The sequence below is a fragment of the Ostrinia furnacalis genome, unplaced genomic scaffold, assembly GCF_004193835.3.
Source record: "Ostrinia furnacalis isolate ACB-3 unplaced genomic scaffold, ASM419383v2 OfSCF1037, whole genome shotgun sequence".
Taxonomy (NCBI): domain Eukaryota; kingdom Metazoa; phylum Arthropoda; class Insecta; order Lepidoptera; family Crambidae; genus Ostrinia; species Ostrinia furnacalis.
In genome coordinates, this window is record NW_021131276.1 from 1 (window position 1) to 144,179 (window position 144,179).

The 144,179-nt window shown below is 37.0% G+C and overlaps 6 protein-coding genes across 9 annotated transcripts; 3 read left to right on the plus strand and 3 right to left on the minus strand.

Moving 5' to 3' along the window:
- Positions 1-222: 222 nt before the first annotated feature.
- LOC114350952 (xaa-Pro aminopeptidase 3-like) lies at positions 223-5,049 on the plus strand (the record flags this gene model as incomplete). The annotated part of the gene is made up of 4 exons (XM_028301955.1): positions 223-329; positions 947-1,084; positions 2,202-2,322; positions 4,441-5,049. Coding segments are annotated over 4 exons (536 nt in total), but the record flags the coding sequence as incomplete, so codon positions are not given.
- A 4,190-nt stretch (positions 5,050-9,239) lies between these two features.
- On the minus strand, positions 9,240-29,569 carry LOC114350953 (amidophosphoribosyltransferase). Of its 4 annotated transcripts, none has more exons than XM_028301956.1 (14): positions 29,414-29,569; positions 22,664-22,833; positions 21,101-21,209; positions 20,415-20,561; positions 19,548-19,671; positions 18,808-18,938; positions 17,655-17,773; positions 16,538-16,573; positions 15,950-16,039; positions 15,329-15,487; positions 13,304-13,431; positions 11,673-11,894; positions 10,602-10,722; positions 9,240-9,950 (listed from the first exon to the last, which is right to left on the minus strand). In XM_028301956.1, the coding sequence occupies exons 2-14, from the start codon at positions 22,824-22,826 to the stop codon at positions 9,796-9,798; spliced, it is 1,704 nt and encodes a 567-aa protein (XP_028157757.1). In that variant the 5' UTR covers positions 22,827-22,833; positions 29,414-29,569; the 3' UTR covers positions 9,240-9,795. The 4 variants fall into 4 exon arrangements, with proteins under 4 accessions (XP_028157757.1, XP_028157758.1, XP_028157759.1 ...); XM_028301957.1 differs by lacking the exon at positions 29,414-29,569 and adding an exon at positions 24,092-24,253; XM_028301958.1 differs by lacking the exon at positions 29,414-29,569 and adding an exon at positions 23,499-23,519.
- A 1,908-nt stretch (positions 29,570-31,477) lies between these two features.
- On the plus strand, positions 31,478-37,254 carry Paics (PAICS bifunctional enzyme). Its single transcript, XM_028301960.1, has 8 exons — positions 31,478-31,646; positions 33,223-33,426; positions 34,559-34,816; positions 35,111-35,236; positions 35,322-35,407; positions 35,481-35,649; positions 35,797-36,014; positions 36,826-37,254. Exons 1-8 carry the CDS (start codon positions 31,628-31,630, stop codon positions 37,015-37,017), a joined length of 1,272 nt encoding a protein of 423 aa, XP_028157761.1. The 5' UTR covers positions 31,478-31,627; the 3' UTR covers positions 37,018-37,254.
- Positions 37,255-42,895: 5,641 nt separating this feature from the next.
- Positions 42,896-62,386, minus strand: LOC114350955 (MAP kinase-activated protein kinase 2-like). The gene is made up of 2 exons (XM_028301961.1): positions 62,087-62,386; positions 42,896-43,111 (listed from the first exon to the last, which is right to left on the minus strand). Exons 1-2 carry the CDS (start codon positions 62,177-62,179, stop codon positions 42,896-42,898), a joined length of 309 nt encoding a protein of 102 aa, XP_028157762.1. The 5' UTR covers positions 62,180-62,386.
- A 26,898-nt stretch (positions 62,387-89,284) lies between these two features.
- Positions 89,285-105,539, plus strand: LOC114350958 (uncharacterized). Its single transcript, XM_028301964.1, has 3 exons — positions 89,285-89,520; positions 103,639-103,827; positions 105,220-105,539. Exons 1-3 carry the CDS (start codon positions 89,409-89,411, stop codon positions 105,357-105,359), a joined length of 441 nt encoding a protein of 146 aa, XP_028157765.1. The 5' UTR covers positions 89,285-89,408; the 3' UTR covers positions 105,360-105,539.
- A 6,392-nt stretch (positions 105,540-111,931) lies between these two features.
- Positions 111,932-127,734, minus strand: Syt7 (Synaptotagmin 7). The gene is made up of 7 exons (XM_028301965.1): positions 127,658-127,734; positions 124,222-124,362; positions 122,057-122,233; positions 121,529-121,609; positions 116,941-117,109; positions 112,722-112,934; positions 111,932-112,175 (listed from the first exon to the last, which is right to left on the minus strand). The coding sequence occupies exons 1-7, from the start codon at positions 127,691-127,693 to the stop codon at positions 112,075-112,077; spliced, it is 918 nt and encodes a 305-aa protein (XP_028157766.1). The 5' UTR covers positions 127,694-127,734; the 3' UTR covers positions 111,932-112,074.
- Between the last annotated feature and the right edge of the window lie 16,445 nt (positions 127,735-144,179).

Below are 144,179 nucleotides of genomic sequence, written 5' to 3' on the forward strand. Positions count from 1 at the left end.
GATGTATGGTCTGCCATCAACGGGAAACTCTCGCTACATTGTAACCAGAAAAGAGAACTTGCAACGAAACTTCACTTTCCACGTCAAATTCCAGTTTCTAAAATTAAATGACGTAACTATTTGGGTGGCTTTTTTCTTAGTACCGAGTTCTATTATGAATTGTCATCTAATGAAATGTAACATATCTAATAATAACAATTCTATAACCTCCCATTGTTACAGGTAGCCAGCGGTGGCTGTACAATTCGGACATCTCCCGGACGTGGCCCGTGTCCGGACAGTTCTCCAAGTACCACAGGATACTCTACGAGTTGGTGCTCACAGTTCAGGTACTCATCAACACATCGTATGTTGTTTTCACGACTACTATAAAATTAAATAAATTCCATCTAGAAAAGCACAGTTAGTTTTCCATGAAAATTGATTCATTTTTTGCTGCTTTGAAAATGTTAAAGAAACAGAGTATTTAACCCATTGCATAACACGCTGTGCAACTTTGAGCTTCTTTATAAAGCTTAAAGTAAAAGGTAGCAGGAAAGCGCTGAATGCAGACTGCTACCAACTGGTCAAGGTTTTGTCACACTGGACAGCCCGCATCAGTGGCGTAACTATAGGGTGGCAGGGCTGGCAAAATGACAGGGGCCCCCGACCCCAAGGAGCCCCTGCCCAAGACCCGTATGTAAGTTTACTTTAACCTGACCGCAAACCGCATCCAGTGTGACGAGTCCTTCAATGTATAAATCATTGAAGGAGGCCTATGTTCAGCAGTGGTCGTCCTGTGGTTGAAATTGATAAATATTCTTCTTCTTTTCGTGTCGACAACAAACCTACACAGTGTCAGCCCAAAACTCCGCCACAAGAGTGGCGATTGAATTGATAAATATTTAACGAGGATTACCACAATTAACGTCGTTGTAGGTTTAAGTCTTTACTTTATTGTACGCAGTTGCGCCTGATAGAGATCCTGGGGGAGCACCGGCCGGCGCTGGACCAGCTGTTCGACAGCATGTGCCGGCTGCTGGGCGCCCAGTTACAGCAGGAGGGCGTGTTGCCGAGACACATTGATGGGAGTGAGCTTATCGGGGTGAGTTACTTTGATGGCTTTACAATAAAGAATTTAGTACCAATTATACAGGGCGGCCAGGAAGTTTACATTCAAAGCTAAAATTGAGATTACCAGGACGGTGTGTTGCCGCGACACATTGATGGCAGCGAGCGGATCGTGGTAAGTTGCTTAGAGCGTTTGATATTGAATAAAAATAACACTCTCATTTTTTTTTTTTTTTTTTTTTAATGGCAACCAAACCTCTCTGGGAGGTTTATTTCTGCCAATGTCGAGTGAAAAATAATTGACAAAGTTATCAATAGAGCGTGGGTGTTTCAGTTCTATTGATTTTTCATGGATTCCGTGGAGTTAAGTATGCCCGTAAGCAGGTTTCGAGACGCCACCGGGTCCAAAGCGGGTTGTTCATACGACAACCCACTCGACACTCGATGCGCGCTCAGATTCGAAGTATTTCAATGTTTTTTATAATTTATCACTTCACTGCACTTTAGAACACAAAATAACACCAAATTTGTACACTAAAGTCCATTAAATAATAAATTGAAACCATTAAAACAGATCGACCATGCTTCCCGTTCAACTACCCTCCACGGAATCCCAACACTCTCATACAAATTATACTGGAGATTTGAACAAGGCTTATATCTTGCTTGACATATACCAGTCTGTCATATAGTAAAAAAACCAAATCATTTCCCATTTTACGGGACTTGTTAAAGTTTTAGGTGTACCTTTAGGGAGTATATTTGGTCCAACTATCTCTTTAATTTATATTGCAGTCTATGGCCTATGCGATTTGGACACGAGTCTGTTCACAGAATCAAGTACATTATTTCTCAACATTGTACTACTCTAGCTGGTTATTTCACTATACCACGGAAGCGATAGATTTGTTAGTAAAAAATAGTAGCCAGTAGACTTATCCGTTGTCTAGTACCCATAGTACAAGCTTTGCTTAGTTTGGAACTAGAGGCGCTGTGTAAAAATGTCCAAAGGATAAGAAAAATACTGTAGGGCCCTTTTCTTTCAAGTTTTCTAAACCGGTAGTTATTTGAAATTAGCGTCAATAGCACTCATTCGAAACACAAAATACAACCTTCTTGCCGATCTTATAAGTATAATAATATTCCTTCAGAAAGCGTACCGGCTGTGCCCGCACCACGTGTCGCACTACCTGGGGCTGGACGTGCACGACGCGCCGCTAGTCCGCAGGAACGTGCCCGTCGCGCCCGGCATGGTCGTCACCGTCGAGCCAGGTAATAAAACGCAATACCTAAGGGTCCGTCAAACCGACGCTATGGCTATCACTAGTTTTTTTAAAGATTATTAGTAATTTTTATTGCACAAATTACTAATAGCCCGTTAGCCCCACGTGGTCCACCACTGGTGGACATCGAGAAAAAAAGTTGCAATGTCCACCAGTGGGGGACAGCGCTACTGAAATTTTTCCGTTGGGCCCTACTGGTGGACACTGATTTCTGATTGCTCTGTCCCTCAGTGGTGGACATCGAAACCAAAAAAGTTCCGTTGTCCCCCACTATTTTTTTTATTTTCATGATTATTAAAAAATAAACATTTTTATTTCGTATCAAATATAATTCTCAGTTTTTTAACATAATATGAAGGTTGACCTTCGTCCTTGATATTAATAGCAATAATATACACCGTGTTACTTTGCATTCTTGCCATATTCACAGAGATAAAAGTAGGGAACAATACCTATTATTTAAGATAAACAAGAGACTCCCATAAAGAAAGTACACTAAGATTTTAGTAAATTTGGTTTTTCAATACAAATTGGAATAAACCCATTTTGTCTCGCACGTTCTACAGGTGCAAGTGGAATAAACCTAGTGGGCGTGGCCTAGTTCTTAATTTTATGGCTCTGGGTACCAGCCTTTTTATCCAGTCATAATAATTATTTTAAAATACTCTTCAGTTGATTTCAGATTTTCCTTTCTACTTTACGGGCTNGCATTTGGTGTAACGCTAAGGCTACGTCATCAAGCATTTCGTCTAAGACGTCTTGCAGACACTCCAAGCACCATTTTGATTAAATTATTCGTTGTTTGAATACGCTTCATACATTTTTGTATTATTTATAACGTGATTTGTGATTGATGGATTTCTCAGTTTTTTACAAGTGTCAAAAAGACATTTTAAAGACAATAGATTGCAATAGATATTTAAAAATACAATAAAAAGTAAAAAAGTCTTCATCGCCATCGCCAACAAGTGATGTGCATGCGTTACGATAATTAGTGATGTGTTTAACAGATTGTCGATAAAATAAAATATTCAAGATTAAAAAAAAAATTTTTCGGGCATTATTTTTTTACGGATTTGTGTTCAGTATCAGTAATATAGTAACCTCTGTAAATATGGCAAGAATGCAAAGTAACACCCTGTATAATATGATATTAACAATATTCATAGAAAATGCAGTAGTGTATTGATGGGCTACCTTTCCTATTTATGTAAACTTTTTCAATAGTAACATTACCATCACAATAATTTCTGATAACATGAACATTGTAGGTACTTAGAAAATTAAAAATGACGAAAACCGTTCCGATTAACGCACACTTCGGGCGTCAGTATTAATTAAGGATTGTTTTAAACTATAATAAAAATGCTTTAAAAATTTATGTATTATAATTTTATTAGTATAAGATTTACTTAAAATGTTTGTATTCATGAACACAAATATAATAGTGGGGGACAACGGAACTTTTTTGGTTTCGATGTCCACCACTGAGGGACAGAGCAACACATTTCTTCTCAGTGTCCACCAGTAGGGCCCAACGGGAAAATTTCAGTAGCGCTGTCCCCCACTGGTCAAATAGTGGGGGACATCGGGAATAAACGCTTCAGACTTTTAGTCGGCTGATGGATGGGCCCGATTTCAATTGGTATGAAGAATCGGCCGATACCAAATCGGTGTAATGTCCGCACTTTCATACATGTCCATTATGCTGATTAACAGCCCGATCCATCTATCGACCAACAGAGCCTATAGTTTGCCACGCCTAAAGTTTGACCACGCCACAGACTCATCTCAATAAAGCAAGTAACTAAATTGTACTTTATTGCAAGTCTCACTCGGCCAACCGATATACGTACTATCTACATTCGCTTGAAACATGCCGTCTCTTTCTATCGCGTAAAAGATCCCTTTCTTTCAAAACGGTAGGGTTGCCAATTTTGAAAAGTCTAGCGTGCAATTCATGCGCATTCTGGAAGGATCGTACGTAAACTACGGAGTGGCACCCCTTGGTAAAGGTCACAACGGATAATTTCCACTCTTTTAACCTGCCAAAGGGGTGGCGGACTGTATTTACAAATTTGGTAATAAGAAAATCGTGTATCCCCAGGTATCTACATCCGCCCAGACGACACGTCAGTGCCGCCAGAGTTCCGCGGAGTCGGCATTCGCATCGAAGACGATGTATTAGTCACGGAGGGAACGCCTCTAGTCCTCACGGATGCCGCCGTCAAAGAAGTAAGGGACGTCGAAGCGATTGTGGGCAAACACGCACAATGATATAAGGGTCATTTTCAAACACCTCAGTTGAGCTAGGATGCGCGCCGTGATAAAATATTTTCGTTGATTTTATACGACTAAACTATGGACTTATCGCGTCGATAAAATGGCGCGATAAAAGCTTATCGCGGCGCGCATCCTAGGTCTACAAGTAGACTCTTTGGAGTGCTTTAGCAGAAAATAAATGAAATTTAGTGTCACGAAAACGAAAACATTGAGATTTACATTGACATGTGACATAAGGCCGTTGAAGTGCTTTGCTTGCAGTAAATAAATTATGTTAATTAGCAAAATTGTTAAAATTTAACTAGTAAATAATAAACTTATGAAACTCGTGGCGCTAATTTCTATGCAAATTGAGTCTGCTATCAAACTTGCTTTCGTAAAAAATTGTATCGTCAGAAAACTACAAATTAGACAATAACAAGCGATAAAAAAATATCTTTTAATATTGTAACCAACCATTAATTGGTAATGCAAATAATGCAATGCGGAGAATGAGAGTTCGAAATAACCCCTCCTCAAGTTATTTTCAACTTTAAATCGCTATTAACCACAGAGGCAAAGTGACTTAAGATTACCCGTCCATTTTGGATAAATGGCATCAATAACAATAGTATGAAAGCCAGCGAATTATACGTTAAATACACTATGCGGAAATTAGCCGAGTCAAGTCAAAAAAACAGAGGAGTGGGGATGAAATTCATTCATAATTCATCCCCACCCCACTGTTATTTGACTTGACTTGGCTAATTTCCGCGCATTGTAAACGCAGCATAATACAGGGTGTTAGAGTAAACTAAACAGTCATCCACCTACCTCATTCTACGTCACGACTTTCAGCTGTTTAGCGCGCGACTCGCTCGCTCGGCGCTCAACTCTTGATAACAAACTTCAATTTACAAACAAAACACCAAAACCGCGGGTAGGAACTCCGTTTGTAAGGTTTATAATGTTAGCCGATATGCGATACAATAATAACAATGGCGGTCACACAACTTAAGGTTAAGACGCCTGCCAGTAGCATGACATGAATCGACATGTCACGCGCGGACGCTTCCGCGTCCCAGCGAGCACTAGTTGAGTAACCGTTGAAGGAGGGCGGGGGAGGGTAGTGCAAGCACCGCGAGTAAGTTCATTCATTCGCACAACTGTTCGACATCGTTCGATTGTCGTTGCTATGGTAACTACGATGTTGTGGAATTAACTACCCTACGGGCGTTGCGTATGCACATAGGTTAAAGCCTGGTCCGTGAGCACGTAGAATTTTGTCCAATGACCCCAAGCTACCCATCTTTATCGCTCGCGCGTAATTATGTTGCAGGCTCAAAACAGGCTTTAGTATGTTAAATTTAAAGTACCTACCAACTTAAAGGATAAGACACTAACACCCTGAGAACACCAGTTTTTTTATAACACGTTCTTGAAGCTTCAAACAAATGGCCAACTTCAAAACTTTTATCGTTCATGAAATTCGTGTAAAATGTAAATTATTGATGTTATCTAAATGACAAATTAACAAAGTAATACGTACAATAATTCCAAAAGACTGATGTCTGTTTAATGTCATCCAAATCTATTAAATATCGCGAAATGTTTTTAACATAGAATAGTTTAATTTAGAAAAAATCCGTATGCGAACTGTGTACTTATTATACATGGTTTTGTTATGCAGTTGTTTATATCCGTTAAATGTGAACTGTATTAGAAATATTTATTTATAACATTGTATATTTATTTAGCACAACTATGTATTGTTTGTGATACCAGAATACGTCTTATGTCCTTGTGTGTGGCGTTGTACAGACGGTAATAGTTCCAATTTGTATATAGATGTTATGTGTAAATAATAAAAATCGCTCTATCACGTTTTGTGTTGTCGACAATATACTGTCTTTTATTTGACCGAGCTTCTACCCAATATTATTCTATACCTGATAGATTACACACATTCAAATGTTATAATAACTTTTAGAAGGTAGGTAGAAATCTTATAATACACAAAACTCCCCGCATTTATGAACTTACACACAGTCCTGTCGATATTACGCTTGCCGAAGTTCACGCAAAAGTAACTTATTTGTAACAAAATAATACAACATTTATATAAATAAATCAATATACTTCTTATAGGATTCAATTGTATAGTTACATTGTACTAAAAGGGTACAACTAAAGAAAACATGTTAAAATATTTAGTTCCTTAACCTACGACAGACATGGAATGCCATATTTCAATAGAAATGCAGTACAAACAGTCATATGAGAAAATATTGTACCTTTGAGAATTACCATCTAAAAATGCCAGGGACAGATCTAATAATTATCAAGACAGCATTCCCTTACTTTAGTCACAGTGAAAACTTTATTTCAGTCAAAATTTGTTGTGACTAATAACAAGTTCAATAATATTATTTATTTGTAATAACTTTTTCAGGGCACTGAAAACAAATAGCTTACCCTACCGCCACTTCAATAAATCTCCTAAGAAGTGGCGGAAACTCAAGTCACCGTTTGTTTATCAAATGACTTTTGAATAGGACGGATTTGGTAGGGGATTTTTTGCAAATCTAATCGGACCCCATATAGAATCGAAGTCTTTATGTATCAGGTGTGTGATTCTAAATAGAAAAAGGGTACAATTACAAATAAACTTCTAGTCAAACGAAATTTTGACTGGCACAAAGTATTGACTGTGACATGTACTGAAAAAATACAACCTACATTTACTAAACACTTACAAAAATGCGATTCGTTTAACCATTTGGCTAAACTGCCCCATTTATACAATACTTATGTTAATATTAAAACTTAAAATTATATTCGATAGTCGAAACCAGCACGACTTCATAAAAAAATAACATAGATTTAGAAATATCTAATAATAAGGCACTTAGGGGATATAAAATAGGGTTTTGTTGACACAATATAATATAGGAATGTATAAATAGTGTACTTTCCAATTGTATATTAACCGCACTCTGCATAATTGACACACAATTATCATTATCTAATTTAAAAAACCTTAAGTATAAATAAACTATCTCATTAACTTCTTAGTACATGAAAAAGACAGCTTGAAATTCAATATTTAATTTGTTGAACGTAAGACTATTGAGGTTTTTAACAGATCTTGGTTTTAACAGTGATTCTTTTTATCATAAGGAAAAAAGAGAACACCTAATTAGTACATTTTTGACATTATCCATGACATGGTTGGACTTTGCGTTGAAAAATTTACCTATGATATACAGCCTTGGCCAAAAGTATTGAGCACCCATGATATTTATTAATTTTGAAGGTATTATACATGTGTCTGAATAAAAACAGTTTTTAACAGTATTATATTGTTTATTAACAACAAAAAATTAATACTTTGTTGGACCACCCTTTGCCTTAATTACTGCAGAAGTTATTTTTGGTAAAGATTGTACTAATTTATTACAATCGTCACATGTTAAAGCGTTCCACTCTTCCCGCAAGCGACGTTTTAGGTCTTCTTTTGTTTTTATTCAATGGCGCCGGACCTTGTCCTTCAATAGACCCCACAAATGCTCGATGGGGTTCAGGTCTGGTGACTGGGCAGACCATTCAAGCAGCTCGATGTTATTGTCACTAAACCAAGCCATCGTTTGTGACAAGGTGCGTTATCCTGCTGGAATTTGACGCTTTCCATGTTGGTGTCACCAAAAAGTGTTGTAAACGAGGGCAGAAGTGCGGATTCAAGAACGTTTATGTACTTTGTAGAGTCCATGCGTCCTTCACACACAAACATTTCCCCAACTCCTGCGGCGCTCATGCACCCCCAGACCATCACACTGCCGCCGCCATGTTTGACGGTAGGTACCTTACACTCCGGGGTAAATTCTTCGTCTACTCGACGACGGACAAATGTCACACCAGGTGTGCCAACAATCATAAAGTAACGAAATTTTGTTAAGTGTTTTTCGGTCCAATATTTATTTTTACAAATATAGTTTTATAATATTATTGTCGCGTATTGTTATTACATGATATTGGCTAACTTACCTCAAAGTTTGATTCATCTGACCACACAATATTTTTCTAATCTTCCTCGGTAAAAGTTTGGTATTTTAAAGCCTACTCGTAACGAGCTGTTTTGGTCTTTACTGAGAGCCATGGCTTCTTTCTGGCTGTATAGCCCTTAAGCCCAGCTTCTTGGAGTCTTCTGCGAGTTGTTCTTCCAGAAATCGGCGTATTAATTTCAGCTGATAACTCAGCAGCGAGGTCGGAAGAAGATTTTTTATGATTTTTCAAAGACTAACAATACTACAGTATCATAGCTAAACATCTCGAAACGTGTTTTATTGCACGTTGTGCCGTGAGTTTATGTTTCAAAACCTGTCAAAGAAAGGTTTTTATCAAATATCTTTGAGTATCTTTTATAGTTATCACGTATAAGCAGTATTTAGGGGGTGCTCAATACTTTTGGCCAAGGCTGTATTTTCTACAATTCAAATAGGTAAAGTTCAAAACTTTAGAGTTTACAAACCCACCATTACATAGGTATTTTAAAATAACAATGTAAATAATTCTTATATTTATCTAACAATACCGCGATAAGCTTCTGATGGTCCCATTTTCACGTTATTACCTAATTTAGTATCAAGCCAAAAGCTTGTAAAATTACACTGGACAAAAAGACTAAAATATTCATTTTGAGTTTGAGTATTAAATCAACTCCAAACAAAATATTTTTCATTCGAAAACCTGTTAAAATTGACTCCATAACATACATACACTGAGGCTGTTCCTTAGTACACTAAAGATGTTCCTCAGTACACTAAAGATGTTCGTCAGTACACTAAAGATTTTCGTTAGTACACTAAAGTTGTTCCTCAGTCCATTGTTGTCGTTCCTCAGTACACTAAAGATGTTCCTCTGTAAACTAAATATGTTCCTCAGTACACTAAAGCTGTTCCTCAGTCAATTGTTGTCGTTCCTCAGTACACTAAAGATGTTCCTCTGTACACTAAAGATGTTCCCCAGTACACTAAATCTTTTACTCGAGATATTCTCCAGGGCACTTGAAGCTGTGTGTCTCTCAGTCCATTAAAAGTTGTTCCAAAGATGTTTCATGTTCCTCAGTACACTAAAGATGTTCCTCACACGAAATTCGTCCTTTCTCCAGTACACTAATGATCCAGTCCACAGTACACCTACACTACCAGTCCATATCCTCAGGCAGGCCGCCAGGGTAATCCCCGGTAAGACAGGCGGTGCAATGGCCGCCGACGCCGTCACTCGGCGTGGCTTTCATGTTGTAGTGAATTGCGCTCACCAGACCTTCTACGCTTAGGTACTCTAAACTGTCCGCACCTGGAATTAAGATTATTTTTGCTTGAATGGAAATGCAATGTTACTGATTCTGTCAACCTAATAGTGACATCATAGCTTTGCTACTATAATAGGGAGAAGAAAACGTAGATATTCTTATGTTACTAGAAATGTACAACTACCAATATCCATCAAAACCTTTTTTATACAGCCCACTCTTTTATTAAAATCCTTTTTGTTGGTCCTTCGAGCCGGATTTGAACCAGCGACCTACGGGTGACAGTGAATACCAGCAGTCCACCGTTTAACTGAGCTATCGAATTTGTTACCAAAGAAACATTATTTATCGAATAGTGGTTGAATTTCTTGCGCTGCTTCTTCTCAGCACTGGCCCATTTAATGTCCCGAAGCAGTGGTAGGGTTTATACAGGGACGCATAAAAGTGGTTTTAAAAAAGCCTACTTCACTGCATAGAGATATAAAACAGTCGCTTTCCGCTGTCTGTCCCTGTGTATGTTTAGATCTACGCAACGGATTTTGTTGTTGTTTTTTTAAATAAATAGTGTGACTCAAGAAGAAGGTTTATAGGTACAAAACATGTATATTATAGAAGAGAAAAGCCGGGAAATTCCATTGCAACCGTGTGTAGCCGGGGCGGGACACTAGTAGTTTGAATAAAGCGTGAGTACTGACCGACGTGCTCGGCGAGCTTGAAGGAGTCCATCTTGTTGGCGATGAGCTCCTCGCGCGTCGGGATGTTGATGCCCATGTAGCACGGATACTTCAGCGGCGGCGACGCTATCCGGATGTGCACCTGCAACCACACGACCCGTTAGTTAAAGAACCAAGTATATGACGAATAGACCAATAGGGACAACTATGGGAAACCCATTTAAGAATTATCATCATCATCATCATTTCAGCCATAGGACGTCCACTGCTGAACATAGGCCTCCCCTAATGCTTTCCACGTTGATCGATTGGTAGCGGCCTGCGTCCAGCGCTTCCCTGCTACCTTTACGATGTCGTGGACGTCCCACGCTGCATTTTCCGGTACGCGGCCTCCATTCCAGAACCTTGCTGAAATAACTGCTGGTAACTTCCGTATGATACGAGTGGTGGAAGTTTTCTCTGGGAAACCCATTTAAGAATAACTGCCGGTAACTTTTGGCGGCTTATCCAGCTAAACTAGGCAATAGATGAGCGCTGAGGGCTCTCTAGTATAAAAACTCTTTGGCTCTCTATTTCAAAATTAACCCTCTTACTATAAAATTTACACGCTCGTTGAACAGTGTTTTGAAATGACGTTTAGTATGGAAATGTTTTAAAACAGTATTCAACAACTATGTAACTTTTTATTAGTAAGGGGGTACGAGTTTAAGAGCGGACCTCCAAGTAGGACTCGAACCTCACTTAATATAGGTTTTTGGAGACGGAATAGATCGAGTGGAATGGCAGGTCTCCGCTGGCGAGAATGGCATCTTGCTTGATGTTATGTGGTGGAGTTGTTGTCGATGGAAACAGGCGTCTGGGTCGCTAAGAGCGTTCCACGTACGGCGATCGGATTGTTATCTAGTATTTCTCTACAATTTGTTTACACTGTACAGTTTGGCTTTAAGATAAAGATGATGATGATGAGTAGAATTTCGGATGGCATTAAGTTCGCCTTATGTACTGTGATTTATGTGCATATAAGTTTTAAGTAAATAAATAAATACACTTTAAATACCTAGAAAGAACAGCAGTATAAGCAGCGTTTCTTACCTCAGCAGCACCCGCATCACGTAACAACTTGATAATAGGTCCGATAGTGTTGCCGCGAACAATGGAATCGTCGATGAGCACAATTCGCTTAGCGCGAACGTTCTCGGACAGCGCGCCGAACTTCTTGGCCACGCCGAGCTGGCGCAGGCGCGTGGACGGCTGGATGAACGTGCGGCCCACGTAGCGGTTCTTGCACAGTACCTCCATGAATGGGATGCCGGACTGTGGAAAATAGATATTATTTTTTTGGGTTCCATGAAACTTAACTATTTTAGCTGAGTAGGTTCGATTCAAGAGAGGTAAGGTTCCATCACTTTGCGCAAGCACATACTCTGTTACATATGTTTAAGAACCATCAGGCAATACAGATCTCAAAAACGGTATTTTCATCCACAGAAATATTACCACGTGTCGTTCCTACCGCTGCAACTCCTGTGTAAGTAACCAGGAAGTTATCCGCCAGTAAAAACCCGACCAGTGAAGGTCAAGTTCGGACCGATGATCTGTGGTATTTTCATCCAGTCCAGTCGGGTGCGCCAAAGTTCACCTAAATTTTCAACTCCGAAAATTGGAAATCCGAAAATGTTCTTCCTAACATTTTTCATCCTAACAATCACAATTCCTAACTACTCTGTCTCTAAGGTTTATAATTCCGAAGCATCCAACTTCATAATGTCATTAGCAATAAACATCTAATATACTTTTATTTGTTTTCCTATATTTTCTCAACATAACCATCTTTTACACTATTATTCAAAGTCATATCTTTTTTGTTTAGATTTCTTTTTTTGACGATAATATTACTTGTCTCAAGTTCAAGTTTGTTGGCATTAGCACGTATATTTGAGGAAGTGTATAGCGAATTGGTCCTATTCATAATTTATTGGTTTAACTTAAGTTAGAACTGCGACCATAACGCACAAGCCGAGCAAGCGAAACCAGAGTCCCGCTCCAGTCATTCAGTCAAGTTCCAGAAACGAATCGGTCCTATTCATAATTATTGGTTTAGGTTAGGTTAGAACTGTGACCACAACGCACGAGTCGAGCAAGCGAAGCCAGAGTCCCGCTCCAGTCATTCAGTCAAGTTCCAGAAACAAATCGGTCCTATTCATAAAATTATTGGTTTAGGTTAGGTTAGAACTGTGACCTTACGTTACCTTCGCGAAGAAAACCTTCTGTACGTAGTACTTATTATTATTATGTGGTATGAGTGAAAATATTATGGTAATTATGTTTAGGGATAAAAGTGTTATGATAAAAAACAGTAGGAGTTTAAATATATTTACATTAATGATATTATTAATTAAAATTTTCGGAAACATGAGTGTTATGAACATCGCCAGTAGCACTACAAATAGTATAAATGAAAACTTTAGGATGAAAAATTTTAGGAAGAGTGATCATTCGGATTTAAAATCGTTAGGAAGAACAATTTCGGGTAAATAACTTTAGGTGAGCCAATATGGACCCAGTCCAGTCACTATCACCCCACCGCGTTGCTGGAATATTGCGGTTGTGGTGAACTTACTCGTACGTAACATAACTATGAATTTGTAAATTAGTCATTTGTAAAGACAATTTTTTAAAATTAAAATCGTCAGTCAATCGGACAGTTTTCCTAATCAACCTACCTGTCTGGCGTAGCCGTGTGCAGCTGCCGTGCCGGACTCGGGCACGGACGACACGATGTCGGCGTCGACAGGCGACTCGCGCGCTAACATGCGCCCGCACTGAAGACGCGCGGAATACACCATTTGACCTGATGACACCATAGGTAATATTGTAAATTTTAGTAAAATAACATTGCATGGGACTTATGCCCGTATTCACAAACGATTCTTGCTGAAGTAAAGCAGCAAATCGAATGCACAGCGTTGAATAGATCTCTGTGATTGGTTCGTGTGTAACCCTGTGTGTCCACGCGCACTGTGAGACCTCATAGTAATGTTTGTGAATACGAGCGTTATAACTTTTAGAGTGAGTAAAATCATCTTCTTCTTTGTCCTAGCCATTTCCTATTATTTGGGCTCGGCTCTCCTCGTTTTACTGTGCCAGGATTATCTGTCCTGGATTATCAAAACATTTGTTTGGGCAAGATAAGTCCTTCGCCACTGAGGACCACCAGGTAGGTGGACAGTGGGCATCCTCTACGACATGGTCATCGGGGCATCTTATTGTGAATGAGTGAAACCATCATCATCATTTCAGTCACAGAACGTTAAAGGCCTACCCCAATGATCTCTAGATTGACCAGTTGGTAGAGGCCTGTATCCAGCGCCTTCCTGCTACCTTTACGAGGCCTTCGGTACACCTTGTGGGTGGGACGTCTCTCGCTGCTACAATATAGCCTAACCTTGCCTGTCCCATCGGCCGTCAGTTCTGCGTACATTGTTGTGCCCTGCCCATTGCCATTTCAGCTTACTAATCCATCGGGCTATATCGGGTCCATATTGGCTCACCTAAAGTTATTTACCCGAAATTGTTCTTCCTAACGATTTTAAATCCGAATGATCACTCTTCCTAAAACTTTTCATCCTAAAGTTTTCATTCATACTATTTGTAGTGCTACCGGCGATGTTCATAACACTCATGTTTCCGAAAATTTTAATTGATAATATCATTTATGTAAATATATTTAAACTCCTACTGTTTTTTATCATAACACTTTTATCCCTAAACATTACCATAATATTTTCACTCATACCGTAGAATAATAATAAATACTACGTACAGAAGTACGTTCTTCGCGAATAAAACGTAAGGCCACAGTTCTAACCTAACCTAAACCAATAATAATGAATAGACCGATTCGTTTCTGGAACTTGACTGAATGACTGGAGCGGGACTCTGGCTTCGCTCGCTCGGCTCGTGCGTTGTGGTCACAGTTCTAACCTAACCTAAACCAATAATTATGAATAGGACCGATTCGTTTCTGGAACTTGACTGAATGACTGGAGCGGGACTCTGGCTTCGCTCGCTCGGCTCGTGCGTTGTGGTCACAGTTCTAACCTAACCTAAACCAATAATTATGAATAGGACCGATTCGTTTCTGGAACTTGACTGAATGACTGGAGCGGGACTCTGGCTTCGCTCGCTCGGCTCGTGCGTTGTGGTCACAGTTCTAACCTAACCTAAACCAATAATTATGAATAGGACCGATTCGATTCTGGAACTTGACTGAATGACTGGAGCGGGACTCAAGTATACGTGCTAATGCCAACAAACTTGAACTTTAATATATCGTTAAAGAAAGAAATCTAAACAAAAAAGAAATGACTTTGAATAATAGTGTAAAATATGGTTATGTTTAGAAAATCTAGGAGAACAAATAAAAGTGTAATAGATGTTTATTGCTAATGACATTATGAAGTTGAATGATTCGGAATTATGAACATTAGAGACAGAGTAGTTAGGAATTGTGATTGTTAGGATGAAAAATTTTAGGAAGAACATTTTCGGACTTCCAATTTTCGGAGTTGAAAATTTAGGTGAACTTTGGCGCACCCGGCTATATCAGCGAATATAATTTTTTACGGATCTCTTCATTTTGATTCGATTTCGTTCGTAAAGAAACACTGCGAGCATAGCCCTCCCTAACTCCATCAGTGCAATACATTACTATCATTCTTTAAAAACGCTACAAAACAGTCACTTACCTTCAAACATACTATCAGCCCGTGCAAAGTAAACATACTCGAAGATGCAGAAGGCCTGCTGCTTGCCGGCCGGCCGCTCCACCACGTCCACGGTGCGGATGCCGTGCCGCGACATCTCCACGATCTCGCCTGGTAGCACCTCGCGAACGTAGCGCGCGCCTGGTAAAGGGATATTGTTAACGCAATCATATAACGCTAGGCCACAAGAATCAGCTATCGCTATTTTCAAAGCTACTTGAAGATACTATATTCTTTGCCACGTGGTACAGTAGCGTCAAATAGTTCGAGACACCCAAAGTGTAACAAAGACGTGTTGCGAACTTTTTGGCTAGTTTGCGTTTCACATTTTGACGCTTACTGTACCATACGGGCATATTCGTTTGATAAAGGAAAGAATAGCCCCCATTCACCAGCCAATGCTTTCATGATATTTAATTTATTGTATCTATTTTATTGACATCTACTATTTATAGTCATAGTCATAAATGTTTATTGCATCATGTTGGTACATTTGGATCTTAAATAATAATGCAGTCCCGAAACATGGCCCTGTAAGGCATTGCAACATTATAGGTACTAGTTATTATACATAAAAATATTAAATTGCTATTACATACTCACCAATGGAAAGGAATCCGCATGACTCTGAGGACACCACCCAGCCTTCGGCCTTATCGTCCATCCCGTTCTTCGCACAACCGTTCATTAGGACTGTGAACACAAGCGATCTAAGGTCAATATCTGGTGTGCTGCAGATAACACAACATAAAAGTAAACTGTTATTATTTTATTGACAGGTAAGTAAGATAGCAAATTCCTCGGTGGTTAAGTATTCCAGGGAACATTCGATTCCATCTTTAGCTGTAAGACTAAAATGTTAATAATAACAATGAGGTGAGAAGAAGGCGAAGAGCTTTCGCATTGTGGTTAAAAATAGTACCTTAATTGAAGTCAATAAGAATTCTTCAATAGTTATAACTCGATTTTTAAATATGACCCAAGATAAATGCTGATTCTGTGTTCCCATGATTTATTCAGTCTAATGTTGTTAGTCATCATTAATACAAAGAATCTTTTTAATCTCATTATTAAAACATAATCGCAATATGATATGACGCTTAACCAAATGTGGAATTTTCTCAAATATTCCCAATTCATGAATGATGCAACTGAATGTAATGTTAAGTGATAAATGAGTTCATGCATTACCCGCGGCATGCTGCGCTGATGACTGTTTGTAAACATCTGGAAAAAACATTTCATCATCATTCATCAGACAGGCAATTTGTTGTTAGTCATCACTTGAAGTGGAAATGACGTCGTTAACCCTGTTGGTAACATATAACCCTGTTAAGTTAACAGCGCACCTGGCCGTGACGTCACATCGACGCTCTGGTATGGACGGGGTGTGCGGTTGAGTGGGAAGGGGATTTGTAATTCGGCGAGGTGCGCTATTAGCTCAATCTGGTTGTAACGGGTCTTTAAAGAAAAGTATGACTGCAATAGTTTACTAACGTAATCCACAAAACACTGTATAAAGAGTGCGTAATGGTGTAAGAAATGTGCACAATCAGATAAAATTAACCCGTAGTTTTTTAACAGCTGATGTTAACACAAGTCATGTCTCATCAGAGGTGGAATTGTGTAAAGTAATCGTAATCATTTGACAGTTCATAACGTACGATTATTCTGTCAAACGCTTTGTTTGTCTGACTTTATGGTACGTTATGAAATGTCAAATGATTACGATTGTTTTACACAATTCCAATTTCCAACTCAGATGTAGTTACATATGATAATACAGTTACAGAATGTATGACATGCTAGTACACGTGAAAAATGCAAAATGTGTAAATGACACCTTAGGACACAATCGTCTTTCGAGCGTCGTCGTAACGTTGTCGTTTCGCCAGCGATTCCCAAACGCCATATCAGGACAGACGCTGCGCAGGCGCTGGCGAGACGACGACGTTACGACGACCCTCGACAGACTATTGGACGGTACTTTGTCTCCGCTCGCGTTACCGTTTCATTTAAGCTGAGCGGGGATTCATCATCATCATTTCAGCCATAGGACGTCCACTGCTGAACATAGGCCTCCTCCAATGATTTCCACAATGGCCCGTTGGTGGCGGCCTGCATCCAGCGCCTTCCCGCTGCCTTTATGCGGTCGTCGGTCCACCTTGTGGGTGGACGTCCTACGCTGCGCTTTCCGGTACGGGGAGCGGGGATTGCTTATAACAAATCTCGTCTCCTCTTGTATCGACTCCGCTTTAGTGGACAAAAGGAGCCTTAAATATTAAAATACATGCAGCTGTGTACTTACACGAGGAGCCGAGCGGCAGTATCTTGCCGAGGCACAGCGGCCGGTTGCCGTAGGGGTCACGCACTGCGTAGATCTTGTCCTTCAGCATGATCACCAGCGAGTAGCTCAGTGGGGCTAGCCTGTGGACGGACTTGGAGTTCAATTTCGTGTAATTCCCCTGGTTAACTTGGGAGCTATTGGATTTTAGGTAAATTATAGATCGCGCCCCACCATTCTTCCGCTAATGTTTAACCCCCTTACTAATAAAACTTACACGCTCGTTGATCAGTGTTTTAAAGTGACGTAGTAAAACAGTGATCAACAACTGTGTAACTTTTTATTAGTAAGGGGGTAAGTGTCTAAATTATCCATGAGTGCACGCACACTACAATAATGACGCTCGAATTGTTCGGATCAAACTCCCCGCACCCCGCGTTTTCTTCCAACGAAAATTGGTGTAGCGCGTCTTCGTGGATGAAACGATCTATAAAATGAATAATAAATTGGCACGTGTATCTTCGGCTGGATACTCCTAACACCGCTATTCGGGTGATGACAAAACGTCACGGAGGTTTTAATGGGTGTGATCCGTCCTTTTCGGGAATACTACAATAATATTTTAACTGGAATAGACTAGAGTGTCGCCTATGGGTGTGTCCAGTACCTCATTATTTTGATCTTTATTGTGTTAAGAGTCAAAAGCAATTAAAATTTGTCTTTTACCACATAAGGTGCGTGGGCCAATATTTTGAATTTCATTGCCTTGTGATAAGGGTCTAAAGCAATAAAAACTTGTCCTCTACCACATGAGGTGCGTGGACCATTATTTTGAACTTTATTGCCTTGTGATAATGTCCAACAACAATTAGAATTTGTTCTGTACCTCATGAGGTGGTTGATCCTGGCGGGCCAGTCAGCCCCTTGGTCTCGCCCTCGGGCGGGTTGAGGCAAAGCGCCTGCGTGATCAGCTCCTAGTCCGTTGAGCGTTATATTGAACTCTATTGCCTTGCGTTAAGGACACCATTTGTTTACCTGATGAGGTGATTGATCCTGGCGGGCCAGTTTCGCCCTCGGGCGGATTGAGGCAAAGCGCCTGCGTGATCAGCTCCAAGTCCGAGTGCGTGGACCGTATATTGAACTCTACTGCCTTGCGTTAAGGACGCCATTTGTTTACCTCATGAGGTGGTTGATCCTGGCGGGCCAGTCGGGCCCGTTGGTCTCGCCCTCAGGCGGATTGAGGCAAAGCGCTTGCGTGATCAGCTCCGAGTCCGAATGAGTGGATAGACCAACGCCGCGCCCTAATACCTGCAAACATTATATCATTGATCCAGAGTTCTATTCCCAATGGGAGCAAAATTGTGCTCAGTTAGGTGGGTGTTCTAAGTCCGCTTGGCTAGCTACCACCATCTAAGTCAATTGCCAACAATATTAAAAGCAGTATTATGTTCCAGCAGTTGGAGGTCAAATTACCAGTTTCTCTTAAGGATTCCAATCTGGGGGAATAGGGTCGTCTGACCAAAGGGGAGAGGGGAATCACCTGATCCGGGAGGGGGAGTCGACTGAGATTTTTTATATATTTAAGAACGTCAAAATCAATTATCTTTATTTGTTTAGAGTTTAGACTAATAAATTAAATTAGTACTTACAAATCGTCAAATGCTCTTAAGGAGCCTATACATGTCTCATTCTTTTTTTGCCCTACCAGAGCTTCGAGACAAACATTTGGCAAGTGCTGAGAAGAAGTCACCACTGTCTGCCGGTTTAAAAATATAAAAAGTTGGAAGTTACAATACATTCAGAAGCAAGTTACTTACCACGCGTTCCCGTTGATAGAAGGTGGCCTTAAGACTCCCATCTAGCACGAGACCGCCAGATCGCCGCCGTCAGATCGAAACAAGATTGATATAGACTCACCATCTTCCTGAGACTGCTGCAGTTGACCAGCTCGCCGTTATGTGCCACGGCCAGCGCGCCGTGTGCCGTGTGGACCACAAACGGCTGGCAGTTCACCTCTTCTGACGCCGCCGACGTCGAATACCTGGGAGGAAATCATTTATTACTAACAGGCAACTACACTTATTCATAGGATCGCTTATGACCAAAAGAAGTATCCATCTCGGGTGACACATCCTGCACCCGGATGAGAGCAGATATCACGCTCCAAAGAATCTAGAAATTTATAGACTCAACGGGACTAAGCAGTGAACTCTAAACACAAGGGCTGCCACAATAGATCAAACCTGGTCGAGCTGGCGCAAATGAAGGCCCAAAAAAAAACAAAAATAATAATATTCATAGGATGAGGAGATCCGCAGGGGAACCAAAGTAACCAACATAGCCAGCAGTAAATGGCAGTAGGCGGGGCATAGCTTGGGTCAGAAATGATATCAAGTAGCGATTACAGACCGGAAGACGTAGGGTAGTAGGGTCGGTATTCGGTAAGGTCTTAGGACGGACCCGGTGTGGTTACCGGTCGTCGTGGAAGTTCTTGGGGGAAGCCTTTGTGCAGCATTTAAGGTATTTTGGTGATATGTCTATTATAATGAAGTAGTGTTTTTAAGATATCGACACACAAAAAGTTATGTCAATTTGAGCACCAAAATTTTGAGATCAGATCGGACTTTTTGAAAGTCATAAGTTTTTTTTCTGCAAATAAGCTTTCGAAAAGTGCTTTTAGCGCGTCCCAGTAATGCCCAGTATTACTTTAACCCTACTACCACTGCTTCGAGACAACAAATGGGCCAGCGCAAAGATGAAGCAACGCAAGATATTGATAGTCACCTCGTGTGTCCAATGCCGAGGTTGCCCTTTAACTTCTTCATGGCCTCGTCGTTGAATATGTTGTTGATGAGCCCCATACCCTTGTGAGAATTGAACGTGCGCGCACTCTTGCCCTCTGACGTCACTATACCGGCAGATTCTTGTCCTCTGAAACAATGATATGTAAATATATAAAAGGGGAAACTGACTGACTTAGTGACAGATCAACGCACAGCCTAAACGGCTAAACGTAGGCACTTGAAATTTGGAAGGGACGTAGCTTAGGTACCGTAGAGGTGCACTAAGAAAGGAATTCCCGAAATTCCTTTTGTATGAAAAATCTAAACCGCTTAAGTTATACGCTTGAAATTGGCATGCATGAACCTTAGTAAAATTAAAGCTTAGATACAACAGGATATTGCAAAATTCCCACGAGAACGGGAGTTAGCGGGCAAAAACATTTATATGTAAGATAGATGAAGGGGATAAAAGCGGCCGCCCGCGACTTCGTACGCGTGGATCCCGTCCACGCGTACGAAGTCGCGGGCGGCCGCTAGTCAATCACAAGCAGACTGGCGGCTATTGGGAAATGTCGCGTTGAAACCCGTGTCTTTTTATTTTAGTTAAAATGGAACGCGAAAGTTTAAAATCTTATGTCATGGATATAATTTCAAACACACTGCTCCTGTAGACCAAAGGGTAAGTACCTGTGCTGCAAGGCGACCAGCCCCAGGCAGATGACCTGCCCGACATCCACCTGCGTGGGCCACTCGCCCGTGCCAATGGCCCCGAACACGCCGCATTCGTGTGTGAGACCTGCAGGAAAATACATCCTGTCACATTCACGTCGGACAATCTATTTCTCTGAAAAAATTTGCTGTCTCTAAAAAACGGGCCGCATTTGAGAGGTGATGATTATGTAGTGTTTTATTAGCTTTTGCGATATTTTTGGCAACTTTTCGACTTATGGGTAGTGTGACTTTTACAAGGCAGTCAAAGATACTATAGTACCTACCTATACATTTTTGCCAACCAAAGTGCAGTTTTCCACAATTAATGAAGATTTCATCGTGGTCGGAACGGGTCGGGTCGAATGGAGTTTTCCCTTGACCCGTCTTGAAATTAGAATTCTGTTATCAACACCCGATTTTACAGATTGAATGGAATAATACCCATCTAATTAATTATAATGAATACAAGTTAATTTCGAGATATAACAATATTATCGTGTTTTATCTAGCAATTCACTTAACAGTATGTTGAAATTATTTCTAATAGCTTTTATAAAAAGGCGTTACTTTAAAGTTTTTGACCCAAAACAGGATAATGGTGACCTAATTATCTAACTGGCCACTTTTAAAGATTAAAAAATATCCTCAATTCGTCAATTGTTAAGAATAGCTCTCAATTGTTTTTTGTCATATAAACGGTAGTCCAGTACAGCGCAGTTATCTGCTATCTCGCTCGTCACAGCTCTGTGACCTTTGAGAAGTTTCATCATTGACTGATAATAATAGTTGGGTATCTTGCCTGATTACTTTATCGAGTTCAATCACGTGATATTTTAACTAAGGTCATATGACAGATAATACGTTATTTGATCATTTTCGAATTAATTTATCCTTATGCATACTTATTAGGTATAACATCCAGGAAAAAATGCAAATGTCCGCAATGCTTCCTAGATTCGTTATAGTTACCATAATAATTTAGTATTATTTGTATTGTAACCCCCTTATTAATAAAAAGTTACAGTTGTTGAACACTGTTTTAAAATGACATTTCCTTACTAAACGTCACTTTAAAACACTGTTCAACGACCGTGTAAGTTTTATTAGTAAGGGGATAAGTATCTGTGAGGGAGTAAAATCTGAATCTGAAGTTAAAAAACAAGATTAAAGCAGATTAAAATTTGACTCCATTGACTCAAGTTAGTCAGTCAAGCACTAGAGCACGATTTAGGAAATGTTCCACTTGGTTCCACTGTCCTAAAATCAAAAATGTTTACTTGTGGATCATAGCATCAAATTCCAGATCGAGAAAACCCAACTCCCCAATCACTAACTGACCAATGCGTCATTTTAAACTTAAGCCCCCATATTATTAAATAGTTACACTTAGGATGAACTCTAGATTAATAAAATGATATTTCCATACTGAATGACAATTTAAGCCAGAGTTCAACTAGGGTATAACTTTTTATTAATAAGGGGGAAAGAGGTTTAAAATTAAAAAGGTTAACCAAGAAACTGTTTCCGAACAGTATTTACCTGACTCCACCGCTCCCCTGCCCAACCGCTTGCCCTTCAGGGTCACCTCGGGCTGTGTTTTGTTGCACTGGCAGTTGTCACCGCTTCCAGCTGATAGTCTGTCTTCTGACGCATCTGTGTGGACGCGCAGCTCGCATGGAGATGGTCCTGAGGGACCGTCCATGGTTGGTCTGGAATGAACAGGATGAAACATTTAGACAATGGAATTTTAAAGACATCAGATGAAGTCCTACGGACTGACTATGGTTGGTCTGGAATGAACAGGATGAAACATTTAGACAATAGATGAATAGTAATAATTAATAGCGTTTTCCGGTACGCGGCCTCCACTCCAGAATCGGGCAGGGCACATAGTACGCAGAACTGACGGCCGTTTGGCGCAGCAAGGTTCTGGAATGAAGGCCGCGTACCGGAAAACGCGGCGTGGGACTTCCACCCACAAGGTGAACCGGCGACATCATTAAGGTAGCAGGAAGGCCCTGGACGCAGGCTGCTACCAATCGATCAACATGGAAATCATTGGGGGAGGCCTATGTTCAGCAGTGGATGTCCTATGGCTGAAATGATGATGATGATGAATTATTAGAAGGTTTAAGCATTTGGAAACTGCTCCATTTGTGTAATTTCCTTGATATACGTCAAAGAAAACAGACAATAATCTAGACGATAAGGAAAGTCGAAACTCAGACTGCACTGACGATCTGAAGAAGGTCGCGGGAACCACCCACCCGGAATACCTAATGGTGCGCAGGACCGGTCATTATGGAAATTCTTGAACTATCCAGCATTGAATGTTCTTTGGTTGAAACGTAAATAAGAAAATAATTTCACTTACAATTTAAAAAAAGGTATGGTTTTCGTATGTATGTAGTCCGAATTTAAGTTAAAAAGGTGCCGTCAGGGAACTATTTTGAGTCCTTAACAACTTTCAAAAAAAATTGGCAAGAAAAAAGAAAATACTGAAGTAAAACCGTACTGATATACTGGTAAGTCCGTACTGATCCAACGATACGAGAGAACTAGTCGACCTAAAGTCTGACTGAACATAAATAATAAAACAAATCTAGAAAGAACAAGGCGTCATAAGCTTCAACTACAAAATTATTGTTATCGACTGATACAAAACACTATAAAAAGAACTCCAGGAATATTACAGGAAATAGACTTCTGTTTGTATACATCCTGAACAAGGAATGTTATTGTTGAATAAAATTTTAGGGGACTCCCCTATTTTACTGATAGGTCACACAATTAGCCAGAACCTAACCATACAAAGTCCGCAAATACTATCTCAATCCATAAAGATAATTACAGTATTATGAAACTGTGCAAGATAATGGAGATAATTACGTAAGCCAAATGCAATACTTAAATTTAAAACTGCCTAAAAATAAGCACTGATATTGAATTCATAATGTAAACACCAACCTGTTATCGTGGTTCAACTTACAAGATGCACTTTCGATTTCAAAATGACTATCAAACGAAAACAAAGAGGGAAACGACTGATATGTCTTGAAACACTACTAATTATGGACCTACAGAACATAAACTCACTAATGTAGGACACTCACTAACTCAACACGAGCGTGTCTTAACGTTATAAGCGACGTCAACGTTCTTTTTAATGCCAATAACACCACAATTACCGATAAAGGAACAAAACATGCGCTAGATACTATCCCAATAACAGCAGTTCGAAATAAAAAATAATCGCATGCGCAGAAACAGGCAATTATACACTTTAAGATGAATAATATAAAGTTGATTAGGCAATCGCTGACGTCAAGGGAGAACAATATGACAATAACAATATTATTATTCCAATAAATGAAAGACGTCATTGATCAAGTTTCTGGGGTAGAGACGGGAGCGATAATTTTGTGGGCCAACATGATGTTGATGTCGATCGATAACAGCACGTGTTTGAAAATAATCACTTTCGCGTAAAATTACAACTTGGTAACAAGATTGCGAGTAGATAGCCGATATAAATTCAATCGAAGATAAGATTGTAGCATTGAATGAAAAAGCACGTGCTCGATGAGTTGGCAAACAATTGGCTTTCAATGGATCTGTGAATTTACACAGTTACGTCATGAAACTACAGTGTCTAATTCCCTTCTATGATCTGAGGTGTCTAACATCAGCGCGTAAAACAATCAAAATTGGAGTCATAATGGTTCATGGCCATAGCCCAGAAGCCCATTGTTATCAATAAGTCTCATTTCATCCATCAAAACTCACTGTCATTTCAAAAAGGTTTTTTGTGCAATTCCTAGCTTCACCATTTATTTATTCCTCGTGGTCATAGTCAAAATTGAAGGACTGTAACTGGCAATAAGGGCAAACAAGAAATCCAATACCTCATGCAGTTAATTCGAGATGTTAGTCAAAATGCTTTGGCACAAACATTGTTAAAATCCTTTTTAGTTTTGTTTGTCCACTTTGAACGTTCAATAGTTTTCAATTAATTTTAACTGCAATGTTTGCAATTGATGAATGTAATTTCTTCTAGAAACCAGGATTTCTAATTGATAGGCGTGCCAGTGAAACCGCAGCGGACGAAATCGTCGATTTGGCGTTTAATCAATATAGCAGAATTCAATTTATTGCATCAATATTAGGTTTGATACAATATTATTTACGATTTAATCCAGTAAGTAGCGTTGACACCAACATTTCAGCAGATTTGCGAATTTTTAAAATTTCAGCGTTCAGAAGTGTTTCTCTACCTATCCTTTGTCATGGTTGCTTTGATACGGTGCCGCGGTGTCTCTGTGGTAAATATCTGACCAAGGTGGATAATATCAAATATGTAGGCAATATCTTATCATTGATCCATTGGTATCCTTGACCTACCCATCGAAACTACGCCCTTTGAATTTCCTAAAGCATTATGTGAACTTCATGAACAGTATTAAAGTTAGATAAAGTTGTAGGCATAACTTTTGTTGATACATAGGTACGACGCTGGATTCCCAAACATGCTCACACGGTAACACAATAAATAGAGTATTGTGTTGTCATCGACTGATAACTCTGCAAAATCTTATATTGGCGAATCGAAACAATAACACGGAGGTCGAGTTCAAGCAATAACGCTGACGAAACGCGACTTTTGGTGTAAACAACAAATATTTTGAGCTCGGGTGATAGCGCGGTAAACAACGCAACATGGAGCAGCGTGGCATCAGATCTAGGCTCGCAGGGGTCCACTTATCAGCTGACACCGGCGTATATTTCCACAAGGGGGTCGGCAAACAACCGCAGATAAGTCAGCATTGGAAATTAATGCGACATCATTATTGTAATCTACTAGATTGCTATATTTAACTTGTCAAGCTATCTAAAACTTGCGTAAGATTTTCCGAATACTAGGTACCTACAGTGCGTGATATATCGTCGCGACGTCAAAAATAACATTGATAAAAATTGTAAATACATATTTGGGTTTATGACCTCGTAATATCTATTGTTTTCAGCTTTGTCGTGAGGAAAGATAAAAGATTTCCAGTTCTGACCTGAGACAGTCGAAAGTTAAAAATAGGCTCGGAATCCCACGCTATCACAGAATACGTTATACAAAGTTGCAAGTTCGCTATGTACTTAAGTAGCTACGAGTATTTGGTCAGTTACGAAAGGTAAGGTATCAGATTGATTGGGTTACACGTGGGTGAAGCAACGGTGATGCAATGCTCCACCCGATCGCTGGGCTTAGTTATGATTAGTTATGTAATTAAGGCAAATAAGCACCGTAACAAACAAGTTTGACTTAGAGTATTCTGTTACTCGCTGGTAATATGAATTTCTATGACCTTTCGACAACTTATTAGCCCGGAATTTTCCTGATTAGTTCGTTCACCATCCCGCATAGGACTGATAAAGGAACCTCAACGCTTCTTTAATCACTTGAAAACTAGCACCACCTCACCTCTCATTTCCACCATCCGGAATTCCGACCCTCCGAGTTTTATGCCCGTTTTCACCATCAATCCCTAATTTGTAAGGCTGGTTTTAGTGTCACGCGGACTGTCAGTGCGGATCACTCCGCACAGCCGATCTGTATAAACTGCTAGGGAGCGGAGCGGTTCCTCCGGACCGCATTACTCTAAAACGCTCCCTAGAAGTTCATACAGATTGGCCGTGCGGAGCGGGTCCGCACCGGACGGCCCGCGTGACACTAAAACCAGCCTTACAAATTAGGGATTGATGGTGAAAACGGGCATTAGTTACTCGTACTACGAGTCTCGTAGCTAGACTAGCTAATTGCTTCTCTACACTCGTCAATTGTCCACAAAGAAAGCTGTCTACGGGAGTTAATTAAATCGGTAACTCTAGATCAGTGGTTCTTAATCGGTGGTCCGCGGACCACTGGTGGTCCCTGGAGGCATTCCAAGTGGTCCGCGAAGACATCGTAATAAATAAGTGACGTGCCGTGATAAGTCAACACAACGCAAACGGCGCACAGTGGGCGAGAAATCGACCTCCCATTTCATAATATTTTGAAAAAAAAAATGAAGTGGTCCCTGGCATGATAGAAATTTGGTAAAATGGTCCCTCGTGACTTAAAAGGTTAAGAACCACTGCTCTAGATCTAGCCAGCCCGTCAAAAAATACCACTGTGAAAGAGTTACCGAGTTCTGCAATTTCCCGAAGCTCGATTTTATAAGTTCCTCCGCCATTCACCGTAATTATTTCAGATTGCGATACCACAGGCCTGCCTAGATTGATTACTAGGCTATTATTGCTGTTTTCTATTTGTGCCTATCTGGACATCGACAGGCCCTGACAAGTGGGCCAATAACGGAGCAATTAGTTGAAGGCGTTCGCCGATAACTTGAGAAACTATTGCAATATTGCCCATTCCGTGTTGTTTATTGTTTGTTAATTTATTATTATCTAGGGCTCGCTTGATTGACTTTACAAAGCCGAGTGTGAACTATGAAATAATGTGTAAAAAACATAACACTATAAATAAGTTATATTTATTATCATGTCATGTAATGAACAAAATGAGCATTTTGTGAATAGAACATCATACTACAAAACCAAGTGACTGAACCTGGGACCGCGCGTCTTAAAACCATCCACCGCGCACTGGCGCGGAAACACGGATAGATCACAAATCTTCCTACTCCTATTACCTATTTTTCCTCACGCAAAAAATACTGAACGGATTTTGATGAAACTTCACAGTATACATTTTTATACAAACTTAGTTCACGCGGGCGAAGCCGCAGGCAATAAGCTAGTCTAAAATTGTTTTATTATTAAATTATTAACATCATATCATTAGCTATGAACAAAATTCAGTAAAATTAAATATAATCAATCAATGGGTGGGATAAAGTAAAAGAAGTGGACTTATAATATTTTTTTTGTAATAATCATTTTTTAATTCAACTTTAAAATATTTTAATGATTATGTAACTGATTGTATTGGTCATAGAATAGATGCAAAATAAATGAAGGTTTTTATTTTTAGTGACGATGAACTCCAAGAAATTATCTATGAATCTTCCGGGAAGAATCCCATTAATTTCCAATAAGATGTAACATGTTATTCTGCTTGTTATAGTTTTAATAAGCTGTACTTTACACCCTGCACCAGAAGATAGCATTAGTAAGCTACTATCAAAATTGAAGATAAGTTGAGTTTACCGTAACAAGCGAAACAAATCTATCAACTACTTTAGATACAATATGAATAATTTTAACTAGTATTTTAGAATAGAATACATGAATAATAATAATAATACATAATCATAAGATTTTAAATTTAGATTTGCTGGTCGCATACATTTTAATTGATGCATGAATAACCATCAATGAAACCGCTTTAAATTTAAAGATTTTAAAAATATGTAAAATACTATCAGATTTATTTTAATTTAGTTTAAGGTATCATAGTTCTAAACATAAATTAATATTTTTTGATTAGTGCATTATTATTCTTGATACTTTCATGAAAAACATTTAAAAAAGTTATTATCATGCACAACCTTTGTTGTTTTCAATCTTGACAATTTCTGCAGGATTGAATTAATTCTAAAAAATCGAGAATTACTGTGGCAATCTGTGTGTTAGAATGTTTTGCCATAAAACTTTCTATCACCATGGTTTTTAGAAAAGTTTCTAGGATTGCCTCATTGAAACATTTGCTTAAAAACATTAAAAAATACTACTGAATTAACCTGTAAAAAATATTGTTTATTTGCTATAGCATAAAATACGAATTTACTAGAGATTTTAGTTTATAAAAATCAATGAAACTTTCTTGTAAGAGAAGTTATCTTTTGTGTCATATGAAATAAAGGTCAAAATCCAACGAAAATCTTAGAACACCTGCCAAAAGGACGCAATTTTTTGCGTGAATTTGTGCGTGATGTACCTAATGTTGATCTAGTAGTTTTTATCTATGAACGCTAGCAAACTCAAACAAAATATGGTTAAACCTTGAAGTAACAAAGTTAAAACGATAAAGTCTTTATTGCTGCTCAGAAAATGTTTTTATTAATTCGTTTATTGCGATAATCTTGAAAGAAGTTGGGTAAATAGATCGTAAATTTTCATAACCATGTGGGCCACCAAATGTCACTGATAACCATACGAAGTAAAAAGTATCAACATGAGGGGCAAATACACAAAACCACGGTGTCTATTTTATTGCGTCGGTTAACCAACTTTTTGTCAACAGCTGACCGAAAAGTTACGAAGTCGAAATTATGAAACAAGAATAACACTTACCTTTGAATATTTTGTTGAAAAAGCAATCGATTCTTGAGAGTTTCACTACAAATAATTGTTTACCGTGTAGTAACTGTAGCGGAATGTACCAAGTAATAAATGAATGGTCGTATGTATTCGAATTTGAAGTTAACTGTGCGAATGAGATAAGCTACGGCAGATGAAATAGCTATATTGCTACTACGACTAAACATTATTGATACTTGCTAAAATGTACTAGCATGAGAATATAAAAATCATACACTTATTCTGTACTAGGGTGATTGCTACAGTTATTGGCCCTTTAAGAGCGTTGTGTAAGTTAACTTGTGTAAAATGTAACAAAAACTCGACTTTTGTTTACTTTTTATATTTTATTATGAGAAAACAATATTGCTGCTATTTAAGCTAGTACCTATTTGGTGTTATACGATAAGAATTACAATAATAATTATAAAAATATCAGAGATCACATTAAATTTAGCTATTGGCCCCAAAATCACAGTAATTGGCTCCTAGAAGTACAGTTATTAGCCACCGAAAAAAACCCATAAAAATCACTGAAATTTCACGCTTTGTAATCCTAACTCATTTTGTCTNCTATGTAGAGGCCAATTACTATAGCAATCACCCTACTTACTAGTTTTTTGTTTTTGGTAAAAAAAGTACATAAGTTGTTTTGTCAAAATATACGTCGGTATGCGATGGAAAAGCCGTGAGTTTAAGGTAGTGATGAGCAAAATGTCTTGAATATTATTATTTAGAGTTTAAAAAAGAAAAAAAAATCGTTTCATTACATGTTGTGATCCTTAATCATCCTACACTCCAGAATAGATCCAACCAAAGGACAGAATCAAAATAATTAAATCCAACCAATTTTTAAAATCAATTAGAGATAAAACGGACATCCGGTAACTATCCGATATCCGGCCTAACCAGCCTAACTTTTACTATCCGGTCGGATATCGGATATTAAAAATACGACAATTTCCTATAATAAAAAGCAACACATTAATCTTTGTGAGGTAAATATCAACAGAATCCCAACTAATATTATAAATGCGAAAGTAACTCTGTCTGTCTGTCTGTCTGTTACGCTTTCCCGCTTAAACCTCGCAACCGATTTCGATGAAATTTGGCAGGGACATAGTTTGAGTCCCGGGAATGGACATAGGATAGTTTTTATCCCGGTTTTTGAAACAGGGACGCGCGCGATAAAGTTTTTCTGTGACAGACAAAATTCCACGCGGGCGAAGCCGCGGGCAGAAAGCTAGTGGCTTATAATAATGACGGCTTTAAAACTTACAAAAAAGCCATTATTAAAGCTAAAGCCTACCAAAAAACTAACTTTTCCCGAATTAATCTGCTCCCTAGACAAGTAGCAAAATATGACATTAGACGCACCTGTGCGGCGCTAAACTCGTCACGACATGCAACGAGACTGGGCCAACTATCCGGCCGCCGAATATCCGGCCATCCCGCCCAAACAGCTCGCCAGATATCCGGTCTCCGGTATCCGGCCAAACAACTATCCGTTTCATCTCTACTGTCAATTATTATGGTTAAAAAATATTGGACACGTATTTTTTTACTTGATAATTTAACAAGAGTAATTACGAAGTTTTAATGCGTTTAAGTTCCGCATGACGTCATAAAGTTCTAAATTTAAGCACAAAATGACGTCACGGGCCTATTCTTCTGAACTTTGGCGCACTTTACCTCTTTATATTTTCATTATTTTGAAAGTGAAAAATTCGTGTCGAGTATTTTTTGATAGGTTAACTAACGGTGTACAACATATCGGTCAATTTTATGTCAAAATCCACCAATCATGCAGCATTTGGAACTCCCGTCTACGTATTGCCATCTGGCGGATTTTTCAATCGCGAAAACCCTCATTCTAACTCTTGCTTTTTTACCCAGGAAACATCCCTAGTACTGTAGTACACTTATGGCGCTAAATACGTATAATTATGTAGTAGTTGTTAGCTTACCTATTATCTTACATCTTTCACTTAAACAAAATTATAAAAAAAGACAAAAGTATCAAACAGACACGAGCCGAGTATAAACCGAACTTGTTATCAGAAGTCGCCGGCCGTGTGCGTAGTTGGAGCACGTGGTAACGTCGCTCAGATGCTGGATCAAAACTTTATAAAAGGCCCTCGCTGAGCGGTAGACCCATCGCGCGACGAAAAAGCTTGATACGTCCCGGTTTCAACAAAGCAAATCACAATGGCTCACCCGAAAAAAGGTAATTTTTATTCGTTGTTGAAGTTATACAATAAGCTAACAAGTTAGAGGTTACAGCCACCTATTCGGTTTTACTTCATTAAACACATCGTCGTTTTTCAATGAGTCGGACTGTCGTTAGGAATTAATTTATACGGCCTTGAAGTGTAAACATTGAACCTCATTCAATCAAACATTGTATTCCATGGATAGCTAAATGGCTTTGAAAAATATTTAATATAAATAAAATTATCAATTTACTAACTAAATTTAAAAATACTTGCATGCATAATACATAATTATTGCTATTTTGATGTGGTTGTACCACCACCTATCTACCACCAAAAAACCTAAAAAAGCCTATGTTTCAACTAAGTTTTGTAGATAGCATTTAAGATAATTTAATTATCTGATAGACCTTGAGCTTTTTTATGCTTCCTTGGTACCCCAGAGATGTATTAAACTTTTGAAAAACTGAGTTTGATAAAATTTTCAGCAACTTTTCGAAAGTAAACAAAATAAATGTCAAGATTTTTTTTTCTTTCTAATTTTTTTTTTACATTTTTGGCTTACGTGGTTCGTGTTTTTTAGCCTCAATATAAATTTTATGGTCATGGACATGGTCATTCCTTGTTGAAAAATAATTCAAGGGCTGTAAAATGTTGCCATTTAAAAAAATATATTTGTACAGCAAAATGTACATTTAAGTTTAACAAAAATCGCTAAGCATGTTCATTGGCCCTTTATACGATATAAATGTTGGTATGATATAAAAAACCCTTAGAATTTTTTAAAAACATTGTATTAATGGTAATTACTTACCCACCTCATGTCAGTAAATTGTCTAACTTGATCTCCGTTGTTTTTTTAATTGGGAAATTGGGACCAATATTACTTAGAAATTCATTCATGATTTGGTGTATGAAAAGATGTTAGTATTAAATTATTTAAAAAATCTGTCCCCGCTAGTTGAAAGGGTGCGTCGACCTCCAAATCAAAAAGGAGATAAAAAAAAATCAATTAATTTAAATAGATAATTCATAAGTAGCTGTCCTTGAGTTTAACTCATAATCCGAAAAAAACTGTTAGATGCGCCTTTTTAACTATCGGGGGGAAAATTGGTTGCGTAACATATTGGTTGGTAATATGTAAATAATGTATAATAATGAAAAGATTCCACAAGACAGTCAAATGTTATCTTTTTCTGCATTATGCATAAAATAAACACATCTTTTTTACTGTGAAAACAAGTCCATAAATAATCTCCGGGGTTATCATATTGCTATTGCTAATAGCAGGTGGAGTATCTACAACAGCAGTACATTTCACATAACTTTATCTCATTGAACACAAGCTATACTTACTGCCGTATTACTCTAATATTAAATGACTGATGACATACACTGTGTTTTGATTGCATTAAAAAAAAATATTTTAAAAAAATTGCAATAAATCCAATAGGGATCTATCTATTTGCGTAAAAACATTATTTAAGAATGCATAATTTTTCGCAATGTCAATAAAATCTTTGAAATAAAATAACATAAAACAAAAGTATTTATGTATTTAATGATATTATTAATAATATGTTCTTTCAGTTGGAGATTATGAACTTGGAAAACTTATCATTGAGGGTAAAACCAAACAAGTTTTTGAATTGGTCAAATACCCCGAACATTGCCTGCTCCTGAACAAAGATAGAATCACAGCTGGGGATGGCGTTAAGGCTCATGACTTGGAAGGAAAGGCGGCTATATCCAACCAAACCAACGCTAAGGTCTTTGAAATCTTGAAGGCAGCCGGTAAGCTTTATTTTTTATTTTACATTAATTATTCGTAGCACTTTCTTGGAGATACTTACCTACCGTAATACATGTTTCAATGTAACTACTGCTGTTAACTGCCTAGATAGCAAAGACATACCAACATTGTTAATTTTTCTCTCACCAAGTAGTTATAAGGTCAAATAAGTAGATATTATCTCCGGGTCATCAAGGGCTAGAAATCAATACGTTTTATCATCTCGTTGTTTTTGTATTGTTAACCTCATAGCGATCCATTTGCTCATTATAACTGGTGATAATTATTTACTCAAATAATAGAATATAGCTTCTCAAAGTAATATTTTCTGACATACTTACGTCATCGTGTTGCTTACAGTTTACTCAATATCGTTATGAAATAAATGAACTTGTAAGCACACATTGTTTATGATATTTTATCGGTCACCGACTATGACCTTTTATGTAGCAAACATCTTGAAGGACATCATCTACATTATACTTTAAAAAATAGTTACCATAATAACTGTGCCTTAACTAAGTACTGTAATTTTCAACCGACTTCAAAAAAGGAGGAGGTTCTCAATTCGACCCGTATGTTTTTTTTTTTTTCTATGTTTGTTACGCGATAACTCCGCCAATTACGCACCGATTTGAACAAATCTTTTTTCGGCGTATAGGTAATACCTCAAGGGTGGTCCCATTTAAATTTAATAATAGAAAAAACAACCCCCAAGGGTGGAAAATTGGGGATGAACTTTTTTATACGCAATATCTCCGCCGATTATAAATCAATTTGAACGATTATTTTTTTGTTGAATAGGTATTATCAAAAGGGTGGTTTCATGCGAATTTGAAGAAAATATTTCACCCCCAAGGGTGGAAAATTGGGGATGAACTTTTTTATACGGAATATTTTTAATTTTTAGTTTTTTTTTGTGTTCACGCATTTGAAGTCGGTTTTATTTTTTTTTAAAGTTATTGGATATAGAGATGCGGCGTCAATTTCGCAAAAAAATAAAACCAACCGCTGTCTAATAAATTGCCACGGTATTTCGTAGATTAGCCTCATCCATAATTGCAAAGGAAATTAAAAAATTTAATTTTAAAAAATCGCAACAGGATAAAGTATGATAATCTTTTCAATTTTCAGGTATCAAAACTGCTTTCGAAAAGATCGCTTCACCAACTGCATTCGTTTCAAAGAAATGCGAAATGGTTCCGATTGAATGGGTGACTCGTCGTCTAGCAACTGGTTCATTTCTGAAGAGAAACCCTGGAGTCCCGGAAGGATTCCGTTTCACACCGCCTAAACAGGAGACATTCTTCAAAGACGATGCCAACCATGACCCACAATGGTCTGAGGAGCAAATCGTTTGTGCTAAGTTCAAAATTAACGGTCTTGAGATTGGTGAGTTAATGAGGGCTATCGTTTTTATACTTAACAGTTGGCACCCCTGGCGATTGACAGGACCTTACTCTACAGTGGCGCCATCTTGATGAGTGCAAATACAATAGTCCTCCTACCACTTTAGCGCTCACAAGTTGGCGCCACTGTCTTCGTTACTAGCAAGTGACAGGACCTTACTCTACAGTGGCGCTAACTTGTGAGCGCTAAAACGATAGCCCTCATTAGAGATTTTACTTAATTATTCGTAATAAATAAAGAATCAACCGAACTTAGTTTCTATTCTTTTCATTACAGGTCAAGATGAGGTCGATTACATGAGAAAGGCCACTATCCTAGTTTTTGAAATTTTGGAAAAGGCATGGGCACTTCGTGACTGCGCGCTTATTGACATGAAGATTGAATTTGGTGTAGACAATAAAGGTAGTCTATTAATATAAATTATAACTAACAGTATTATTAATAATGTCGAAAAAGTTTTTTTTAAAACCTGCCTTTTCACTTCCAGGAAATATCTTGCTTGCTGATGTTATCGACTCTGATTCCTGGAGACTTTGGCCTTCTGGTGACAAGAGGTTGATGGTTGACAAACAGGTAAAAAATCCCTTAAATTCATCCAAAGCATCTAAAAAATTGTAATCTATCACTAATATTTAATTCATCACAGGTGTATAGGAACTTAACTACAGTGACCGCAGCCGATCTAGACACCGTGAAGCGTAACTTTGATTGGGTAAAAGATCAACTCGACCACTTGAAGCCGACCATCCATCACAAAGTGGTCGTGTTCATGGGCTCACCAGCAGATCAGGAACATTGCCAAAAAATCGCTAAAGGTAATTTACAGATACACAACATTTTAAATTACCACCACATCTTTACTAAGGGTTCTTTTTACCCTTTTTTTTTAAAGAGCTGATTGATGACGGCAAGTTATTTATTAATATTCTTATTTTTATTTATTAATATTCTTATTTTTAAAGCTGCTCGTGATCTGGGGCTGGACGTTGATTTGCGTGTCACCTCCGCTCACAAGGCTACCGAAGAAACTCTTCGTATTATGCAACAATATGAGGACACCCATGGAGCTCTGGTGTTCATAGCTGTAGCTGGTCGGTCAAACGGACTGGGGCCAGTCTTGTCTGGAAACACCTCTTACCCAGTCATTAACTGCCCACCTCCTTCAGACAAGCTAGTCCAGGTAAAATCATAATACTAATTTACTTAAATGTAATAACTATTTTTTACTGATATTTACAAACATTAATTAAACTTTTTTTATAAAAACCTACACGCAAAACAACGCCTTTGTTTTGGTAACATAATCTTGAACGAGAATCTGTTTTTTATTATATTACATACAAAGTATAATATTGAATATGTACCATTTGCGTACATATTTTATTTTTATGGCAACACTCACAAATTACAGTACCCCACTTCAAGTAGAGGAATGTAGGTACCTAATACATTTGTTTTAAATTAAAACCCGCCAATCATCATTATTAAGTTATAATTAATAAGATGAGTAAGTTAATTACAAATATGTACATAATATATTATACTAATTAATAATAATATACATAAAATACACTTATTAATACCAATTATAATATTAATAAATATAACGTCAAAAACTAACAATCATTATTTTATCATAAAATCATTATAAAATATCAAATTTGTCAAATTATTATGAAAACAGCCTATAAGCCACTCGCTCAAATGTTAAATGTGTCCTATCCCGTACAAAACATGTTTTCGAATTGTACCTATTCATGCCCGCCGCCGCGCCGCGCAGTGACTTACTGGATGGCTTGTATTTTATTTGCACCTACCTGCTTTATAAAAATAAAAAATCACTTTTAATAGAACTGCTACGCTAAATCGTTTTTGTATTGTTTATTATTATTAAGACAAATTAATGTTTCTCTGTAAGTGATTGCATTGTAATCTTTTTGAGAAATAAATATCTTTAACCACAAATTATTAATGACTTCGCATTCTTTTAGGACATCTGGTCATCACTGTCGGTTCCATCCGGATTAGGCTGCGCTACCGTAATCTACCCAGACAGCGCTGCCCTCATGGCTGCTCAAATAATCGGACTCCAAGACTACCTCGTCTGGGGAAGACTTCGCTCGAAACAGCTCGATATGGCCACTTCTCTGAGACAAGCTGACAAGCAAACGAAAAAATTATAAATTAAAAACAAATGTTTCCTATTTTTACTATAAATATTTTTAACATTGTTTTGTATACGTAACAGTACAGTATTTTCAGAATTAACTTTTAGAAATTCAACTCGAAAAGTTTGTAAAGATTTAAAATGAGATCACACCGCGGTATGTTTTATTTACTAGGTACGTTATGCATTTAAAAATGTATTCATAAAACATTCAGTTACATTCCAAGAATAAAGTTGTTTTTATTAATCATTAGATTATTTATTGACCACCCTGTAACACATTTTGTACTATCCGCCATCCTCGTGGTTTTCTCGTCCTATGCCTACCCTACTAGCCTTTTATCCAAACGTGAATCTTGGCAAACAAACACAGATTGGCAGATCAAGATTAATATTAAATCGATAAATGAATGCATACTGAGGCACCAATAAATTTCAGCAATCTGAAAAACATGAGTATAATGTATGTCTCTAAATCCGGTATACGTTAGTGATACGGTTTCTCTTCTTCTTCTCTTCTTAAAAAATTGCCGAAGTCTATTGGCGTGATATAAGCGTACTAGTCACATACGTATAGGCTATAGCTGAGATATTATTGCCTAGTCGGCGGCCTTGGTGTCGATTTACAGATAAGTTTAAATATTCTTATTTATTATTAAACACGTAAACAGGCACAAAAGGAAAACTTAATTTTTGTGCGATGTCTAGTCCCACCCGAAGGCCTCTCCACGGATTGGCCAAAGAGCTTGAGCACAGACCCGAAAAGTGGAGCAAAACAGAGCCGTACTTTAAAAAAATAAAATGTCAATGTCAGCAGTTTTGGGAAAGGGCCGCAGTCTTGCGTATTGTGGAATTTTAGCTGTAAGGTCTTCGTATAAGTGTATATTTACGTACAAAATGGCAGATAAACCAGTGGATTATACGAATAGCAATGGCATCGAGAGCAAGACACCTTTTCTGATTGGCGTGGCAGGCGGTACAGCTAGTGGCAAGGTGAGTACTTGACCCTGTGCTTTACTGAAACTTATTGATTTTTCCATCTACACTTCATTATTACGTAACTAGGAACAAAGAAGTGCATTCATCTATCTATTTTTAAGAAGTAATCAAAGTTTGTTAGGATTTTTAAGATCTCATGTCTTTGTTTGCGTGCCTAACCTAAAGTCACAACAAATCACATGTCATGTTACTGCTGATAAAAACATGGGCACCACGAGACTGAACAAACCTAATTATTTTGATTCGTTCTTAATATGTACTTATAATTTCATGTGAAATCCTAAGGGATTGCATTCATTCCTTTAATCTAATTCTATACAGATAGGATTTCATCAACCAATTACAGAATTAGATGAAACAACAATTAAAAACCAATTACTTTTGAATAATTTGTTCTATCGTTAACTAAATATCTTACCACATCTTAATCACACAATCCAAATATTTCAACTTATTATTTTTCAACATCCTACCTATTTAAAATTTTAAACAGAATCTTAAAAAGCAACTTTGGCGAAAACACGCTAAAATACCTAATTGGTGTCTAATTTGAAACACAAAATTTTACAATTTACAATGATTTAGGTAGGTGTTTTGAAATTATTTAGTATTAATCTAGTTCATAATATATGGCAACAGAAATAGGTGTATTTAATTTTACCACCCCATAATAGTCTAGTGCCCATCCCAAGATGTTGGGATGCGATTTTAAGATAACTTGTTTTATGTTTAGACACTTGAGGTGGAAAACTTAGATTATTTATTAGGCTAACTTCTTAAACAAGTCTGTAGAAAATCAGAACTACTCCAGTAACTTTATTAATAATAGTTACTGGACTATTATTATCAGGGTTCGAGGATATATATCAAGGGATATATACCTTGATATATATCGGATATATATCCGATATATATCAAGCCGATTTTAATGATATATATCAACTTTTAAAATTTGTTACTGTATTTGTACTTTTTGACATACGATTTTAATTTTTTTAGATGATTTTGCCGTATTTAGAAGAAATTTTATGTTTTTGCTTTATTTGTCTGATTTTAAGTTTTAAAAACATTAAAAACATGTTTATGTAACACTTATGCAATAATATTCATGAATAATACAATAAAATTATTATAATGGGAATAATTGAAATGAAATAACGTATTTCTGTGAAAGCCGAAGATCGAGTGTCTTTTATTTTATAATCCATAAAATATTACATAGACAAAACATTCTAGAGTCTATAGTTTATTTGGTGTTCAAACTACTTTCTAACACCCCAACTACAGCAAATAAACGATAATTACAAAAACAAGTTTTACGGAACATAACGCTTAAGTCCGAACATCAGCTGGCATTGCATTAGTTAGTATACCCATACCGTTCTGGTGGCCTTCTCACTCGTTTGGGTATTACTGTAATTGCTGGTTCTGGTAACATTGTTTCCTTCACCTCTTCAGATGTTTGAGATTGATGCAAAGTTGAATCCAAATCAGTTGTCAAAGCATTAGACTCTGAAGGTCCTACTGTGTCATCATGCGACTCATTTTCAGTGAAATCTACAGGGCTCATAATGACATCCAACTTTTCTTCATCCATGTTATTGCTACTGCTTGGAACCTCTGATTGGACAATATCCCTAACTGAAACTGATACATTAGAATCTGATGTACAGTTTCCTTTTGCATTCTCATGTACAATAACATCTCTACTGGTTGTAATATATCTTTTGATGNAACGAAATGCTTGATGACGTACCCTTAGCGTTACACCAAATGCTCTACTAGCAGCAGGATGGTGCTCCCCCACAATAAGGACGTCAAGTGCGCGAATAATACGTTTGGTGAACAGTGGATTGGACGAGTGGTCCAGTAGCTTGACCACCACGATCCTCGGACCTGACCACAATGGATTTTTGGCGTGACTTGAAACGATTGGTATGCGCAGAAGAGATAAACAGTGTAAACGCGTTACATGAAAGGATTGTTTTAGTGAAACTGTGAGACAAAACGTTTATGTGTTACGAAAACTAAAGCGGAAAACCTACGCTTCGCCGTGCTAGACTGTGCCTTCATCGGCATCGACACTTTGAACACTTGCTTCGCAGTACGTAAACTTTGTAAGTAGGAACTTATAAATAAATAATTAATTGTGAATAAGGTGATTTCATTTCATACTTAATTTATTAATTTGTAAAAATAGGGTACCATGTTAAAATTAATTAAAACCCTAATAATTATTACGTATTTTTGGCGGTCCTAAGCCCGTAAAGTAGAAACTGAGAGTAGAAAGGAAAATCTGAAATCAACTGAAGAGTATTTTAAAATAATTATTATGACTGGATAAAAAGGCTGGTACCCAGAGCCATAAAACAACAGATTATTAAGAACTAGGCCACGCCCACTAGGTTTATTCTACTTGCACCTGTAGACCGTGCGAGACAAAATTGGTTTATTCCGATTTGTACTGAAAAACCAAATTTACTAAAATCTTAGTGTACTTTTTTTATGGGAGTCTCTTGTTTATCTTAAATAATAGGTATTGTTCCCTACTTTTATCTCTGTGAATATGGCAAGAATGCAAAGTAACACGGTGTATAGGGGACCCGCGTTTTGAAAGCTTATAAAGTGTGTCAATTGATTGGTGATTGACTACGTCATTAAAGAAAGAAGACTTCGTTTGCTAGTCCGGCTCGCGCTTGGCCGGTTTTCTTAGCTGCTTTGACTTCATCTAGTCTGTAGGCTGAGCTACGGGACTACTCCCACGTCTCGTTCCAACCGCTGCAACTCTTGTGTAGCCAGGATCTATAGCTTGACCATCGAAAACTCAACCAGTGAAGGTCAAGTTTGTCTCGGGGGAAAGTTAAACTGTCATTGGACCCGCAACGAAATTAATGAGAGGAACATAGGAGTTCGAAGTGTAGGATCGAATGAGTAGACGTACACGGAGCTAGCTGTCTGGATTTTTGTTTATAGATCAATAATAATAGATGGATCAATATAACAATAGTCCATTACAAAAACTCCCGGTTCATTTGTCATCCATTTAATGGGAGTAATGAGCCATGCATGAATATTTTAAAAAAGGTACTGTTTACCGACTGTAGAGAGGGTGGTAATGTTTTAAATAATGGCTTTCTCACTTTACTAGAAAATTAAGTAAGTACTCTTAGGGGCTCCAGCTTCACCGCCAATAAAAACCCAACCAGCGAAAGTCAAGTTTACCCTTTCAAGTGCCAGCGAATCGGGACACAATAGAAATCTATTGTTACCGTGATCTCATGTGATCTAGGCTAGTCCTAGTGGTCACATGAGATCGGCCCTAGTGGCACTAGGGTTCCACGAGTTAGGGCTTTTAGGCCCGTTTTTTGCAGGAACTGTTTATTGCAGGATCCTACCTTACTGGATCCCACAAAACTGGATTGCCATGGGAACGAGCCCTAACTAGACGGAATGAATATTAGCAAAACTGCCAGTCCCATTTTAGGCGTTTTCTAACAATTTGTATCGTTCGTTTTCCCAAGGATTTCCACAACGAACGGTCCTGCGCTGCCCGCATCCAGGCACTTCCCGTGACCTTCACCAGATCGTCGACTATTCACCCGACTGCGCCAGAAGGGAGGTTATGTTTTTAACAGACTTCAACAAAAGGAGGTTCTTTATTCGGTTGGCATGTTTTTTTTTATGTATGTAATACACCGATTACGCCGAGAGTTCTGATCCGATTTACGAATTTTTTTCTTTGATCGATGCAAAATAGCTGTCTTTTGGTCCCATGAAAATTTTATTCGATTTGATTGAGTAGTTTTTATTTTATGAGCATTTTTAGTTTACCTGGATGTCGTAATTGATCGTCTTCGTCGTAATTCGTGACAATTATGTCGTCCAGAAATCTTTACAATCTGTACATACACCGATTAATTAAAGATTTCTAGTCCGATTTGAGCGATTCTTTTTCTATAATAAAGTAAGAATGACAATAATTCAACAATATTTAACGCAGATGTACTTTGGCAATGAATATTAAAATAGTTTCGTGCTCATGACTTCACGGTGACCTTAACCTCTTACGTCACGCTGTGGCAGTAGACAGTCTTCTAAAGTCTAGATGTTTTTCGAGTCAGTGAACTAACAGAAACTCCTAAACACCGAAAAAGTAGCCTTATATCTTTAATTCCTTCTTCAAGGTTTAATCTATTTCTACACCTTTTAACCAAAATTGGATCAGTACTTTAGTGTTTTAGAGGTTAGAGGAGTTAACAGACATTTATTTCTGCCATAATTTTGTATTTGTAATTTATAACACAAGATTCCTTTAAAAAGGGTTCCTGGATTTTTTTATTCGGTAAAAACGGGACGTCTATCTTTGGGATTTTTGCTACTACGGGTACAAATATCGCTTTATCATCATCATCATTTCAGCCATAGGACGTCCACTGCTGAACATAGGCCTCCCCCAATGACTTCCACATCGCACGGTTGGTAGCGGCCTGCATCCAGCGCCTTCCTGCTACCTTTATCAGGTCGTCGGTCCACCTTGTGGGTGGACGTCTCACGCTGCGTTTTTCGGTACGCGGGGCCTCCATTGCCTCCAAACCTTGCTGCCCCATCGGCCGTCAGTTCTGCGTACTATGTGCCCTGACACATCTAGCCTGACTTCAGCTAGCTAATCCGTCGGGCTATGTCAGCGACTTTAGTTCGTTTACGGATCCCCTCATTCCTGATTCGATCTCGTAAAGAAAATATCGCTAGACATTACAAAAATTCGGACAACACAATATCTGACCTCACACATTCACACCTTTGGAACTGACTCAGTAGTGCAATGCCTGTACAATCCGATTGAGATAATTGCGCACCTCGCTGGAATGCGACTCTCCCTTGCACACCTCCCCGCGTTAGCCCCGTATTCGTACCGGAGTGACGTCATGGCCGCCAGGTAGGTACGCAATTAACTCGACGGGGTTGTAGTATAAATCATAGCATACCTCGACAATGTGTATGCACCCGCTGGCCCGCCAATGTAGTTCCACCTCCCTCCTGGCTTTTGCACTGTCATGTAGCACCTTCAACGCTCGTCTGGCACCGGTGGACTTTGATTTGCACTCGACAACCTGGTGACAATAAGAAACAGTTTTTGGCTATCAGAAATTTAAGAATATACGGGACTATTCACCTCTCGTTCCCAACGCTGCAGCACCTGTGTAGCCAGGATCTACAGCTTAATTAAGGAATATAGGATAATCCGCCATTTCATTATCGTCATTTCGGCTACAGGACGTCTACTGCTGAACATAAGCCTCCCCTAATGATTTCCAGATTGACTGGGCAGCAGCGGCCTGCATCCAGCGCCTTCCTGCTACCTTTATGATCCATCTGTTCACTTTGTGGATGGACGTCCTGTGGTAAATTAAAGGGGTAGTGCTCCTACAGTGAAGCTGGGACAAACTTGGCCTTCACTGTTGTGTTTTTATTGGCGGACAAGCTGTAGATCCTGGCTATACAGGAGTTGCAGTGGGGGGCACGAGAGGTGGGAGTAGTCCCGTGCTGAGTGAAGCCTAAATGACCTGATGAGTATGACAATAACTTCACTGAAACCTACGTCAGAAGTTGATAGCATCCTAAATGTTTGTGACGATTGCATAAATTGTGCAAGTCATTGTCTACGCATTATTTCAGAAACATTTCGTGTTTTTGTGCAATACTTATTACTAAGTACGCTTCCGTTGTGTGTACTTTAGATCAAGTCAAGATACAGTAGTGGCACTGTATACAACCCGGGTCAAGTTAACTGCGCACCTGGCAGCCGTGACGTCACATCGACGCACTAGTACATAGGCCCTTTCCAGGGCACTTATTAACGTCACAAATATAGCTTGCCCTACCACCACTTCGGGACAACATATGGACTGGTGCTGAGAAGTTGCGTAAGAAACTCAAAACGCCTCGCCTCGCGGTTGACAGCACGCGTAAGGCGATGACAGCACGCGTAAGGCGATGACAGCTCGCGAAAGGCGATACGGTGCTGATCCTTTTCCGAGTTGATAGGTCTGCTATGCCCTTAATGTGATGATGATAATCAGAGTTACTTTGCTATGTGTCTATTGTGCACGTCTGCCATTATGTGACTGTTATCTTCGCAAATATTAGATTACGATAGCACTAATGTACAGATAATGGTTGACTCTTGAAGTTTGTACGCGTTCATGGAAATTGATGGGAGAATTTATCGTCTATAGGTGTTGCCCGCGGATGCGCCTGCCGGTTTTGGTCTGTGATACGGGACTATTCCAACCTCACGTTCCCACCACTGCAACTCCTGTGTAGCCAGGATCTACAGCTTGACCGCCAATAACCCAACCAGTGAAGGTCACGTTTTTCCCCGGGGAAAGTTAAACTGTCATTGGACCCGCAACAAAATTCATCAGAAGAACATTCGAGTTCGGTCTGTGATAGAAAGTTTTTATCAAAAGTGTCGCCTGTTCGAAAATACTTTATTAATTCATCATCATGACCTGAGTATCCACTGCAGGAGCAAGACCCCTTTCTAATTTACCAAAGGCAAATGAAAAAACTATCAAACGCAAGGCAATGAATTAAATATCATAAGAAATTAATACCACACGCTTTCAAGCTTTATTTTCGAAAGTCCATTTATCCATCACCAAGATCTAATCTGCGTCTCATCATCATCATTTCAGCCACAGGACGTCCACTGCTGAACATAGGCCTCCCCAATGATTTACAGATTGCCTGCATCCAGCGCCTTCCCGCAACCTTTAGCCTAGAGGCAGACCACTGACTTTTTGTAGGCCTATAATTGGGTCGGGCTGTTAATGAGTATGGAGTATGGACATGTATGAAAGTGCGCATTACACTGATTTGTTATCGGCCGATTCTTCATACAAATTAGAATTGGGTCCAACTATCGGCCAACTAAAGATCGGTGGTCCGCGCCTAGGTTTACGAGGTAATGCATCCAGCGCCTTGCAACTTTTAGAAGGTCATCTATCCACCTTGTGGGTAATAGAGTTATTAAAATTGGTTCAAAGGTTTTAAAGTGGAAAAGGCAACGGACAAACAGTTATTTTGCTATAAATATCAAATATGGATAAGCACGTGATTTAGAAGTGGGAGAGCTTACTGCTCTCCCACTTCTAAATCACGTAAACTTTGACTCCTTATCAGTTATGTAAAATAACTGTTAATCATAGCGTGTTATGAGTAATTAGATATTAATTAATTGATGGAAAACACATTCTTATGATAATTTGACATGACATTAGCACGTTATTGGGCGATGCTTTGCACTTGAAATTTCGAAATTTTCCCATATTACCCTGACTTCTTTCTAATGGAGGAAAAGGGAAGTTTTGTTTCATCTGCACACGAAAACTTTTATTTTTCCTACTCGGGAGAAGCCTTTTGGGGGTAGGTGGGAAATGTCCGATTTTTGACAGAGTAAGGGCCGTTTTGCATCAAAGCATAATTATGATCCAAAAAACTATCTGAGGTACACATTTTATTTCGTTTAGTAGTGTAGATCCTGACCGGAGATGTAGCTTGACCCCTCTAATGGAAGCAGTCCCATATATATAACAGATCTTGTTTGACTGGTCGACAATACAATGATTTTCATGCTAAGAAATTATTTTAAAGACACAGTTTCTTACATTTAAGTGTGATTTATGAGATCAAGGACTTCACCCACTTTTCTCACAAATACATCATCTGACTAATTATAAAAAGTGCGCTTTGGGAACAAGGTCGATATTCGCGTGTCGCAGCGATACTCAAAGTGGTTTATAGGTAGGCAATCCCAGACTTAAATGATTGAAATTATGCACACTATAGTGAGTTGGGAAAATATCAATCATTATCATTTCTGCCACAGCTGCAAGGGACGTCCACTGCTGAACATAGGCCTCCCCCAATGCTTTCCATATTGCCGGGTTGGTAGCGGCCTGCATCCAGCGCCTTCCTGCTACCTTTATGAGGTCATCTGTGGGTGGATAGTAGACTTCACCGATGGATTAGCAAGATAAAATGGCAATGGGAAGGGCACATAGTACGCTGAACTGACGGCCGATGGGGCAGCAAGGTTTGCAGCCAAAACGTCTCAGTGGAAAAAGCCCTTCATCAACAAGAAAACGTTTGAGAGCCTGACGCCTGTTTTCACCATCATCCGCTTTGCAATGGAGGGAAGTCGAACCTTAATTTCGAACTCCTCCTATGTTCTTCTGATTAATTTCGTTGCAGGTCCAATGACAGTTTAACTTTCCCCCGGGACAAACTTGACCTTCATTGGTTGGGTTTTTATGGCGGTCAAGCTGTAGATCCTGGCTACACAGGAGTTGCAGTGGTGGGAACGAGAGTCCCACCTCTCGTTCCCGTGTTTTCACCATCAATCTCTAATTTTTAAGTGACAACAAAATTCCTGTTATGTACCATTGGGGTCACTTAAAAATTAGGGATTGGTGTTGAAAACGGGCATTCGTCCATCAAATTATTTCTGGATCTATGACGTTATCCCACCTCCGTAAACCCCAGTTTCCCGTACTACGAGATAATTCCGACGATATTGCATTTCTCATACGTATGTTTACAAATAGTTCTTGGAAGACCGTGATTCATGCTTGATTTGTTAATGGATCGGTGAAATGTGTTTTCGAAGACTTCTACGTATGCTACTAGATCTGTTTATAATAAAAATTGATTCAAGGCACGGGTTTGCCTTAGGTTTGACTTTGCACTAAGTGGATGAACAACCTGGTGAAGGTGGCGGAAGCACCTGGATGCGGGCAGGGCAGTCAGTCGTTGTGGAAATTCTTGGGGGAGACTAAATCCAGCAACGGGACAATTCCCACCTCTCGTTCCCACCACTGCAACTCCTGTGTAGCCAGGATCTGCAGCTTGACCGCCATAAAAACCCAACCAATGAAAGTCAAGTTTGTCCCGAGGGAAAGTTAAACTATCATTGGACCCGCAACGGAATTAATCAGAAGAACAAAAGTTAGTTAAAGAGTTCAAAATTAAGGTTCGACTTCCCTTCATTGCAAAGCGGATGACAGGTGACAAAGAAAGGTTTAAAAAACCTTTAAGAAAATATTATGCACCACGGACAATAAGTATCAATTAAGGGGGCCTATCTTATGAGCAATTAGCAACTACCTGCCAATAATATTTTTCACAAAATCGCTTAAAAGCACAGACATTTTTCCTTGTCGTGACAAGATCGGTGTAATATATTGCGGAAACAGATGTATTTGTATTGAATATTTCCAGCAGTGGGCGTCATTTGGCTGAAGGAAACGATGGTTTTGCACCAGTTATCGAAATGAGAAAGAAAGAAATCTTATCTGTCTGTTTGTGTCCTGCCTTTTTACGCTGAACCGATTTAGATGAAAGGTAAAGAAATAGTTTGAAACTTAAAAACATAGAACAGTTTTTATTTTCGGTAGGAGGCCACACGCGTAATTTACTTCCTTTGGTGGACTGAAAAAGGAGAAGTCGCGTCTTAGAGCTAGTGGATTAAATTAAAAATATGATGTAAATAATATTCTAGAATTGACTTCGAAGACTTACATATTATTTTCAAATGTAGGTTAACATTGTTAAGCGTGCGGCGCTAACCAGGAAAATACTTATGTATTTTTATTAAACATTATGTTTAATACATAAACGAGGTCATTTACTTGTAAATGTACTTCAAGGGTACCTACGCTTATAGCCTCTCGCGATTATCATCTGAATGTAAGCTCTTTCATTGCTTACAGTTTTAAGTCGACACTTAACTTCCCCCGGGACAAACTTGGCCTTCACTGGTTGGGTTATTGGCGGTCAAGCTGTAGATCCTGGCTACACAGGAGTTGCAGCGGTGGGAACGAAAGGTGGGAATAGTCCCGTAGTCAACAGCAATACATTACTACTACGTTAGGTAATCCAGTTTATATAATATTAGTAGGATTAAGAAAAAATATTCCATAGATATGACGCAGTGTTAACATCATAGATTAAATTATTGAAATCAGACTTGACCTGTTGCATTCAAATTTTAGGATTTCTCATTGACCCACTTATACTTTTTCTTGGAACTACAAAAACCGCAACAAGAAACTTCTTCTATGTAACTACTAGATACGGTGTGCTAATCTGATATTAGTCACTAAGTTACAGTAAAATTAGAACGGAAGTTCTAACACTTTTTTAAATCGATCAATGAAACCGATAAACCGTTGTAGTCTGTCACAGAAATACTTTATCGCGCACGTGACCCTTTTAAAAACCTCTTAGAATCTCTTTGCAAGGTTCTGGAGTGGCGTAGGACGTCCACAAAGTAGAGCGACGACCTCATAAAGGAAGCAGGCAGACGCTGGATGCAGGTCAATATAGAAATCATTGGGGGAGGCCTTTGGGTTCTANATATTGCCTGGACCATTTCAAATTAATTTAATGTTAAAATACGATTTAATACGAATATTGACATCATGATTTTCAATAATATGGATGAATACACTTATGAGTAACATATTTATGAAAACAAATATTAGGATACATCACATTTATGAATATTATAGTTATTTATTCGAATGATTATGAGTTTCGATCATTAGTATAGAAAAATATATGAAAACAAATATTAGTAAAATCTAAGTGTATGATTAGTGATATTATGAATATCAATGATTATGTTTTTTAAATTTTTTATGAAGAATGATTATTATGATATCAAATTGTATGAGAAATATTTTCGGACCTCCAATGATAGGAATTGAAAAGTTATGTAAGAAAATGCGCTACCAGGCCTTTGTTCAGAAGTGGACGTCCTGTGGCTGAAATGATGATGATAATGATATCTGTTTTAGTAGACTTGTCAACTCGGAAAGGGATCAACACCGTATCGCCTTGGGCGAGCTGTCATCGCCTTTGGCGCGCTGTCAACGGCGAGGCGAGGCGTATGTTACAGTGCGGATAAGTGTGCGTTGCAGTATGGAGTTTCTGACCGCCTCAAGTTGATACGGTTACGAGCCCTTTCCGGGTTGTTTTTTTTTTGTGAAATGGAGGCAAACGAGCATACGGATCATCTGATGGTAAGTGATTACCGTCGCCCATAGACACCCGCAGACCCAGGGGCGTTACAGGTGCGTTGCCGGCCTTTAAGATACGCTCTCTTCTTATAAGTGTGCTATGTGTATGATAAAACTAAGTGTGCTACGTCCTTTATGATTATTTAATGCAGCGAAAGGGGGAGTGGAATTGAACATGGCGCAACAAAGATGACGGTGCCGTTATCACTTATCAATGAGATCAACAAAGCAAACGAAGACAATGCGTCATCAACAATGATAACGACTGTCTGCCGGTGACGTCGACTTGCGTACGCATTGCCAAATGTTACGTCAGCAAGCGAAGCGATTGGAGCCGGTTTTCTCAGACGCTTAAGATGGCTTTCAAGCCGGTTGTGATGTCATATTTGCGTCCATGATTTAAAAAACTATACGTTGGTTAGTGCCAAGTATGGTCAATAAATGTTTTAATGAACGCGACATAGTAGGGCTGTTTAAACGATAGCTTTTGGGGCAAAAATGTCCTCGGATGGCGACCACGCACCGGAGAACGTAATGTACGTAAGCCAGGCCTCCCACTCGGTGGACTGCCAAACTGCCAAGCTCATGAAGTCACTCATTGGACAGACGACCAGATGAGTGTTGAGGAAAGCGCCTAGAAGCAGTGAAAGATCAAGACCAGTGGTTTTGGAAATCCTAGGAAGAAAAGGATCTTTCGGTGGGAAATGATGCGAAAAGTATTGCAATTACAAGAAAATATGACAATGTATCTCTGAAAAATTACTGAAGAAGGCAACACTAACGCCCGTATTCACAAACATTACTATGAGGTCTCACAGTGCACGTGAACGCATAGGGTGACACGCGATCCAATGACAGAGCTCTATTCAACGTACTACGTTCGATTTCCTTCTTCACTTAAGCAAGCATCGTTTATGAATACGGGTGTTAGCTACCTGTTCGTTGTATTTAAACCCACTACATATTTACATTTTTCCATTGTGTTGACTTGACAGATTACTTCCATTACTTGATTAGTTGATTAATCAGAATGACTTGCAGAATCGATATCAGCACTCACATTACTGGTAAGAAAGTGATCTGACTTTGAATGAATTGCCTGAAAGAATCATGATTTGATTTGCCCCTAACTTCGTTCCTTCGTTTCAGCCAAATGACGTCAACTGCTGGACCAAGGCACCCAAGGATTTCCACAACAACCGGTCCTGTGCTGCCCGCATCCAGGAACCTTCACCAGATCGTCGGTCCATCTAGTGGGAGGACTGCCCACACTACGTCTTCCGCCTCGCGGTCCCCACTCGAGAACTTTTCTAACTCAGCGGCCAACAGCTCTACGAGATGTAGGAATAACCCGATCTTCTAAAGCATAATCATCATTTCAGCCATAGGACGTCCACTGCTGAACATAGGCCTCCCCCAATGCTTTCCATGTTGATCGATTGGTAGCGGCCTGCGTCCAGCGCTTCCCTGCTACCTTTATGATGTTGTCGGTCCACCTTGTAGGTGGACGTCTCACGCCTCGTTTTCCGGTACGCGGAGCATCATTTGCTACAAACACATGACCACTCTTGGTCATGGAAGAAGAATCATTAAGCGTATTGTAATTAAACAGTTTTTCTTATCCAGTCTTCAATCAACGAGTGTTCAGGGACAACGGCGTTGTTTTTTCGTACAATTAGATAGAAATCGATTTGCCTATCTGAAACTGTGATTAGATTGCTCGGAATTGGAAACGAATTGCCAAACTTATCTGTATTGTCTTTTAAGTGATAGATGAGTGATTTATTACTAAGTAATTGTATTTTCCGTTAGAAACTAAGACAGGACTATTCTTTCCCACTTCCCAACGCTGCGACTCCTGTGTAGCCAGGAATAACAGCTTGACCGCCAATAAAACCCAACCAGTGATGGTCAAGTTTGTCCCGGGGGAAAGTTAAACTGTCATTGGACCCGCAACGAAATTAATCGGAAGAACATAGGAGTTCGAAGTTCAGGTTTTGTTGCTTGTCATAATGTTTTTTGTTCCATAATCCCACCTATAACAACTATTATAAGGTGTAATTTGGTAGACGCACTGTCATTCCACACTAAAAAGTTATCTAGACGATGATTTGCAATCTGTTGCTGTACCTTAATAAATAAATAAATATTTTTATTGTATGAGCTAAGACCAGACAACCGGACAACTAGCATACAAGATCTTATCGTAATTTATAATCGAATATTCCGATTTTTCTTATCGATGATTCATCGTATGAATATTTTTCTATGCACCAGATGACCGTGAGTCATCAGTTCATCACGCATCTCCGGGCAAAGGTCATTGGACTGTCATGACTCCATGTATGATGTACATTCTATAAATTAATGAACAGTCAACAGCATATTAGCCTACGCATTTTTGTTGCAAATTAGCTTCTAATGCAGCCGCATAAGAAGGGCTATTCCAAATCGAGGGTCAGTAGTTGGATTCCATCGTCCGCTGGCTATTGAGGTGAAACCATATTTTTTAGCTAAGCTGGAAGGGTTAGAGCAGAAGGGAATAAAGCCTTGATTACACGTACCGAGTAAACGGGCGAGACAGTAAAATGTTTACTCGGTCGAGACAGTTGGGTGAGCGAGTCACATTCTCGAGCGATCGACCGAGCACTCGGCGTAATGTTCATACACACCGAGTACTCGGCCGAGAGCACTGTCTCGCCCGTTTGCTCGGTACGTGTGATCAAGGCTTAAGTACAACCTGGTCGAGTTAACTGCGTACCTGGCTGCCGTGACGTCACATCGACGCTCTGGTACGAACGGGACGAATGTGCGCGGGTAAGTGCGAGGAAGTCGCATTCCAGCCAGGTGCGCACTGCGCAGTAACTCGACCGGGTTTAATGATTTGTGCACTATCAAAATAACTCGAAAACTATTCAAAGTCACGGTGATTCGGGTAGCCCTAGTGATGCTCTACCTCTGGGCTTCGGCTTGACACTAAGTTACTTTTTGGGACACCCTGTATTTCATTTACAAGAACTAAAACTAAGAAGTAAATATATAGGTCTTTGAGAAGTACTATTTATAGGAATTATAAGGAAACTAGCTTTCCGCCCGCGGAGTTACTTTCGCATTTATAATATTAGTTGGGATTATTGGCACGCGAAGTTCTAAAGAAGGATTAAGGCTACCATATTAATTAGTTAATTAATTACGCTTGCATGTTGGCGCTAATAGTGAGATCCTATCACTCGCTAGTGCTAGCTTCTGATTAATTTCGTTGCGGGTCCAATGACAGTTTAACTTTCCCCCGGGACAAACTTGAACTTCATAGGTTGGGTTTTTATGGCGGTCAAGCTGTAGATCCTGGCTACACAGGAGTTGCAGTGGTGGGAACGAGAGGTCGGAATAGTCCCGTTTGAATTAAAAAACATTACATTTTCATGGAAAATCCATGAAATCAGGAAAATTACGCGGGCGAGCTATCAGACAGTCCCCCCGCTTTCCCGGGGCGGCGGCCGCATGTGCTCGGTGGTGTAGCGGGGTACGCGGGGGTGGTGCGGGCGGTAACAAGTGCCACGGCGTGTAGACGGCATGCCGTCTCGAAGTTTTAGGAGACGTTTGAACAAGGTTTTTTACTATTAAAGCAATAGTTACAATTTTATTTATTTTTTCTTGTGATTACTTTCATGTACTACCACCCCTGCGATGGGCGTTGTTTTACAAAACCACACCCTGTATATGGAACCTCGTTGTGTTTAAGAAGTCTTGTTTATGGTGTATTGGTTATGGTCATGGTCAGTGACCCGTAAATCCGATTTAATTAGACAATTTTAATGTTGATCGATTTGTCATTGCAATGGCTTCCCCAAATTCCTCGAGCTTGACTAATGTGACTGGCGTTAAAAGAAAAGGGCATTGACAAATGTATGCGTCAGAGATAAGGTATTGTCAACTATTGATATCAAAGGTTAATAGTCAACAATTCACTGTTCAGTCTTCTTTCTTAGTTTAAAAGGAATGCTCGTTTCACATTAGTTAATGGTTTGGACTGCCCATCATCATCATTATCATCCAGCAGCCCTTTACAGTCCACTGCTGGACTATGATCCTCCTCGACTATAGTGGAGGGTTTTGCCATAATCCCCACGCTTGGCAGGCGGGTTGGAGATCGCAGTTTAAAAGATTGATGTTTTTCAGAGAGCGCTGCTGCCCGTTCTCTGTTTGGTGTGTATAGGTGTACCAGAATCTCATGGCAAACAAAAATATTGGAAAAGTGTGTTTTTCATATGGCAATTGTCTATGGTTTAACTGTCACCTGTCAAAGAAAATTATGAAATCTGTCAGCCGCTGCAAAATTTTTGTAATCTCTTCTTGACTATTTGTTATTTTTCTGAAAAAGTCGAAAAAGTTCAAGCAAAGCATATTGTTTTCAATGTGAATTGTAAAATAAGGCATAATTCAAAGTCAATCTTTGATTCTAAAGCGCGTCGTCGAGTTGACAGTAAGTTGGACTGAAATGATTTTGAAAGTAAACATTCCAAATTATAATGTGCAACAAAAAAAATCTGAAAGAAACAAGTAATTTTTAAGTTATTAGTCTTCAAAGTCTATACTTAAGTCAACTGTCTGAATGATCATTTTCTCTCTAATTATTGGTAATACGATTTAAAAAAAACTATAAATCTGTGAAACGTTTTGCCACTATATGATTCGAGGGTATTTATCATAGTATTGGTAGATAGCGTCATAGTCCCAAAAAAATTGATAATCATCAAGTTTTAAGTGTGTTTTCTTGTTACTTCGGCGATGTAACACCCGAAACAGAAAAACAGGTATTTGTTTTATTATTGTACCTTACACATGGATTAGGGTAACAATATTTGGTAAAAGTAAGGTCATGGTAGTAATGATTTCAAATACTAACTAATATCTGAGCATGATACTAATTTAGTATATTTCTTTCTTGATTAAAAACTGTAACACCCGAAACGTTTCGGGTATTACATTTTTATTTATATGTCGATAATGTGTGTATATTGCTTGGAGAAGTGAAAAAGTATTACTGTGAGGGTCCTTTGACCTCCCACTAGCGCTGGCAACGGAAAAGGAGTCATATTTCTCAATTTAAGACTTTTTTGAAATGTCGACTTAACACTAAAATTAAGGTATTGCTAAAAAGTGTCAATGTTTGACATTTCCAATTAATATCGTAATTAGAAATTAAAGTAATGCTATTTCAAGCCAAAAACAATAGAAAAAGCTATATTCTGAGGAAAAATTAAACTTGAACTTTGTATATTTTTTAAAAAAAGCTGCTTCGTAATTTTAAACCAGAATTCGCTCTATTTGTGTTTATTTGTTGTACTCCTTATTTTGTAGTACCTAGAGACTAATAAAACACCGATTTTATCGATAAAACGCGTTGAATTTTCGTACTCGTAACACCCGAAACAGAACCATTGTAACACCCGAAACAAAGAAAAAATTTATAAAAAAATAGTAAAACGTTTTATTTAACAGTGATTGTATGTTACATGGTTTGTAAATTTCATACTTTAGAAGTCCTGTAAGTTTTAGGTATGATTCCTTAAGAAAATTCGCTAAATTTCGAGTAAATGCAGCAACAGTCAGAACATAGAGGCAAAATCTCGTAACGCCCGAAACGCACACTTTTCGACTCATATTTTCGTTATCCTACATTCTAAGCTGTACTAACTTTATTATTTAAATAAAACAACTAAAAACGGACAGATTAAGGCACTAACATTATTAAAATACTATTTCAAAATACATGAAATTGTTGAATATGTGTGTACGAACGTAACACCCGAAACGATGGAATGACCCCCCAGTATTGCTCTCAACAAAGTTTATTTTCCCTATTTGCCATGAGATTCTGGTACACCTATAGTCCCTAAGTCGCTTCTTACGACACCCGTGGAAGAGTAGGGGTTGGTGACAAATGTATTCTACTCTACCGTCACCACAAGGCTTGCCCACCGAATAATTTAGACTTTTAGTCGAACGATGGTTTTATCTCTCTAATTTGTATGAGGAATTTGCCTTCACCAAAACGGTGTCTGCGTACTTAGTACTGATTCACAGCTCAAATATTGGGCGACAAAAAGTCTAAAGTCTGCGAGGACATCGTATTCGCTTCGATATTGGGTCGCCGAAATTCGATAGGTCATACATGGACAAATGGCAATTTACTGACAGAGGTGACTAAGTTTCTTCGCAGCTTCTTTTCAGCATCAGCCGATATTATGCTGTCTCGAAGTGATGGTAGAGGAAGGGAAAGCTACATATATTGGGAATATTGGGATTTGGGACTTATAGATGCCCTGGAAAGGGACTATTCCGATTTGAATTCGAAATGCTTGATTCCGTATCACTTAACTACGAACTTGATTCAACCTTATTGTCTTTAGTCGATTAGGTAATTAGAATTTCGCTGTTACCTACTTTGGGGAAGTTTGTTTACTGATGATGGAAGACGACATTATTAAATTGAAGACCCATTAGCGAGCAATTTCTTAATCCAGAATTAGCGAAATTGGGTTCTGGGTGTGTGTGTGGCTGGATCCGTTGGTGTGCTAGCTAGACAAGATTTAGGTCAATTAAATGGGTAACTTCTTATATTTTTTAGCACAGAATAATCAGTTTTAGTGGAATTGCCTGGGTTATGAATCTCGGATTTTTCACAACAATTCGCCAGATACCTTCTATCTTATTTGTGTCTTCTTCTGCCTCTGAGACATACTGGATATGGGAATATGTTTCGATATTCCCATGGGAATATTCGAATCAAAGAAATTCCCACTTCTTTTCCTTTCCAGGGAAAGTCTTTCGGGGGAGGATGGTAACAATTTTTCTTATCGGACAATAAGGTGGATCATGCCAATGAAAATCATAGCTTCGTATGGACAGAAGCGAAAAATTTTTAAGTACTCTTAACGATAACTATGGCGCATGGCGTTTCATCTACAGTCGACGCATTAGTTGCTAATATATCCCTTATTGCAATGACCTAAAGACGCAAATCATTTAGTTTTTGTCGCCCATACAATCTAGCGACAAGATAGGGGTCTTATCTTTCGGAATTCGAGATGTTCTCGAATATCAAGGAATCGATTTGAACGCGATACGACGCTATTTATATTCGTGAGGAATTTAATATCCTGCGAGTTGACGCTGCGACGCCATTTGTTGATTGATCATCATTTTGACGAGCTATGCGCATGATTAAATGACTTGCAAGTCGTTATAGTTTTTGGCGGGCAAAAATAGTAACGTTTTACTTTTTGGCGGGAAAAAATAACAACGTTTTAGTTAAAATAGTTATGGTCGAATGTAGCTTTGACACTTTTTGGCAGGAACAATAGCAATGTTTTAGTATCAATAATAAGTTGAGTCCAATATGACTTGACTTGAGGTGATCTTAGGGAATTAACGCAAAAACCTGAATATTCTGGATTTGTTTTGGATTTTTTTATCCCAATTTAGATAGTGTGTTATCAAACTATACAACAATTGCAGGTGAATGGTCCTTTCTAATTTAATTTTAATTTAGAGGTGTTGTGTAAAATGTGGAACTTAAGGATATTTATTTATTTACGGCAAATGGATGACTTGGCCAAAGCTTTCATCTCAGAAGGGTCAGGCCTTGAGAATGCCTTAATATGCAAAAATGACAATGTTTGGAACCAATCATAAAAGAACTGTTCTTTCATAAAACCTTTAAGGAACCCTAAACTGAAACAATACAAGGCTAAACGATGTTGAACAGGTTATTCTGGCATTGTTTAAGATAACAATCTCCTCGGAAACCCGTTTATTAATTGCTGATTACGATAAAACCCCGGTTAATTGAGCAATTGGGTAAATCTGATGAGTCACAGACCTTGATTTGTTATAGGCTTCGGAATTATTCCCACCTCTTGTTTCCACCACTGCAACTCCTGTGTAGCCAGGATCTACAGCTTGACCGCCAATAAAAACCCAACCAGTGAAGGCCAAGTTTGTCCAACTGTCATTGGACCGGCAACAAAATTAATTACAAGCACAGCTTAGGAGTTCATTAGGGATCGACTTGCCTTTACTGCTAAGTGAATGACATTTGTTAACATGGAACTTTAATCATTTAAAAATTACAGTACTTTTGTAGTATGTTCAACATTAAATGGTAAAATTCATTGTATTGTTTTACAGCAAATATTAGGAAGTCGCAACAAAAATCAACATTTAAACAGTATTAAATATTAATAAAAACAGGAAAATAGCATCCACATATTGGTATGTTGACTCTATTATTAGATTTCTAATTTCATTGATTATTTTTTGATGAAATCAGCAATTATTTTCTTGGTTTATTACTTTGTGTGCCATCAAACGTTTGACAATAGCCATTAAAGCAATCCTAAATGCATATTTTATTTATTCTTATGAAGCATATTACTATTGTATTAACTAGGTAGGTAACAGACAGCACAGGACTGGTCGCTGTGGAAATCCTTGGGGGAGACCTTTGTCCAGCAGTGGACATCATTTGGCTGAAATGAGGTAACTAGTTATCTCAAACAGCTGTTCGTTCCAATGTCATCTGGAAGAGATAGCTACTAAGTTATAAGACCGTTTTAAGTTATGCCGACTCAATTTTGTATTTCTTTTGTATTGTCAGCTTTGTGAGGTACTATGAGCCACACTTCCAGCTACAGATTTCCGATCATGTTGTCTCATTCTATCGCAAAGAATCGCCATTTGATAAGAGCTAGAGAAAAAACATTAATGGAACTGTGGCCCACTGTACATGCAATAAGAGTATCATGTTACATGACAATATTATTAACTTATTTGATCTTAACATCAAAACCGTCAATACAAAGAATGACATGGAAAATTCACAGATAACAGTATAAACATTGTTTGAAATGTCATTGTTATTGGACGTGGGAAGAGGAATTGTTTAACGGTTAAGTTATGAAGTGAAATCGTAAACAGGAGATGTTAAGTAACTTATAGTAAGAATGAGACAGCAGATTTTACTAGAGAGAAGAATGATGACTATTTTGTGTTTTGTAAATTATCGTGAAACTGCGGGCAGTTTAGTTCATGATGATCAGAAATGTTATTTACCTACATTTTAAACTGGTTTTAAGATATTAAAAATTAAACAATAAGTTGAAACATGTTTCCAGTTGGAATCCTGTTTTTAAGAATACATAGAATTTATAACAATACATTTTTAACTTTTTACATAAATAATATTTGAGAACTGTGAGTCAAAGGGCAAATTATAGTTTTAAGATTTAACATGTTTTTTACAAACCTTTAAATTGATTTTTACTAGACTTGCAAGGTTAAAATTTTACAAGAGATTTGTGTCTCATATTTATTTTAATAAAAGTACCTACTTGGTAGACAATGTTTCAATAATAATTTGCGTAGTTACTTCCTTGTATGTAGGTGTTACATTTAAAGTTAGTTCTCTAACAATGTTTGGATTTTATTAACCCATTTAGACCGATAATTATTTTTGTGAATAAATAATGCTTTTTCAGCAATAACTTACAAAAGGAAGCATAAAAATCATGAAAAAAATATTTAAAAAAATAATCCATAAAAAGGGGGCCGTGGGGAGCCCGTACCATATATGGTACAGTAGGTCTATATGCATGCAAAACATAATAGTTGTTCTAAGAAGGTTATTGATTATTTTTGTATGATATAAAATAAAAATAAAATCACATAATCACCAGTATTACTCTTGGCATAGCTTGTAAGACGTTTTATGTGACACTAAAACCACATTTGGTTCGTTTTTCCTACCTTCCTCAAAGTTGGTGAGGATAGCTGAAGAAGACCTGGCTTCTTCTGACTTGTTACGTTTATTGCTATCAATAACCGAATTTAACAATATGACGACGGAAATTTAGCAAATCCATCGAAGAAATCTCTGAGGATAATTATTTACATTGACACTATCTTTATCGCCTCAATCTGCGTCAGTCTGATCACCATTAGCGGCCATCTGATAAGAAAACAGTAAAAAAATACCAAAATTACTTTGTTTGCTGAAATTATCAAATTTTTCAAGAGTTGTGGCAATATAGTGAAGCATCAATAGCCTAAAACAATGAATAATAATAAAAAATAAATTATATTTTCTCTCATGATTTTGCTTATGCATATACCTACTGTACCTTATAGGGCACACCTATTTTACACTAGAAAAAATGGTATAAAAATAATCTCAATAATATTTTTTTTGTAGTCATGATATCTATTATACTCTATTTTTGAAATAAAATTCATAAATAATATAATTTACCAAAAATAATAAGAAATATGCCTTCTTTAATACATTGTAAATTTTTTTTTTGTTTTCTGTCGAGGAATTTCAAAAATATTTCCGAAACCATCTGTTAAAACGTATTTTTAAATATTTTTATGTAAAATAATCACTTCAAGCTTACTGTTACAATATTTTTTACAAAATAACAACAGTTTGGTACTTCAAAATATTTTCAATAATATACCGTACCACATAGGGTACGGTAGGTCTAAATGGGTTAAATAAGTTACGATTTTTTTGGAAATTTCAAACTTTTAAGTTTGTCAATGGTACAACTTCAATACAAAAGACGTGCCATTCTTTACGGGAGATAAAAAACGCATCTCCTGAAGCTAAATTTGTACGTTTACGTCATGAAGTAAACAAATAAGTTCCATACATCGCCCATTTGCGACGACACTGTGACATCTCGACATATACGATTTTTTGTTTTATCGAAATTCTGAACCGCGATCTTGCGTTCTTTTATCTCCAAAAACAGGGTATTTGTTACTCCAAAAACAACAATACTATGAGAGAAAGAGACAAAATATTACGTTATAGCGCTGGCTCGTTCGGCGATCTAGTTGGCTTCGACACTGTGACAGTTCAGTTGCCACCTGCGCTTTGAGATGTGAGGTGATCTTCGTTTTTAAGAAAAACGTGACATCTAGAGGATACCGCGGTATTGATGACAAAGGTAAGTTTTTAAAATATTTTTATTTTATTCGACAATGTGGCACGTCATACTTATCACAGTGTTCTTCTAAAACAAAAAGCAAAGTAAAAGATAAATTATTTATATGTCACGTTATTCTTGTAAGAAAATCGAAGTATCATCGGGACATCTTAACTAGTAACGTTGTAGATGATGAAAATTTTTCCTATATTGGAAATATGTTGTAGGTCATTTGTTGATGTTCTGTTATTGCAGAATACATGTTATTGAAATTGAATGGTATATCTACTTGTCACGTTGTATACGCTAAACAGTAATACTAAACTCCAGATATCATTACAGATGGGGACTAGCAATGCAAAAAAGCAAAGGTTAGCATTTGTGGCGATGCACTGCCTGAAGGAATTCCACAACCTAATCCGACAACATGACTAACAGCGCTATGCGAGCGCTGTGAAAGGGTCTCTTTGAGCTACAATAACGTCGGAACTAATACGAGTAGATGTAGACTGATAAACATACATTCGTTTTGAAGAATTAGTTCAAATACTAGTAATACAGTGCAAATAAAACATACTTATACGACTGTCTGTTTTTACAGACACAACAAGCAAAATATTTTATATTATCATACAATAGCCTTAGATTAGCTTAATCTAAGACGATTATCTATTAGTAGAAGTAGGCTAGAATAGCAATGCGTTGGATGACCCCAGATATATATTTATTTATTATTATGTAATTATTCAATGTTACTTAGCTGTATTGGCTATGTTTTGCTTTCTGCAAAAAAAGGTATTTTAATGTTTTAATATAATTACAGATCATCAGCAATTAATGGAATTTTATCGCATCTTGCCCAAATTTACTTTGGCGGGCGCAACATTGTTTTGTATAATAAGAAAAACTACGCCAATAAAATGGCTACATTATTTATAAAAATAATAGTGGTTGTTATTTTTCACTATTAATACATTATTTAAATATCTTTTATAAATTTAATTTTAAATAAGTATAAAAAATTAAAAGACCCTAAAAGGTACCAAAATGTCGCTTTTTTGCCATTTTATGCGCCGGAGACGGCGATTTTTGCGTTGATAGTTTTAGGATTAAATTGTCATAACTAGTTTGTTAAAAAACATCTATTTACTAACCTAGTAGGTACCTACAAATTTTTTTTCTGCATACATACATACTTAGTACAGTTTCTCTTACTGTGTTTTTTTGTAGTAGTTTACGAGGTTTTACTTTTGAGAGTTTTTCGTTTATTTTGATAAGTACCTATTAGGTTTTAGAATAAGAAAACTTAATGTGAACTTAAATATTAAATGTATATGTCGCCGTAAAATTGAATTAAATTCCGTCAGATTACAATCTGACGTAGTTAAATTAAAATCTAACCTAACCTAACCCACTGTTAGTTTACAATCTAACGCGTTATATTATAAACTGACAGAGTTCACAATTTCACGTTGACATATACAACTGTCTGTCTACTTAGATAATATTTTTATAAGTGAAATTTAACATGGCAAAGCGAAATATTCGCCTGTTCCAATAATTACCTCATTTTTACTGATTGTAATGTTAGTAAAATAAAAAAAATTTTTTCAAGATCAACGTTTTATCTAAATAATGACTTATATAAATATATGTTTTTATATCATCTACAACGTGACAACTGAACTTGCCATCTTCAAAATATTATTTTTTACTAGAATAACGTGACAAGTTGTCTCTTTTTTTTTCAATCGCTATAATTTCATCAATTTAGACGCAAAGTTATGTCTTACTATAAATATTTAAATTCATTAATAGTTAATCTTTAAACGTTTCATACACAATTAGGTAATCCTAACCTTATTTTAAGAGTTATGGTCATTCAAAAGTTTAAAAGTCGATTTCTGTAAAACCACTGTTTTTGATATATCACAGTGTCGTCGCAAATGGACGACATGTATTTTGCTGTTTTTTGCCATTTACATAAAATCTAGCCATTGTTACATACCTTTCCATTGATCCCAAGGCCGAGGACTGTGTTGGAGATATGGTAATCCTCCGTGATCGGCGTTGTTTTTGGAGTTTTTTGAAAATTATCCATTCTTAATGGTACAAAAACACCTCGATAGTTCACAGAAAATTCACACACCACACACACAGTTCACAGTGAAACTGTTCTAATTGAACAGTTTTTTACTGAAAACTATTATCACGCACTCAAGCACTGAAATAAAGTAAGTTTTTATCTAAAATTAATCGTATGACAAATTCACCACTCGTTGAGCAATCGCTAGAAGTGCCAACATTGAGAAACGAACGAAGTTTGGTTTGCGTTCGGAAATTCACATTGATCTCACACTGTGTTTTTATAAAGACCGATTATACGTCCGGTAGAGCTTAGGTGACCTTGTGACCTTTGGGATAAGAAGAGGAAGAAGAAGTTTTTATTTTAGGGCATTATGCCTTAAACAAAATGTCATTCACACACAGTAAATAAGAAGTTTTCACATTGTGTTCGTAACGAAGTTCGAGTGCTACGAAAACGCAAAGCGACCTAGATAGATCAAAAATGAAAAAAATGTAAAGATAAACAAAATACTAAAAAAGACTTCCATGAGGTTTTTGAACAACTAATAAATACCCATAGTCTGCCCCTGCTTCGCTTCGCACGGCACGGGTAGTATTTAAAAAAATACAATTTAAAAATATGCCCGTTTATTAAAGAAAAAACTATATTAATCTATATTAATATAATCCAATTTTTTCTCTAAATGCAAATGCAAATAGGTATAACCAAGTTTTTATATGTATATACAATGAAAATTTTGAATTTGAAGTTTCTTTTCAATGTTAGTCAAGGTGACCCTGTGCGCGGCAGTCTGCGGGCAGCCCCTTACTCTGAAAGAATACAGACATATTTTTTTAAAATTTTCTGAACGTATCTAATGTATAAGCCAGTGAAAACGAAAAGTCTCCGCTCTAAGTGCAAAAAGCCCGATGACACAAATACTTGAAATGGTTGCTTTAAATGTCAGTTTGTGATGTTGGCGGTACTGCACGATATGGCGGCAAATTTTAATGTTATATTTTGACAGCTTTACTTTTAAACTTTCTGTGCAAGTTATTTTGACTAATTACCAAAAAATTTAGCTTATTTAGTTATATTATTATGTAATTGCATAAGTTTCTGACAAAATCGTAACATCAATGAATCACTGAAAATATTATAATATCTACATTATTTTAGCGAGGATAGAAGGGCCTACAAAACTACCTCGTAAGTAATTACCTCAAAATAGTATAATTACATACATGGTGTTATGAAATAATTCTAATTAGTCTTGTAAAACAAGCAATTCGTTTATCAAGATCTCGAGCCGCAAGGAAAATAATGAATTGCGTAAATAACACTGGTCAACAGTGGTTTTGGTGCCAAGGAACTGTATATATTTTTTGATTAAGGACTTTATACTGGTTGCTTTAGTAGCAAATTTGTTGATTTCCTACGTGTGGTTTTCTAGATTTTGACGTGTATAGAAAAATACAAAATTTCACCAAAATCAGCGTTTTTAATATTTTGAAGTGCTTAAAAACTTTCTTTTCCACGACTTTTGTGAATGAGGTGTAATGGAACTATCACGTTACATCCTCCAGCAGTAATCAGCCATCATATAGCTATCCCATCTGCCTTGGTACCTCTCTTCCAATGGTTTTTAGGTCTTGATAGCATCGCTCTCCCTGTTCTTAGCTATAGCATGCTATAGTGACCCAAGATTCTCTGGGAATTGGTCAAGATGACTGTGGAGGTAGTGCCCTTTGATGAAAATTATTACATCCTGAGTTTTTAGGGCATGTCTCACAATTTCATAGTAGTTACTAGTCCTGTGATTTCCGAAAAAACTTTTAGTAACTTCAACAAAATAAGTCCACGTAAATCGTTCCAAACGTCCATCAAACTTAAGAAATCAGTATCTTTTATTAATATTCTTATTTGTGGGCCATAAAAAATTTACTGCTTTAACCTTTTTTTATGCTCAAACCAGGATTTTTTTTTGTTTTTTCCTCACTTTTTCCACTCTGAACTTCATGTTATGGCTTCTTTGACCATTAAAACATTGCCTCAGTATTCACAGCAGATTATACAAACAATTTCGGGTATCCACGGCTTGAATACAACCACAATTTCCGACTTAAAGTAAGAAAAATAAGCACTTTTTATTAAAATTTTGTCTAAATTTTTGAAATTCTTAACTGTGTGCACATCACAAATGTAACAAATTACATTTGGATCGTTGAGGCAACTTCTTGGCAATGCAGACATGATATTAAAATAAATTTCGTTATAAAAATATACCGATAACATTACAAACTGTGCAACCAAAGTACCAATTAAAGCTAAAATTTAAAACTGAGGGTAGATCAAAAACTACACGTAGGAAAAAAAAAGAAAAATGTTTTTATTATTACTAATACACACCTAATAATAAACTATCAACAGAATCTCGGCACCATTTTAATTTTGATTTTTTGTTGACCAGTGTAATAATGAACATGGTGTTTAAGTAATGGTTGCTGATTTTATCAAGATTAATATCATAATATCGAAGGGGAAATATTATTATTTCATAATAAACACGACAAGTGAGCCTTTTGCTATGCTAGAGGATGTTTGTCTAGCACAAGATTTGCCTTTTTATGCTAGATAAACAGGACTAGCTATTAGATGGCGCTGAGTAAAATATGCAAGAAAGAAAGAAAGATAAATTTATTACAATAGACATCACACAAAATAAAATATACCACAAATACAGGCAATTACAGACTTAACAGTGTAAGGATTTAGGTATTTTGTTACCGCAGTTTTTATACCTACCTACACAAACTTAGCTTACAAAATTATCAAGAAACTACTGTATGATGCAATATTTTACCTACATTATGTAGTTTCCTTGTAATGTACGGTACGGTAAGGTGATATACAGGGTGTAATTTTGTAGTGCCACCTGGAGGTAACTACTTTCCCTCCAGGTAATCTCTTAAAATAATTGTAGATAGAATTTTTTTCTCAAAGTAAAAATTCCTTTATTTTTGAAAAGAAAAGATTTCCAAAAATTTGCTTGCCACACCTGGGAAATGATCCAACTAAAATCTGTTAAAAATTACACGCTGTATTTTTATTGCATCGATCGTTAGGGTTAAGTTTAAGGATAAAATCTCTTTAACAAACTTGATAAATTAAATGAAAGGAAAACCATAAAATCTTAAATTATTTTAATTATGTGCAAAAAATTGTATGGTATGGTAGTGAATTTTCTAAAAATTTTCGAAAATCTTTGAATGCAGTTCTCTTTCTTTTCAAAAATAAAGGAATGTTTTCTTTGAGTAAAATTTTCTATCTACAGTATTACGAGTACTTTCCCTCCAGGTCGCATATTACAAAATTCCACCCCGTATCATGTACCTAATTCCTAAGTATATTCTAAGTTCTAATTCCTAAGTTTAATAAGTTTTTATATAATCAACAAACTTAATTCAGTCTCCGGGAATTGGTAAGCTAAAGAATTGAAATCTTTCGAACCTGGTGGTTCCTAGTTTGATTCCCATGATCCTAGCCTGATCTTTTCTAGTGTAGACCTTTACCCCTTTACTTAGTTAAAAAAAAAACAATTTGAATTTGAATTTGATTTGTTCTTTCACATCTCAGAATAGGTTGCTAATAATTCAATCTCAATCCAACTCCGTCTTTCAACTGTCAATATTAATAATGTAATAACTTCGAAAAGACCAAAAACATAATATTGAAATTTTACAGTAGACGGACGAATTTGGATTAGGATGATAGAATTTTGTATAATCAATTTTAAATAGAAAACCGGCATTAGTCACTCACTTCTATTTTCGACCAATTCACAAACGATTTCGAACGCACAGCGTTGAATAGAGCTATATTGGTTTGTGTGTGACCCTGTGCGTCCACGCGCACTGTGATACCTCATAGTAATGTTTGTGAATAGCGTAATAAATAATCCTTTTATTTTTTCGAAAACATCAATTCAATATCCTCTTTCAATTTATAAGGTTATAAGATCCAATTCAGCCCACGCTGTTGGCCAACAGCCTCCGGTGACGTCAGAGCCCCGCACTTTCACAGCTAGTGACTCACTGTGTGGCCACAAAACCAGCAGGAAGGGTTCTGGAAGCTTCTATGAGATTGGTAAAGTGGAGTTTCCCCTAATTCCCATCGACTTGCCCCATCAGTGGGGATTTGAGGAAATAAAATTCACATCCAGAAGAGGCCACGAAAACATATTTTTGTCAGAAAAAATGGTTATTTTTAATACAAGCAAAAATAGATTTTTTTTAAAAAAAGTAACTTATCAATTTTATTTAACCAGTAAGGAAATGTTTGTTGTTGTCACCATTTAATTCATCTCATAGTTAAGTATAAGTAGTTCATAAGCTCCTGTTAAAGACTAGCAAATTCCGTCGGCCCTTACCTGGGTTACCTCCTGATATTAAAATGCGAAAGTCTTAGTTTAAGCATGAAAAAGTAATCGAAAGAAAGTCTGTCTGTAACCTGTTTATGCTTAAAACTAATCAGATTTAGTTGAGAGACCCAACGAAAAAACATAGGAAAAGCACTAGTGTGGGGTGAAATGAATGACTTAACCACAAGAAGCGACTCGCTTCCACCTTCGGCCTGACCATCACTTTCCATCAGGTAAGAATTGTATCTTGGCCTTATGGCGCATGCCAAGAGCGCACTCGTTGTGGATTGTGGATAAAAAAAATCAAGGTCAAAACAAATGACTGTCTGACTTGTCAAAGCTAAACCTCTTCCTTCATGGCCCCACCTCACCGGTCGGTCGCAAACTCGTTGAGTAACGTTACTATACTATACTTAAACATAATATTTGTCCGTTTACATCACTCGATATGGATCTTCGCTTGCTCTTTATGGATGTGGTTCGATTGTTTCTTCTGTGTTGCAAGAATAAAAAAAAACACCCTAGTCTAGATCTAGAAGGACCATATCGTGATCGCTTAAAATTGGCTAAAAATCATTTATTTTCTGTGAATGGGCTTTTGAAAAGCTCTTTTAATGGGACGTATAAGACTGCTTCGGGACAATAAATGGGCCAGTGCACAGTGCTGAGAAGAAGCAGCGAAAGAAACTCAGCCGACTTCGTGAGTCGTGACAGTAAGAATCCGTAGTTCGAAATCTGGTAGAAGGTAGGAGGACTTCGGGTTTCTGTAGCTGGTCCAGTGACATTTTAACTTTTTTCTAGGACAAACTTTGATTGGTTTTAATTTTACTGTCAAAAACATGCTGCAACTTCAACTTCTATGAATTATATCAAACTTAACATTAAGTTTTAACTTCTTAGAGTAGGCGCACACCGATTTTTTTTCGTCGGCCGATAGTTTAGTCGGGCAGTTGATCAGTATGGGCATGTATGGGAGTGCGCACACTACGCCGATTCGATTTGGCCGATTTTTCATACAAATTAAAATCGGGCACAACTATCGGCCAACTAAAAATCAACGGTGTGCGCCTACTCATAATAGGCGCCTGGGAACATTCGCAAAAAGACAATCATCCCAAAGTTAGTGTACTTAGTTGAGCTTGATCCTAAAGATATTAATATTAATTGACTCCTACATACTCGTACCTACTATAATGTGTACCTACCTACTCGTATTATCTGCATTCTGAGAGTCAATTAACCAAATACTCTAGAAATCTAGAGTCACTTTCATGTTTAACCTAACCATCAGATAAATGAGCCATCCTAATCGGATGTATAAATCACAAAAAACTCATGAATATTCTTAGCAAAAATGTATTTACTAATCGCCCATACAAGCTGGCTGAAATAAAGGAAACACCACTCGTAAATTGCAGTTGCATCCAGCCAAGGCTGATGGGTAGAACTTGTTTTTGTTGCTGGTTAGGGTTCCTTAGAAGTAGTCGCGAATAACACGAAAACCCTTTACGCGCACATGTTTGCGTTTTTCATGAAAGCGTCTTTCGCGCAAACATCGATTCGCGCTAATGTATTTTTTTTGCTGAAGACTTCAAGACCCGTACGCGTTAATGGCTTTACGCGCTTGTTTTCGCGCAAATGCAAGTGTCTTTCGTGCAAGCGTCATTTCGTGCATACGTCCATTCGCACTCATTTAAATTCGCTCAAGATTTCAAGAGCTCGTGCGCGCAAATGACTTTTCGTGCTTGTCTTCGCGCAAGTATATTTCGCGCTCGTATCTTTTGCGCAAAAGTCTTCGCGTAAACATCCGTTCGCGCTAATTATTTTGGCGCAGCAGGTGTCAATATGCGCGCAATGGTTTTTCGCGCTTGTATTTCGCGCTAGTGTCTTTCACACAAATGTACCAGATCCAGAACCTATTTTGATGCTATTTTACAAGAGAAATGGAAAATAAACATTTCCAAAGTAGATAATAGAGCAAATGGCGTCTCTATCGAAGGTATTTTTTTTTTGAATTTGAGAATTCCTTGATTTTTCCTTGCTTTCCTTTCATGTGTTATTCAGTTTTAATCGAATATTCTACGGAACCCAACCTGCCTTTAATGTCAATTTTTTACTCGCACAATGTAATTATTAACAATAGCCTTTTATGAATAAGATTTGGCAATGGTTGAAGCACAATGAACAAGTTAAAATAAAATAACTTCAACGTAAGAGGTTAGATTAACTTGTAGATAGTGAATACTGAATATTTATCAATGTTGAGATTATCTTGGTACTGATGTTTTTTTTATTGAAGGTATTCTTGTCACTCGTCATCACGTGGCTCTACCAGTTCACTATTTCCTCTTTCTTCATGTTTTTTGTGCTACTGTAAGTACTATCTACATAATCTATGTCATAACTTAGCGGCCGCCCGCGACTTCGTACGCGTGGATCCCGTTTTACCCCCTTCATCTATCTTACGCGGTTTAGATTTTTTCATACAAATGTTTTTTCCCGCTCACTCCTTTCCGTGAGAATTTTGCAATATCCTGTCGTAACTAAGCTTTAAATTTACTAAGGTACCTGCATGCCAAATTTCAAGCGTCTAATTTAAGCGGTTTAGATTTTTCATACAAAAGGATTTTCCCGCTAATTCCCGTTTCCGTGAGAATTTCGGGAATTCCTTTCTTAGTCCACCTCTACGGTACCTAAGCTACGTCCCTTCAAAATTTCAAGTGCCTACGTACGTACGTTTAGCCGTTTAGGCTGTGCGTTGATCTGTCACTAAGTCAGTCAGTTTCTCCTTTTATATATTTAGATTAAGTGCCACTTAATTTTAGACTTACCTATGCGAAAGTAACCTGTCTTTATGTCACCATTTCATGATTTTTATGTATAATATTTGAGCAATGATTAGAAGTTGTTTCCTCATTAGCCAGACAATTTTTACAGTTCCAACTCCTTGCCAGATAGCTGCCATAGCCACAATGACCCAAACTTCATGATTCACTAACATCTTTATTAGGAGCATACGCTGACAAACTTTCAGCTTTTATAAAATGATTAGGTCTGGCGTTCACCGGCTCTTAGCCTATTAGGTAAGCATGAGATGTTCGCATTTATTTATTACTAGCTTTCCGCCCGCGGCTTCGCCCGCGTGGAATTTTGTCTGTCACAGAAAAACTTTATCGCGCGCGTCCCTGTTTCAAAAACCGGGATAAAAACTATCCTATGTTCTTTCCCGGGACTCAAACTATCTCTATGCCAAATTTCATCAAAATCGGTTGCGAGGTTTAAGCGGGAAAGCGTAACAGACAGACAGACAGACAGACAGACAGACAGACAGACAGAGTTACTTTCGCATTTATAATATTAGTTGGGATTCCTTAGTCACTTTTTACGTATTATTTTTACAGGAAAAGTGGAAATGGCCCTATATTCTTCTCTGTCGGAACTCGACCATTTCTACACAGCAAACTTAAACATCACCACCCCGTCTTGCCAGTGCAGCGTGGGAAGTGTGAAAAAAATCCTTCATCAGATTCTGCCTCTGGTAAATTAGAGGGTCGAGATCCTGCAGTAGACTAAATGACCTGATGATGATAGGATTCAAAAGAACAACATGTAAATAAGAATGTATAATGACAATTTTGATATACAGGGTGGAATTTTGTAATGCCACCTGGAGGGAAAGTACTCTTAATACTGTAGATAGAAAATTTTACGCAAAGAAAACATACCTTTATTTTTGAAAAGAAATGGAACTGCATTCAAAGATTTGCAAAAATTTGCTTGTCACACCCGGGAATCGAACCAACTAAAATCTGTTGAAAATTACTCCCTGTAATTTTAGTACATCGATAGGGTTAGGTATAAGGATGAAATCTCTTTAACAAACCTGATAAATCAAATGAAATTATTTACTGAAAATTTTATGGTATAGTGGTGAATTATCGAAAAAAATTCGGAAATCTTTGAATGCAGTTTTCTTTCTTTTCAAAAATAAAAGAAGTTTTCTTTCAGAGAAAACTATCTACAATATTAGGAGTGCTTTCCCTCCGGGTGGCATTGCAGAATTCCACCCTGTATAAGTGGGCACGTTGATAAACAAGGTAGGTGCTAGAGCTAGTCTAGATAAATGTGTAATTAGTCCTTAGGCAAGACCATAAATATTAATTGTCTCCGCGTATGCTAGGCACATTTGAATAATTTATAATTACGTCATCCATGTTATACTGCCTGAATAAATTCATTTACCTACTTACATTTGCATAGAGAGCTAAATGCACTTACACTTAGGCTGGGTTGCACCATCTTACATTCACTAAAAAACGTCAAAAATCGGTCAAAATCCATACAAAAAACGCCGGTTTTGATTATAGTTACAGTAAGGTGCCCACTGCCGCTACTTAGGCTAAGTAGTGACCTAATAAAAGGCCTAGGAAGGTTATTTAACCTTTGTTGTTTTCATGGATGGAGAACAAGTTTTGATGAGTTTTGGTATAGAGCTATAATAAGACCAAGGAGAAAGATTATAAAATAAGATGATAGTACATCGCACAAATAAAAATAGATAACAAAACACTAGCTTTTGCCTGCGGCTTCGCTGGCGTGAATTTCAATCCGTCACAGATTTGTAACGCGCGCGCTCCCTTCCAAAAACCGGGATTAATATTCTATGTTTTTCGCTAGAGACTCAAACTATCTCTTTTTCAGAATTGTTTCAGTTGTGTAAGTCCTGAAAACGTAACAGATACGCAGACATTTAATATAATATTAGTGTTTTTAATTCAATTTAGATATTGCAAGATATGTAGCGTGATACAGCTAAAAGTGACCTCTCACTGTTTCAGTCACGACTGAGACAAAGGCTAGAAAGTACGGAAGCCAGATCTAAAGGTGAAAGAGCTAGATCTAGACGCATTCTGGAACCGTTCGAATTCTAATCGCATTATCGCATACGAAATTACACCGATTAGTCTTATAGAGCTAGACTCACCCTAATCATTAACAACGCATTAATTTAAAAAAAGTGTATTTTTGGGTATGTTTTTCGTATCAAAAATGAATAATCAAATCACATCAATTATTACAATAGGTACTTAATAAAGTCTTTGCTTTTAAATATCCGCTTGTAATTAAAGTTTTTTTTACAGGGTTTTAACTCTAGCTTATCTATGATTGGTGCAGATTCTTATCGTTCTACCATCATCATCAACATTGCTTTCCTTGTCTACTGCTGGACATAACCATCCTGAAGGCTGCAATATATGATGATGCTTTTTTCAGTCAGCCGCTTCTTCCGACAGCTATCTTCTTTGGTCGATGATCTAATATATGCACTAACAGGACAAACTTGACCTTCACTGGTTGCGTTTTATTTTCAGTCAAGCTGGCCTGGCCACACAGGAGTTGCAGCGGTGGGAAGGAGAGGTGGGAATAGTTCAGTTGATTTTTTGACTAAAATTTTCATACATTTTTTAAACTCACACTCAGCTCAGCCCACCGGTGTAACTTGCAGATTCGTATGCGAAAATTTTTCGAAGGCTTCCAGAATAAGACTTTCACTGCGTGCTATGTTCCATTCGGATTACTGGCACGGATCATGCAATTATAACTTTATTGCAATTTGTGTAACAGTTTTATCTGTAAGATATTTTAAACTTGCCTTTCAAAACTTCAGCGAAGACGGAAGCTCATTTTTGGAGAGAAAGCATTTTTAAAATACACCATAATTTAAAGTGGATAAGTGCCAAATTGAACACATTCAAAGTATTTTTAATAGACTACTAGCTTTTGCCCGCGGCTTCACCCGCGTGAAATTTAGTTTGTCACAGATTGTAATAAATTATGTTAATTTGAGTTATAAATAATAATACTGTAATACTGTAAAGTTTCATCAAAATCCATTCCGTAGTTTTTGCTTGAAAGAGTAATAAATATCCAGACATCCACATAAAATTTTGCAATTATAATATTAGTACGATACATAGAGCTCTGCGATTGGTTCGTGTGTCACCCTTCCCTGTGAGACCTCATAGTAATATTTGTAAATACGGGCGTACTTATGTCTATAATTTCAGTGAAACATGCCATATTGTGCCAGTATCAACTCTATAATTTTAGTGAAACCAGACCACCTATTGTGGTATAAGACACTGACGTCCGTATTCACAAATGATGCTTGCTTAAGTGAAGCAGCAAATCGAACGCGCAGCGTTGAATAGAGCTCTGTGATTGGTTCGTGTGTCACCCTGTGCGTCCACGCGCACTGTGAGACCTCATAGTAATGTTTGTGAATACGGGCGTAATTTTGGCCAACAACAGTGGCTAAAGCAAGGAGTCCCACAATCACTTCCATTGTCTTGTAGCTGAAGTTTTTACTAAAACTCAACAATAGGCTAATGGTGACTGGGAAATTAATAAAACAATGGTTTTGACATTCTATAGGCATTGGGAATTGATAAACACGGAAAAAGCGTAAATACTTTTGTGAAGAAACTCAAAAATCAATATTCAGAATCACAAATATCATTTCAGCCTAGAGCCACAGTGAGTGAGTTTCTTGCGCTGCGCTGCTTCTTCTCAACACTGGCCCATTTATTGTCCCGAAGCAGTGGTAGGGTTAACCCTACCAGTATTAATACTGAGACGTGTAAAAGTGCTTTTTAAAAGCCTAATTTCAGAAAAAAAGTGACATTTATCACTGCCTTCTTATTATCTACAACAGGAAAGTCTTGGTCTACATCTCACCTGATAGAAAGAGATGATCAAGCCGAAAGTGGTAGCTAGTTTCACACCCGGAATCCTCTACCACAGAGGAACTGGCTATCTTACTTCCAACTGCCGGACACAGCAACCTTAACTTCGAACTCCTATTTTCTTCTGATTAAGTTCGTTGCGGGTCCAATGACAGTTCATCTTTCCCTCGGAACAAACTTGACCTTCGCTGGTTGAGTTTTTATTGGCGGTCCTGGCTACACAGGAGTTGCAGCGGTGGGAACGAGAGGTGAGAATAATCCCGTGCCGAACACAGCAATGCGACGTTGCTATGGCGACAATAACGCCTTTAGTTAACTAATGCCTATAGTTTGTAACCTAAAATTTCTTTCTATGCTTTTGTCTTTTTCTACATGTTACTAAAAAAAGTGATTAGCTGTTCAGATATTGGCAATTGAAATCTAGTTTTCAAGGAAGTTTCGTGGTTAAATAGATATTTATTTATGTACTCCACTAAAATACGCTGGTTACAAAGATTAGTACTTTTCCGCTTATTCTACACAAGAAACTTTAGTTTTTAACAGCTTTTAGCGACATTTCTTTCTGATTTCTGATGTCTGACTGCTCGAATATATCTTTAATTTAACTCACATAAGACTACATGCAGTTAAAGTTGTTGCAATAATTCACGAAGGCGAGTGAGCTTTACATAAGTAATGGCTCGCTATTGTTCGTTTTTAAAAAGTTTTGATAGACATTACACTATCGTTATGATTGTGCATGTTCCCGTACACACACAAGTAAAGCTCACTCGCCTTCGTGAGTTGCATAAACTAAAAAAACCTCCTGTTATTAAGTAGGTATCATCCACATCATCATTAGGTAATTTAATATCCACTCCAAGAGCACGACTCTTCCTGGGTCTGGCCAGACATTTTGTCCCTCAGTCGCCTTTTAGGACTTGAACGGGAAGAGTGGGAGTGGTCTTACTCTACTTAGCGGAACCACACGGAAAATTAATTAGGTAAATACAAATACTTGGTTATTATTTACATGGCCTACAGGAAACATAAAAAAATGACAACACTACCGGTCTTTAATGCCATAATAATAGTACTTTGGAGGAAACACTTCGGAGCGGGTGATGACTTTTTGCTGCTGTTAACCCTTATTCAAATAAAGGTAGATATATTACCACTTCGTTTACTTTTAAAAAAGGATCCTAATATTCGATATGGTTATACTTAAAGATATCGTGGTCACTCATTTATATGTTTAAATAGATTTTTTTACTTATGTATGCCATTTTATAACTTTTCAACGTCATTTGTCACTGTCAGGTAATGTCAAAGTCAACCAAACGGTTTTGTTGTGAAAAATTTCAAGTTTTTAGCGCGCGTTTTTGGTATTTTTGAAATTTTGTTCAACGAAAATTCTGATAAGTGTTTTTTCGATTCAAATTCCTAAACTATAGCATTTATTGTATCATCTCACTTATAGGCAGCGTCTGCAATTGATTTATTCATATAATTTAGACATTTTAAAGAAGTGGTAAATAGTTTACCACTGTCCGATCCCGTCATGACAAAAGTTTGATGATTTATAAAAAAACGGTTGTTTTTTGTATGTGCACAAATAAAACTAAATAAATATTTTGAGAAATTTTAAGTTTTTTTTATATTAACGCTTTGACGTTACGTAATTAGTGAATTGTTAGTTTCAGACTCAAGGTAAGAATAATCATTGTAAGCATAATAACTAATATTAATAAATATATTTTTATAAAAACAATAAAAAAAAATCATTCCCAAAATATTTAATAAAATATAGGTAGAACCAAGAGGAAGTCACTAGTCAAGAACCAAAAACAAACCAAGACGGACAATGGTAACTATTTTACCACCAACATTTAATAATTGGTAGGCATGAATGGATAATGGTAAATTATTTACCACCCAAAAAACTACCCCTTCCCCTATTTTTTTATTAATTTTGATCAAAAATATGAAATAAGTGACCCACAATTACCCAAAATCCACTTCAACTTTGTAAAAAAAATGCATACCAGCTCGCATTTGAATAAGGGTTAAAAAGCGACACTAATGTAAACGTACGGCTGTTTATTGTGAACGGGACCGCTACCAGCAGTATCTGTGAATTCTGTGATAGAAAAATAGAAATAATATCTTTGTTTGATAACATTGCAATAATTGGTACCTACTAAATCTGGAACAAAAATGGTTTGATTAAAATGAAAAATTTACCTAAGTATCTCGTGTGTGTAGGTAGTTTTTCAACAGATGCAGGGGCGTTGCATGTACTTATTTTTAATCAAAATGAATATAAAATGAGACGCCTAAAAGGAGGTGACGTTTGACCATTACCATTTCCGTCAAAGGACGACAACTGCTGGATAAAGACCTCATCCAAGTATTTCCACCAGATAGCCACCAGATCGTTGGACCACTGAGGCCACGGGAGACCTGTTTTTGACCGTGGTAGAAATTCGAGTACCTACTTTTCTGCATCAACGACGAGCTATGTATCCTGCCCACTGCCACTAAGTTTGGAAATTCTGCGGGCTATGTCGGTTACTTCGGTCTCCTACGGACCTTTGAGCATAGCATACTTTAACTTTAACGGGACTATTCCGACCTCTCGTTCCCACCACTGCAACTCCTGTGTAGCCAGGATCTACAGCTTGACCGCCAATAAAAACCCCACCAGTGAAGGTCAAGTTTGTCCCGGGGAAAGTTAACTTTCATTGGACCCGCAACGAAATTAATCAGACCTTTAGTAAAATATGGTGAAAAACGTCTAAAATATTATAAACTCGTATGTTCCCACCCACAAAGGCTACTCGCACGCAATGGCGGCACTCTTCATGGTTCTCGCGCGCATTATAATACGACCCTTGAATTAAGGTCAAAACCATATTGTTTTTTGGACTGCCGCAAGGTACTACTTTGGGTCCTTTGTTGTACCTATCTAGTATTATTATAATGTAGGTATATTCTATGCCTATACGTCATGTTGTGCTTCACTTTATAATCAACACATCCAATTCTTGCACCTCCTAAACTAACTTGCAGGTTCAGACAATATTGTTTTTTGGACTGCCATAAGGTCTTATTTTGGGTCCTTTCGCTCATAATTATGTGTGTTTACACGACAGTCCAATTTTGCAGGATCCTGCATTACTGAATCCGGCAAAAATGGATTATCGTGGGAATGTGCCCTTAGCAGTAACCATAGCTCACATAATAAAATAACTAGCTGGATATTGTGATCTACTATCTGGCCCGTAAGCCAGACATCATCATCATCATCATTTCAGCCATAAGACGTCCACTGCTGAACAGATGCCTCATAGATGTAGCGGCCTCATAGATGTAGCGGCCTGCATCCAGCGCCTTCCTGCTACATTTACCTATGCTGCGCTTTCTGGTACGTGGCCTCCACTCCAGAACCTTGCTGCCCCATCGGCCGTCAGTTCTGCATACTATGTGCCCTGCCCATTGCCACTACAGCTAATCCGTCAGGCTATGTCAACGACTTTAGTTTGATTACGTATCTCCTTTTCCGACTATACAACAGTTAAAATGTTATCAGATATCCAAGTTCAACATACTACATGACTAACCCAGGAAACATGATGACCAGCTCTGACCTACGCCATTGTCAAAAAAGCGGATTTTCCGCGATTTTCTTTGTTCATAGGAATTGTTATTTGCATAATGCTTTGTGTAACTCCTGATGGTAGATAATGTTACAACTAATTATTAAGTGATAAGGATCTATATCAGGTACTTGTACATACCTACAATACATCAAGTATAACACTGACTTCTTCGTTCGTTTCAGCCAAATGACGTCCACAGCTGGACAAAGGCCTCCCCCAAGGATTTCCATAACGAACGGTCCTGCGCTGCCCACATCCAGGAACTTGCGATCTTCACTAGATCGTCGGCCCACCACCTGAGAGTTCGTTCGTTCGTTTCAGCCAAATGACGTCCACTGCTGGACAAAGGCCTCCCCCAAGGATTTCCACAATGAACGGTCCTGCGCTGCCCGCATCCAGGCTCTTCCCGCGACCTTTACCAGATCGTCGGTCCACCTAGTAGGAGGCCTGCCCACGCTACGTTTTCCAGCCCGTGGTCGCCACTCGAGAACTTTCCTGCCCCAACGGCCATCGTCTCTACGAGCTATGTGCCCCGCCCACTGCCACTTGATTTTAGCAATTCTGCGAGCTATGTCGGTTACTTTGGTTCACCTGAGAGTATTGTAAATTGAAGCTGTTTCGCAACAAAAATGTATTAATTGATGTGCTGTCGTCTGTGATAACCCTCCTTCCGGCGCAGTCGGGTAAAAAATAAGGTTTTTAACTTCTATGCTGAGACCCTGGTGTCAACCACCATAGTTGTCAGACATTGCTTAATAAAACTCACTGCTTAACCTACCCTTCGAAGTACGTACATAATCTACTTATTTTATTTCTGAATCTCAGATTAATTCAAGCCTACAAAGTTCTAAAAATACGCAGTCACTCTTACACTATGTGCGCTCTACCTGGGAGACCGAAAACAGTACCTTGCAAGACCTTAAAATATTTACGGGAGAATTGCGTTTTATCAGCTGATGAAATGCGTCAAATTGATTATTGGTGTGATTAAGAATTCGATCGTAGCTGTTGGATTATTTGTGGTGGACACACTCCTAAAATTAGATAAAGTATTATAATTCTTTAGAAAAAATCTTATTCTTGAGTGTTGTTTCTGGGACAACGCCTTGTAAGTTGTAATGTAACCTTAGATTCATCGTTGGATTCAACATTTGGCCAAAAATCAGAGCGTGAAGAGTCATCATCCATACTTGTTTATTATACAGTAAAAAACACATACAACCATATCATTGTTATACCTTACAACATCCAAGGATGCTCAAATTATAGCACACTAAGGTTGAACGTATTGCAAAACTGTTAAGCACAGTGCCCTAGTTTTAGAACGTAGCTAAGAAGCCAATAAGGGCAAGTATCAGGTAAGTATTATGTCAATTCTAGGCTAGGCATCCAGTTTGGCTGGTTTCGTAGACTGACTGGCTATTTCACTAGACTTAACTGGACTTTGCTCGCGTCATTTGCAGTGGAAATTTTTAATCTAGCTAAAGAAAATTGATTATTATGATTCACTCTCAATCATATTATGAGTCGCTAAAGAAATTAAGTTCGGTTCACTCTTAAATATTAATTATCCAAATTCTCTTTTTTATCTAACGAGGAAGCTCTTGGCCTTCATCTCACCTGACGGAAAGTGATGATCAGACCGAAAGTGGAAGCGAGCTTCTCCCGGAATCCTCAACCTCAGAGGGACTGGCTATCTTACGTCTAACTGCCGGCAACAAATGCTATTAACATTATTGTTATAGCGATAAATTTTGGAAAGATGGTGACAGACTTAGGTAAGCTAGCCACGCGGACTTAGAACAAGCCCTACCACACACCAATTCAAATTCTTGATTAATGTAGGCCCTTGTCAGGGCACTTATACACGTCCCAAATATAGCTTGCTCTACCACCACTTCGGGACAACATAATCGGTTCGGTAGATTAGAGTGGAACCACTCCTACTCTTCCCGTGGATGTCGTAAGAGGCGACTAAGGGACAAATATGCGAACATCAGGCCTCCCCAACCCGTCTGGCCAGCACGGGGAGTGTAGGCCAAATCCTCCATTTGCCTCTGGTAAATTAGAGAGGGTCGTCCTCCTGCAGTGGTAAATTCATGAAAGACTAATAAATACCAACTACTTAACACTAGAGTACACGCGCGGACTACTATAGTAGACCAGGGTAACATTTTACGCTATAACTTTTTGAAAACTTGCGCCAGAGAGCTGGCATTCCAGGAAAGCCTCGTTTACTAAATTTGTCAGTAAGCCAGTAAAGCTTGGGTCGCTAGCGTCTGCGCACTTTTCTAAAATTAGCCGTCAAAACTGCGGGTCTACTCAAAAGCCCGAAATCACTCGACAAAAAAATTATGAAAGACTTGCAACAAATGGGTTTACACCGTGTACCAGGCAGTAGAAAGTCATGAATACTATGACAGATAAAAAACTAATCATATTTTTTCAGTCATTTTGTTTTTGTTAACATTGGTCTCAGAGTGCAATGTTGGTCCAAAAAATTTACAACTTTTAAATCTGTTTATAATGTTTGATCCCAAATAGTTATATAAAGAAACTTTGATTATAAAATAACTATAATAAACACTTTTATCATTTACTTAATTATTCTATTCATAAATTGCTTACAAACTGATTTACAGTGATTTTAAATTGGCTTACCAGAGTAGGCCGCGCGTGTATTCGTGTAAAAAAAGAGGCGCGTGTACTGCAGTGTTAAGAGGTACCTCAAAAACTAGGAAAAATAATATTTCTGCGTAGTTATAAATATTCGTATTAACACTTTTGTACTTTGACTCATGTATGCATGTATCTATGTATACTAACTTGATTGGTACATACACCGAGGCATCTTATGTAGGGCTTAATAGAAGCTATTTTTCAATAAAAATGTAAACCCTGTTGTGCTAGACTGTACGACGTGGACGTCATAGGTCGAATTAATTATTAAAATTTTATTGATAAGAACAATAGCAATATTTAGTAATTCTGTCATATTTAGTTGGAATAACATGTCTGATTGACATGAAGATTAGATATAAGAGAAGAACAATTCTTTTTTTTACTTTTCTATAAAATTATCCTTGTTGTTGTTCTTGAGGTAATAAGTTACTAATGTTTCTATTAATATTTAAGTATTCAAAGCAGAAATAATATTATAAACTAGCTGACCCGGCGAACTCTGTTCCGCCTTAAAGGCAATAAATAAGCCATCGCAATTTTTCCTTATTTGCTCACCGTTTAGACCTACCCTGGACTACGACAAACAATTTAAAACCAAAATCAGCTCAATCGGCCCAGCCGTTCTCGAGTTTTAACACGTTGAGTGCGAAACCAGGTCTATAGACCTTGTGTACGTTTCGCTTACCGTGCGGGTAAGAAAATTATAGTCTTCCTTGTCGTGCGAAAGGCATAACTTCAATTGGGTCCGGTGTAGGAAAGTGATGAATATATATCTATGATGTATTCTTAAAATAGAATCCAATGATGTACCTACCTTAATACCAGGTTTTTAGACCTGGTACCGCACGGAAGTAATAAAATGTCTTCACCATGCGAAACCAGGTCGAAGCACCTTGTACCCTGCGCACCTGGTACCGCACCCCACGCTAGCTTCGTGCAGCCAGTGTTGCCTCGCATTCGTAAGAAACGCACATGTCGACATGGCGTCAAGAGAAACAAACAAAATCAAAACTGCAAATTGATTATTATTTAATTTGCTACACGATTTATTGCTAATTTAAATAGTTTTTCGTGACAAATATTTGAAGTTGTAACTAAATGTTATTAAATAATATGTTTTCGTTAAATATAGCTTATTTAAGTATTTATGCACGTATGTCTTATTTGTAAAATATTTAGACTAAATTATTAAAACATCTTTGTTTGTTACTTTTTTAAATTTTTATTAAAACTTAATTAAAACTATCGATATTTGTATTTCACATCCCTAGAATACCCACCAGACTTCCCTACTTCAGTGCGGCACAGGGTGCATAAGCCTTGTATTTTGAATATAGCTATAATTTTTATACTAAACAAGTTATTCACGAACGCCTTCAGGTGTATGTCAATAAATGCATTATTATTAATATTCAAAGAAAAAAAACACAATATCTATTAACATGAAGCCAAAAATAAAATTAATATATCTTAAATATTACAAGGTCTTTAAGCCTTGTGCCGCCACAATGTAAGTTTTAATACCAGGTTTATTGACCTTGTACCGAAGGAATGGAAAGTATTAGAAAGTTACTGCCGCAGCAAAGGTGTTAATCAGACTAACGAACAGCAATTCATTTTTATTTATATAGATTTTCAAGTTCATGACAAGAAAAATCTTCCTCGTACAAACTGGATGCAGGCCGCTACCAACCGGTCAATATGGAGATCATTGGGGGAGGCCTATGTTCAGCAGTGGACGTCCTGTGTCCTATGATGATGATGAAACACCAGAAAAATTGCGCTTAACCAGCCTCGTTGATGATCATCAACGATGACGAAACCTGTTACGGTCGGCACCCGCAATGATCGTACCGTGGCGGATCAGTCATTCAGCCATCAGCCCTGATGACGTCATGGCCACTCATCCGTGACGTGTAACCCAGTTGTATGGTCAATGCTCTGTAACAATACACATTGTTGATTGAGGCAGATAGACCTTAACAAGCACAAAAAGTTGTGATCTTTATGGATAATAGCAAAAATGCCTGATCACCTTTTAGTTAGATCAACGATCATAATCGGTGCAGCCATTTGTGACCTGAAAACTGAAGCATAGTTTTGCGGGATTTAGTAATGCAGGATACTGCAAAACTGGACTGTCGTATGAACACGCATACTAATTTATCGATATCTATAAAAACGAAAGGTCACTGATTGACTCATCACGAAATTTCAGAAACTGCAAGTGCTAGGAATCTCAAATTTTGCATGGGGGTTCCTATTAGAACGTAGGTGAATAGAATAAAATAGAATAGAATTTATTTATTGCTTTTTCTGTGCACAGTTTGCAGTTGTTTGGGCACAAAATTCGTTACATGTGCTCACTAAGAACGTATTTTACGAAGATCCATGCCTAAGGGGGTAAAACGGGATCCACGCGTACAAAGTCGCGGGCGGCCGCTAGTTTAATATTATACCTAATGTGTGTTTGAAATTTGGACTACAAATTCAGACGGATCGCTTTTTGTGTTTTTTGCGGGACACTGGAAATATGATGTTCGTGTGAAATTATTAAAACAAAAAAAAATAGTAGTATTTTTCTACGGGATCCTGCAAAAAACGGGATGTCTCTATGGGAATAAGCCCTATGAGACCGTAATTCACAACGAAGCCGCGCGCAAAACTTACACTTGAACAAAACATAGGAAGCACAATCAGTGCCGTAAGTAGCCTTTTATGCGCCCGGTGCGAAAAATATAAAAAAATGTAATCTTTTTGAATAAAAAGTAACCTTCTACGGGGGGGGGGGGTGGTAATTGCTATCTTAACCTACTTCAAACAACCGTGAAAGATTATGTAGTACCTACTTATCATTACATCATTCATAGTTATAATAGTGGTATATGTTTTTGTAGCTGTATTTATAAAACACGGCTATAAAACATTACAGTACGTGTGAAATTGACATACTTGTAGAAATACATTAATGTTATGCGAGCGACTGTTACGTTTCACGCAACTAGATCAATTTCGAACAATTTTGGGGTAGTTAAAGGTCAGTTTAATAGTAGAAAACAGGACTATTCCCACCTCTCGTTCCCATCGCTGCAACTCCTGTGTAGCCAGGATACAGCTTGCCCGCTATTACCCAACAAGTGAAGGTCAAGTTTGTCCCGGGGGAAGTTAAACTGTCATTGGACCCGCAACGAAATTCATCAGAAGAACATGAGGACAACATGAAGGAGTTCGAAGTGGTGACAGGTAACAAACCTACTTCTAAATAAAACTACGCACTTACAATTTATTTCCGCCGTTAGAACTTGTCACACTAGATGTGTTCAGCGGTCTGTGGTCATGTCAAAGTGAACATTGTCTGTCTTCATAATATTTTTTACGCGTTCGTTCGTTTCAGCCAAATGACGTCCACTGCTGGACAAAGGCCTCCCCCAAGGTTTTCCACAATGAACGGTCCTGCGCTGCCCGCATCCAGGCTCCAGATCTTCAGCGACCTTCACCAGATCGTCGGTACACCTAGTACGAGGCCTGCCCACGCTACGTCTTCCAGCCCGTGGTCGCCACTCAAGAACTTTTCTGCCCCTACGACCATCGTCTCTACGAGCTATGTGCCCCGCCCAATATTTTGTACAGTGCAATCTGACCGTAGGACGTCCACCCACAAGGTGGACCGACCATCTGATAAAGGTAGATGGAAGGCGCTACCAACCAGGCGATGTGGAAGTCATTGGGGGAGGCCTATGTTCAGCAGCGGCCGTCCTGTGGCTGAAATGATGATGATAAAGAATCTGACCGTACAAGTACGAGCAAAGAACGTAAACAGATTTAATTTGCCTTGCCACGACCGCTGACCAATTGCTCTGACCGTAAATGTTGTTTATCCATGACTGGGCTGCGTTCTCATTGACCAGGGACTTGATTGCGCTAAAAATTTTCAACTGCAACGCGACTGGATGACGAACGAACTTCAGCTGTTTTGACAAATCCATATTGCGGGGTCGTTTTGACAGCTAGTTCAGCGAAGTTGTAACGTAAGCGGAATGCAACTGCGTAAGAGTAAAAGCTGACAGAATGCTACTTTTCTCACACGCAATTCAAACACTTCGCGAATATTTGCAGTGTTTTGGGTTAAATCAGCGGTTCCCAAACTTATTTTGTCTGCTGCCCACTTTGAGAATAAATTCTTTTGAGCGCCCCCATTAAATTTTCAAGAGTCAAAATGCTCAGTCGGTGTCTAAGAGACCTCCTAAGTAGATGAAATTACAAATGACTTACCAAGCCTCTACAGAATGCCCCGATTTTTTTCAGGGGTCTCTTACCGCCCCACACTGGTTCAAGAAATGATAAAAATGGAATTAGCGATTTATTCACTTTTTTCGATGGTATCATGTGTAGAATGTCATAAAAAACGTTTTGTTTAAGTTATATTTTTCTGAGAAATGCGTAGTTTTTGCTATATTTCATGTTTTGTGTTTTATTTGTATGAAACGTTTCCTTCACGAGGCTCTTATTCAAAATGTTAAAGTTTGTTAGATATGACTACTTATAGGTTTTAAAGAGTCATACTAATAGAAGCTAATACAGTAACAACTTTGTCCCAGTGCGTCCCCGTTTAGGATATAAGTGATATTTTCTAAGGTACGAAAAAGTAAACAAAATATATGGATATGAGGCAACTTTATGATAATTTGTTGATTTTCTAAAATAAAAAGAAGCTAACAATCATTCCAATCTTAATCATTTATTATTCAACATCATCATCAACATCTATAAATTCAAAAGTTTCATCATTATTTGAAGCTAGTAAATTTTTAACTTCATTAGGAAGATTATGTATTTAGTACATTGACATTTACTCTCTTAACCATTTAACATGGACATTGATCCATGCTCTAAACATCTACACGGTAAAATAAATCTCGGAGGCGAAAACAGGATAATTATATGATCAAACGAACTTACCAAGTGAAGTTCGATCTGAATTATCCTATTTTCGCCGAAGAGATTTAAGGTCCCTCCCAACCCGAAGATTTCTATATCTTCTTCCCTAGAGGTAAACGTCAATGTCATCTCTTCTCTAAATATAATGAGACCGCTCGGACACCGAGCCCACGGCGTGGTAGGGGTGGGGTTGCCCGCTTTTTTGTTTTTTACTACTACTACGCTGAATATTGTGTGCGGATTAATAATATAATGAACTTGCGTAAACATTTCTATCAAAAGGCAGAAGAGAGTAACTTACATTTATCCATTGTAGAAGCTGATAAACACTACACCCCATTAAACTTACAAAACAAACACAGGCCGACAGTAACGCGCGAAGTAAGAGAAGGTTATAAAATTGACAAGTGGAGACAGAAGGAGTTGCATGGAAGACATCTGAAAGAAATCGAACAGGGAAATATAGATACAGAAGCATCAAACAAATGGCTACAGTTGGGTTACTTATTTCCCGAGACAGAAGGTTTTGCCATAGCTATACAAGACCAAGTCATCAACACCAAAAACTACAGAAAACACATATTGAAAGACGTCACAGCGAGAAATGACCTATGTAGAAAATGCCGCAAAGCACCTGAAACAATACAGCACATCACGGGGGCATGTTCTAACTTAGCGCAAAATGACTACACATACAGACACAACCAAGTAGCTCATGTCATACACCAAAAGTTAGCACTTAAACACAAATTATTAGAAAAATCAGTACCGTACTACCAATATAATCCAAACCCAGTGCTAGAGAACTCCAATCACAAAATTATTTCGATAGAGCAATTCTTACAGATAAAACTATACATTTCAATAAACCGGATATCATATTAACTGACAAAAAGAACAAAACAACCTACATCATAGACATTTCCATACCCAATAGCCACAATATAAACAAAACAATTACAGAAAAAATGACTAAATATACTGATTTAAAGCAAGAAATAATAAGACTATGGAACCAAACTAAAGTAATAATTGTACCGCTTGTGCTCTCTAGCACAGGGGTCATACCTCAACAACTGAAAAATAGTTTAAATACGTTAGACCTACCGACTAATACCTTTTACAATATGCAGAAAGCTGCAATTCTCAATACGTGCCGAATTGTACGGCGATTCCTACAAGAGGACCATCACTTGGTTAACAACCCGTGAGGTTTTCTTTCAATACCGGAACAACCAGTTCCGAGAATTTTTAAGAAGAAAATATAAATAATAATAATAATAATAATAATGATATAGTCAGAGACTAGATCCAGCATGTGCACCACTTTCATTTTTGTCGATTATTTTGCGCTTAAAACGGCCTCTACGTGTTGGATCTGTATCCCCACGCAAGCCTTATAAAGGACCGGGCCACTTTTGACCCGTGAGCTCCAAAGCGTACAAACAGAATAATAATAATAATAATAATAATAATAATAATAATAATTAAGGCAGCTTTGTGGCGAGCTGTTGGTGAGTAGCGACACCACGGGGCCAGTTGTTAATCCGAGTGCTCCCGAGAGTCGGTCAAGACCCTCGTCTTCGGCTTGCCGAAGTGGAATCCGAGAGGGTCTGCAGGACTTTCACCTCTGGCTTGCCTTAACCGGCCGGCCAGAGTGGAGTCGCTAGAGCTATATGCTCCAGGGGTGGAAGTGAGACTAGATCCAGCATGTGCACCACTTTCACTTTTGTCGATTATTTTGCGCTTAAAACGGCCTCTACGTGTTGGATCTGTATCCCCACGCAAGCCTTATAAAGGACCGGGCCACTTTTGACCCGTGAGCTCCAAAGCGTACAAACATAATAATAATAATAATATCATACGCGTAAATTTAACCGAAAAGTGACCAATCGTGATATTTTAAATAATTTACTTATTTCTACGGATCCTTTTTTGTCAACAATTAGACCAAAAATGAATGTGAGTCAAAATCTCCTCTTCCTAATGAAGTTAAAAATTTACTAGCTTCAAATAATGATGAAACTTTTGAATTTATAGATGTTGATGATGATGTTGAATAATAAATGATTAAGATTGGAATGATTGTTAGCTTCTTTTTATTTTAGAAAATCAATAAATTATCATAAAATTGCCATAAATCCATATATTTTGTTTACTTTTTCGTACCTTAGAAAATATCACTTATATCCTAAACGGGGACGCACTGGGACAAAGTTGTTACTGTATTAGCTTCTATTAGTATGACTCTTTAAAACCTATAAGTAGTCATATCTAACAAACTTTAACATTTTGAATAAGAGCCTCGTGAAGGAAACGTTTCATACAAATAAAACACAAAACATGAAATATAGCAAAAACTACGCATTTCTCAGAAAAATATAACTTAAACAAAACGTTTTTTATGACATTCTACACATGATACCATCGAAAAAAGTGAATAAATCGCTAATTCCATTTTTATCATTTCTTGAACCAGCGTGCGCCCCCCTTTAAGCCTGCAGCGCCCACAAGGGGGCGTTATCGCCCACTTTGGGAAAGACTGGTTTAAAAAATAAGATGTTCGGAATTTTATGGAAAATGCATAAATCCGTTGTTTTGTCTTTGTTTGTGCGTGAACTTTACCGCGATACTAAATTGCACTTCAGCTGGAATGAAATGGAACGTAACAGGAGTGTGGACTAGAGATGCAACGCAAATGTAATGGAGACATTACAAATTAGTGCAATCGGGTTCCTGACCGCAGACCGCAGAACGCAATCAATGTGACAAATCCTTAAGGGGGTGCNGACATTTGACACTTGACAGCTACGATAAAGCAAAACGCCTGTTGATTTCTTCACGGCAAAGTTTTTTTTGGAAAATCAAAAAATCTCAACATCAATGCATTAATACCAAAAACGACAAAGGGGGCGACCTTCAAAATATTTATTTGAACATTTCCATATAAGAATTATTGCTTCATACGTTAAATTAACAAAGTTCTCGAAGAAATAAAATTTCCATACGTCTCCATTTTAAATGTTGTTTTTTAATTTTTTACGTATTTATTTAAAATTTCGAAAAGGCGGCGACCTAGATCAAGGATTGGGCTACCCTACACAAGTTCCTTTGATGTATTTAAGCCATTATTCGCAGAGCACTCGTGATTTAAAAATATGTCAATTTTAAGGATTCTGTGCAGGACCCCCTTAATGCAACTTATACACACTTGTGTGAACCTTGTGGGAGTCAAACCCGCGACAGCTTTGTAATCTGAAGCGACCTGATGGCCTTCAGTTCTTGTGTTCGACGAATCAAGTTTCAGTCAAGAATACAATAACCTAGACTGAGATTTGAATGCCTAGGTCTCAAGTTTGAACGCGCTAATCTCAGGAACTGTCAGGATTTTTTTAGCGAAAACGGGAAAAATTCATACGATTTTCACGCGTACGAAGTCGCGGGCACAGAAGGTCACTGACTGACTCACTCATCACGAAATCTCAGAAACTATCAGTGCTAAGAGTCTCAAATTTTGCATGGGGGTTCCTTTTAGGGCGAAGGTGCTCACTAAGAGGGGATTTTACGAAAAGGGCAAAACGGGGGTTGGAAGTTTCCACGCGTACGAAGTGGCGGGCGGCTGCTAGTTACTAAATAAATACTTAATACCTCCTCTTTAAAACAAAAAGGTTTGTTATAATGATGCTCTTTCAACTTCCATTTTGTTTTATTTTAACACTCACATTCTGTTACTAACTGAAGACCAGATTGGACATTCAGATAAGTAGCTAAGTGCAATCCTTCAACTTTATAACATTCAAAATTTAGCACAATGTGTCATTATTTAAAGGTTAATTTGGCAAGAATATACAGGGTGAATTTTTAGTTTGACCTAATTTAAAATGAAATAAAATACGCGCATGCGAATCATAAAGGTAGCAGGAAGGCGCTGGATGCAGGCCGTTGCTAACCGGGCGAAATCCTTGGGGTAGCCTATGCTCAGCAGTGGACGTCCTGTGGCTGAAATGATGATGATGATGATGAATGCGCATTAGGGTTGGTTACCTACACAGGTTGGTTACAACGTATTTAATAAACTACAAGCTGGCCCGGCGAACTTCGTACCTACTGCTAAAGTTCATCAGAAATGGTGAAATATTTTTTCAAATAGGGCTAATAGTTTCGGAGCCTAAGTAATTAATATAAACAATCAAATATTTCCTTAGAGTAGAGACGAAAGTATAGAAAATATCGTAAAATTCTCGAAATACGCTTGATTTCGATGAAAATTCAAACTATGTAATAAGATTTTTTAACTGCCACATATAACCAGTAAAATGTATCCTGAAAATAACACCCTGTATTAAGTACCTATCTAATAAAAAAGTCAATAGAGTCTTTTTTATCGATCTGTTTCTAGGAAGTTGACATTTATGCAGCAAACTAATTAAAATGCTGAACTGAATTCGATTAACTTTTAGGTTCACAAACTATCAAATTGGATATTCATAACTTTCAAGCTGTCACGTTAGCTATAATTTTATTTCACCACTACAATAAAAGCAGTATCTAATTAGATGGCAAGAATAAACTCAAATACTATTTAATAAAACTATGATGACAAACAATATTTCAGCTTCACAAACAGACAAACAAAGTATTCGTTTTACATCGAACGTGTGCGTCCCCTCTAACTCCCACCATACAATAATTCCAAATAAATCCGATGGGCACACGATCGCGTAACTCAGTCGCTCAACAAACCACAGAGGAGGCACTCGGGAGGTGTCAAAAAGCGCGCCAATTTTGACGTTTCGCTGACGTTTTTTTTTGGGGGGAATCAAAGCGTTTGAAACATGAAGTTTTTGGTGGTGCTCGCGATTTTCTCTCTCGCTTTCGCGGCTGAGGAGAAAGAAGAGGAAAGACCGAAGACCTTCAGGAGGCTGATCCCCGCTGACGTGCTAAGAGGTCAGTGATATTTTCGGCCTCCTTTTTAATTTTAAGGAAAAAAAGAACCCATTTTTTAGGGAAGTTCATAAACTTTTTTCGTATAACTAGGTTTTGATGACACCTCTTTTAAAAAAGAATAAAAACTCCTTTTTAATTAAAAATAAACAATTAACGATCAATGGCTGCCTTGGACCTAATTAACAAGAAATCACTCATTTGTTAAATCAGTTAATTAAGTATTTAGTAATTGATAATTTGCTAATATCCTGCACTTAATTAAGATTAAAAGCATTACAAGACATTTCAAAATAGTTGTACGTTACTAAAAAGTTTCAGAGCAGAAATATTGTTATAATTTAGGCAATATGAAATTTCATAAAAAATTAGGAACCAAAAAATTCTAGTGAATGTTTTTATAACCGCATACAAAATCAACTAAAAAGTAGCTGTTCCGTGATTAACAAAAAAACAGTTTTGTCATTGTTAATTAATAAATGCAAATCAAAAACAAATAGAGTCAGCATTTTAGCGACTTATTCAACAAAAAGTTGTTAACAAATTCAATAATTAACACTAAAATCTTAACAAATTTATTCGTTTGCGTGATAATTATAGATTAATTAAGAATTCTTACACGTTATTACGAGTATTGTGAAACAAATAGTTACTAGGTAGTACGTAATAATTAATTACACTAAAGAATTAACATAACTTTTATTTAGTTATTGAATTTTATTGTTAGTTTTGCCGCATTTCAGAATTATTTAGTTAGGTGCTCACGTAATGTTATTTAGTACTTTTTATTTAACACTATTAAAAATAATAGTACTTACATTTTTCAAAATTACTTATTAATTATGGAAACTTGTAAAAAAAGTCCTTAAAAAGACTAATAAAGCTTTGTAAGCTAAACTTAATTTAAAAAAAAATATTTCGTTATTTTTTTTTTTTACTTTTGGATTTAATCGGAATCTGTACAGCCTTTTTATCAAACAAGCAAAAAAATATGCAAACATCAATATTTACCAAAGAAGTATAGTTGTAACAATTCACGAAGGCGAGTGAGCTTTACATGTGTGGTGGCTTTTCAAAAGTTTAGCAGACATTACACTATCGTTATGTGCATGTACACGTACACACTGTGAGTTGCAAGAACTATACTTGAAAGGATACAAAGTTCTTGTATAGAACTAAAAGCTTACGTAACGAATGAATTGTACGAGTGGGTGATTGCAAGAACGTTTTGTTCAGTATAAATCTAGAATCTAAATCCTTGGCTAACTGGTTTCTAGGCACGATTATGACTAGGATTTAATAGTGCCTCGTTTCAGCCAAATGACGCCCACTGCTGGACAAAGGCCTCCCCCAATGATTTAATTAAAGTATATTATCATCTTTGTTTGATGTGTAGTCCCTAAGTCGCCTCTTACGACACACCCGTGGGAAGAGTAGGGGTTGGTGACAAATGTATTCTACTCTGCCGTCACCACACGACTCCAGGGCACCAGCAGCGCTCTCTGAAAAACATCAATCTTTTAAACTGCGATCTCCAACCCGCCTGCCAAGCGTGGAGATTATGGCAAACCCTCCACTATAGTGGAGGAGGCTTATAGTCCAGCAGTGGACGTCCTGTGGCTGAAATGGTGATGATGATGATATTAAATTATTTGATCAGATTCATCATGGACTATGACAAATTATGGATACCCTATGTCAGACTTTAAGGCACAAGAAATGGCTCAAACAGTCCGATTTAACATGTCTCCTGATAGAACATGCATTTATTTATTTATTTGTTCACCAACATTGAAAACATAACCCTCCTCTCCACAGCTAAGTAAAACATGGCTGCATGGAAAATTATAACGACAATGCAAATTAAGTTAGAACTTGTTATAGATTACCGATTACGGAAAACCACGACATGTTTAAACAGGTGACCAATTAGGTACCTATATTATGTATTTATGTACTATTATAGCTTAGAAGTCTTTATGTTAATTATTAGTGTAGAGTTAGAGCTATGAATCATTTAATTAGTACCTGTTAATTCTAAAATACATTCAATAAAGAAAACTAGTTCATTAAATCACCATAAGAAAAATAGCGCGAAACAGCCTGACTCCATTTTGTTTTTCAGGATTGACTGAATCTGTCATTTTTCAGGTTATAGCCATGACCCTTGGCTTATTGGCCACAAATTGAAAATATTAGGCCAGTATTTTAGTAAACAAAACAAACAATAACAGACAGATATAAAACTTAATAATTTCGAATGGAGAAATGGAGACTCAGTCTCAGTTAAAAACGTTTTTGACGAAATCAACGCTTCGAGACAAAACAACTGCAAAAAAGTTAGTCACTGCTAAACTGTTGAAAAAAATATAGATTCTTAACTTCAGTGTGATTAATATTGTGAAAGTATAATGAAAGTGAAAACATCTCACATTCTTCATTTAATTCACATCAAAATTAAAGTTGATTCATCACTTACCGGAAAGTAATCGAGTCAAATGACGTGTGAAAAAAATAATTATATAACTAAATTATTATGTCTAAATGAAAAAAGACGAAAAAAAAGATAATTGCGTATAAGTTAATACGTTCTAATTATACCTACAACAAAGGATTGATTAAATTATATTTTTTTAATTACCTAATTGATTTAATTTACAATGACTGTAAACCACGAAAAATTGTTACATAAATAGTTATGTCATTTCTTGTTTTTCCAATTCATTTAATGGTCAATTTTAATAAACGCACGCTCTTTCTTTTTATTTAGCGTGTAACAAGCACGTTATGCTTTCTTTTTAACACGTTTTAAAAGAGATACATTGAGTATTTTAACTTTCTATGTAGTTCCAAGTGGATAGAACCACCACTCTTCCCGTGGATGTCGTAGTGGCGACCAAGGGACAAATATGCGAACATCAGGCCTTCCCAACCCGTCTGGCCAGCGTGGGGAGTGTAGGACAAATCCTCCATTTGCCTCTGGTAAATTAGAGACGTGCTCCTGCAGTGGAGACTAAATGACCAGGGTTAGGAGGCGCGCCGTGATAAAATAGTATCGTTTATTTTAGTCGATAAATGTATGGGCTTATCGCCTATATACAGGGTGTATTTTGTAAATTATGCAACACATGATGTGTTTTTGTTGCCATATAAAAATAATTTCTCCACATTGCCGAGTACGGACGCCATTATCTTATCCGTTGCGATCGCAATTGCAGGCATGAGCGTTGCTAAATATCCGTGCGTTGCAATGCTTGCAACTGTCCTATAATGTATACTCACATACTTACAAATTACCTAAGCAATCTTCGTCTGCAGTAAACAGAATAAAAGTTTAAAAAAATCTTTAATTAAGACCAAAAAGTTAAATTTTTATCAAATAATAAATTGATCTGGGATCTTATCCTTTCAATTAAAAAAATACATTATGTCTGGTTCAGTTAAGATTGTTCTTAAAAAAATCAAATTGTTTCTGGTTCAGTTAAAGACGTTTCTGACTTAAAAAGAACACGAAAAAATGTCTCTTATTAAGCAATCCCTACTTTTTTTTGTCGGTTAAAGAATCGGTACATTTATATATTTTTTAAGTTCTTCTAAAATCAATCCAGTAGTTTATATGAGAAAATATACATCACGCTTTTCAGATTAAAAAGAGACGTTTAGAAAACCTAAATCATAAAACATTCATAATCAAATCGCAGGCTATAAGTATGTATACCTAGCTCTTGCAACTCACGAAGGCGAGTGAGGTTTACTTGCGTGTGTACGTGTAAATGCACATAACGATAGTGTAATGTCTGTCAAAACATTTGAAAAACGAACAATAGCGAGCCACCACACATGTAAAGCTCACTCGCCTTCGTGAATTGCAACATAACCTTCCCCATTTCGCAAAGGATGTTCTAGGTCGGCCATTATACAAAAAAAACAAAAGAACAATAAAAACCACCAATTTAGTACATCTCCAAACTGGCGTGAAGGCCCAAAGCGTTGAGACAGGAATGCCTTTATTTTAAAAATGGCCGTGGCCCGCCAAAAAAGTTTAAGGTGAACGAAATTCGAAAGAACGAGTTCTGCATCCGAGTTTTAATTTAATTGATGGCCAGTTACACGCATCCGTTATGTTGCAAAAACAATAAAAACTGTTATTTTGTAACTGTTCTTAATTTGAATTCGATCGGATCTAGTTTTGAATTTTTTTGATAAGGATTTTTTGAACCAACAAGGTGGTGGACCGGTTTCTATCGGTGAAAGAAAATTGAAATAATTATTCCCGGCTCTCGTTCCCACCGCTACAACTCCTGTGTAGCCAGGATCTACAGCTTGACCGCCAATAAAAATCCAATCCAACCTGCAACGAAATTAATCAGAAGAACATAGGAGGAGTTCGAAATTAAGTTGGCCGTAAGACAAGACTTGGTGGACTTGAAAAAAAAAAAACAATTTGAACCTCTTCCTTTTCTTAAAGTCGATAAAAAAGTATTTTCTATTCTTCGAAATATTTTTTCTCTTGACACTGGCTGGCAACGCCATATAAAAAAATAAATTCGAATTTTGGGACAATTAAAAAGAAAATATTCGAATTACAAAATAAAACGATAGTCACGTAATCATAACTAACCGGCCTAGATGAGCTACTTACGTTCCAAAGAGTTAGTAGCTAGCTCGTTAGCTCATTAGGGATTCTAGTAGTGTTACGAGCTACAAATGGCCGACTTAATCCATTTGGTTATGTAACGTTATGTAAGGATAAATAATGTTCTGATTATACGTTATCCTTAATTTAAAAAGTAGGTTAAAATGATAAATAAATACATAAAATAAATGGTAGATACTTATAACTTTCCTTAATGTTTTAATATTCCTTTGAAGGCAGATAAAATAAAAATAAAAATAGCGAATAATGTACTAATAAGCATTCTCTACCAGTTGAAAATAGAGCAAAATGTGACTGCTTAAGGGTAAGCTACCATAAAAACATGAGGCATGTTTCTGTCAGTAAAAAACATCTGAATAAAGTTTTCTGGAAGAAAAGCTTTCAGCGACAAGATCAATGTTGTAGCTATGTTTCTTTTCGTACATAGCAACAAACTGCATAAATAATAAACATAATAATTAGGTATGTTTATGAAAACAAAACAGATGTAACATTGACATTGTGACATTTCCTTCGGAAGACATTTTGTTGCAAATGTCAAGTTACTTTCAAATGAATACAAGGTCATAATGCAGATCTCTTTCATCTATAAATAAATCGAATGACACTATTGGCACAAAGAAATCATAAAAAAACTTTTCCTGGTGTCCTTTTATAAAGGTTTTGTACTAAATGACTCATATAAATTAATTTTATTGAAGGAGTGAACGGCTGACCGATCTGTTAGCCTTGGAGTGTTCTAGGCGTTCTAAATCCGAAAGTTATTGGCGGGAATAAGGACTGGCTGAATATGATTTGAAATTAAAAACAAATTAAACTTTTTAATTTCCATGAAACCGCGAAATAAAAAACAATTGAAAATCTTTTTAAGGAATAAAGGGTATTTAATTTTGTACACAATATAGGAATCGGTTCGGAAAAGTTCGAAAGCTTTTTCGATTAATAATTGTAACTCATTAAAGTGTGTATTAATTGTCCCTTACAACATTATCATTAATAGCTGACCCAATGAACACCGTACCGCCTATGTTCACCAGAAATAATGAAGGATTCTAATGGTGAAAGAATTATTCAAATCGGTCCAGTAGTTTTGGAGCCTATTCAATACAAACAAATAAATCTTTGCTCTTTATAATATTAGTGTAGAGTTAGGCTATCGTCGTAATTTTATTATAAACAAACTTACCCGTATTCACAAATGATGCTTGCTTAAGTGAAACAGCAAATCGAACGCACAGCGCTGAATAGACCTCTGTAATTGATTCGTGTATCACCCTGTGGTCCACGTGCACTGTGAGACCTCATAGTAATGTTTTTGAATACAGGCGTCAGTCTAACTCGTTAGGTAATTCATTTATGTGAAACCAAAACTAGGACTCTACGCTCTCTGAATCCAAAAGCGAATAAGTAGGGCACATTAATATTCAAATTACACGCTCTATACAAGTTCTATAATCATGTTTGTTTTAATTATACACAAATTACTGCTTCTTTTAATTATGGGAACTAATTTGTCTTCATTATGTCTGCTTGTTAATTGTTAATTTCTCAATTACTTAACGCGCTTTTTTACTACATTTTAGTTGTCTTTTTGCTGACGCTAATCTTATTAACTTTGTCAGGATTTTCTTACTGTTTTCAGAAACTTGATTTACTGGACATTATCTGTGCCCAAACAAAGCAGTTTGTACTAGACAAATAAAAACTGCTTAGTTAGATAAGGATTTACACATTACTTAATTTTTAACAGACTGCGCAGGAAGAAACTTTTTGTATTGTGTGGATCTAACTAACGACTAGCAATCCAATCTTACAATACCACAATAATATTACTTACTTAAAAATAAATCATAATTTCTACCGCAAGAAGCGGCTAACGTGCTTTATAGCAATATTTTACCCATATATTTTGCATTCTAACCGGTTTTTAGTAGATTTACCGTTTATTCCAAATTCCAATTTGCATACGCTCTGGATTCCACGACAATCGTCCATTTTATAAATCGGATTTGCTATTTGGAAAATACATACATATTCAGTAGGATTGTGTAAGCTTGATGGATTTTGATAATACTAATATTATGCGTCTGTTTTAGCTACTTCTAAGAAAATAAGAGTGAACATTTTTAATTTTATGCAAGACATACATTTTCGTGGGGATACAAACGATATCGTGATTCAATTAGGCACAACGCCATCTATTGATCACTTTTAACTGGTACAGCTTTTGAAATATTTTATAAAAGTACAAAATTACAAAGAAAATATTGTAAAATTTCGTAGGCGTAGTCACACGTTACATATACCTACGTACCGTAGCACTTTGACAACGTGTGACTGCGGTTTTCCAAACATGAAAATTACTATGCAACTACATTAGCAACTTTGTTCAGTTCAGTATTCTGAAAATCTTGTTTTATACTCTTTCAGCGTCGTTTTTTGTCGTAGTTGGGTTTTAGTTTTGAAGGTAAAAAAGGAAGGCGCTGGATGCAAGCCGCTACCAACCGGCCAGTATGAAAATCATTGGGGGAGGCCTATGTTCAGCAGTGGACGTCCTGTGGCTGAAATGATGATGATAAGGCTTAAATTCAAATATCATTCTGTGTTTGCTTAATATAACACTAACTAGGAAATCTCCGCCATGTTAATCGCCCGCACGCTTCAATACCTATGAAAGTGAAACCAACGTAAATGTCATTGAGAATTAATACGTTACGTGCGCTCTGCGTACGCGCACCCGGAACAAAATGGATCTAGACAGGCGCGGTTACTTCCTAGGGTTGATATATGGCGGGCGAAAGAGAACTTTATGCCTTTGTAATTTGGTAGAGTATTCTGTGGACTGCGGTTCTAATAGAATATTGCCCGTTTTCACCATCAATCCCTAATTTTTAAGTGACCCCTATGATAACATACAGGAATTTAGTTTTCATAGGTGTCACTTAAAAATTAGGGATTGATGGTGAAAACGGGCATTAAACTCTTCCCGTGGATGACGTAGGCGACTAAGGGACGAATATGCGAACATCAGGCCTCCCCAACCCGTCTGGCCAGCGTGGGGAGTGTAGGACAAATCCTCCATTTGCCTCTGGTAGATTAGAGAGTCGTGCTCCTGCAATAGATACTAAACGATCAGATGTTTATGAAAGAGATAAAATCAGTTTCAATCTTCGATACAAATGCATAATAAAATAATAATGGTAGCTATAAAGCAAGGACATACAGAAACTAGATCATTTGCTTTAAATGTCACAGCTTAAGTGTCTCTGATGCAAAATTGCATTAAATTGGCATTTATCTCGCCATCGTGATTCAAGGTGCAACTAAATGTCAAATGACTAACTTTATTAAGTGACAGTCTTTATCGTCACAAACTGGCTGTTATTTACTTCATAATGTTTGATTCTCATCATCATCAAGTCATTTAGTCTCCACTGCAGGAGCACGACCCTATATATATATGCCTCTGGTAGACAAATGGAGGATTTGGCCTACACTCCTCACTGGCCAGACGAGTTGGGGGGCCTGATGTTCACTTTAGTCGTTTGGGGTTAGCTCTGTTGATGATTGTTCATGATTTTTAAATCTTGCAGATATTGTTTTAGCGTATTAATTTAATGTAGGTATTTATATTGTTAGCTGCATTGCCTTTTTTGTCACCCATGGGAAGAGTGAGATTAGTAAACTATGTAATTAGCCAAAGCTGTGTTTAGGTACCTGTTATTGGCATGCATACACACTAAACTTCTATATGTAAGATTTTCATGTAATTACTTTGTATGTAATGTTGTTGGTATACCGTAATAAAAAAAAAAATAGTAGGTAGGTACTGTTGGAACCATTTCATTTATGATTTTTAAATCTTGCAGATGTCGTTTTAGCGTATTAATTTAATGTATGTTGGTGTATAGTTAGATAATTTCTATAACCAAAGTCGAAGTCTAGGCTCGCCGATCATTTCGTAAGTGAAAGTGATGCATATCAAAAGTGGAACAGCTCAGACAGTAATCTCGTTTTGTAATCGTATCCATTATGGCATTTTGAGCTTCTAGATGTTTCTATACGTATAAACTACAGTAGAGTATTGGGTATCATTGCTGAGGTGATCATCGTCAGGTCATTTAGTCTCCACTGCACTGCACGACCCTCTCCAATTTACCAGAGGCAAATGGAGGATTTGTCCTACACTCCCCACGCTGGCCAGACGGGTTGGGGAGCCCTGATGTTCGCTTATTTGTCCCTTAGTCGCCTCTTACGACATCCATGGGAAGAGTGACTCTGCTGGAAACAGGGCTAACATAATTCTGCATGAAAAAATTAGAAGCCACTGTTATCTTACAATGTTTATTTTAAACCAATAAATAACAATTCTCTTACATTTTCAACTAGTAAATTAATACGTGAAATGACAGCTCATTGCATATCTATCAATATGCATGAACACAGGTTAATTACCAAACAAACAAAACAAGTAAACATAAAAAAATCGCATTAGTAAACAACAATTCAACTTATTTGACAAGGAAGAATGTAACAGTTGCAAAAACAAGCGTTCGGGTGGTAACAAGAAATCATTATTACATTCTAAACAGTGTTGTAATTATATCGATGAAAAATTTAACGAACGAACGGTACCTAATGAATTTCTATTAGCTTTTTTCCGGTACAAAAAATATTAGATTTTTCGTTGCTCGTTGAAGAATGAAAGAATGAAATGCTAAAGCTAAATTAAGGTACAATAACACGATCTTTCGAGACTATACATCTCGTTTCCATGGCCATTCTTCCCATGGTCGTAAAAAACGACTAATGGTCGTTTTCACCATCAGTCCCTAATTTTAAGTGACTCCTTTAAAAACAAAATCCCTGATATGTGTTACCATAGGGGTCACTTAAAAATTAGGGATTGATGGTGTAAACGGACACAAGGGACCCAACCCAATCCACCTGATCAGGGTGGGGAGTTTAGACGAAATCATTACTTTTTCTTTTGGTAAAATTATAGAAGTTTGTCCTTCTCCAGTGGAAACTATAATGACTTTATTTTTGAATAGAAACGTTACTCATCTTCCTTCTGATTAACCCAGTTATGATGCACAAATAGAAACATCGCGAAATAAGGATGCAACTGGAGATCCTAAACTTTTCGTAATTGATCTAAATTGCGTGTGTCACATGCTACAAAAATATGTTTACAAGCAAAAATTTCCTATTACCGAACGGAATATTCGTGGCACTTATTATGTAGTTACGATTGTTACAAAGTACAACAGGAATACAAAACAGAAAACTATATTTTATACATCAAATTAATAGGGGGGGCCCGCGACTTCGTTTCGTACGCGTGGATGCCGTTTTACCCGCTTAGGGGTTGAATTTTGCAAAATCCCGTCTTAGTAAGCACCTACGTTCTAAAAGAAACCCCCATGTAAAATTTGAGACGCCTAGCACTTGTAGTTTCTGAGATTTCGTGATGAGTGAGTGAGTCAGTGACATTTCGCTTTTATAAATTGTAGATTACACAAACTTCAGAATTGGACTTAAATGATTCAGATTTTTATGACAAAAAATACCTACCTACAACCTCTGAATATGTAAACAAGGTTATTGTTATAATTAATTAAGAAAGACTGTTTTAATTAGGTTTTTAACAATGTAATCTGTACGTGATAAATTGGAAAAATCTAATTGAAAATGTAATTATCTATTCATTTTAAGGTTAATTTTACAAGGGTAAGGTCATTAAAAATAAGGTAAACATAATAAGCAGAAACTAAGTTCCATTACACTACATTATAGTAAGTACTACTTTACTTACTAGCCGTTATTGAAGAATTAACTATTTATTTAATTAGTTACCTACCTATTATTTCAACATGACTCTCTTTAAGACAGAAACAATGGAACATCTAAACTAAATAAATCATGTTTATTTAAGTCTTAGGTCAAACTCTGGCCCGATTTGAACAAATTAATATTTTTGTGTTAGATAGCCCATTTATCAACCGACTTCAAAAAAGGAGGAGGTTCTCAATTCGACCCGTATGTTTTTTTTTTTCTATGTTTGTTACGCGATAACTCCGCCAATTATGAACCGATTTGAACAAATCTTTTTTCGGCGTATAGGTAATACCTCAAGGGTGGTCCCATTTAAATTTAATGATAGAAAAAACAACCCCCAAGGGTGGAAAATTGGGGATGAACTTTTTTATACGCAATATCTCCGCCGATTATAAATCAATTTGAACGATTATTTTTTTGTTGAATAGGTATTATCAAAAGGGTGGTTTCATGCGAATTTGAAGAAAATATTTCACCCCCAAGGGTAGAAAATTGGGGATGAACTTTTTTATACGCAATATTTTTAATTTTTAGTTTTTTTTTTGTGTTCACGCATTTGAAGTCGGTTTTATTTTTTTTTAAAGTTATACTTTAAAAACTTACCATCACTTTAAATGTCTCCGTAATCAAAGGAAAAGTTTCAATAATATCGAAAAATATTTTCAATACCATCACTTTTCGAGGAAAGCTTTAGGCTGTACAACATCACCCTACAGCCAATAGGGGCGGAGCAGTAAAGAAAAATGTTGGAAAAACGGGAAATATCTAAACTATTTTCACGCGTACGAAGTCTAGTAGAGAATAAAAGGTACAAAATTATCTAAAATGTATTAGAACTAATGTAAGAGCTACATACCTAATAATACCTATTTTAAGACTGTGGTAAATTACGCTGACAAGCCATGAACTTCAATAGCTGTGATAAATTGACTTGACATCCGTGATCTTTCCTGAACTAAATGATCCCACCAGAAAAAAACGTGTAAAACGATGCCAAGATGAGACCATTATGGATCGCACTAAATTATCAGAGGGCTTAGTGTGAGTTTACATCAAAGACGTCGTCAATAGCAGACGCGTCAAAAAAATGTATGAAAGTTTCCTCTAGGGGCGCTGTACATCGTCATACATTTAATGTATTTTTACGCAGTCACTAGTAGACGTTTGATGTTAAACTCGCACTAAGCGAACAGATCTCATATAGAATCTAGCCTGTGACTCTACAATCTACATCAAACTAACTCTAAAAGCGAAGCAAGCCTTTCTTCGCAAACTGTACATCGATCAAATTATTGTTACCATAATCTAGGAAATAAATGCTATATTATCTTATCAATATCTTTATCTTTCAATAGTCAAAATATTGGCCATTGGCTATAGTGCAACACCAAGTAATGAGAGTTCAAAAACGACTTTTAAAAAAGCTTTTAAAATAATGTCGGTAATGCCCTTGAGCTTCGCTTGCCTCGTCTTGGCCTGCACTACCGTGCCCCCATCTAATCCAGTCTAGACTTAGCAACAGACTTCTTTCAGATTCAAATGTTTTTGTTGCGTGTACATTAAGCGGACGTATTGTTGCAACATAAGTTGGCGTTAAAGAACAATACGCCTTTCAGACTACACAATGCTCTAAGCCTGGATTCGTCCGACCTTGAGCCAGTTCGGCTTGAAAGGACTAGCATTGTACAATTATATGGATGACTTTTTTGTGTTCACACGTTCTTTGTGCAGCAATTTACGAAATACGATCATTATTGTTGGAGGGACTTTATTAGGCTATTATTAAGCTTTGTGCTCCGATAATTTATAGCCGAATATTTTTTGATTATTTTCTAATAACACATAGGAATTCTGATCTGAATTACAATTTAGATATTCTAAGCAATGTATTTTTGTGATATCTTTTTTGGATATTGTAAATCTTGGGTTTAAATAAAAAAACTATGACACAAAAGATAGCTAATATACACTCAATTCTTCCGCTACTGGAGTATCAAAGACTTTTTTACTAACTGGAATACCTACCTACTTACGCCCGTATTCACAAACATTACTATGAGGTCTCACAGTGCGCGTGGACGTACATGGTGACACATGAACCAATCACAGAGCTCTATTCAACGCTGTGCGCTCGATTTGCTGCTTCACTTAAGCAAGTATCGTTTGTGAATACGGGCGTTAGTTTATATACCGTTAAAGCACAAGAATATAGTTACAATAAAATCGTGAAAGTGTTATTGAAAGCTATAATAAAATGACAATGAGCGTGAAATTTCGAATGATTGTAGCGTTTTTTGCCAAAACATTATTGCTAAACGCTTTCTTGAATGAATTAAATGGTATATTTTTAGTAGTTAGACCAAATCGATCACCTTTCTCTATTGGAAGATGACTGTGATTTTTTGTGACGATTTTCTAAATAAAATGATTAATTAGATTGCTGAAAGTTTTTACGTTAGTTTTTATAAGATTCTTGCAGGCAATAATTCGCATTGAAATGAAATCCGGTAAATAAAATACGCTCAAAAACAAACCCTCCTTCTGGCGCAGTCGGGTAAATTTGTGTCTGGGTTTTCATAGATACTTACTTCTAAGTTGCTTTAAAAGTAATTAAAACTAAGTGTTTTTTAAAAATCTTAATTGTAAAAAATAAATAACTTTTTTAACAATTTATTTTCTGATCCATATTATTTATTTTTGATGATATAATTTTATTATATTTTCAGTTTATAATTACATTACCACTGGTAATGAGTCTGGTAATTTACCAGTATAGTAGATAAGTAGCTTTGTAATAAGATACTTAAATGCAAGCAAAGATTTTAGCGCAAATACTTAAAGTGATAGCAAGGTAACATAATCCGTGAAATTAATTTTGCAACTCATTGTATTGTAAATAGTTTTATTGGAAAATAGCCTCTATTACAATACAATAAAGTGCTTGTGTGAACCTTAATTTGTGTGGTCTTAACGTTTAATGATACAACAGTGGCCAAGAAATCTTCACAAATATTGGACAAACGGAGTTTCTACTCTCACTTTCGAGAGTGGGTGTCAAGTTGTCTCGGACAAATAAATGAATTGTATTGGTTTTAAGATTAACTTAAAATCTAGTATTAACTGAATCGAAATTAATTTGAACCATTTTGTATCCATGGAGAAAAAAACTGTTTTGTTTTAATTTCAGATGTTAGGTATTTTAAAACTCACACTCGTAACTTAAAAAATGTTTCATTAGGACTATGATAGGATTATTATATAAAAACTTACGCAGCATTTGAACTTCACAAATCGAAATATTGGAGGCTTGTTTTTGAGATGGTTAGATGTTGATATTAAACAGTATGTACTCGTAGTTGAATATTTCACATATTTTATGGAATTAGACAAAATGCGTAGCACGTCTTCGTGGAACGTAGATCTTTTTACAGTAGATTTCAATGCTGAAACATTGTTTATTTTAAAATTTATACATTCAATATCAAAATACACAACATGCGAACTTAATATAATAATAAATGGCATCTTCTTCCAGTCAACATTTTCCAAGCAAAAAATATAAAAATGTATCTGAATAAAACTTGCTAAAAATAAATAAAGCTAACCTTAAACCTCTATTCCAGACTTCCCCGGAATGTGCTTCGCGTCCACCCGCTGCGCCACCGTAGAACCTAGCCAGACCTGGGACCTGGCTCCATTCTGCGGCCGCAGCACCTGCGTCGTCAGCGAGGACACGCCCCCTAGGCTGCTCGAGCTGGTGGAAGACTGCGGACCCCTGCCGCTGGCCAACCCCAAGTGCAAGCTTGACACAGGTTAGTACCATGATCCTAGCAAGAAGTCCAGTATCATTGCAAACAAAGGACGATAAAGAAAACGATGGAAAAACCTTGCATCATCGTCATCAGGTCATTCAGTCACCAGAGACAAATGGAGGATTGGCCTACACCCTCTATGCTAGCCTGCAGAGATTTCAACAGAGTTATTCAGCAGTTGAAGGTAAGATAGCCAGTTCCTCTGTGGCTGAGGATTCCAGGCGAAGCTCGCTTCCAGGTCCTTCTTGATCATCACTTTCCATCAGGTGAGATGCAGACCCAGAGCTTCGCCTTTGTAGTCAAAGAAACAAACCTAGGAATCAGCACCTTTCTGCCAAAAAGTGCCTGCTCAGTAGGTATAAACAGTAACAAAGGTCGTCCACTGGCCCTGGGCCCGGGCTCCGTTCTGTGGCCGCAGCACGTGCGTCGTCAGCGAGGACACGCCCCCTAGGCTGCTCGAGCTGGTGGAAGACTGCGGACCCCTGCCGCTGGCCAACCCCAAGTGCAAGCTTGACACAGGTAACTTGACCTTAGGATGAAGCCCTTTTCAAAGCAAAAAATATAGGAGAGTCTTTTAGCACCGTCACTGGGTAGTCCAGTATTATTGCAAACAAAAGACGATAGAGATAAGGATGGAAAATCCGTGCATCATCATCATCTGGTCATTTAGACTACTGCAGAAGCACGCCCTGCAGCAAATGCAAGAACATAGGTCTGTACCATGATCCTAGCATGTAGTATTACCTCATTGCCCTTTTACAACAGAGAGAGAGAGAGAGAGAGAGAGAGAGAGAGAAAAGGATGGAAAAACCGTCAGGTCATTTTTAGTCTCCTCTACTGGAGCACGTCCTCTCTATCAGAACAGCACAGGTTAGTAACTTGGTCTCAGCAAAAAACCCAGCCATTTGCAACTGAAAGAATAGAGAGTCTTTCATTATCGTTATCAGGTCATTTATTCTTTACTGCAGGAGCACACCCTGATGCATGTGTAGCACAGAGGTCTGTACCATGATCCTAGCATGTAGTTCATTCAGGAAACTCAGTGTCTCTGTCTCATTGCTCGCCAGCCAAAAGAATGGAGGAGAAAAACCTTTCATCATAGTCATCAGGTAGTTTAGTCTCCGCTATAGAAGCACGTCCCCTCAAATTTACCAGAGGTACACTCCCCAAGCTGTCCAGATAGCATAAACAGAATACTTAGTTGGTAGTTGGAGGAAAGATAGCCAGTTCCTCTGTGGTTGAGGATTCTGTTGAAGCACTTCCATCTTCAGCTTGATCATCACTTTTGAAACCGAACCCAAGATTTCCTTCGAAAGCTACAGGAAGTCAAACTCTACCTGTAGAAAGTGACATTTTTTACCTTTTACTAAAATTATCCTTTTTTCTTTACAGAAAAGACCAACAAGACCGCTCCCTTCCCTGGCTGCTGTCCGATCTTCACCTGCGAAGACGGCGCCAAGTTAGAGTACCCAGAACTCCCCACTCCCCCCCCAGAAGAAGAGAAGAAAGAAGAAGAAAAACCCAAGGCGTAAATAAAAATTAAAAATAAAATCATCCCACAGAATTCCTAACGCGTTTCCGAACGCAACAAAGTGACAGTTGACAGGACTTTTGGCGGTATTTTGTAAATATATTTTTATATAAATCTGTGGGTCGAAAAATTGGTCTCAAAGCCAAAATGGCTGTCGCTCTAGTAATTTATGAACTTTCTAGTGATGACAATAAACGGAATCCATTACCACTTCCTATTTCCTGCCTTTTATCCAATTTCATTGTGTGGAAGAGATCTGTTACAAAAATTGTTTACCTATTGTAAACCTCCATATTTGAAGGGCATGTTGCGACATTTTATGTTGTGGAACTTTTTTTAGAAATCGGCTTTTTTATTTGAATACCTAACATAGTGTTTGTGATATTGATATATAAATAATATAAAAGATATTCAATAAAAAAATATAAAATTTCTATTTCTGTGTTTTTTTTACACCCTTATTTTTCGAAATTTTCCCATTCGAAAATTTTCGCAACCTCCATCTGTAATAACTATCTAATAATATGCATGTATAGCTACAGTTTCAAATGATGTATAATTATGTACATCTAAATACATTTATAATTCATTTAAATAATATTTTTCTTAGTTTTTGCTAATGCCTCTAATGAGCTCATTACATTAATGAAGATGAACTCGATGGGTGCCTGGAATAAAGCCACAATCGACAAAACACAATTTTACAGGAGAAGAGATTTAGTGACAAAATTGAATAATTCTAAACTAAGAGGCGTATCAAAACGGTTTGTATATCAAACGATGCGTTATTTTTTCTGGAGTAACATTTAATGTGCTTAAGGTTATAGTGCTTAGAATATACTTTAAAAAAGGTATAAATACATATTGCCGCTTCATACATTGAAAGTCGGTTCCGTAAGAGTCCATTGTGGTTTTATTCCGGTAAAAAGTGTGCAATTAATCAAACAGCAATAGTGTATTGCAGCCTCAGGCGCTGATCTGAAGGATACAGTAATAGCCGTTTGCTTGTAGAAGATTTAAATAAAAGTTTTAACATTGTATATTGCACGATTATTCCGGTCAACAAATTTTAAATGATGAATGGGAATAACGATTCAATATCCATAGTGCTTTTGGTAAATCAGGCAGTTTCAAAGATAAAATTCTGAAAAAAATTCAAAAGGTGTATAGGGACCCGCAGTTTACTAAAATCACTTAATCGGAAAACTGCTGCTATGGCTATTGCGGCTTTATTCCAGGCACCCATCGAAATATATTAAATTAATGATATAATAAATATCTTGAATGTTATGAAGGCGATACATAATGCCTCATTAATTATTAGAAAAACAACAATAATTAACTCAATATTTTATTCGGGAATTATGAATTTCAATAAATACGCAATACAATAATTATGTTCATCAACACTTTATAATACGTGTAGGTATAATATAAACGTACAGCTATAATACCTAAACACATTAAAATAAATCTAAAATACTTAATTTAACACAATTCATTGTATTAAAACGTTGAGAAACAAACAGTATAAGAATTTACGTGAATATTACAAGAAACATTTTTTAAACTTAACAATCTATAAATACATAGTTTTTATTTTTTCCAACTATATTTATCTAAACACTGATATTCTTAATTATGATATTACATACATATATTGTTAAAACATTATTATTCTTTTTAACTAGTCCGATAAAATATAATCAACTATATTGTTAAAATCACAATTCTCCTAATTTTAACATTTATTACACTTATTATATTGCACAAATAGACACTGACCGAGTACAATGTTGAGCTGCGAATCTGTTACCCAATTGACAACCGTCAAAAAGTAATAAAAAAAAACTACGAAAAAAATGTAAAGTGATTTTTTTAAATCAAAAGCTTTTCGATGTTTTGTCGTGTACTTGTTAATTAAAAAAGAAACATCAAAAATTCCGTTTCCGTTTAAAAATAATAGGTGATAGGCGAATGGAACAACATTATGTAGTAACGGTTGCAAATTAGGTAAGAGAGCCACCGAATTTCCGTACGACTAACAAGCTGTCAACAATTCAAAATAGCGGCCGAGAAAAGCGCGCGAAAAATCCGTGAAAAACAACGCAATTTCGGCCATTTTTTTGTTAAAAAAAGTTACATTTATTTTATGCAAGTATTGATTCAAAAGATGAAAATTATTTTACTTAGGTCAATCTGTGTTGTGTGTGGCTATTTTAATGTAAATTGATTGTATTTAAAAAAATATGGAAAAATATGAAACATAGTATCGAAAGGACAGCTTTGGAAATTCTTAAAACGAAAAAGCCAGTATCAACTAAAGAACAAAAATTGAACTTATCAATATAGCGAAAAATAGAAGTATTAGTAAATATTATGTCTTTTGCTACCCGTATATTCAGTTACAAAATAACTTTATGTATCGCAAAAAATATATCTTTTTATTTATGACAAATTCACCATCAAAATATAATATATTTTTAAGAGCGCTCCAAACAAAAATGATTTGATATGTTGGGTTATACATCACAATGGTTTCGAAAAAGGAATGCTATTATATCTTTAAATAAACTGCTTATCTTCTTCATTAAAATAACTTTTCAATATAGGTAGGTAACTATTATAAAATATTAAAATTATTTAAAAAGTTAAAATACTCTTTAGCATAAATAACGTAATCAGAAGAGGTAGTGTTTCGGAAGAATAATTAGAATTAATTAAATATACAGTTTCAGAAAAGATTATACATTAAAATATACAGAGCCGAGAGTAAGACAACAGCATGTAATATATATCTATTTATTTACATTTATAGATAATTCCTCTCATGTTGACCTTTCTTTTATACTTACAATATTTTTTATTATTTAAAACTCCCCTAAAACACCAGGATATGCCTCGATTGATTTAAAATCGCAAAAATAAATGTAACATTACGACTAAAAGCTTCAGCGTAACATTTATTTTTAAATGAACATTAAAATGCATAGCAAAAATAAATGAAGTAAGCATCTCAAGAGGTTTCATCCCTATTCACACATGAATATTTTAAAATTGCATTCAAAACACGACAGTAAAAAATATAGTTATTTTTAACTTTTTTTAATTAACTACAATGAATATATATTTTTCCAATGTTTTCTACGGCTTTGAGCCATTTTCTTATCTGACTCATACAATTTCAGCAAAAGATTGATTTTCAAACGCTTAATTTTGGATTTTTCCAAAAATGAAATATATCCAATTAAAAATAAAGTAAAAAAAAAATACAAAATTTATTACATGCGGTACTGACCGTGTCAATTTACTGCCAATAAAATTGTTCATCCAATAAATCCGAATTACATGGTTAAGCTGTATATGGCAAGTCACATGACTAAATATTATTATTTGTCTGTTAAGTGAAGTACCTAACGTTAAGGATAGTGAATTCTCTCTGAGTATCTTTTTATTCTAATTGCAATTTCTTTTTTTTTGTTGCAAAATTGTCAGTTCTATTGGTGCAGACTACAAACAATTTTGCTTGCGTGTGTTAACTGCAGTGAACCGTCGAAAGTATGTCCATTTATAAGGTTATTGCACTTTATTCGTGAGTTTAGTCAATCCCGAAACCAGTTTATACAGATTCATCGCATAAAAAATATTTTTAGAATTTACCTATGGTAAGTAGGTATATCAGATGTTGAAATAAATAATTACTTTTTGAAAGTAATGATAAAAAAAAATACCAAGAGGCCGATAAATAGCTTACTAGTCCCTAAACATAGACTTTTTAAGGAATTATAATAATATTCAAGTTAAAAAGTTATATTCAAATAAGGGCTATTAAACATCAGAAACAAGGAAGCTATGTGTAACATTGGATTCCTCCTTTTAATTTAGTTTTACCACAATATGCCTCAAAAATTCGCCACGTCATACCATAACAGATATTCACCGATATATTTTTTTTATATTGACCTATACATAAAGGATATTAATTTACTATGGTAGGTACTAGTTAGCAAATATCAACCCCTTAATATTTATATAGGCGGACTTATATACGTATATTTAATAAGATGATATTGCGAAAAATCCAAAACTGAGCGAGACCTTAAGTTAAGTGAAACCGAATCTGCTGTGTCCTTTTGAAGAAATTGGTTGCACCGACACTTTACGACAGAATTGCATATCGACGTGAATCCAAAGTAGGCTTACGAATTATACAAGTCTTTAGGGATGTGCTGAGTCCACTTTTATCGATAATATATTAGGGAATTTATGCTATAGTAAAAAATATACATATTTAGCGATAAATACTTTTATGACATACTGACTGAAATTCTAACATCGATAGTCCATGTAAGTCATATTCGACTCTAGCTACGGAACTATCCCACCTCTCGTTCCCACCGCTGCAACTTCTATGTATCCAGGATCTACAGCTTGACCGCTAATAAAACCCAACCAGTAAAGTTCAAGATTGTCCCGGGGGAAAGTTAAGCATTGGACCCGCAAAGAAATTAATCAGAAGTTCAGAATTCGACTCTAACTAGGTATAGACTGGGAAGTTGTAGATAAGTTTCAGCATCAAAATGCTATCCATTCAACCATTTTGATTATAGGACCATTTTGGTATAAAGAAAAGTTTTTAATCGCACGGGATCTGGGAACACAATAATGGAACCTTAATTAGTTTAAAAATACGTCAGATTGTAATAATTTCCATAAAACTGATTGATCTTTATTTTCAAGCCCTAGATAATTTCTATGAAAAAAAACGTATTTTAACTGGATGTTTGCAAACTCAGCACATCACTATTCAAAACCTGTATCTTTGCGTGACCAGTTTTAAACTCGGCTTACATAAACAAAGTATCGATGCCACAAATTTACAGGCAACGATTACGTAACTACAATCTATTTATTAGAATACTACAGAGTTACTCGTAATTTATTGTTGGCATTTCTAAAATCGATTTCCGAAGCTCTGTTACTTTGATCGAGAAAATAATCGTTGAAAATTGAATCGATTTTGATGATTGATACCTCCAGCAACTAACATATAAACATCAAATCTAACACCTAATACAACAAGCTACTTTACATCTATAAAATATTCTACATTCCACTATAAAACTTTTACAAATGTATACAATATTTTTTGGATTCGGGTGACTTTTTTGATAACATCGAATGACCTACAAATATGGGATGTAAGCATTATAACATGTAGTAACAACAAGCATTCTGATTTCTAATTTATTTTTATTATTATCATCTCAACAAAAATGTTCTATGCTACAACAACACTAATTGTAACTTTGCTGTATAAATAATCTTTTGACTAACAGTTTCACAAAGTTACAGTTAATGCGTGATTTTTTTCTTTTTCTGATTCAATATTCGTTTTATTTTCGCGATAACGTGAACGTGTTACTGAAAAATTGTTTTTTGATTCGTAAATCACCTTTTTCTCACCTAAAATTGACCAGCCATGTACACACTCCTTACGTTAATTTTAACAATCAATTTAGAATGTATCCCTTACACATTATAAGCACAATAACTTCCGAAATAATAGTAAAAATGTATTTTTGACACACGTTTTTATGTATTTGCAAAATTTGATGAATTTTTCTCTATCACCACTTTTAATATAAGAATTTGGCAGTTTGATACTATAACTCTCAGATTTATTATTAAAAATGTATGATAAAATCTCATTTTACTCATAAAATAAAATATATTGAGCAACATCAATATATTATGTAAATAAATGAAACGATAAAAAATATTCGCTGATAACATACAAATGAAAACACTACACGTTTTGTGCGATGCGAACTCGACATTTTCTCGTATAATATTTTCTAGAATTTAACAATATCTCATTACTTCTAACAATTTTTTTCTTATTAAAAATTCTTAACATTGATCATTCAACTTTAAAAAACGTCAATATTACAGTTTTAAGACGGTTAGTACGAAAACGCTTCAAAATGGAATCGAATGTCGAAAATATCGACTTGCGACCAACACTAATTAATTTTATAGATTTTGAACAGTATTTGTTAATAAAAAAAATAGATTTAACATAAAAAAAGAAAATAATAGTTGTCTTTTTGTTCATTTTTTATCACTTATTTGGTGTTTTGTCGCTCTAAATCCATTTTTTAGCATTATAGAAATAGTTCACAGACAGAAATAAAGTATTTGTATTTTGGAGATCAGAAAACCGGTATTTTTGTCAAATTCTAAATGAATTTAATCTTATAGTTAATTTGAAAGTGCGCAATCTAAAGAATAAAAAATACCTACTGAAGAAATTATATTCATAAATAATGAGGGACAAAATTAAGTAAAGTTAAAAAATGTATAAAAAAATGAAAGTAGGTAGGTAATGTAACTAAAAATTTTATAAAAGAAATGTGCGCATAGATGGAATGTGAAGGACAAAAGATGGTAATTTTTTAATCCACTTAAATTTTTTTCCCTTTTTCAGTGTTTTAAAAATAAATTAGGACTTCAGGTTAAAAGTCAGTGTCTTTTTCCAATAATTTGTTTATTAAAATACTTACATTAAGTGGATTAAAAATTGTCCAAAAGTAGACTCAGAGTGGAGATTCTCTTTTTTTCCTTGCCATTTCGATTTTTTCTTTTAACCGCTCAGTCTTATGACGTTTTGTATTAACTTTTTTTTGTTAATTTCTCTTTTTTATAACAATAAATTACTCTGGCTTCAGGCGGTGCCATTGCACGATGGTCTGCCGTGGCTTGGTTATCATGTCCTGCCAGTGCTTCGTCTCGGTGGCGCCGGAGCCGTTTTTGCCTGAAAATAGAAAAAAAGGTGTTCCCGAATCATCGAAGAGCATACATTCAAAAAGTGTTCTTGAATCAGATAAGCGTCTGGGAGCATACTTTTAAAAAGTGTTCCCGAATCACCAAAGCCTCTGGGAGGATACATTAAAAAGTGTTCCCGAATGAGCAAAGTGCTGGGAACATTCGTCTTCACAGTTCTAAACCGAGCAAAGAGATTAAAAATGTAATTAATTTAATTTAATTAATCATGAACCAAATAAAATATTTTTAATGTTTTCATCACAATGCGTATTTCATATCTGCTTCAATTTGATTTGGCACATTAACACCCGCAAATGGAACGCACAGCGTTGAATAGAGCTCTGTGATTGGTTCTTGTGTCACCCTGTGCGTCCACGCGCACTGTGAGGCATCATAGTAATGTTTGTGAATACGGGCGTAAATTCATGTTTTGTGTACTTTTTGGAAGGAAAGTGAATTTTTTTGTAACTTCTCTATTTTAGTTGAAACGGAACGCGAAAGTTTAAAATCTTAGAAAAAATCTCCACCGACTCACCAGCTAGGAGTATCCGGCCGATCAGCTCGTTCCTGCCAATATTGTCGAAGTCCATGACCTGGACGTCCAGGGAACACTCCCTGATCTTCTCCCAGGGTACGTTGAAGGAGAAGGAGTCGTTGAACACCGGGTTCAGGGTACACTTGAAGATGGCCGTCTTGCGCTTCTCAATGCGTTTGTCGCCGAACTGTAGCCACACTTTTACGTAGGGATCTGGAAACAATTAGAAAAACCTTGAAAACCGTATCTATACTAATATTATAAATGCGAAAGTAACTCTGTCTGTCGGTCTGTATGTCTGTCTGTCTTGCTTTCACGCCTAAACTACTGAAACGATTGTGATGAAATTTGACGTAGAGATAGTTTAAGTCCCGGGAAAAGACAGGATAGTTTTTATCCCGGTTTTTGAAACAGGGACGCGCGCGACAAAGTTTTTCTGTGGCAGACAAAATTCCACACGGGCGAAGCCGCGGGCGGAAAGCTAGTTATAAATAACTTGAAAAAATCCTACTGCCTAAGGCTGGAATCAAATCCACAACCTTTCGACTGCGCCTGCTCTTCCATCTGAGCTACTTAGACACTGGATCAACCAGTTGAAATTTTCAAGTGTTAGGTACGGCCACGTTTAGAACCATGGTCTAAGACCCGAAGATATTGGCTACCTTCCAGGTCCATCATCAAAATAAGATTCAAAAGAGACGAAACGTATCTTTATAAAATAAAATTGATTGCTCAAGTAACATAATATCATACTACAGTACAATATTCATAACGCCTTTTAAAATTTTCACAGCAAAGTTGCACGCGCGAGACTAAAGGCAACATTTCCATTAGGAAGTGATTCTTCAAAAGTGAAGTTCGGTCGACAGCCAATCGAAAGTTTTGGAATCGATTTTAAACTTTTTTAAAGTTTGATGGTTTGGGTTATGCTACCGGGAATGTTATGAATGAAGGGTGGAGCAGGTAGTTTGGAAATTGTAGGTAGATATAAATATTTTCAGAATTTTCTTCAGGTAGTTTCCTACCCCAAAATGTAAGACACTAAATCCTTGGATCACAAAACGAACGATGAGTAGATCTTACTAACATACTTGCTGTAAAGTGACCTTAATTCAAGTAGGAAAATCTGTAGAGGCTAAATTGCATGAAAGGAGAGTTTTCTATTTATTTAACCAAATGTTTTCGACAGTCACAAAAGTTATGTACTAAAATGAAATAAAAATAAAATGGTATTAAGTGACACAACACAACAATAAGAAAAACAAAACTAAGTAGGTAGGTACCTGAAACCTAAAACTAATATACGTGTCACCGAAACGGTATCCACTAATCACAATGAATTTTAAACATATTTTAATGTCGTTTTAAGGATAATATATTACACAATATTATTATTCTGTGGTATACAATAATATGATTTTATTCAGCGTTACTGCCGCATATTCATAGTTTAAAATGTAAAACCTAACTTAAGCTTTAAGTTTTAAGTTAGAGCACTTTATGACCGATTTACAGGCTGTCTTATCATCAAAATAAGTATTTAATAATCCTGTTTAAAGTTAAATAAAACTACTTAAATCTGTCGATAAGAGTTTTGAAAGTTCAAACTCAAGTAAAATACAAAGTCAGCGTTTCACTCGCTGAAATTACTCCAAAGATGATTTCAAATGGGTATCCTTACCAGGGCCCTATCAGGGACCTTAGGTAATGCAATCGGGGCCCCTTTTCACCCGTTAGAAGATTAAAAGGGGCACTTCAAAAATATAAAACTCACAAGACGCAATTTACGGGTCATGCGTTTCAAAACAATGCCACTAATAAGTACCTACTCGATACTAGTAGATGATGCTGTAAGCCTATAGGTATTTCATCATCGGACAAAAAATATAATATCTGTTATCTTTAGTGATAATATTAGTTTAAAAGTATATTCAGTTTGGCAAGAAAATGATGCCATAATATGGCATTAAGTTCCTTGTTTGAAATGTGCCAGTAAGTTTTCAATAAACCAATCAAATGTTCACTGAATGAAACATTTTTAATTTCTTTGGTGTAAAATCGAGCCCTATCTATTGTGGGGCCCCTAACTAATGTGGGGCCCCTAGCTTGCCCTAAATCCGACCCTGAATTTCTCGTTTTTAGACCGTTAGCATGGATGGCAGTAATATTTCAGGAGGGTTCTGCAAAAGGAGACTCATTTTTAATTGGGCTTCACCCCTGATTTATGAAGGTTGGGTAAGGAATGGACTGGAATGGAGGAAATATGATCGCATTTTATAATTGCGGTTGAGAACTTAAAGTACACCATAAATAATCTAAATATATTATGTAACTCAAAGGTGACCGATTGACTGACTGACATCTATCAACGCACAGCCCAAACCACTGGACGGATCGAGCTGAAATTTGGCATTAAGGAAATTGTTTGACGTAGGCATCCACTAAGAGAGGATTTTACGAAACTCCACCCTTAAGGGGATAAAACATAATCAATAAAAAAATTAATTTGTATTTAATTTTGAATGAAATTGTTTGGATCAGAAAGTTCAATTAATAAAGAAGGTCGATATTTTTCCATGTAACTTCTCCTCATCTCCCAAGGTCGAGACCTGACCCTTACGAGGTTATTTACAAAGGTCAAAATTATTGAACGTCTACTGATCAGTTAATTATAGCATTCTTGTTAAAGGCATTCAAGGATTCAGGGATTCCGAGAAGTAGTATTTAAATTGCTAATCTAAGTATCTAGATACTAATATTATAAAAAGGTTAAGTTTGTGTGTAAGGGGTAATCTCGGGATCTACTGAACCGATTTTAAAAATTCTTTTACCAATAGTAAGTCTCATTATTGCTGAAAGTCATAGGTACTGAAAAATTCCACGCCGTCGAAGCCGCGGGCGGAAAGCTAGTACTAACTAATATTATAAAGCTGAAAGTTTGTTTGCTTGAACGCGTTAATCTCAAGAACTACTAGTCCGATTTGAAAAAATGTTTTTGTGTTGGATAGCCCATTTATCGAGAAAGACTAGGCTTTGTTATAACATCACCCCAGAGTCAATAGGGGCGGAGCAGTAAAGAGAAATGTTGCAAAAACGGGAAATATTATTCCAAGTATTTTCACGCGTACGAAGTCGCGAGCACAGCTAGTATATCTAAATAATTTTAATGATTGTTGGTTGAATGGCTCAATTCTGAGAAGAGTGAAATTGGGAATGAAGTAGTAGTAATGAGGAGAGAATTGTATAATGACTCAATAAGGTAATGAAAAGTCGTAGGTAATTTATGTTTTAGATAACGTTATTACGAGTGCTTTAGAATAGTATAAAATTAAGTTTTTTTTTTGCTACACGAGAAAAACTCAGTGATATAAAAACTGCCAACTCATTAGATTTACCGTTATGTCCTTAGTCAATAGGTTTAAATTCAACCTCTATTTAGAAGTAAAATATTTACAACTCCAGTGAACTCCGTCCATTTGGTTAAATGTTCTATTGTAGAAAAAAAACTGACTTATCAGGTTTCTCGTTGATGTTCTTTGGTTTAGTTTCAACCTTAATTTGAAGTAAAAACTGAAAATTGGCAAGATTTACCGAGATGCCCTTATCATCACGATCATCATCATCATCTCAGCCATAGGACGTCCACTGCTGAACATAGGCCTGCGTCCAGCGCCTTCCTGCTATCTTTATGATGTCGTCGGTCTTTATGATGGCCATAAACAGTTGGTTAATTTTGGACTTCTGTTTCTCACCAGATTCCCCGTTAATGTCCTTGGCCTTCAGGTTCCTGGCCTTCAGCAGGGTCAGCGTCAGCACACTGTTGCTGGGATGGTAGCAGAGCGAGGTCAGCAGCTCGCCGCACTTGTCCTTCGCTGGGGGCTTCAACAACCAAAGTCCCGGGACATCCCGGGACTTCGACATTACCTGACACGAGGCAGCCTATGACCAAAGTCCCGGGACGTTCCGGGACTTTGAAATTCCGGGACATGAGACAGCCTACGACCAAATTCCCAGGATGTCCCGGGACTTCGACATTCCGGGATACGAAGCAGCCTACGACCAAAGTCCCGGGACATCCTGGGACTTCGACATTCCGGGATACAAGAGCCTACGACCAAAAGTCCCGGGATTTCGAGGCTTCAAAGAATAAAATTAGAATCTAGTTCTAATATGTAGTAGTAAACCTACTACTACCTACATAAAAGTACTGCCAACTCACCAGACTTCCCGTTAATGTCCTTGGCCTTCAGGTTCCTAGCCTTCAGCAGGGTCAGCGTCAGCACACTGTTGCTGGGATGGTAGCAGAGCGAGGTCAGCAGCTCGCCGCACTTGTCCTTCGCTGGGGGCTTCAGGGCCTTCCAGAAGGACGGCTTCTCGCTTAGGTCCACCTGGAAGGAGAGAGAAGAAGGTGTCAGGCTGTGGAGATGGTAGAACAACGATTAGGTACTATATTCTCTCTAATCTCTCTCAATATGGAATTTCATTTACATCCGTCAAGTGGTCTAAACTTGAAAAGGTAATAGCACAAAATATAACAGAAGGTAAACTCATGTATGTACTTCGCTTCGCGAGCCTGCGCTCGGCCGTCGCGTTAGGGTTGTCTTGTCATGTGTTGCGTTTATTTCGTTATGATAGAAAAATGTAACTCTTAATACTATGGAAGAAAGACAATAACAGATATCCACATTATCCACGTTTAATTATGTATTTATTTTTAGTACGTTATTATTATATAGTATAGTTTGCAAACAAATACACGAGAAGGAAGTATTATCACGTAGTATGTAATGTAATTGGGTGGTTGACACTATTATCCAATAATTCCTAAAACTTCTTTAAAACACTTCGATATTCCTAATAATTTCTAGGCTCGTAACTCCCAGAAACTAATTTAGCACAACTGACAGCTAAAAACTAAAAGTAAAATTAAAAGCAACTAGGTGTCTCAACAATGAGAAGGAAGTGTAATTAAAGAGTCTAAATTAGAGCCTGCGCGGAACAAAATGGCAGAGTAGCAGGCGAAAACTTTTGCTAAGTAATTTTATGTAGGCGCTCCCACTGAGTGTTTCTAACGAAAGTGGAGTGAGAAATCTCACGGAATTATAAGTTTTATCTGAATTTCTATATTATGTCCTGGGTTTGATGCCCAAATTAATCAGAGAGATAAGTTTTAATTTGAGAATGATGTCAAGTAAGTATGTACCCACTAACTTATAACACCTACCTTATTTTACAAGAATGGTGTCAAGTACCTACCTCTTACCCTGTAAACTTATATAATTACGCGCCAGCGATAAGGATGGGTAGCTTGGGGTCATTGGACAAAATTCTACGTGCTCACAGACCGGGCTTTAGTTATTCTCTTTTACATAGGTACAGCAGGGATTTGAATAATTTAAATATCAAAAACCATAGAAAACATGTCAGTTACAGTCATCTAGATTGTCTACAGGCCGTACTATAAAATTTATAATATTTTAAGGACTCCTTAATAATTAATCTACTTACCAACTTATTATATGTTAAAGAGTTTTTTGGATGAATGGACGGAAGCTTGAGCAAAATACTGAATAGATTTTGATGAAACAGTAACATTTTTATAGATCGAAATAAAAAGGCCTTTAAGTAGATGGGCGAACACACAGGCAAAGTATCTAACGCCCGTATTCACAAACATTACTATGAGGTCTCACAGTGAGCATGGACGCACAGGATGACACACGAACCAATCACAGAGCTCTATTCAATGCTGTGCGTTCTATTTACTGCTTTACTTAAGCAAGCATCGTTTGTGAATACGGGCGTAAGTATACTAGGACTGCTGCTTAAAAATAAGTTTTGTATCATAGTTTTTCTGAGAGCATACTGCCCACAGTTTTAATGTAAACGACAGTAAAAAATGGGTTTGTTAAATTAATTTAAAAACATCTCATTCTTCACGTTGCTTGTTGGCGAAGAGTTTGCAATTTGATGCTACTTCATTTGTAAAACAGAGTGGTCGTTAGGAAGTTTGCTTAGGGTTGAACCACAGTTAAGTATTTTAACTGATATTTAAATTAAAAAGATTGATTAAATGCCATAGTCCTTTGGCTAAATTAAATATTGCAGCAAAATGTATAACTACCTCAATTTTAATACCAAAATGTAAATAATGTGGTAATGCAATAAACGATCGAGTATTGAAATGAATGTAAATTCTGTTCGAAAAGAAAAAATATCAAGTTACATTTTTATTATCAGATAGTTCAAACTTGCACTCCAGCAAGAGTGTGGTTGTGATCCTTAGTCGATGAAGCACATGATGTCGTGCCCTGCATTACCAAAAACATTTTTGGAAAAAATATTTTCGGGAAATTGCAATTTATGAGTGGTATTTTTGTACAATTGCAAAAATTTCAAAACTACAAAGCAGTTTCATTATTCTGTGGATATGAATTTTCCAAAAAAGAAGTGAAGAAGTTCCGAGGTTACATAAAAAACAGAAACTGTTTTATTCTTTCATTATGTTGGTCAGAGAGCAGAAATAACAGGAGTGGAACTGACAGGCAATCCCCTCTAGCAATGTAAGTAGACCAGTGGTCCACTCAGTTTATAAAAACTAGTTGCAGCGCCACCAATGACATATTCCAAATGTCACTATTGAAGAGTAACGTGCTGCGATAAAAATGGTGAATTGCAGTGTTTTTAATTGTAAGAAGAGATCTGAAACATCAAATCTTGAAAAGGACAACATTACATTCCATCGGTAAATATTATTTTATTTATTTCACATTAATTAATACACTAAATTTGCAAAAAACTAAATTTCTAGAAGTGTTGCCACTGGAATGACTGGAAAGCAAAAATTCCTAATTGTGTAATATTTTAAGGATAGTGTACTTATAACAATATAATCGAAATTCTATGCAAACAATTTGATACTGCCAATAGGTGTTCTCTTTTATGATATTTGTTAGTATTAATACATTATTAATAATCACTGATAAATGTAAATTCATTTATTACTTTTACCTCGACTGTCGGGAATTATTCATAATAACCGGCGATTATTAATAATTTTCAATTTATCACATTTACCCTGACATAATAAACGTGTTAAGTAAGTTCCCGCTATTTTACAGATTTCCAAAAGATCCAACTACTCGCAATATCTGGATCTTATTATATACTATAATAATAAATAATATTTGTATTTTTCACCATTTTTCTCTATCTGTTCAAGTCATGTGTATAATGTAAGTACTTATTATAATAAAAATGTGTAGGAATATTTTTGTTAACCTTCGAAACAAGGCTTTTAATAGTTTCTTGCTCTGTAAATAAAAATTGAAATTAAGTTTTTCAGTTTTTCTCACTTTCCTTTTTTGCCAGTCTGGAAAATTTATTTATTTATTTATCTAATGAGGCATACCAACAACATTACATACAAAGTAATTATATGAAAATCTTACTTAAAGAAGTTTAGTGTGTATGAATGCCAATAACAGCTTTGGCCAATATATTAATTAATTAATGTAAATAAATCCTATATCCAAACGTTTGTAATAATACAATTAATTATGTTCGTGGAATTTGCCTGTTTCATTATTTTACATATTATGGTCAGTCAAAAGTGTGTACATTTTTATTTCAATACGCTGGCCACCCAGCGGAAATTTTAGTGTGGTACAGCACAATATGAAATATCGATATCGACATCGACTTGGTGATTGTATTGTTAGAAAGATTTACTTCTCTCCTGTAAATAATTTTACGTATAAACCGAACAAAAGAAAATTAAAACAGAGTTCCGTACCATCTTTGAAAGTTGAATTTCGACATTGAACTAACCTTCTATGTACCTTCACATACGCTAAAGTAATAAAGAATATTGAAAGAGCATGAATGCTCAAAATGCCACCTCCTGTTCATCCTCTAAGGCCCGGTTTACACTAAGGCGGAGTGGAGCAGAGAAGTTTTTTGAATCCAATCAGATTCCCTTATTTGCACATCTTCACTCCCCTCCGCTTCGATGGAAATGAATCAAGAGGAGAAGAATCAGGTGCACTTGATTTTCTATAGAATTTGACGCTGCCTTGCGGTGCGGAGAAGAGCGGAGCGGTGTGGAGTTGTGCGGAGCAGTGCGGTATTTCATAGATAGCAATAGACTGACAGCTAACAGCTACGCACAGCTCACGCATCTCCTCTCGTCTCAGCACCGCTGCGCTCTTCTCCGCTCCGCTTTGGTGGAAATAGCCTGCCAGCTTCGTCGTACATCTCTCGTCTCCGTACCGCTCTGCTTTGGTGGAAACCGGGCCTAAGGCTGATAGTCGATCCCCTTTGCCAAGGGAGTGTGGCCGTGGGTCATGTTTGGTATATAAGAATATTAGGTACCTATTTCATGGGTAGTGTAGGGTAATGGTGGTAGGGTTAATACTGGGACGTGTAAAAGTGCTTTTTAAGAGCCTATATAAATGACTTTTTAGTTTTTTTCATATAACTCTTAACTTCCACAATTCGTATTCGTGCTAGGGAAGAAATGCCAAACTTTTGCGTATTTTTCTTTAAATAGAGATCCGAAATGTTGAATCTCCCATAGGATAATAAATTAATTCATATCATTTTTTTAAACGAGCCATAGACTATGAACCATAGAGCAATGATTCTCATCGACAAAAATATCGATAGTGTCTCAGCGCCATCAGCTGTTACACAAATGTCATTACCTCGTCCCCCTCAGGAAATGGCGAAATTTTTTTGTATGGAAATAAACGCGCGCTGCTACTCCTGTTATTTCTGCTCTCTGATGTTGGTTAATAAAATATTACCTGACATAAAGGCAGGAACACTTCTCCGATGGAGTCGTCCCTCGAAAATCGGTCGTAATCAAACACATGGAGGTGCAGCACCTGTAAAATACGAGTTTAATTAATCGACATGAAAATAAAGTTTTTCATTTTTAAGGTAAGGTTTTTCGAAAACCTAGAGAAATAACCTTTAGAATTAATTGATTTTTAAGGTAAGGTTTCTCCCAAAGATATCAGCTGCTAGTGATTCGAAATTTGAGGAACGTTAGTTTTTAGTTCGATCCCCGCCGACCGTCTTTACTGGACTAATAAAAAAACAGCTTAGGATCCAGTTCAACTAGGTACAAGTTTGTCAACATGTTTTTTGGAAACACTTCTACCACAAAAAAACCTTACCTGCAAAAAATAGGATATTGCTGCTGCTGAATCCAGTAATGCAGGACCTCGTGGAAAAACCAAACCCAAAACTGGATTACCGTGGGAAAAGGCTCTAACAGTTGGCTGTCATCTAATAAAATTTTGGTACTTATAAGCGTTTACTGAACATACCCGACTCTGCAGCTTCTGAATAGGGAACCCCTCGAAGTAGAAGGTCTCATTCCACCTGGGGTTCAGCGTTCGCCTCTTGATCTTGGTCTCCAGACGATGCTTTTTGTCGGGGAGCAGCGTCACCCTGACGTAAGGATCTGAGGTCCCGCTCAAGTCTTTGGCTGGGAGCTCCTTGCCCTGGAATAATGGACTGGTTAACCTTCATAGCTCACAACGTACGACGCGATACGATAGTGCACCCAACCAGGATGAAGTCTGCGAACGCTATAAATTACTGTATCGAATTGAAAAAGAGGCTGACAAAGGTGACCGAGTTTCTTCCGCCACTTCTTCTCAGCATCAACTCATATTATGCTGTCTTGAAGCTGTGGTAGGGCAAGCTATATTTGGGACGAGTATAAGTGCCCTGAAAAGCCACTACGATTGTGCAGACCGAGCCAGAAGGCCTAGGATGCGCGCCGCGATAATCTTTTATCGCGCCATTTTATCGATTTTCCGCGATGAGCCCATAACTTATCGTCTAAAATCTTCTAAAAAATTTTATCACGACGGGTATCCTATCCCATTCAAACCAGCATACTAGGTGGTAATTTTAAGGAAAAGCACGCTCTGGGATGTAAGTCGACCACAATATGCATCCTGAGCCTGGTATAAGATAAAGTACCTACCTAGGTTATTGTTTGAACTTTCTATCTGACAAAACACGTTGTAAACATTCATTATGTTAATAAGGTTCAAATTATGGTAGCAATATGGGAGAGAACATTCAAAATTAATGGTTTTTATTTTAAAAATATTTGCTTTGTCTATTCACATGAGAAGTGTGCATTTCAATATTTATTCTGAATATTAGTATCTACATCGTGACTTTATGTTATTATTCTACATTAACATAATCCATTGTTTAGTTAAGTTTCCTGAGACCACAAATACATGCTTTTTGTACGAGCCATGTACCAAGTATATTATTTTTAAAAACTTGCCATATTTTCAGGAAAGGTTGGATGGGCAATGGAGTAGACGGAAAAGCAGAAAAATATTTCTAAAAATTAAAGTTTTCTAATACATTCTTAAAAGTACTCTATAAGGTTTAATTCACGAGGTCTTAATAGGTAGTTCCATTAAATTAACATAAATTATGATTTAAAAATTTAATTTATACTTGTAAAGCAATATTTCGAATCAAACAGTTACTTTCAATATTGTTTAACATGCTGAAACGTCTAAAATGAAATTGTTTTGGTGCGCATTCCCAGAAATGTAATAATATAGTTACTTGGCAAACTGGTAATATACCTGTTAGAGAAGTAACTTTGACCTAATAAAGGGCCGACCTAGATAATTTTTCTCAACAATGTCATTGTAATACTCGTACGAAGTAATTTATACACAAAATAACCTGAGTATTATATTTCTCATTGTAAGACTACATTGTCTTCTAGGTGAATAAGCTTCTTTATTATTAGGTATTGTCTAAGAATTTAGGAGTTGCTTAAGGTCTAAAGTAAAAAACCTTAAAGCCTTATTCGCCCACTGTTTAGAGCTATATTAGAGTAATCTTTATCATCAGATCAGCCATGCTCCATATAAAAATATAGCATATAAAATGAAATTAAGTTTTTTTCTGGAGGTCTAGTCGAGGAGCAGGTACCTACCCTAGAAAGCATTTAACCGTAGGTACGTTCGTTTTAACCTTAGGCCTCCTTAAAGGTTTCCATAACAGCCAATCCAGCTCTACCCGCATCTAGACCTCTTTACTCGATGAATCGACGATCTGATGAGAGTCCCGCCCAGATACATCTGTATGCTGACAGCACGGGTCCAATCGTTGTGGAAATCTTGGATGGCGTTTATTAATGATTATAACGAGGCCCATAGTAGATAATAATTATTACTCTTAACAGACCACGACGTTTGTCCTTTCCACCTTCGGCCTGATCATCACTTTCCATCGTGAGGTGCAGGCCAAGAGTTTCCTTTTTCTGGATAAAAAAGTTGTTACAATTCACGTAGGCGAGTGAGCTTTAAATTTGTGGAGGCTCACTACTGTTCGTTTTCAAAAGTTTTGATAGGCATTACACTGTCTTTATGTGTACATGTACACACATAAGTAAAGCTCACTCGCGTTCGTGAGTTACCAGAACTTAACTTATTTATTCACTCACCTGAATGATTCTCAGTATCAAAGTGGTGTTCTGGAAGTCGTACTCCAAAGAGAAGTGGATCTGGCCGACGTTCTCCGATGGCTCCGAGTTGTCGATGTACATATCCACCAGGGAGATGGACCGGTTCTGGAGGAACGCCATCTGTCAGTTCAGAGTGCAACACTTTAAAGTGGTGTAGACACGTGGTCGTCCATGATACGTGGGGTGTTCGGGGAAATTTCCAGAATTTGTAATTTTTTGGGATATAATTTCCGGAAAGTGCATTTTTTTGGAATTAATTTCCGAAAATTGCAATTTTTGGGATAATTTTCGCAGAATTGCAACTTTTAGAAGAATTTTCGGAAATTTAAATATTTTGGAATAATTTTCAAAATTGCAGTTTTTTTAGTGACATTTTTGAAAAATTGCAATTTATCAAGTGTATTTATTGAAAAATTGCAATTATTGGAAAATGTGTTTGTAGAACTTCTACGTGTGATTAATTGTCAATTCCAATCAAAATGGAGCAAGAATATTCACTGCGGAAATTATTTTCTTTTAAAAGCAAGTCGTAACAGTTCTGAATCCAAGTTTAATTGTGCTCAATCATTTAACTAGATGCACGTTCCGGAAATTTACAATGCAAAGTAAGTAACAAGTTTCTTAAAGTTATAACTTCTGGAAATTTCCACGAGAAAAGTGTTCCGTGCAGAGTGAAGTAAACACGCAACTTTGAACCTTAACACAAACTGTTAAGAACGCATTCTGTGCATACTCGTTGCTTGTACGCAGTGATCCAAATTAAAATTTTATATAGAATTTTAAAACCTTGACCATTTGTGCCTAATGCCTCTGCTAACGTATTTTTAGATTAAATAACTACAAAATACGGTATACTTTAGGATGACCGACACAAATCACTGTGTATAAAAATATCTTTTAAAATACAGGATGTCCTCAGTAAGCCATGGATAACCAGACCCTTATAAAAACAATATTATACATAGTTTGTACATTTTAACATCCAAACTTTTTGGACACCCTGTTCAAAGTATAATAAATATAATACAGGTGTGTAACTTCAAAAAACAACCCTAATAAAAATCTTTCGAAGCTTCCTTTGACAAGGAAAGTATTTAAAAAGATACTACAAGCAGTGAAGTATAAAAATATTTTAGTGACGCTATGTATCATGCCGCTAAAGTATATAAATATACACTCACCAACACGAAGAATCGAGATACATCTATCTACATAATATACATACATACTTATATTATGTACTTAAACTTATTATATTTCAAAGGGAAAACTTACTAGGAATACAAAAAAATACAATAAACATAATTATACAGGGTGTTTGGCGCATCGTGTGCCAAAATGATTTGGCGGATAGAATGGGTCATTTCCTATATTTTCAGCCCCCATAACACGTTCCATACCAGGCGGCTACTTTGAAATTAATTTTTTTAGTAATTTCACCAAAATACCCAAATCGCATCATTTAATTTCGATTTAAAAAAAAAACTACTAAGCGCAGCCCTAAAGTAAATATTTTGTTTTGACGTGCATTAATGTAGGGTTGCATCAAATCTAAATTTATTGCCAAATATCATCTAGTTTTTTAAAAATTCAGCTTTGAAGTTTTCCGAAAAGTTAAAAATGGACTGAACATTTAAGTTTACAAGGGTATATTTTTTTTTAAAAGAGATAGCGATCTTCGGATTTTATCAAAACTTCTCTAGTCTATCCTCATTCAAACGGTATACTAATATTGTTTAAATAATAACAACAACTTCACAAATTCCTTAAATTAGTGCATTGACTCTACTCGGACTGATTTGCGAAATTTGTGTTTATAGCAATTTGTGAAGTTGTTGTTATTATTTAAACAAGATTAGTATACCGTTTGAATGAGGATAGACTAGAGAAGTTTTGGTAAAATCCGAAGATCGCTATCTCTTTTAAAAAAAAAAATATACCCATGTAAACTTAAATGTTCAGTCCGTTTTTAACTTTTCTGAAAACTTCAAAGCTGAATTTTAAAAAAACTAGATGATATTTGCCAGTAAATTTAAATTTGATGCAACCCTACATTAATGCACGTCAAAACAAAATATTTACTTTAGGGCTGCGCCTAGTAGTTTTTTTTTTAATCGAAATTAAATGATGCGATTTGGGTATTTTGGTGAAATTACTAAAAAAATTAATTTAAAAGTAGCCGCCTGGCATGGAACGTGTTATGGGGGCTGAAAATATAGGGAATGACCCATTCTATCCGCCAAATCATTTTGGCACACGATGCGCCAAACACCCTGTATAACGAAATAGAAGTTTTTTCAAAGTACAATATTAAAAAAGAAGATTCTACTGCTCAAATGCAACAACTTTTCATAAAAGTTCGAAGTTTAAATTAATATGAAAAAGCATATTCATACTTTATAAGCATTTAGTATGGGGACGTGTAATTTTTTTTATAATTTGATATTGCTCTTATTTTAGCAGTAGAATTAACCTTTTTCGTTTATTTAAGTATAAAAACACCCTGTATTAAAATGCTAACTTCGAAAGATTTTTGAAATAATAAAATATGTTTAAAGGAAAAATATATTATTTTTGAATATAATATTTATAAGAATCTAACTATTAATAAAATATGTACTTAAAAAGCTTAGGGTACAAACAAAGGCACATCAAAACTTACGAAACGAAATAGAGTTGACTTTAGATTGCAAAAAAGTCGACTTTTGTTCCGTCTTGATGTGCCGTTGGTACGTGATTTGCAAAAATAAACTTTATTCTGTCTAACTAAGGCACTAACCTAATAGGCACAAGATATTTACAAGGTTCTACAGGACTGGAAGATAAAATTGCATCAATTAAATTATAGCACCTAGCGGTGTGCATTAGTTTAAAAGTAGATAATAAAAAAATCAACGGATTTTATGGTTGAAAAACTTGATACAATTAAATTAACTTCAAGCAAGTTTCAAAACTTATTTAAAATGCAGTAAGTTGTTGTAATTTGTAAAAAATGTATAAAATTTTATTTCCCAGTCTGTATTTCAAGATAAAGGAGAACAAAAAATAAAATGATGCGATGGGGAGTGCTGTTTATAAATCTAGTTATTTTTAGTGATGTTCTAATATCTATTTCTATAATTTTATCGTGAAAAATCCGTGATTTAAATCATCGTGTTCGTTTCTAATTTATGTGAAATCAAAAATATCACTCCAGTTTAATGTGGCGATTGAGAAGCATTTGATTTTTTGTGCTATTTACAAAAATCTTCAAATGCTGATTTAAAATCTATTCAAAGCAAGCTCACTCGATATCCGTGGCGTTTTTAAACAAAAAACATATTAAAAACTCTTTTTTAAAAGCAAATTCTTAAAGCGTTTCGCTATTTTTTGAAATATTTCACTATTTCTTTCATATACAACCTCCTCTACCTACCATTTTTGATGGAGATAGCATGGAAAGAGAATCCATAGTTTAGAAAATGTCACCAAAACAAAAAAGAAACGGGAAAAAACTAAGAACACATTGAGTTTAAAAAAGGACAGTTCGAAAAAGATTCAACAAAAAAATTACGTAATTTTTTAACACTTTTTTAATTTTTTTTACACTTTTTTGTGCACAGTAGAGTAAAACACTGGCGGCGAAGACACTGAATCGTGAAGATACATAATGATTATGTTTGTATAATGATTATCGATGTTTGAAGATAATGTTGAATTTTCGTGATTTTCTAATTTGTTGAGTGAGACGGAGTTTATTGAGTTAGATGTTATAGTATTCTTTAAAACACGTAAAAAAGTCACTTTGGATGATTAAAAGTGGGTACGATTTAAGATTTATGTAGAGGTCGCTTATTTAAAGTAATGTAATGATTTTGTAAAAAAAAACCCTTAAATTAGTAAAAAGAAAGAAATAAAGGCTTTCTGTTTCTGCAGAAATGCGAGGAAGCCTCTGGTATAAGCGATAGGTCTTGCGTTTAACTCAATCAGTGTCTGAGGTAGGTATGGGAGCGGCATGAGAGGGGTGACATTGACATAATTATTATGACGTGACAGAGCATACAAATCTGCCCCCCTAGACAAAACGCACTTTTTGATCGAATCGAAAATCGAATCCGTCAAAACTCCATACAAAAAAGGGGCTTTTCGACCACTTTTCGACTGGTTTGCGATTATAATTTGCACTTTGTCTAGACCCACTGAAGCCTGAAGATTCGCTGACGTGTGACGTCTCAAAAACACCCTCCCGTGCCGCTCCCATACCTCAGGCGGTAACTGAGTTAAGCGTTATACCTGTGGTTATACCTATAGTTGAAAAAATAGGTTGATTCTTCTTCTTTTCGTGTCGACAACAAACCTACACAGTGTCAGCCCAAAACTCCGCCACGAGAGTGGCGTTGTCAGCAGCACTCATCAAATCCTCCTGAGTGCAGATGCTCGGGCACTCAGGGCACGACATCAGGTGCTTCATCGACTGGGTTGATAGGTTGATTGATTTGTCGTGTCCACGTACACGATATTATGATACTCGCATGACGAATGTTATATTTTATTGGAAAACACGTGGAAAGTAGCCACACATCGTATATTGAGTCCTTTGTCGGGTCGCTATTGATTTGTCACAGGGTTGACAAAAAAATGATCCCTTTAATATACTAGTTATTGGGCAATTTTTATCGCGGTTCGAGTAACATCGTGGTGTGAAACGCCTAAAGAGTAAAGTCTCATAATACCAACCCTATCTGTAATTTACACCGCTCACTTCATGGGCGATTTACACTGCGGTCCGACGAAGCATTCGTGGTTTGAAACACCTATAGAGTAAAGACCATAACCATTGCCAATCCTATCATTGTAACTATGATATCGTGCAGATCTTGGACAATTCAAACCGCTTCAAAGCAATCGTGTGAAATGACTGCGATTCGAAGCACGTCTTGTGGTGAGAAACGCCTAGAATAAAGACGAATGTGCCAAACCTATCATCGTGACTATACACCACACAGTTCTTGGGTAATTAACACCGCGGTCCGAACCACTCGTGGTGCGAAACGCTTAACGACTAAATACTCAGAATGTACCAACTCTACCATCGTAACTTTATACCGCACAGTTTTTGGGCAATTCACATCACGGTCCGGTCTTACGTGGTGCGGAATTCCTAAAGATTAAGAGAGCTCAATGTGCCAATCCTATCAGGGTAACTACACCGCACAGCTCTTGAGCGATTCACACCGCGGTCCCAAGCACTTGTGGTGCGAAACGCCTAAAGAATAATGAAAGTACCAAAGCTAACAGCGTGGCTCTACATCACAAAGTTCTTGTTCTTGTGCGATTCACACCGCGGTCCGAACCACTCGTGATGTGAAACGGCAAAAGATTAAAGACTCTACGTACCAGCCCTATCTTCGTAACTCTACGCCACACAGGTCTTGGGTAATTCACACCGCAGTACGAACCACTGGTGGTGTGAAACGCCTAAAATCTAAAGACTTAACGTACCAGCTCAATTAGTGTAACTACACTTCACAGTTTTTGGGCGATTCACATCGCAGTCCGAAACATTCGTGGTGTGAAACGTCTAAAGATTATAGACTACGTACCAATCTTATCATCTTAACTCTACAATGTACATCGCACAGTACTTGGGCAATTCACACTGCGGTCCGAAGCATTCGTGGTGTGAAACGCCAAAAGATTAAAGACTACGTACCAGCCCTATCTTCGTAACTCTACGCCATACCTATAAATAATTCAACGTCCATCAATAGGGGTCAAATACAGCCTTTTGGCTTTCAAATTGCTGTACTCTTTTTGTAACCCGAGAAACGGTTGGAATTTACTCAAAATGTATTTTTATTGTTGGAAAATATTTACGAATCTGCGGAATTCAGGCGTTAAAAGGGCTGTTCGTTTTGTTTTTGAACTGTAGATTGGGTTTAAATGAACTTTTAAATCATTTATTTTCTTACATAAACCATGAATGTATCCTACACTACTAATAATAAAGAGGATTTTTTATTTTTGTATGTTTATATTGAAAAGGCTCCGAAACCACTGGACCGATTTGAAAAATTCTTTCACCCCTAGAGTTCACATTATCCCTGTCGATTATAGGCTATAGAATGTATATGTGGGCAGGCCCTCCATAGGTGGACCGACGATCTGGTGAAGGTCACGGGAAGAACCTGGATACGGGCAGCGCAGGTCCGGTCGTTATGGAAATCCTTGGGGAAGGCCTTTGTCCAGCAGTGGACGTCATTTGACTGAAACCAACGATGCATAATAATATGCATAGTACATTCTAATTTAAGCCTACTTAGCCAAACATTTCTTTACCTCTGTTTAATTAAGCAAAGGCAAGGGTCACCCCGCTCGTTATGACCCTCAAAACAACGAGTATTTTACTCTAAATTAGAGGTACAGTCGCACACATTGTTGAAAACATTCTTAAGCTTCTACCAGAGTGCTTCCCATGAGTTTAAAATGACATTATCAATGTATGATAGATTATAAAGCGCCCCTAGCGGCTACTTTTAAGAACTAAAATCTTCATAGATTTTTGACGCACTCGCTAGCGAGCACACATAACGTAAACGCATCTTGCCCTTCAGGCGAGGAGAGCCCCACATAACTCATTGGCTCCCCCGGGCTGGTGAGTATGCAGTTACATGCATTTTCCAGTCGAAAAAAAAAAAAACCGGCCAAGTGCGAGTCGGGCTCGCGCACAAAGGGTTCCGTAGCAGCAAATATAATAAACTTATTATGTCAATTTAATCAACCTATCTCAAAAACTATAAGAGATACTTTGATCAAACCAAAAATCGTTGAAAGAGTTAATTAGCATGCATCACCTCTATTTTTTTTAGAATTTTATACCCCGTAGTTATAAAAATAGAGGGGGGGGGACATACTTTTTACGACTTTGAGAGCTGATATCTCAAAAACCGTTCACTTTAAGAAAAATGTTTTTTAGAAAACTTTATATCATTTTAAAAGACCTTTCCATTGATACCCCACACGGGTATGTACATCGAAAAAAAATTTTCATCCCTCAGTTACATGTATGGGGGGCCCCACCCCCAATTCTTTTTTTTACTATTTAGTTTCATAATTTTGTAGCGGTTCATACAACACATATTCCCATCAAATTTCATCACTGTAGTACTTATAGTTTCCGAGTAAATCGGCTGTGACAGACGGACAGACGGACAGACGGACAGACGGACAGACGGACAGACGGACAGACGGACAGACGGACAGACGGACAGACGGACATGACGAAACTATAAGGGTTCCGTTTTTGCCATTTTGGCTACGGAACCCTAAAAAAAATGGTAAGCATTGTTATCAAAACTTAACTGACATCAAAATCAGGTTACCTCAATTAGGGTGAATGTTTTAATCCCAATAAGAGAGGCAAGACACGATGAAAAGTAGCTTATATCCTTCCAATTGTATCTATATCTTAACTGAAATTCATCAAAATCGGTTCAGCAGTTTATAATAACCAAACAGTCATACCGTAATTAGGAAAGCTATAAAGGCCGAAATTAAAAGCAATAGAACTTTATCTTTATACACTCAGCGGCACGGAATTTGGCCCAAGCCTAAACACCCAGATATAAGGCCAAATAGGTGTTGTATACCTAAATTTCGTGTGACATGTTAACAGAACGCTTGTTTTTATAAATTTAAGAGGCTAGATTCATAAAAAAATGCGCCTGTTTAACTTTTTTGACTCTAGAAACGCATTTTGTTGTTGGAGCGTAAAGAGTACGGGTAAGTTTAAATTCGATATTAAATGTTTTAAGGGTTTGGCGTTTTGTTTTTTGTTTTGAAATTAATCTTAGGGTTATTCGCGTTTCCATAATTTGAGAATAATGCCCATTACTCCAGCTCAAGTTGATCAAATAGTGTTGCTTAGAAGTCAAGAGCGTATGCAGCGGGAGATGGCTGAAACTTTCAATTTATGGAGTACAAACTTAAGATACACGTTAAAAAGACATGACCAGACCGCCTTTTACACAAGAAGACCAAGAAGTGGCGAATTAAGGTGTATGCCAGCGCGCGATGACCCGATTATAGTGCTTGAAATATCAAGAAATCGGGTTCTCACTACGTTTGAGATACGCCAGCGTTTACAAACAGCAAGCCCAGCGAATATCAGTGAGCACACAATAAGAAGAAGGATGGAGGATCATAACCTGCATACTCAAAGACCAGCTCCAGGACCAGAACTTCTCCGATACCTTCGCGAAGTGCGACTTACGTTTTCTAGAAAACATGCAAATTGGACGTTAGACTAATGGAGTTAACTCTTTATGAAAACTGTTTGTTTGCGTAGTAATTCGTCTCCGCACCTTCTCTATACACTTTCACGGCCGTCTGGAGCTCTTAAGGTGACTCTGCAATCATCGATCCATAGAACTTTACTTCATTAGCCTTGCGTCCAATTTTCATGTTCTCTAGAAAATGTAAGTCGCACTTCGCGAAGGTATTGGAGAAGTTCTGGTCCTCTAGCTGGTCTTCGAGTATACAGGTTATGATCCTCCATTCTTCTTCTTATTGTGTGCTCACTGACATTCACTGGGCTTGCTGTTTGTAAATGCTGGCGTATCTCAAACATAGTGAGAACCCGATTTCTTGATATTACAAGCACGATAATCGGGTCATCGCGCGCTGGCATACACCTTATTCCCCACTTCTTGGTCTTCTTGTGTAAAAGGCGGTCTAGTCATGCCTTTTTAACGTGTATCTTAAGTTTGTACGCCATAAATTGAAAGTTTCAGCCATCTCCCGCTACATACGCTCTTGACTTCTAAGCAACACTATTTGAGCAACTTGAGCTGGAGTAATGGGCATTATTCTCAAATTATGGAAACGAGAATAACCCTAAGATTAATTTAAAAACAAAAAACAAAACGCCAAACCCTTACACAACATTTAATATCGAATTTAAACTTACCCGTACTCTTTACGCTCCAACAACGAAATGCGTTTCTAGAGTCAAAAAGTTAAACAGACGCATTTTTTTTTATAAATCTAGCCTCTTAAATTAATAAAAACAAATGTTCTGTTAACATGTCACACGAAACTTAGGTATACAACACCTATTTGGCCTTATATCTGGTTGTTTAGGCTTGGGCCAAATTCCGTGCCGCTGAGTGTATCTATAAAAGCGAAAGGGCACTGGCTGATTGACTCACTCACTCATAACGAAATCTCAGAAACTAGATAAGGAGTCTAAATTTTTTCATTGGGGTTCCTTTTAGAACGTAGGTGCTCACTAAGACGAGATTTTGTAAAATTCAACACCTAAGGGGGTAAAACGGGATACACGCGGGCGGCCGCTAGTCAAAAATAAAGTACGATTCAAATGGTGAAAGAATATTTCAAATCGGTCCAGTACTTTCGAAGCCTATTCAAAACAAACAAACAATCAACTCTCTCTTCTAATTTTAGTATACATGTAAATGACCCGTACTTTAGCTAGGAGAATAGTCCACAAGTGTGTACTGTGTACATTTCATTACTCGACCGTACTGTACCTACCTATACCTGGGTATTTACCCAGGCTCCACATGTTGCTCTCTACAGTATTAATTTACTCTTTGGGGAGTGGGTATGGTCCAAGTTATAAGATTAATATCATATAAATGTTTCGAGAAATAATATGGAAAGGTTTTTATGCTCGTGGAATTGCCTGCATGGATTTTTGAAAGACATTGTACATGAAAAATACCTTATTAAAGCCTGGTCCGTGAACACGTAGAATTTTGTCCAATGACCCCAAGCTACCCATCCTTATCGCTCGCGCGTAATTATATTGCTGTCGCGACTGTGCGACGCGCGCCCGCAGTGAGTGTGCGAGCGCGACAGCAACATAATTACGCGCGAGCGATAAGGATGGGTAGCTTGTGGTCATTGGACAAAATTCTACGTGCTCACGGACCAGGCTTTAGTTATCAAAATTAAAATAAGACAAATACGAAACTTTCGCTTAGACTATAGCATCAAACGTTTTATTGTCTTTTCTAAGGTTTCTCACAGGAGAAGATGAGGTTAGTCCCTTAGTAGGCTTTATTTTCCACAACGCATGATCAGGCAGTAGAAACTTGCTATTTTATATTCAACTGCCGATTCGCAACGAAGCTAAAAAGAAGTCAACATTGTTGTTAAGGGAACAGACTTTGTTGAGATGGTGGTAGCTAGCCAGGTGGACTTAGAAAAACCTTACAACCATCCAAACCGAACGTGGGATTCGAACGAATCGAACGTGGGAATTTCGCGATATCTACGGGAATACAAGACTTATCCCACACTTTTCCACCACCTCAACTCCTGAATAGCCTGGATCTTCAGAGTGTGTCACGGAAGTCTAAGGCTACGGCCGGATACTCACGACACCCCCACTCGGGCGATGACGGAACGCCGCGGAGGTTTTAGTGGGTATACCGTCCTTTTCAGGACGCCGGGAGTCCCACACACCACCCTGTCCCCTGGCAGTGGTGACGGTGCGCAAAGCATTTCCTCCGCGACAAAAAAAAAGGTAAACTGGAACAGTGGGAGTGGTAAACTCTACCGAAACCAAACAACATGGCTTTTAAAAATTGAATTAGGATTCAGACGCTCTCTTTTAACTTGCACCAAACCCTACAAGCGTAGTAGACACAGCCTTCCATTATTCATCTCATGGGCAGCTTGCTACAGGCTGTAACGGGCTGCGTTTGGGCTGTGAGTTATGATGAGATAGATACCAGATTGCTTGGTGTACGGACGATAATGTATTACAATAGTTGGTAAATGTTTGTCTTGATTTTAAGGCAAATAGATTAAGATACTATAGTTCTAGCGCTTAACCCAGTCATTGTCTGAGGAAGGAGTCTCACTGATTTTTGACGTCTCAAAAACACCCTCCCGATGTGATGACATACAGGAACGGAGGCTTCATAAGAAGCCCAAGTCACCCAAAAGGTGATGGAGCGTTCTATGATCGGAGTTTCCCTGCGTGATTGAATCAGAAATGAGGAGATCCGTAAAGAACCTAAGTAACTGACAAAGTACGCTGTATCGGCAAACTTAAGTGGCAATCACTTCTTCTTCTTGTCATGTCGACAACAAACCTACACAGCGTCAGCCCAAAACTCCGCCGCAAGAGTGGCGTTGTCAGTAGCATTCATTAAATCTTCCTGCGTGCAGTTGTTTGAGCATGCAGGGCACGACATCATGTGCTTCGTCGACTGGGGAACAAAACCACACTTGCACTCCAATCTTCTTCTGAGTAATTTCGTTGCGGGTCCAATGACAGTTTAACTTTCCCTCGGGAAAAACTTGACCTTCATTGGTTGGGTTTTTGTGACGGTCAAGCTGTAGATCCTGGCTACACAGGAGTTGCAGTGGTGGGAACGAGAGGTGGGAATAGTCCCGTTTTGCACTCCAATTACTTTTAAAACTACACTCGTAGAACTGATGGTCGCTGGGGCTGAAGAGTTCTCGAGTAATGCTAATGACCACGGATTGGAAAACGTAGATTAGCCTAGGGCTCCCACTAAGTGGACCGACGATCTAGTGAAGGTCGTGGGAAGCGCCTGGATGCGGTCAGCGCAACACCAGTGTTGTGGAAATCTTGAGGGAGGCCTTTATCCAGCAGTGGACGTATTTAGATGTAATGAAAGAAGGATTTACTTACTCTTATAGGACTAATCGAACATTCGATTTATTTCTATCAAATACGTATTATAAGGAGTAAGTATTATGCAAAGTAGGCACTTCTTATCGTAAATTCTCTCTCAACGTCATCTTTCATACAAACATTACTAAAAATTCAATAGCCATTTAAATATGTATGTGGCCTCCAGGAATATGTGAATATGTGATGTATTAAATTGCAGATGTAAATATGGATAGAGCGATTTTCTCCCACATTTCAGGGGAAAATGGAATTCCTGGATTTTTACAGACAAATGCTCGAAATATTTTATACGCATTTATTTAAGTACTAACTGGGCAGGCACATAGTACGCAAAACTGACGGCCGATGGGGCAGCATGGTTCTGGAGTGGAGGCCGCGTACCGGAAAGCACAGCGTAGGACGTCCACCCACAAGGTGGACCGACGACCTCATAAAGGTAGCAGGAAGGCGCTTGATGCAGGCCGCCACCAACCGGCCATTGTGTAAATCATTGGGGGAGGCCTATTTTCAGCAGTGGACGTCCTATGGCTGAATAATGATGATGATGATTTAAGTACTAAATCTACAAACGGGTTTATTTCCACCTATCGTTCCCATCGCTGCAACTCCTGTGTAGCCAGGACCTACAGCTTGACCGCCAATAAAAACCCAACCAATGAAGGTTAAGTTCACAACTCAGATCATCTATGATCTGAGGTTCACAATGTATGTGAACTAGGTCCTTTATACCAGTGTTATATCAGTATTACTAAACCAACAATCATCATCAGGTCATTTAGTCTCCACTGCAGGAGCACGTCTCTAATGTACCAGAGGCAAATGGAGGATTTGCCCTACACTCCCCACGCTGGCCAGACGGGTTGGGGAGGCCTGATGTTCGCATATTTGGACCTTAGTGACACGTGTTAAAGTCATAAAACACTTATCAACCTATATTAATCAACCTGATCAACATCGTACCTATCGCCTTTCGCCGTGAGGCGAGGCGTTTACGTTACGGTGCGGAAAGTGTGCGTTGCAGTACCTACGGACTTACAGAGTTTCATACAAAGAATACTGACCGCCTCGAGTTGATACGGTTACGATCCGTTTGCGGGTTGATAAGTGAGCTTCATGCTTCAGGTGCTTTTACACCAGTTCGCACTAAGCGTTTCGATGATTCTTTTATAATGCGAACAGCTAGGGACTAGAATTCGCTGCCTGCTGCTGTCTCTCCCGAAAACTATAATCCGGGCCTTTTCAAGGTGAGAGTGAATAGGCACTTACAGGGCAGATTTATGTACCATCCTAGACAGCATCCCACTTAACACCAGGTGCGATTGTGGTCAAATACCTGCCTTGTTATGCATAAAAAAGTCCCATTTCTACATTACAATCCTGCATTCGTGGTAACATAGGTGGTACAAAGTTCGCCGGGTTACCTATTATAATATAAACCAAGAAACCTTTGATAACAGAACTATCCTTCCAAATACACGGTAAGACATTTATCTGCACAGTTGCGGGTAGGCCTACATTTAATATAGGTGGGGTAGAAGGAAGCCGTATACCTCCTACTACCCGCATATAAAATTTATGTTATCCAATATTACACGGGGAATTTGTGTTCACAGTACTGTCATGGAGCGACGAGAACAGACAACACATTTTGGGATTTGTAGCCGTTTTATAANGACTAAGTTTAGAGGTATACATGTCATAGTAAGTTTGGTTTATTACACTATTTTGTAATCAAAAAACAAGGTTTGGTCGATGGCCGCGCGAAAAAAAAAAGACGCCAATTTCCGGCATTGTCTTTTCTGACTTCACCATACCATTTATATGACCATGTTAACATGGGCTAGTGTCGGCTCATATACCCATTTACCTAACACCCTGTATATTATATTCAAAATGTACAAGTAAAGCGCTTTCAAATGATACCAAACACGGCATATTTATCTTAACTTTATTTTTTTACTCTGTATGTTTTGTCCGCTAGAGGGCGCCACATTAGATTTTGTGAAACCCCATATAGCCTATAACCAGCGGACAATTAAGACGCTTCTAATGATATGTCATTTGTCCAATTCTGATAAGTAGTTTAGAAGTTACGAGGGAACAGATGAACATGCATACATACATACATAGCCTGTCAAAATCATAACCCACGTTTTGCTTTGCCGTAGTCGGGTAAAAAAATATCGCCTATTTTATTTGACAATATTTCGACATTAACAGATATTTACTATTTATGTATTTGTCATTAGAGTGAATAGCTAAGAAAAAGAAATTAGTTTTTTGAAAGGCCTTAATATGACTTTTTTGTAACTTTTTGGACTTAAAATAAAAGTCATCATTATTATAAGCTATTTTATTTATATTTACCTCAAAGATTAATGTATTTCATTTTATTAATAGGAAATTGACGTAGTTTTTTAATATCCGGTATCCGGCCGGATAGTGAGTTACTATCCGGTATCCGGCCGGATAGTAAATTTAGGCCGGATATCCGGCCTACCGGATAGTTACCGGATATCCGTTTCATCTCTATAAAAGATTTAGCAAGATAAGAAATGATTCAATGTATTTCATGATGTCGCATCTCTTCTTATGAGAATTCTAACGTTATACATAAATAGTTTATACGAACCAATTGTAAAACAGTACATGGAGTTAAAACTGACCTTTTTTTTTTTTTTTTTAGTAAATAAATAATAATAATGATGATGAAGCCTTACTTTGTAAGACTATCAATAGTATTATTAGCATTAATCATACATTGATTAGTAGGTACAAACCTACATAATAATGTTTTTCCAATACAAGAAAAAAATAACGTCATCTTAAGTACCGATACCGATACAGTTTAAGGAAGCTCTTAGATTTTATCTATTATTTATAGATACAAGCTGGTGAGACGTCATGAATAAAAAAATAAACTTTGTAAAAATATCAGGGCTAAAGAAAGGCCGCAAAGAGACAAACAAAAATGTTGCCTGTTTGTTCAGATACAAAACAAGCATCCGTTAAAATAAGACCATAATTCTATTTGCTTTTCAGTGGCTATCGTGTTTATGTAATAAACATATTATATTAGTAATAAGTTTCTTTAAACCATAAATGAATCTTTTGTTAAAAGTTTAATTGCGGTTAAAATATCATCCCTTTTGAAGTGCTTAAACCACATAAACTTTGTTTAGCATCTTATATAAACGCTATCTAAGTCCACCATCTAGGAACATTTTTTTTTTTTTTTTAACAAGTGGGTAATCTCAGAATGTACTCGTGTTGACGGATGCGATTAAGAATATTCTTAATATCAACGTCTCTGCGCCGACGTGTATAATTATTTGTTTGTATAATTAATTATGTTTACTCGCATGGTTATGATGATTATGAAAAAAATCATCTGGGTTCGATTCGGGAATCGAATAGGTATCTCGGTACAATAAATTCTGTAACCGGATAATATGTACATTGCATTTAAAATAAAAATATTTTAAGCGGCCAGCACATACCTGTACATAGATGGCGCGTCGTCTAGGGACGCGGGTTACCTTGGTGTTCTGGTCGGTCTTTAATGGCGCTTCCCGCGTTGCGCTGGCAGCGCTGGGCATGCGGCGGCGGCGGCGCGGCGCTGCGGCGTAAATAAAGGCGCCTGCGCTTGTGGAAGGCGGCGTGGTTGCGCCGCGGGCGGGTGATAGGTCTTAGCCCATCATACCATACAGCAGGGCGTAGCTTGTCGGTACGGCCTCTGTATAAAGCCTCGATTCACACAGTTATGCGAACGGCTAAAGCTTAATTATATATTCAGTGCAGCAGCCTGGATTAGTTGTCATATCAAATAAATACCTCTTTTCCCGTTTTAGAGGATTATAATGAGTTATAGTTGTCGACCGTCGATGTAATTGGTCGACCGACCGGAAATGTAGAAAGATCTTTGTAAGTTTCCAACAAAAAAAATGTGAGACTGATAAGTACTCAAAATCACAATGTCAGTTAATATGAGTCGTTGCATAGAAAAAACGACATATTGTCATACTTCATATATAAAGTAGGCATTTATTTCCACTTCGACTCGGTTCGGTCAACAAACCGGCCTAAGGTTTATTTAGGATCTTTTATTCTGACCTTATAATAGCAAGTAATGAATCTACATAAATGCACTTTGAATTTTGATCTGATACTTATTTCTTTCTTACTAGCCTTTGTATTTAGACCAATATCGATTGGTGTAATGTATAAAAATACAAAACAACAAAATTATTCAGTTACCCTTTGTAGCATTGAACAATGTGTATGGCCACAGGGTCATCGGTCGTTATAAAAGCAGGCGGAGGCTCGACTGGGGCGAGTGCGTCCGCGGCGCCGGGTCATCAGGCTCCAAGACGGTTGATGGTTCATAAGGTGTAAGGCCAAGAAGGCAAGCTCTTAATGTGGGTAGTTTCGTACAAACGCAACATTTTTCTGTATGAGCTCATTATGTTCTGTTTTTACGGCTTTTTAAAATGGCCGAAAAGAAGATACTTAACTCGTAAAAGTGAATAATATTACAATACCTGGCTATCTCGGTAGTTAATATCTCGTTTTTACTCGCTAGAGCAAAAAACGGCTACTGGTTAAAAAATAACCGAACATAAAGTGGCTGCTGGTTAATATCTCGTATTAACGCTACTGGTTAAAAAATGACCCGCAAAAATGACCGAATATAAAGTGGTTGCTGGTTAATATCTCGTATTAACTCGCTAGAGCAGAAAATGGCTACTGGGTAACATCTCGCATTACCTCGGAGAAAAAAATGGCTACTGGGTAACATCTCGCATTACCTCGGAGCAAAAGAATGGCTACTGGGTAACATCTCGCATTACCTCGGAGCAAAAAAATGGCTACTGGTTAACATCGCGCGTTAACTTGGAGCTAAAAATGGGTCAAAGTTACGCGTCGTGTCACAACGCTTATAATAAAAATGTACGAGCACTTGCACAAAATAGTTGTTACAACCAACCTTTTGTTGGGTCTAATTCTCGTCACTACACTGCACAACTTAAAATAATTACGTTTTTTGTCGGTAAAAACGTCCTGGTGACGTCACTTAAGCATTTTTCTTATACTGCGTGCGGTCGTTGCGCGTGCGCACAAAGGAATGAGACCGCTCGGACACCGAGCCCACAGCGTGGTAGGGGTGGGGTTGCCCGCTCTTTTGTTTTTTAATACTACTACGCTGAATATTGTGTGCGGATTGGGTTGTCGTACAGGGGTACTACATGGTAAAATAAATCTCGGAGGCGAAAGCAGGATAATTGATATTATTTGCACGATTGTACCTATAACTTGTTGGCGCGTTGGATTTTCTGTAAGCCTTCAAGCAGCCTTCTAGAATAAATAAATAAATAAATAAATAAATGAACTTTAATAAAAGCAATACAACAAAAGCTTTTGAATAATTTTATATTGTGGCTGATTCCAATGTTGATTTAGCTATGAACTAAACAATGAACTGATATCGTTCGAACAAGTAAAAGGAGTAAAAACTAAAAAAATTTAATTATAATAGCTAAAAGTAGTCATTTTCAAAAACGTAGACATCTTAGATGAGTTTAGTTTTAGCCAATATAAATGAATATTTCTAAAAACATTAATTTAACTCTGATTAAGCGTTGAACCAAACGGGACAAAAAGGTATGATGATATTTTAGAGAAGTATTTTTTCTTCTATTAGAATATTCTAGAACTTTTTCCATAGGAATAAGACTCTTATCTACATTGATTTTAGTTCTTTATTCACAAGTCAGTTTACAGGATCGACCTTTAAACTGGGGCCATTTCTCATCTATTATTAAAATTATCATAGTCGATAGAAAACCACGTAAAATCCGGTCGATATTAATGATTGGGCGTCCATTTTTAATATCGTAACCTAGTTTAGTAAAGGAAGGTATGATGGCAGTATTTTATTCATAATTAAACAGATAAGTCCCTACGAGGCGATCAATAGGATGTGAGAGGAAAACATAGAAGCTGTTAAAGCTTGTGCCTTTCAGTCTTGGTAAGGCTGTTTAACTAATTTATTTACTAAAAAACTTATTACAGGCACAACCAAATGCACTAAAAAAGGCGAACTTAATGTCTTATGGCATTCTCTCTCAGTTGGCCATTACTTACTTGGATCTATGTAATAATGAGATCTGCCTCCATTCAAATATTTTCTTTATCGACTTTAGTGTTCATAATGCCCGTTTTCACCATCAATCCCTAGTTTTTAAGTGACCCCTATGGTAACAAATAACAGGAGTTCTGTTTTCGTAGGGGTCACTTAAAAATTTGTGATTAATGGTGAAAACGGGGATAAATCCCTAAGTTTGGTACACTCTTGATTATAGCTTAAATAATACGTATTGTATTATGAGGTAGCCTATTAAAAAAATCACTTTCTTATCTCTTCAGTAATTGTATTTTTTGTGTAAAAATTGGAGTCTGAATATTATTTAAGACAGGTTCTATGATTTTCTCTCACAAAGATCAGGTGATTTAAAGGTTGGGGCTTAGGGAGAATTTTTATAATCTTTGGGGCAATTCCATAAAATTGGTAAAGTAAGTAATTATTTATGTTTAGTATCTCGATGTTGGATGGTAAACGTTGTTGAATTTGGGGCGACATTATAGCAGTCGAAAGCAGTTCAAGCTATAAAATTATTTCAATGGACTTTGGACTTTATTCGTTTGGTTTAAGATTCAAAGTGAATTGAGGGAATTTTTATTTTATAGAGCTTGATGTGCTAAGGACTGTAACTAGAATTTTGTAGAATATTGTGTGTATATTTTTGATTGAATATTATTTGATCGTTGATTTTTACTAATATTTCCAAAGTTATAAATTTTAACGTCCACCATAATATACTAAATATCAGATGTCAAAATCTATGGGCAGTTTAAGCCAAATCCCCCGTTTATCTCTAGTAAATTAGAGAAGGTTATGCTTTTGGAGTGGAGACTTAACTTTTTAAGTTTTTTTCTATCCACGACGAGGAAGGAGAAATTCAGTGACCCAAAGTCCGAGCTGAAATTAGATAGCTTAATACTAAACGTGTTAAGTTTGATAGGCTCCTTCATTAATAGAGGGAGAAGTTGGAGGCAAACTGTGATATAACAGCAATTACCGTATATCAAAACCGATCCATTGATACTAGGGCCCTTAATATGATAACGACGTTCAAGTATGTAAATAAATCTGCAGCAATGAATATTCAAGCCTGTGTCTAAATCTAAGCTTGAATTTTAGGTTAGTTTCATTAGATTGTGTAAACTTGATGTCAAGACTAGAGATGAAACGGATAGTTGTTTGGCCGGATACCGGATACCGGATATCCGGCCAGCTGCTAGGCCGGATAGCCGGATATCCGGCGGCCGGATAGTTGGCCCATTGTCTCGTTGCATGTCGTGACGAGTGTAGCGCCGCACAGGTGCTTCAAAAGCGATCAGTGGGTCTATTACTCGTAGTAGACTTGACTACTCACACTAGACACACTAGGTACACTAGAATCCGAAAATCGAATCCGTCCGAATAGAATGTCAGATATTGCCACTTGTCTAGGGGCTGCCCCCTAGAATAGATCTGCATCAATTCGGGTGATTTCGGTTGCTATAGTGAGTGTGTGATTGAATAGCGAAAATTAAATTAGTTTACTTGCTGCGTAATCTGACTGAACTGCATGCATCATGTCACCAGACCATCAGTGAAAAAAGATCGCCTTTTTTATTTGGCAATATTTCGACATTAACAGATGTTTACTATTTATGTATTCGTCATTAGAGTGATTAGCCCAGAAAAAAAAATAGTTTTAATATGGCTTTTTTGTAACTTTTTGGACTTTCAATAAAAGCCGTCATTATAATAAGCCATTTTATTGATATTTACCTCCAAGATTAATATATTTAATTTTTTTAATAGGAAAATGTCTTAGTTTTTTAATATCCGGTATCCGGCCGGATAGTGAGTTACTATCCGGTATCCGGCCGGATAATAAATTTAGGCCGGATATCCGGCCTACCGGATAGTTACCGGATATCCGTTTCATCTCTAGTCAAGACATTATCTGCCAGTTAAACTTTGAGGCAGAAAAATCGTTAGCATAGAGAATCAAAAATCCGCTCTGTATTTAATGAATACTGTACCTACTTTAATAAGTTATTTCTTATCAAAATAATGAAACAATCCACATTAATATTTAATTAAAAAATACGCACAATATTCTACATTTTCCTTATTTTCTTTACATGTTGC

Bases quoted from the DNA above. Each gene is read 5' to 3' on its own strand.
- LOC114350958 (XM_028301964.1), top strand. From the start codon at position 89,409: ATGAAGTTTTTGGTGGTGCTCGCGATTTTCTCTCTCGCTTTCGCGGCT. The intron at 89,521-103,638 runs GTCAGTGATATT...CCTCTATTCCAG, and splicing joins CCCCGCTGACGTGCTAAGAG to ACTTCCCCGGAATGTGCTTC. The intron at 103,828-105,219 runs GTTAGTACCATG...TTTTCTTTACAG, and splicing joins CAAGTGCAAGCTTGACACAG to AAAAGACCAACAAGACCGCT.
- LOC114350955 (XM_028301961.1), bottom strand. From the start codon at position 62,179: ATGGATAATTTTCAAAAAACTCCAAAAACAACGCCGATCACGGAGGAT. The intron at 43,112-62,086 runs GTATGTAACAAT...TATTGTCACCAG, and splicing joins GCCTTGGGATCAATGGAAAG to GTTGTCGAGTGCAAATCAAA.
- Syt7 (XM_028301965.1), bottom strand. From the start codon at position 127,693: ATGGATTCTCTTTCCATGCTATCTCCATCAAAAATG. The intron at 122,234-124,221 runs GTGAGTGAATAA...CCATTATTCCAG, and splicing joins TGATACTGAGAATCATTCAG to GGCAAGGAGCTCCCAGCCAA. The intron at 112,935-116,940 runs GTGAGTTGGCAG...AATTGTTTCCAG, and splicing joins GGACATTAACGGGAAGTCTG to ATCCCTACGTAAAAGTGTGG.
- Paics (XM_028301960.1), top strand. The intron at 35,408-35,480 runs GTAAAAAATCCC...AATTCATCACAG, and splicing joins GGTTGATGGTTGACAAACAG to GTGTATAGGAACTTAACTAC. The intron at 36,015-36,825 runs GTAAAATCATAA...GCATTCTTTTAG, and splicing joins CTTCAGACAAGCTAGTCCAG to GACATCTGGTCATCACTGTC.
- LOC114350953 (XM_028301956.1), bottom strand. From the start codon at position 22,826: ATGGACGGTCCCTCAGGACCATCTCCATGCGAGCTGCGCGTCCACACA. The intron at 17,774-18,807 runs GTAAACAAATGG...GTCCGTCCACAG, and splicing joins AGGATCAACCACCTCATGAG to GCTAGCCCCACTGAGCTACT. The intron at 9,951-10,601 runs GTCAGTACTCAC...TCTTAATTCCAG, and splicing joins CAAGCTCGCCGAGCACGTCG to GTGCGGACAGTTTAGAGTAC.